We start from the raw sequence: 144,179 nt of genomic DNA, 5'->3' as shown, positions 1-144,179 counted from the left end.
AAGAAGAAAAAATAATCCATAGAAGTCTATAAAATATTAAATAATTTTGGTTTATCTCCAATTTTTACTATTTCTTAAGAGCCTCAGAGGAAAGGCAGTTTCAAGCATTTGAGCTATCTTAAGAAAAATGAATTTTTAAAAAATCCAAAGTATTATTCACATAATAGGATGAGCTTTCCATAAAGCTCTAGGGTAAAGCAAGATTAGGTTACATCTTACATTCACTGTGTTTAGCACCATAAAGCATTTTTCACACACTTGCAGACTCGGATATTCTATGAGCTAGTCTCTGAGATATTCCATGAAGTCAAACACCAAGGACTGTCTACAAACAAGGAAAGTGTGCATTAAAAGCTACTAGCTACAGGGACTTCCTTGGTGGACCAGTGGTTAAGACTCTGTGATCCCAATGCAGGGACATGGGTTCCATCCCTGGTTGGGGAATTAAGATCATGCAAGTCACAAAGTTATAATAAATTGTAAGTGTTAGTTGCTCAGTTGTGTCCGACTCTTTGCGATTCCATGGACTGTAGCCTGCCAGGCTCCTCTGCCCATAGGATTCTCCAGGCGAGAATACTGGAGTGGTTGCCATTCCCTTCTTCAGGGGATCTTCCCCATCCAGGGACTGAATCCAGGTCTCTTGAATTGCAGGTGGATTCTTTATTATATGAGCCACTAGGGAAGCCCGAAGTCCACAAGGCATGACCTAAATAAATAAAGTTAAAAAAAAACTACTAGCCATTTATCATTTTCAAGAAATCCCAGCAATTTTCATTAACCCTTATCAGATGCTATAGTTAGCAGTTAGATCTGCTGACTCCTCTACCTTCACCTTCTATTGAAGTTTTGCCACTCTCATTCACTTATTGTTTAATCATTCATTTAATATTTTCAGCTAATGTTTTCTTTACACATATGATGGGACAGCCATACATGAGATTCTGAGTGAAAAAGACATAGAATTCCTGAGCTCAAAGAGCAACAGATGGTAAAGAACTACACATACTAAGGGTAGAGGCCATGTACATGTAGGATGCATGGACCAGAAAGTGGTCATCTCCTCCTGTGGGGTGAACATGGCCTGACTATTGAAGGATGAGTTGAGTTGCTCCAGCTTTAAATGGGGGAAGGTAGAGTGAAATGACGTGATTCTCATTTACAACAGATCAGTCGCTCAGCAGTGTATAGATGACTGGAGAAGAGCAAGTGGAGGGAGCACCACTAGGAGAAAAATAACTTCATGAAATCACAACTAGGATGATGAGAAAGGAAATACTAATTCTAGTTGGATACATCTTAACAGAATAGACTGTTTGATATGTTAATCTAACCAACTGAAGAAGCAGGATCTCTATCTTAATGTCTTGGCAGAGGCTGGCTATCATCTCTCCTTATGAAGTATTAATATGACACTGTGGTGGCTCATGGCAGGGAGCATGGGAGATAAAAGGAAAACAGGCAAACTCAAGTGACAAAGCATTTCAACTGCATGGGCATTTCCTGGATGAATGGGTTTATTCAACCTGGCAAAAGCTCACCCAGGCAGGTAACACAGACAGTTCATCAGACCCCTATTGGAAGCCGCTGTCAAAAATCTAAAACACCTGTGGATTGCAACCAAACTGAATTCCAAATCAGTACTTTGTAAGGGAGGAAGTAGCTGTTTGGTTTAAATACCTTTGTGTGGATTCATATACTGCAGAAAATGAGCTTTTTTTGCCAGCTCAAGAAATACTGCCATATCCAGACAGTTGAGGGCCACAATTGGGAAAAATCAAGGTATTTGAAGCAAATCTTCACATTCACATCACAGTACCAACACCATAAAAGATGCTGAATAGGGCAGTCAGTCTATAAACTTTTCACACGAGTATCTTGTTTCCTTTCATTTTTTTATCTACTTTCAGAGATAGTTGGGGGTGATGGCGGTGGTGGGTATAGTGTTCTGTGTGGGGTTGTGTCCTCTGTTTGTTGCAATATGAGAATCAGATATTTCAGAAAGACTGGGTGGTATAATGGAAAGAATACTGGTTAGGGGAGTTGGATGAACCTTCTCTGAATTCTGCTGCTGCACTTCATCTTTCTAGGGACTAAGGTAATTTTTGTAGCTTCCATTTTCTCTCTGTAAATTGAGATTAATTAACTTCTTAGGGTTGAGAAAAGAGTTAAATGCAATGATAAATATAAAGGCAAATGAGGGGGATTCCCTGGTGGTCCAGTGGTTAATACTCTGAGCTCCCAATGGAGGGAGCATGGGTTTGATCCCTGGTTGGGAAACTAAGATCCCACATGCTGTGTGTCCAATAAATAAAATAAAACACTAAAAAAATAAATAAATAAATAAAGGCAAATGAGAGGAGACCAGTAGAAGCAGCTTTCCTTCCTGCTATAAGTTTTAAATGACAGAAACAATCTATATTTGCAGAATAAAAATTTTCATATTTCATGTCTTTTTAACCTTTTACATTTTGTGCTTACATAGCTAATTGTTTGAATTGACTAACATAGCTCCTTTCACACCCACTCATGTGCACCCTATGACACAAACCTACCCACACATATGTATACTCGGAGTAACTGGTGTTCCCTTGACACATCTCACACTTTGTTCTTTTGCTCTTACTGTTCTGTCTGGAAAGCTCTTTCATCAATCTTCATCTAGTAAATCTTATTCTTTAAGAGGCAACTCAGATTTCACCTTCTCAGTGAAACTTGCCATATCAGGCTGAATTCACTACTCCTGCCTCTGTGTTTGAATAGCACTTTGTCTAAAAGCTGTTACTGCATTGAAAACATTATTCAGTTCTGCATGTATCTTTCTCTCTTGCAAGATAGTGAGACATTGGACAGCTTGCTTGCGTAGCACCTAACTTAGAACACGGAGAAGGCTAAATAAAAGAGTGTCAACTGCTTTTAAAAAGTTAATTCTTAGATGGAAAATTACCAAACCAAATTTTCATAACTTGGTCATTCAGTTACAGGGAACATTAACATTACACCTTTATACCTAATTTACTTCTTTAATTTTCCTCAAGAACAAATAGAATATAAGTAGTTAAACTTAGATGCAGTCTATAAATTATATATTTATTAGTGCTTAGCATTATGCACTTTAAAGATTTTCTATAATATTGTTTGTTGGATCAGTTATCAAGATAAGAGAGTGTGCCCTTACAATTTTTCATGTGGCTGTGGCTTTTTTCCTATTTTCTGATAGTTTTGTTCCAACTCCTAAAGTATCTTAAGGGTTACTTAGGATGGCAACCCACTCCAGTACTCTTGCCTGGAAAATCCCATGGAGGGAGGAGCCTGGTAGGCTGCAGTCCATGGGGTCGCGAAGAGTCGGACACGACTGAGTGACTTTACTTTCACTTTTCACTTTCATGCATTGGAGAAGGAAATGGCAACCCACTCCAGTACTCTTGCCGGGAAAATCCCATGGACAGTGGAGCCTGGTGGGCTGCAGTCTATGAGGTTGCAGAGTCAGACACGACTGAAGCGACTTAGCAGTAGCAGCAGGATTTCTTTTACAATTGCATGTAAATTAGTAACAAATTCATTATGGAAAATAAGGTAGAGAAAAGCAAAATGAGAAGTCACTCATAATTTCAGATTCTAGAAAACTAGTCTGAATATTTTGTTACATATTTTTCTAGATACTTCCAAGAGAAAATGTATTAAATATAATTTTTTTAATGGGGTTGTGATATACATGCTATTGTATAACTGGTTTTTGTCACACAATAATATACCATGAATCCATACATTGTTGTTGTTTAGTCACTAAGTCATATCCAACTCTTTTTCAACCCCAAAGACTGTTAACTGCCAGGCTTCTCTGTCTGTGGGATTTCCGAGGCAAGGATACTAGATGGAGTGGATTGCCATTCCTTTCTCCAGGGGATCTTCCCAACCCAGGGATTGAACCTGCATCTCCTGCTTTGGCAGTCGAATTCTTTACCACTGAGTCACCAGAGAAGTCCCAAATACATACATTACACGTACATATAAACACTATAGGAATTTACCAAAATGGTATTTAGTCAATCCCTTATTTTTTAAATTTTAGATTATTTTCTATTTTTTCTATCATTAAATAGACTGCAATATTGCACTGAATGCTTCATTGAAAAAATGCTGCAATGAATTTTTCTGTAAATATATCTATGCAATATTTGCACTAAATTGTTTGAGGTATTCCGGCATTTCATGTTCATTGTGATTTCCATAATGACCCTGATTTTTAACTTATGAAATGCTATTAATTTTAAGAAGCTTGGACCCTGAAATTAGCATCACAGGTGAGATGTTTAATAATATTAAGCATGTGATGTACAACTCCTAATCTTTTTTTCTTTATTTATAATTAAAAACTAGTGCCAGTTATTAATGTTATAACTAACTTTGACAGTTCATTTTTTAAATATCTAATTTCAATCTGGTCTTTATCTTTGCAATGGCTAATAAAAGTTATTTAAGTAATGGTAACATAGGAGTTAATTTTTATTATCTAACATGCATAGGGCTTACTCAGAAAGTTTTGCCTATGTTTTTCTGTTTCTATTGATTAATATTTAATGTTTACTCTAAAATACAGTTAGTTTTAAGATAGTTGTATCATTAAAAAAATAATCTCTTATTATTCTATATTATTATTATAATAATCTCTTGTGATTCTGAAACTATCCATATTTTAAGCTCTATCCTTTTAATCACTATTTTTTACACTCTGATTCTTAATCATTCACAAAGAACACAATGATTGTGTTAGAACTGACTTTATTCCTAGACACGAATTAGCTGAGTAAAGCCTATGCTCATTTTAATACTTTCAGTTCATAAAAATGACTGATCTCTGTTGCCACTCTGAGAACCCAGAAATACATGTCAGGCAGCTGAAGAGAGCATAGTATCTTAAGAAAGCCAATGGATTAAAGATCTAAACATAAGACTAGAAACTATAAAACTCCTAGAGGAGAACATAGGCAAAACACTCTCTGACATACATCACAGCAGGATCCTCTATGACCCACCTCCCAGAATATTGGAAATAAAAGCAAAAATAAACAAATGGGACCTAATTAACCTTAAAAGCTTCTGCACATCAAAGGAAACTATTAGCAAGGTGAAAAGACAGCCTTCAGAATGGGAGAAAATAATAGCAAATGAAGCAACTGACAAACAACTAATCTCAAAAATATACAAGCAACTCCTACAGCTCAACTCCAGAAAAATAAACGACCCAATCAAAAAATGGGCCAAAGAACTAAATAGACATTTCTCCAAAGAAGACATACAGATGGCTAACAAACACATGAAAAGATGCTCAACATCACTCATTATCAGAGAAATGCAAATCAAAACCACTATGAGGTACCATTTCACACCAGTCAGAATGGCTGCGATCCAAAAGTCTACAAATAATAAATGCTGGAGAGGGTGTGGAGAAAAGGGAACCCTCTTACACTGTTGGTGGGAATGCAAACTAGTACAGCCACTATGGAGAACAGTGTGGAGATTCCTTAAAAAACCAGAAATAGAACTGCCTTATGATCCAGCAATCCCACTGCTGGGCATACACACTGAGGAAACCAGAAGGGAAAGAGACACGTGTACCCCAATGTTCATTGCAGCACTGTTTACAATAGCCAGGACATGGAAGCAACCTAGATGTCCATCAGCAGATGAATTGATAAGAAAGCCATGGTATATATACACAATGGAGTATTACTCGGCCATTAAAAAGAATACATTTGAATCAGTTCTAATGAGGTGGATGAAACTGGAGCCTATTATACAGAGTGAAGTAAGCCAGAAGGAAAAACATCAATACAGTATACTAACGCATATATATGGAATTTAGAAAGATATGGTAACAATAACCTGGTGTACAAGACAGCAAAAGAGACACTGATATATAGAACAGTCTTATGGACTCTGTGGGAGAGGGAGAGGGTAGGAAGATTTGGGAGAATGACATTGAAACATGTAAAATATCATGTAAGAAATGAGTTGCTAGTCCAGGTTCGATGCACGATACTGGATGCTTGGGGCTAGTGCACTGGGACGACCCAGAGGGATGGTATGGGGAGGGAGGAGGGAGGAGGGTTCAGGATGGGGAACACATGTATACCTGTGGCGGATTCATTTTGATATTTGGCAAAACTAATACAATTATGTAAAGTTTAAAAATAAAATAAAATTTAAAAAAAGAAAAGAAAGAAAGAAAGTAAGGGCTTCCCTGGTAGCTCAGAGGTTAAAGCATCTGCCTGCAATGCGGGAGAGCTGGGTTTGATCCCTAGGTTGGGAAGATCCCCTAGAGAAGGAAATAGCAACCTACTCCAGTATTCTTGCCTGGAAAATCCCATAGACAGAGGAGCCTGGTGGGCTATACTCCATGGGGTAGCAAAGAGTCAGACACGACTGAGTGACTTCACTTTCTTTCTTTCAGGCATAATCTTTCTGGCATAAAAATGGGAAATCAGTCATTTTCAGTTATGGAAGGGAAGACAACAGCTCTCAGAAAAAAGATAAAATTGTAGGAATAAATTAAATTGTTTTTAAAATTCCAAATCATTGCTAATTTTTTTTTCCTCTAAGACAGTAATTGTCTGATCCTTGGCTATCTTTTAGTTTGGTCAAATATTAAATCACCTCAATATGATATTCCAAGAAATCTCATTTAATTACATGGTGTTCAGAGAAGCTATATTCAAGAAAATCTGAAATGTACCATAAATGAGTACAATTAGAGCAGTGAAAGTAGAATACAGTAGGTCACTAGTCTGTCACAGAATCAATAAAACAGCTGTTGATTGCACAAAGTTGCTAATTTGCATTTGCTTAGCTTACACTTTAGCCAAACTCCACCTGAGATGTCCAGTATAGAACATCCCAAACTGATATTCATTTGCACAGTATGTCAGAGATGAGTGCAATAATAGAACATATGGAAATTTCTGTTCCGTCCTTTTTATACTTGGGATCAGTTGTCAAAATTTTTTTAAATTAGAATAAAATATCTGGCACTGCTCTGGATTTTTACGGTGAGGATTTTTATGGTGATGTTGACTTCTTCAGTATCATTTTGAGAATAAATGAAATTACACACCTAAAGAAACTAACTCAGGGCTTGGAACAATGTTGTTATAATGGTAGTTCTCTAGTTAACTCTCTTGTCCTGCATTGCCAAAAAAAGCACACACACAAAAAAACAAAACAAAACAAAATAGGCAAATGTATCCACATTTCTAGACATACGCATTGGGGTTCTTAGAAAATCAGTGGATATCAATTATGTCCCTATTCTCCACCTGAGTCTTTAACCTTTTGAGAAACAGACACAGCTGTCAAAATTTTGGAAATAAAAAAGTTTTATTACTGATGAAGTTGCTTGGAGAACAGCTTAGCTTTGCCTGTAGGACTTTCATGGCCAGACTGGCTGCTATGAATGATGGCAGGAGAACCCCGGGGCCCAAAAGGCATAGCTTGCTTGCAAAGCCTCCCTCCAGCAAAACTAGAGTGAAGTTCCTCAAAGCCCTCTTCTCCATTAGACCTGGATTTTGGTCCCTGTCCTTGCCAGGACTGCATAGCCTAGTTTTAGCACAAATTCTGTTAAGTCAGTTTAGAGAGAATCACCACTTAAAATATTTGACCACCCTCCATCTCTGATCAAATTCCTCATCCTTCACCCTCCTGGCCGGCCTTCAGTGAGACTCTATCAGGATTACTAACAGAAACTAATTGATTTAATAAGAAAATTTCCTCCCCTTGATGTCTCTTCTTAGTAATTTTCTGTCCACTGATCCCTTTACCTTAGCTCCTTAGCTATAAATCCCCATTTGTTCTTGTTTTAGTCAGAGTTGAACCTGATCTCTCTTCCTATTGTGACAGACTTGACACCTCTCACAATAGCTCTAAATAAAGTCTTCTGTACTATTTTAAAAAGGGCTAGAACAGTTTTTTCTTTAATATCGCCCCACTCAATTTAGAAAGTGGCAGAGGAAAAAAGATGAGAATATACTCTCTCTGCAGTCAGGCCAAACCCAAAAGGAGAGCCAGGAACAAGCGTAATGTGCATACACATCTAGTTTTTCCTCTGATGCACACTGAGGTTCGTGCATGTTCTTTTGCCCCTGCTACCCTTAATATTCAATTAGGACAAGTATTGAACATGCAGCTTCAGTTAGGTGTCTATGTATTCCCCATGGACCTATCAATGACCCAACTACTGAGAAGAGTAAACAGCAAATGAAAAACATAATCCTTATCAACGAGCAAATCATCAAGCAATCAATTGCCACTAAATAAACAATAATAAATTAACCTAAAATTAACTTTCTGAGCACCTACCAAGAACAGCATTTCAAGACAACTTGAAATTGTGAGACCTGGTCGCTGATGTCAAAGAGATCAAGATCTCACATTTGACCCTCACATATCTAGAATTCTAGGAGATTCAGTCCTTGGTGATAACACCAAGGATCTGGATATAAGTAAAATGAGACATCAGGGGACAGATAATGGTTCCACAGGTAAAGAAATCAAGTGCTCCCTGGGTATACACACTGCTGCTCCGTCTTTGGCTCCAAACTGGCTCCACTCACTCATGCCTTGAAATCTAAGTCATCAGTGACTTCTCCCTCCTTCTCCCCATACCAAATCCATTAGCAAATCCTGTTTCTCATTCCTCCAAAGTTAGTTCTGAATCTGTCCACTTTTTGCCCCCTTGACTGTTACCACTATTCCATGGCACAACTCCCTGGACCTCTGAGTCAGCCTATTGACTATTTCAGGGACTTTCTCCCTTATTTGTTCAACCCAGAGATTTTCTGAAAATGTGTATAAGACCTTCTCACTTTCCTGTGAAACCTATTTCCATATGAGTTGTGGCTGCTGCTGCTAATTCTCTTCAGTCGTGTCCGACCCTGTGCGACCCCATAGACAGCAGCCCCCCAGGCTCCCCTGTCCCTGGGATTCTCCAAGCAAGAACATTGGAGTGGGTTGCCATTTCCTTCTCCAGTGCATGAAAGTAAAAAGTGAAAGTGAAGTCACTCAGTCATGTCCAACTCTTAGTGACCCCATGGACTGCAACCTACCAGGCTCCTCCATCCATGGGATTCTCCAGGCAAGAGTACTGGAGTGGGTTGCCATTGCCTTCTCCTCCATCAGTTCAATTCAGCCGCTCAGTCGGGTCTGACTCTTTGTGACCCCATGAATTGCAGCACGCCAGGCCTCCCTGTCCATCACCAACTCCTGGAGTTCACTCAAACCCATGTCCATCGAGTTGGTGATGCCATCCAGCCATCTCATCCTCTGTTGTCCCCTTCTTCTCCTGCCCCCAGTCCCTCGCAGCATCAGAGTCTTTTCCAATGAGTCAACTCTTTGCATGAGGTGGCCAAAGTACTGGAGTTTCAGCTTTAGCATCAGTCCTTCCAATGAACACCCAGGACTGATCTCCTTTAGAAAGGACTGGTTGGATCTCCTTGCAGTCCAAGGGACTTCTCAAGAGTCTTCTCCAACACCACAGTTCAAAAGCATCAATTCTTTGGCCCTCAGCTTTCTTCACAGTCCAACTCTCACATCCATACATCACCACTGGAAAAACCATAGCCTTGACTAGACGGACCTTTGTTGGCAAAGTAATGTCTCTGCTTTTGAATATGCTATCTAGGTTGGTCATAACTTTCCTTCCAAGGAGTAAGCGTCTTTTAATTTTATGGCTACAGTCACCATCTGCAGTGATTTTGGTGCCCAAAAAAATAAAGTCTGACACTGTTTCCACTGTTTCCCCATCTATTTGCCATGAAGTGATGGGACCAGATGCCATGACCTTAGTTTTCTGAATGTTGAGCTTTAAGCCAACTTTTTCACTCTCCACTTTCACTTTCATCAAGAGGCTCTTTAGTTCCTCTTCACTTTCTGCCATAAGGGTGGTGTCATCTGCATATCTGAGGTTATTGATATTTCTCCCAGCAATCTTGATTCCAGCTTGTGCTTCTTCCAGCCCAGCATTTTTCATGATGTACTCTGCATAAGTTAAATAAACAGGGTGACAATATACAGCCTTGACGAACTCCTTTTCCTATTTGGAAGCAGTATGTTGTTCCATGTCCAGTTCTAACTGTTGCTTCCTGACCTGCATATAGGTTTCTCAAGAGGCAGGTCAGGTGTTCTGGTATTCCCATCTCTTTCAGAATTTTCCGCAGTTTATTGTGATCCACACAGCAAGCTGGGAAAATCTAAATCAATAAAATGTAATAGCAGCTTCCCTATGTCTGGTCCCATGCACTTCACATCTTCACATGCCCCGCCCCCCACAACTTCTGCCTCCTGCAGGTTTCCCTTCATTTCCTAAACACGCTAGGCTCTTTGGTACACTCAGGGCTTTAGCACATGTGATTCCCTCTGCCTAGATGTTTTCTCATTCTTCATCTGGCTAAATTACCTATTCTTTGAGTTTCCTCAAAGAATAGAGTTCTGCCATATATAATGGTCTAAATTAGCTACCTTTGTTTTACTCTCTTATAATATCCTTGTAGATTCCTTTTCCTAGTGCTTATTCATCTTGAATTTATATTTTTATTCATGTGATTTTTATTTAGTATCTAGATTATAGGTACTTTGAGATCAATGTTTGCTCTACTGCTTACTTAATACAATGCTATGCTTCCCTCGTAGCTCAGTCAGTAAAGATTCTGCCTGCCAATGCAGGAGACCTGGGTTTGAGTCCTGGGTCAGGAAGATCCCCTGGAGAAAGAAATGGCAACCCACTCCAGTATTCTTGCCTGGAAAATCCCATGGACAGAGGAGCCTGGTTGGCTACAGTCCATGGGGTCACAAAGAGTCAGACATGACTGAGCGACTTCACTCACTCACTCACTGAACCTGAGCTCTGGAGCCCAGAAGATGCAACTTCTGAGGCCACCTGTGCTAGAGCCGGTGCTCCACAAGAAGAGAAGCCCCTGCAATGAGAAGCCCTCTCACCACAACTAGAGAAAGCCTGTGAGCAGCAACAAAGATCCAGCACAGCCAAAAATAATAAATAATTTTTTTAAAAAAGGAAAGAGAAAACAACACAAATGTTTATGATCCTCAGTCATCAAAAAAAGACTAAATTGTTTTGATATAGATGTTTAATATAGAAGTTATATAAGAAAAACAACACACAAAAAAAGAAAAACACAGATTTAGAGATGGGTAAATACATGTGGGAATCATAGGCATCTGCATTAAATGGAGTAAAGTATTCATATTATAGCAATAAGTTTGACTAGATGGCTCACTCAGTGGTAAAGTATCCACCTGCCAATGCAGGAGACATTGGAGATGCAGGTTCAATCCCTGGGTCGGGCAGATTCCTGGGAGAAGAAAATGACAACCCACTCCAGTATTTTTTCTTGTCTGGAGAATCCCCATGGAAAGAGGAGCCTGGCTGACTACAGTCTATGGGGTTACAAATAGTTGACAGACTTAGCAACTAAATAACAAAACAGTGACAACAAAAGATAAGGTGATGAAATATTTATAATGTACAATAGCTACTATTAAACTGTAGCTGTTCAAGAAATCTTACCAGTAAATTGAATGGAAATATAATACTGTAATGGATGTAGAAGTGTTCAATCGGCCATTTGTAATGAACTATGGAAGTGTTTGAAGACAGTAAATACATTTGTAATGGTTTTTGATTAGCTATAACTATATATGATTCAACCATCCATTATGAACAATGGGCAGATATTTTGATGGTTTGTAATATTTATAATAATGTGCATCTTTGAAGAAGTTTTTTAGGAATCTTTACATGTATTATTAACTTTCAATAATAAAATCTGTGTCATTAAAAAAAAAAAGATGAGTTTGCACCAGAATATCTGTGAATGTGGGGGTGGGAGGAGCAAATGTTTAAAGCCTGGTGGTGCAAGACAGGTTTGCACATTTCACTGCGATAGGAATCCCAGCAATTTCAAGTGCAACAGGAACTATCTCTTATTCCCTGAATTACCTCCCCTAACAACATGACACAATTTTGAGGAAGATGTCTTTCCTGATACAAAATGCTTAATCCCACAATAAGTGAAGATTGAATGAATATGGTTTTGTGGATGTTTTTTTTCCTCCAAATATTTTTCCAGATATCCTCCAAATATTTTTCCTCCAAATAATACCAAGGTCTTCAGTAAGTATGCACAGGCAATAAGGTTGCATGCTGCCACTACAGAAATCACTCAAGTTCTAAATTCTCCTGTTGATTCAAATATTTAAAGGCTAGTGCCTTCCTCAGGTTCAAATGCAAACTCAGCATCCCACATGCCAGATTGCTGGCCAGAACAATCCCAGTGGGAGCTAACCTGCCTATTACACAAAAGGTCTTTAAACGGGTTTTAGCACAGTTTTTTGCTCCTCTGGGTCTGAGAAACATAAATAAACAAAATTCTTTTTCAGACAAAAAAGATTATTCTACTTAAAAAAAACATTGTCCAAGACAATTAATTAAATAATCATTTAGTGGTAATATGGAGCATGAAAATGTTTATATAAATCAACAGTATTATCAGTGGCTTCAATATAAGTTTGTTTATGACATTTACAAAACATAAAACTGTGAAATGGGAAATAATGAGCTTATTGTTAGGGAAAATGTTCATTAAGTTATTAAATTAGAACAATGAGTTAATGAAATTTAATGGGGATAAATGATAAGGATTAAATATATATATATAGTGGGGATATAGTCAGTAATAACGTGGTATCTTTGTATGGTAGTGATAGATAATAACTATATTTATTGTAGTGATTATTTTGTATAGTGATTATTTTGCATAGAAATACCAAATCACTATACTGTACACTAGGAACTAACATCATGTTATAGGTCAATTGTACTTCAAAAAACAAACTCTTAGGGAAAAAAGATTTTATCTGTGTTTACCAGAGGCGAGGGATTAGGGTATGTGTTGGATGTAGGTGGTTAAAATGCAGAAACTATTTTATTAAAATAAGAAAAGAGAATTATCAATGGATAATCAACTACTTTTATCCTAAAACTACAGGATAAAAGTTAAGGGGGCTAAGAGGATATTTAGATAATATCAAAGTATTTGCCCAGAGGATACACATTAATTCAAAAGGCAAAATAGTAATTTTAAAAGGGAAAAACTAGCAGACATCACTTTAACATGATACAAATGTTAAACTTAAAATGATCAAAGTTTGTATCTACAATAATGAGGCTAATTGATGGCATGTGCCTCCTGATGTAAAGCATTAAGAATTTATCATCAGATCTATGGCACTCCCACAAAAGTCCATAAGCTGAATCTAAACCTGAGGAAGCACAAACCTGAATAGAGAAACAGTCCACCAGATAACTGACATTATTCTTTAAAATTATCAATTTCATGAAAGACAAAGACAAAGGGAAGTTCTAAATGAAACATTTTGAATATGTGATCACCAAATGTAACACATGGCCTTGTATTTCTGGTTTTGTTTTGTTTTGTATTTTGACCAAATAGAGCGTTACTTGTATAAAATCTGAGTAAAGACGAATATGAATAAATTGCATAGCTTTTATAAAATATAATATGTAATATAATAGATACAATCATATTCATATTAATTTCTTGATTTTGATAATTATACTATGTAAGAGAAATACATACTAAAATATTTATAAAGGGAAATTGCCTCTACTATTTTATAGTTCAGGCAAAACAAAAAGAGCCATAATTATACCATATTTGATCATTGAAAGGACTCCTCATACTCCAGAGAGTGTACTCACAGAAGACTTAAAAGGACACGGAATATGGTGCAGCTGGAGAAAGGAAGTACAGGCCCACATCAAAGAGACCTGAGACCTCCGGTTGCCTCTCCCAGGTTCCTTCTCAATCTCCAGTACACACTTCATCTTCAGATCAGGAATCACTAAGATTACATAAGACATCTCAGTCTTAGTGGAACCACAGTCTCATTTGATGTAGGGTTTTTAATATCTCTCTGATCACAAGCCCAAAAGCAGGTTGCATGACCAGTCTCTACTGCAGAAATCAAAGCACGCACTAAAGCCAGGTGTAAACCATCAGTCTGTACATCTTCCAAAACCAAGGCTGATCAAGTGCTAAGTTTGCTGCCTGGTGTTTTACAGATCCTAGCATATTTCACTAGCTAGCATTTTTTATTCAGTTTTTGTCAAGAGTCAGCAGGCCCCTGCTGTCTCAAAGATAGGCACAGAATTGAAACAGAATGACTAAGATTAGACCTCTATTTGCACAGCACAATCCCTAATCCTTGGTTAAGCATTCTGAGTTATAAACTACTTGTCATGGTTCTTTTTGCATCATTCAACAGTTATAGAACAAAAAAAAGTAGAAAGATGCATACCAACATATAAAATCATTTGCATTTTCCAAAAAGGGGTGCTGCTGCTGCTGCATTGCTTCAGTCGTGTCTGACTCTGTGCGACCCCATGGACTGTAGCCTATCAACAAGGCTCCTTCGTCCATGGGATTTTCCAGGTAAGAGTGCTGGAGTGGATTGCCATTTCCCTCTCCAGGGGATCTTCCCGACCCAGGAATCAAACCTGGGTCTCCCGCATTGCAGGCAGACGCTTTACCGTCTGAGCCACCAGGGAAGCGCAGTTAGTTACAGGAAGACCTGAATAGAACAAAAAAGGCAATCCTCATGTGAGTAAGGGGGAATTTTTTATCTGCCTACCAATGCAGAAGACGCAGGAGACATGGGTTCAATCCCCGGGTTGGGAAGACCCCCTGGAGAAGGAAATGGCAACCTGCTCCAGTGTTCTTGCCTGGAAAATTCCATGGACAGAGGAGCCTGCCAGGCTAGAGTCCACAGCGTCACCAAGAGTCGGATACAACTGAACACACATGCACATACCACCTTTCCTGCCTGAATGCCTTCAAGCTGGTTAGCCACTCTTCCTGGATCTCCTCTGCAGATCTTCAAACTGGAATTACACCCCTGGCTCTCCTGAGTCTCCCATTTACCAAATGTAGACTGTGGGACTCATCAACCACTATAACTGCATGAGCCAAATCCATGTTTTATAGTCTATTATGTGTCATCTCACTGGCCCTGTTTCTCTGGAGAACCCTGACAAACACCTCTAGGTTTTGTTTGTGCATGGAGCCTTGGAAGTCAGAGAGACCATTAGTAGATCACACATGTATTCCTTGGCTTTGGCTGACAAGATCTTAGGATATTTTCCTTGATCTACCTCTGTTTCCATCTGCAGAAACACACTTAATAGCCCCTTAAGGTAAGTATGCATACTCATTCCTATCTATGTTCCTAGCAAGTTGTCTAGCTATTGTGTTCATTTTATCCATTTTTTTCTAAATCTGTTCTGTCTTAACAGGCCAGATGCCATCTTTGTACTTCCTTCTGTAATAGTATCACTTCAGCATGCAATACAGCAAATACAAATTTTCCTCAGTCTGTCTCTCTTCATTAAAGGTAAATGTAACTTGTCCCAGGACATGGACACATACCAATTTCTCTCAATTTGCTTTGGAATGTTTTAGCCAATGTTGATTTTCCCACTAAATATTTTGTTGCCATTGAGGACTTAAGAGTACAATTTAAGTATGTGTGACTCTAAGATGTTGAATTACTCAGGATAGTGTCACATGGTTAGTTGGAGACAACCAACTGGACACCCCTAGGTGTTTTTGGTGGAAATCGGGGCTCTGAGGAGTCTGCAAGTGGGCCCACAAAGGCATCCTTAAACTGATTTCAGTTTGTTTTCTTTACCTTGATCATTTATTTACCTTGATCTCTATTTACAAAAATACATGTCTACAGGCATGAAAGAACCTGATAAAGCATGACATTTTCTGTCTACTGATTCCAAGAACGCTTTCAACAGATTATCACTTGGGTTAACAGCTACCTGTGGCTCATGGCTTTGTTGTAAAACCATGTCTTTTGCACACATTCAGGAAGCAACAATTTATACATGTTACTTTCTGAAACGGAGAAGGCAATGGCACCCCACTCCAGTACTCTTGCCTGGCAAATCCCATGGACGGAGGAGCCTGGTAGGCTGCAGTCCATGGGGTCGCTAGGAGTCAGACACGACTGAGCGACTTCACTTTCACTTTTCACTTTCATGCATTGGAGAAGGAAATGGCAACCCACTCCAGTGTTCTTGCCTGGAGAATCCCAGGGACGGGAGAGCCTGATGGGCTGCTGTCTATGGGGTCGCACAGAGTCGGACACAACTGAAGCGACTTAGCAGCAGCAGCAGCAGCACCTTCTGAAAAGAGGCCTCTGTAAAATCTTATATATAACTTGTAAAATGGAAACCAAAAGACAAAGCAACATAAGAATTATTCCAAGTGCTCATCTCAGAGGCCTCAAAGTGTCACTGAGACGCATCATATTGCTGACTTCGCATAAATGCTTTTTAAATCTACTAGGACTCATCCTAGACCTTCAGCTCCAGAAAAAGCAATGTGTTTTGGTGGGCAAATAGTTTCCCTATTTTGGGATTCAGAACCAGCTTCCTGGAGTTTGCAAGCTGTGCAGTCCCTCAGGGCTCTGGATTTGGAAGAGACCTACATTTTGTTTAGTTTTGAGCTGACTTGAAATTCTTATTTATTTTAAAAAATGTTTTTATTGGGGGATAATTGCTTTACAATATTGTGATGGTCTCTGCTGTACATCAACATAAATCAGTCATAATTATATATATATAATTATATATTTTAAATTATATAATATAATATGATATAATATATATATAAAGCTTAATTATTTTTTAGCAAGGAACTCTGCACTTTAATTTGCACTGAGCTCTGCAAATTACATAATCTGTCTTGTACCTGTGTAAATACAGCTAAAAGATGATTTCATTCTCTTACTCTCAGCCTCTCACAAAATAGCAAGATAATGTGACCTTGCCATTGTAGCTTTATTCATTTGTAACTTCCTTTCCACCAACAATTATTTCCCCTTTTTTCCATTTGTCATCAATTTTAACCTAGATCCTCTGCCATGGGGTAGTACAAGCAGGTTCAATGAGAGGAATGACCCATGACGCTGGCAGTGATATAGTCAAGGCTTCATTCTTCATCCAGTTCCACTCATAGGGCTGGAAAAGGAATATTTATAGGACTGTTTCATCCACTAGGTAAGAAAGAGGGAGACACCATTAATCTCAGCTTAGGTAAGAAGGAAACACTCATGGCACCATCCCTCCCCAGATTTGAACAGTTGTATTTAGAAATGGTATCATAGTGTCATGTTTGGCAACTGATCTTTCCTCTGAAACTCATAAATGTGATATAATTCTCAGTACTATATGATCAGCCAAAAAAAAAAGAAACTAAAAGCAAAATGGAGGTTTATGTAAGTTCTTATGTCACACCCTACCCCTCTTCCTTATCTTCTCCAAAATGTCTCAACAGTCTGTCCAATGGTGATCCCTCTTTACTTCCTTTTGCTTTGTTAATTTTTATTGGGATATAGGCTGTTTACATTATTCTGTTAGTTTCTTCTGTACAGCAAAGTGAATCTGTTATACATATACATACATCCACTCTATTTAGATTCTTTTCCCAGTCCATTACAGAGTATTGAGTAGAGTTCCCTGTGCTGTACAGTAGGTCTTTATTAGATATCTGCTTTATATATACATAATATTGTATATGTGTCAGTCCCAATCTTCCAAGTTATCCCTTCCCCCTCCTTACCCTGTGGTAACCATAAGTCTATTTTCTACACCTGTAACTCTATTTCTGTTTTGTAGATAAGTTCATTTACTATAAAACTCTTAGAGGAAAATATAGGCAGAACACTCACATAAATTACAGCAAGATCTTTTTTGATCCACCTCCTAGCACAATGAAAATAAAAACAAAAATAAACAAATGGGACCTAATTAAACTTAAAAGTTTTGTACAGCAAAAGAAATCATAAACAAAATGAAAAGACAACCCTCAGAATGGGAGAAAATATTTACAAATGAAGCAGACAATAAAGGATTAATCTCCAAAATATACAAACAGCTCATGCAGCTTGACATCAAAACAAACAAACACTCCAGTCAAAAAATGGATAGAAGATCTAAATAGACATTTTTCTAAGAAGACATACAGATGGCTCGTGAAAGGATGGTCAACATCATTGTTAGAGAAATGCAAATCAAAACTGCAATGAAGTATCACCTCACAGCAGTCAGAATGGCCCTTAAAAAATCTACAAAAAAGAAATCCTCTTTACTTTCACATTTAGTGAGTTTTAACACACATTGACTTAATCTTGCAAGCCAGCCATTTAGTCTCTTATTTTGCTCCAATTTAGTAAGCTGATGTTTTCATTGCCCATTTCTACCTTCACTTAGTCCACTACTTTGTGGATAGTAAGGTAGATAATAATTTTATTGTATATGATACATCTTAGCCCATGGTTCTATTATACCTGCAGCAACATGGCCACTGTGACTACAAAAACAAGATCTCAATAAAACGCAGGGAACCTCAGAATGCCCCTGACAAACTCAACATTTTGATGTAAACTGAAAGATTTATCACAATATGTTGTATAATTTCAATATATGAGTATTTTAACATAATGAATTATAAGAACCTTGTTTTTAACTACTTTTTCTTTTTCTCTGTCTTGATATATTATTAACTGATTGAATATCACATCCTAAAAAGAACACTCAAAATCACAAATTCTAAAATGCTAAAATTACTTGTTAAAATAATTTAAAATACTTGTTAAAAATTTAAAATAAATAAAATTACTACAGATTCCAAATAACAATTTTATTTAAGGTAGTTTAAAATATAAAATAAAATAAACACCACTTCACCACCAAAGAAAATTCTTAACTTTCATTTATGCAACATATGCAAAGTCTGGGCTAGATACTGAGATGTTGGAATTAATAAATCATGATCCTTGATACCTGAGTCACACATTTCCAAGTAAATCAAATGTATAAAATAAGGAAGCAGTTACAATGCCAAGGTTTCCTCATCACCTCAAACACAAAATAAGAATAAGAAAATTGATTGATTTCTGCCCTGAGAAATCAACACAATCTATCAAAGCAGACATTTGCAAATTTCACCTTAAGAAATGTACTCATCTCCAGGCCAATAACATTTAGACTACAGTCTTATTTAAGTATAATAAAATCAGAAACAATGTGCCAATTAGATAAGAGGTAGGTCAGCCACTTAAATATATAGAGAAAAAGGGTCATATATAGAGAGAAAAGAGGCAGGCAAAGATTGGTAGTGCTTGTATAACTACTATCCAGGAAGAGTTTTATCAGGCTTACAGGTTTATATGCTCTGCCTGAAGTCACACCCCTGATGCTGAAGTTGTTGTGATCAGTTAAGGAAGCCTAATGCCATAAAATATTTTTTTTTCTAATGCCATAAAATATTGAAACTATACAATGTATATAAATCCCCTTATTCTGATTCCATGCTTATCAAGCATCTCCCTGATAATTTGGCTTTCAGCATAGTTTATCTATGGGGAGTAAATGTACTTATCAGATAAATGTGAATGTCAAATTGGCTTCACAGATTTTTCTCATTTTAAATTAACAAAATTGCCTCTGTGAGGTCTCAGTGTGAGTTAGCATCTTTCTGTCCAATCATTCTTATTAACTGAGACATGACTGAGGCTAGTTTCTGAGCACATAAGGCTAAGAGTCTGATCTCTATCTGTGGTGAGGTCACCAGGCAAATAAATAAATATTATTGATACCTTGCGGCCATCTGTCTATGTGACCATTTGGCCATCCATATAAAAACACGTCTTCATTCTCATTGTATGTGTTCCTAAATCTTCTAAAGAAATAGTGGCTATATCAGAGAAACACAGAAAGCACACTAACTGCGCACAGAGTACATCACAGAGGATGAGAAAGGAAGCGCTAACTCTTCAGCTGGGGCTTAACCTTGGGCAATGGAAGGAAGAACACTTCAGGGAGAAGAAACTCCCATTGCAGAGAGCTTTCCCACCCATGTGGGAAAACATGAGTAGAGCAGAGTTTGGAAAGTCTAAAATATCAAATATGCTTTAGGGAAAGATGAGATAACACTGGAAAATGTATAGGATGACAAAATTATGAGGCATTTTGTACATTTTCCCTATCATTTATACAACATATTCAGTGCCTACAGTGTATGAGGCCCTATAATAGACTTTCATCATTAAATGGAGGTTTGGTTTTTAGAATGAAGTTGCCTGTGTCCTCAGTCGCTTCAGTTGTGTCTGACTTTGTGATACTATGGACCACAGCCCACCAGGCTCCTCTGTCTGTGGGATTTTCTCAGCAAGAACACTGGAGTGAGTTGTCAACACTCTCCTCCAGGGATCTTCCCAACCCAGGGATTGAATCAGTGTCTCCTGCATGTCCTGCATTGCAGTCAGATTCTTTACCACTGAGCCACCAGGGAAGCCCTGGAGTGAAGTTAAGGGAGACCAAAACAGTTTAATCAGGGAACTGATGGTTTTTCAGAAAGACATTCAATGTTGATAACAATGTGCAGAAGAGAGTTTACATAGCAGGCTTGAGACTGGTATTCACAGAAAGGCCTACGTGCATGGTTGGCCGTTGGTCAGTGTCTGGAAACCTGGGCCTCAGGATGATTCTCAACATCCTCTAACTGATTGGAAAGACTTGTTGTGCCTAAACTGTTTATACAGACAAGATGGTTTATGCTGAACAGAAGCCTTCCCCCTGGGAGTTGGGGCAGGGAGGAATATGGGTATGTGCTAGGGAGATGGAGAAGGCAATGGCAACCCTCTCCAGTACTCTTGCCTGGAAAATCCCATGGACAGAGGAGCCTGGTAGGCTACAGTCCATGCAGTCGTGAAGAATTGGACACGACTGAGCGACTTCACTTTCACTTTTCACTTTCATGCATTGGAGAAGGAAATGGCAACCCACTCTAGTGTTCTTGCCTGGAGAATCCCAGGGACAGGGGAGCCTGGTGGGCTGCCGTTTATGGGGTCGCACAGAGTGGGACACGACTGACACAACTTAGCAGCAGCAGCAGCAGCAGCTAGGCAGATAACACCTATATGACCAGTCTCCAGAAGGAACTTTAGGCATTCAGTTTCTCATGAGCTTCCCTGGTAGACAACATTCCAAATAAGTTATCACAATTCAGTGCTGAAGAAATTAGATGTGTCCCGTGGGTCCCACAGGGAGCAGATTCCCAGGAGCTTTCACCTGGTTTCATCGGGACTTTATCTCGTGTACCTTTTCCTTTTGCTGATTTTGCATTGTAATAAATCTTAGCTGAGTACCATTGTATCCCAAGTCCTGCAAGTCCTGCTAGAAAATCATCTAAGCAAGCCTTGGATGTGGTTCAGGGATCTCCAACAGAGTGACAAAGAGAGAGAGACTGGACATTGGTGGAAATGGAACAGTTGATTAGAAGGAAATTCCAAAGTAATGTTCAGAATATTTTAATGGGATGGATGAATGGTATCATTATTAAACAGTGTATTTTAAAATTCTGAAAAGAAACAAATTTGGGGATAAATGATTTACCTTTTAAACCTAGTTAGCTGTTGGATATTGCAGAGAGAATAATCTAATAGGTAATAAGAAACACAGGCTTAGAAACCAGGACAGAGACATTGACAAAAGATATATATATATATATATATATATATACACACACACACAAGTGTGTGTGTATGTGTAGGAATATACATATATTAAATATATGTAGGAATACACATACATATAAATATGTGGGAATCATTGTTTTGTAGAAGGGTGTCTATTATATACCCAAGGAATATTTATGACATGATGAGAAAGAATTAAACATTTAATCATTGAGAATATCAGTGTGTAAGAAGTAGACAAAAGAGGATCCTACAAAAGAAATATAAGGTGACAAACTTCAAGGAATGGTATCAAATGCCACAGAAAGTCAACTGTGGAAATACCTGACTACATCCCCATGTGATTTGTCATCTGGACTTGATCTCATGCACCTGTTCCTTTTGCTGATTTTGCATTGTAGCAAGTGATTTGTCATCTTTCAGTTCAGTTCAGTTGCTCAGTTGTGTCTGACTCTTTGCAACCCCATGGACTGCAGCATGCCAGGCTTCCCTGTCATCACCAACTCTAGGAGCTTGCTCAAAGTCATGTCCATCAAGTTGGTGATGCCATCCAACCATCTAGTCCCCTGTTGTCCTCTTCTCCTCCTGCCTTCAATCTTTCCCAGCATCAGGGTCTTTGCCAATGAGTCAGTTCTTCACATTAGGTGGCCAAAGTATTGGAGCTTCAGTTTCAGTATCAGTCCTTCCAATAAATTTTCAGGACAGATTTCCTTTAGGATTGAGTGGTTGGATCTCCTTGCAGTCCAAGGGACTCTCACGACTCTTCTCCAACACCACAGTTCAAAAGCATCAATTCTTCAGCACTCAGCTTTCTTTATAGTCCAACTCTCACATCCATACATGACTACTGGAAAAACCATAGCTTTGACTAGATGGACCTTTGTCAGCAAAGTAATGTCTCTCCTTTTTAATATGCTGTTGGTCATAGCGTTTCTTCCAAGGAGCAAGCATCTTTTAATTTCATGGCTGTAGTCACCATCTGCAATGATTTTTGAAGCCCAAGAAAATAAAGTCTGTCACTGTTTCCATCGTTTCCCTATTTGGCATGAAGTGACGAGACCGGATGCCATGATCTTAGTTTTTTGAAACAAGTTTTAAGTGAGCTTTTTCACTCTCCTCTTTCACTTTCATCAAGAGGCTCTTTAGTTCTTCTTCACTTTCTGCCATAAGGGTGGTGTCATTTGCATATCTGAGGTTATTGATATTTCTCCCGGCAATCTTGATCCCATCTTGTGCTTCATCCAGCCCAGCATTTCGCATGATGTACTCTGCACATAAGTTAAATAAGCAGGGTGACAATATACAGTCTTGACATACTCCTTTTCCTACTTAGAACCAGTCTGTTGTTCCATGTCCAGTTCTCACTGTTGCTTCTTGACCTGCATACAGGTTTTGAAGGAGACAGGTAAGACGATCTGGTATTCCCATCTCTTTCAGAATTTTCCACAGTTTATTGTGATCCACACAATCAAAGACTTTGGCATAGTCAATAAAGCAGAAGTAGATGGTTTTTTGGAACTCTCTTGCTTTTTTGATGACCCAGCAGATGTTGGCAATTTGATCTCTGGTTCTTCTGCCTTTTCTAAATCCAGCTTGAACATCTAAGATCTTAGAGAGAGCAGCCTCATATACATGGAGGAGTATAACAGATGGAAAAGAAACCAGGTTAATGAGTAAATAGGAAATAGGGAATCCTCAAAAGAATTAAGCTAATTCCCCAAAGTACACAGGTAGAAGGCTTTTCCTTACCATTGTCTACATGTGTGTGTGTGTGTGTGTGTGTGTGTGTGTGTGTGTGTGTATAGCTAGAAAGATAGATGTTTTGAACACATTTAAAGTATAGGGAAATAAAGCTAAAATTAATAGAAGTCTGAAGATACAGGTGACCCAGTTAGGCTGCCAATACATGGCTATGTTCTTACAGATTAACCCAGTTCTTAAGTGATCAACCTGGGCTTCCCTGGTGGCTCAAATGGGGAAGAATCTGCCTGCAATGAGGGAGACCCAGTTTTGATCCCTGGGCCGGGAAGATCCCCTGGAGGAGGAAATGACAACCCTCTCCAGTATTCTTGCCCGGATAATCCCATGGACAGAGGAGTCTGACGGGCTACAGTCCATGGGGTCGGAAAGAGTCAGACATGACTGAGCACACACACACACACACACACACAGTGCTTTATAGTGTACAAAACACTCCTATATATCTTCCCATTGTCAAACTTCCAGACATTCCTATAACATAGAGCAGGCCTTGTTAACCCCACTCCACATCTGAGGAACAGACTCGTGAGACTTGGGCTATTTGTTTGAAGCCATGTTAATAAGAACTGGCAGGACTGAGTCTTGTGTCTCCAAGACTATGCCATTTCTACTACAGCACATTACTTAAGGAGACATCTATGGATAATTAGGCCAGGATAAGTCAGACATCTGTAGCATACATATACATTCAGCTCTAAAAGAAAACTTACTGATTAGCTCAAAAGGAAATGTGGGGGTTCACTGGCAGTTTTTCAGCTGACCTAGAGAAATGCAGTAAGCACTGATTTTCTGCCCATAACTATTTCAGATTTTCCTCCAAGTCCTTGGAAGGAATCCTAAGCTTGACTCTAGGGAAGTGCTGATGTCAGCCTTGCAAGTGATAAATTATGCCTGAAGGGTGCTATTGGACATGATTTAGTGACAAAATAACAACCAAAAAAAGATGCTTTACTATTAAACAAGTCAAAAGAGAAAAGGCTTGCTGGTACACTGAGACACAGGAACTGGAAGAACTTAGGGAAAATAATGACGCCTCACAATTTCTGACAAATCCTTCCCAGGAGTTGTGGATAATTAAGAATGACACCTATAGACAACAAACCAATCTAAATGAAGTGGTATATTCCTGATCTATGATGCTCTAATAGAGTCCAAATTTAAATTATGACTGTGCAATTGATATCTGGCTTTTCCCCTCAGCATTTGATTTTCAACCAAACGTATATAAAAATAGATTTTTGCTCATGTGTACTTTTCAAGTTACATTTTAGAAATGAATAAAAAGAGGAAAAGGTGGGGAGAGGAAACATTTGAAGAAAATCAACTAAAACAACTTTTCATGAAACTAGAAATAAAAGATTCATTTTTAAATAGCTAAAATAAAGTATGGATCAAAAATTCATCTAGACTGTTTCTCTTTTAACTGAAGGAAAATGAAAACTGTTTTACTCATTTATGCAAAACCAACAGATTTTCCTGGTTTGATAACCAAGACTTCTTGAAACTGGGAAATGACAGGTGTGAGAAAGCCCCAATTCTACACTTAAATGACACATTGGTGGTCACTAAAGAGTGGCAGGAAGCTGTTTTTGGTTTGAATGACATTAGCAGCCTCAGATGTATGTGTTCCCAGAGTCCCAGCTGAGTATATGTCACTGTATTAGGCATTTTGTCAGAGGAAAGGCTTTTCCATACTTCACAAGAAGAAGTATGGCCAGTCCTCTCATGTTAGGCTTATATTTAGGGTTCATGTAATGTGCATGCAATTATTGGAGTAAAAGCTCTATAAGGGAAGACAAGACTGAAACAAAGCCACAGATTTTATTTGTCAGTTAAGCAGAGTTTGTCATGTGGGTAACTTCCTACATGCCTAGAATATCAAAGTCACCACTTTGATGGTACATCAGGCTTTCAAGTAGATAGTAGAATGCAGAAACCTTATAATGGTTACAGGATGCATTCAGCTATGAATAATAGAAACTACTGCTTACTCCCCCAAAATGTCCCACTTACTTAAACAAATTTAGGTAGGCTTTGCACACATAACAAGAGGCTCTGAGTAGGAAATCTAGGGCAGATTTGACAGCCCAACGATGCCACTGGGGAGCCAAGGTCATTCTAGCCTTCCATCTCACCACCTCTGAGTTCGCTTTAATTTTAGATGGTTACCTCACTATCATAAGATGGCTGCATCATATCCTGCATGGAGTTTGTGTTCTGGAGAAGGGAAAGGTGAACACTGAAGAGTAGAAGTCATGTTTAAGATGAGTTCTCTGTTCTTTTAAAGACCTTTCTTAACGTTTCACCCCATAAACTTTAATATCATCTTATTGACCATCCCTGGCTGCCAGGAATGCTGGGAATTGTAGTACTTTTGTTTAGAAAAAGCATGATAACTTAAACAAAATTGAGAATGAAAAGGAAAGCAGGAGGATGGATACTGGGCAAGTAACTTGTAGCTTTGCCACAGACAGGAAGAAAAATAAGGAAGGCTGCTGCCCAGGGTCAGCCTCAAATGGCAAGAATAGACCTCAGACAGCTGGGTGTTTTCATTTCTCTTCATTGAGCTATTTCCACTTAATTATCCATAACTTTAACAACATCCTTTGTATTTTCAGACTGTAACCCAGGTTACATCCTGCTCAACAGAATAATTCAATTCAATTCAACTACTTTTAATTAGAGTTTCATATTTACCAATATAAGAAATTTGTGTCTAACATTTATTTAGTAATTACTGTGCCTCAGGCACTGTACATATTATCTTACATAATCTTTAAACATTCCAATTAATTATTATTTTATTTTTGTATTTTTTGTTGACCCATGGAATGAATAATTCCTCAATATACAAAATCGAAATTTGAAGCACAAATAAACATAAACTGTATAACATCTAAATTAAGTAAATGCCAGAGCCAAAATATAAATCCCCAGTTTGACTTCAGAATCAATGGCCTTATCACTATGATTACTGATCTCAAGTATTAATTTTGTGGTGGCTTACTTGTCAATTAGTTATCCTCAGCTTCTAAGAGAGCCTGAACTATCTTAGGTGCCAAAAAATAATGGATTAATGATAGACAGAGGAGCAGAGCGTGGCTAGTAGATCTACAAATCTCCTTTTAATTCAGCTCCAGGACAATGTGATGGACCTGGAAAAGCCAGACACATTCTTTCAATGCTTAGGCACCCTAATCTTAGAAATCTCCAGGGAGAATATTGTTTAGTCTTTTCAAAGTTTCATTGCTACTTAAAAATTCACTTTAAAAAATACAGAAATAAAACAAAAATGAAAATAAAACACACTAATTAAACTCTTGAAAAGCAATAAAGGAGTAGGAAATACTACTTAAGCTGGAAGTTTTCTAAAAAGTTGTGACTCTTTCAGGCCTTGACATTTGCTCTTTCTTCTGTCTGCATCTTTCTTCCTCCAGGTAATATGTACAATTTGTTCTCTTAGTTCAATTAGATCTCTATTCAAATCACGCATCCTCAGAGATACTGTCCCCAACTCTTTTGTTAAAATAGGAGCTCCCCTTCACTCTGCAATTATCTTGATTTATTTTTCTTCATAACACACAGAGGTACTAGACAGTGTCTTTCATATTCAGTTTGCCTTGTCATCTTCCCACTAGATATTAAGATTCTTAGGACCAGGGTCTTTGTCTTATTTGGCTGCTACCATATCGCTGGAATTTAGAGTAGCACCTAACTTAGCATTATAGGATCTCACTAGTTCTTCATTCAGAGAATAAGTAAATCAAAGAAATAAATTCAAGAATGTTAGAAAACTGACAGATCAGTACAACATACTCCTAAGTGACTAAAGCCATTATACAAAGATGACTCTACCATATCTATACAGATATATACATATATAGTATATACATAAACGTGTGTAGATATAACATAAATCGTGTATATAATATAATACATAGGATATGTATATATATATATGTGCATGTGCAATGTACAGGAGGAGAAGAGGATGACAGAGGAGGAGATGGCTGAATGGCATCACGGATTCAATGGACATGACTTTGAGCAAGCTCCAGGAGATGGTAAAGGACAGGGAAGCCCGTATGCTGCATCCATGGGGCTGCAAGGAGCTGGACACAACTGAGCAACTGAACAATAACAACGTGCAATGTGTGTCCATGTGTGCCGTCAGGTCTGACTCTTTGTGACCCTGTGGGCTGTAGCGAGCCAGGCTCCTCTGTTGATGGGATCCTGAATCCTCCAGCAAAATTACTGCAGTGAGCTGTCATTTCCTACTCCAGGGAATCTTCCAGAGCCACTGGGCCACCTGGAAAGCCCATATTTATATAAACTATACAGATATTTTGTGTATATGTATGTGTATATATATATACATATGTGTGTGTTATATTAACATAAATATACCTATGTATATGGGGCTTCCCTGATGGCTCAGTTGATAAAGAATCTGTCTGCATTGTAGGAGACTAGGTTCAATCCCTGGGTTGGGAAAATCCCCTGGAGGAGGGCATGGCAACCCACTCCAGTACCCTTGCCTGGAGAATTCCATGAGCAGAGGAGTCTGGTGAGCTACAGCCCATGAGGTCACAAAGAGTCACACACAACTAACACACACACACACACACACACACACACACACACTATAGATCAACTCCTATGCTAATGTAAACATCAATTATATCAACTAAAATTGACATACTTTTATTAATGTTAACAAATTAAAATTTGTTTAATTTTCTTTAAAAAGAAAAATTTTGTAGGTGCATTTTCTTCCTATGGAAGAAGAGGTTTAAGTTCTTCTGAATTTTATCTGTGGATACCATGGAAATAGTATGCTTTGCATAATCAGTTATTTAAGAAAATTTCAAATGTTGTCTAGAAGAAATTCTAGAGATTCTAAGTAGTATTATCATTGGTTTTAGATAATGTCTTGGCAATTATAAGCATCAATAAATGCAATGAGAAGAAGCAATGATATGACCATTCTGTCTCCAAGAAGTGAAATTTTGCTAATATCTAAATCATTCATTCCCTAACTGAACAGAAGAGAATATACATGTTGAATTGAAATAAAAATTCATTTCAGCAAATTTAAAAATTTTAAGTATACACATAAAAAGACCTACTGATGGAACAGAAATGAATTATTATCACAATTATTGTTGAATCATCAGTTCTATCAATATTTAAAATAGGTTTTTTGATCCCCTTTGTTAGGAAAATCTAGATGTAGACACATCTTACTTAGTGGTTTAACTGTAAAACCTCTTGAGACAGTTACAGGCTGAACCATATTCCTCCAAAATTCATATGTCAAAGCTTTAACTTTCATTGTGATCCAGGCTTATTCACATGTCAGCAGCATGGTGGTATGCTTTAAAGAGAAAAAGTACAAGCAATGCATGACCGCTGAAGTCTAAGCTCAAAAGTGGTATAGGGTCACTTCTGCTGCATTCTGTTGGCTGAAGAAGTCACAAAGCCAGCCCAGACTCATGGTATAAAGAAATAGACTTACCTCTTGATGGAAGAATCTGAAAGGTCACATTGCAAAGGACAAGGTCACATTGCAAAGGACAGAGAGGCCAACTGTGGTGAATGTGTGAGTGGTTAACAGAAATGCTGGGGAGGGTGGCACCATATGGGGATGAATCAGGGCTGATATTTCTTAAGCACAATTATCATAATTTAAGTAATAATTATACATATAGAGGAGAGAGGGTAGATAGATGATTCCTATTTTCTTAATGAAGGAGAATTCACTTCTTTAAAGAAAATGGAAAGGAATTTAAATGAGAAGGATCTTAATTACCTAAACTTAACAGGGAGATTTTCACTGTCTGAAGCAAATCAATTCATGTTATGCTGAAATCTGTGAGTTTCATTTCTCCTTTCCTTTTGAATGAATATTTCCTTGTAATAATTCTCTTTGCAGAGCACAATAACTACCCAGCCAGCCTGCCAGTTCTCTCTGAGTGGGAGGCTGTCAAATGGTACATGAGATTCAAGCAAAAATACAACCTATCTTTCTGTAGTGTGACATTAATGAATCAGACCAAAAACTTTTAGTAATATGGAGGCAATATGTGAGTTTTAGGCCTATGTGCAGAGAAACAGAACTGTCATGATGGCAGCATGTTTCCAGATAAAGAAGGCAAAAGTCAGAAGAAGTAAGCAGCCTTCAGTTTCTTTTAATTCTTCAATATGTTTGGGGTTTCTGATTTTTTTTTTCTGGTTTGACAATAGTTAAAAAAATAAAAAGTCACATTAATGTTTTGTGTAAGATTATTTTTATTATTTTTTTTCCATGTTTTATATAAATTTTTATTATGAAGATTGTTGATGTTATTTTTTTTTCTTTTAATTATAAATATCAAAATGAATCCACCACAGGTATACATGTGTTCCCCATCCTGAACCCTCCTCCCTCCTCCCTCCCCATACCATCCCTCTGGGTCGTCCCAGTGCACCAGCCCCAAGCATCCAGTATCGTGCATTGAACCTGGACTGGCATCTCGTTTCATACATGATATTTTACATGTTTCAATGCCATTCTCCCAAATCTTCCCACCCTCTCCCTCTCCCACAGAGTCCATAAGACTGTTCTATATTTTTTTTCATCTAGAAGAAAGAAGAAATACATCATTTCACCAAGCAAAATTTCTATGAAAAATACAGTTGTGATTAGTGATTAGTGTGTACATCATATTTTCATGCACATTCAGGAATATTGAAAAAAAATCCTTTGTTTTCTAAAATCTAAAATAATTCTTGAGTCCTAACTTTTTCAGAGAGGTGAATGAAAACTTAATCTCAGCCAACTCAGCATCCCCTCTATTTTCCCTCTGAGTTGCACTGAACCTTCAGGAAGTTTTGGTCTTGTTTGTTGTTTAGTTGCTAAACTGTGTCCAGCTCTTTTTACTACATTCCCATGGAATGCAGACCTCCAGGCTCCTCTGTCCACAGGAGTTACATAGTGACAAGACTTTGGGGATGCAGAGGGGAGGCATCTGGCCTGTTGTTTGCTGTGGGCACTGGAACACACAGAGATGTCCATCGTCCCACCTGAGTCTCAGTCACTGGCCCCTGAATATCCCAGAGCTTTCCCTGGTTGTTGTCAAAAAGACCCCATCAGGACGAGCAACTGTTGTCCTTTCTTGTGTTCCTGTCAGATGCACATAAATGATCAATTTTTCTTTCCACAGAATGTGGAAATCCTGGCTGGTCTGCTTTCAGGTCCTGTGTGCTGAGGAAGGCTACTCAGTCAATTCAGTTTTCTGGGGTCTTGCCCTTTCTCGAGGGGCTTCCCAGGTGACACTAGTAGTAAAGAGCCTGCCCGCTAATGCCAGAGACAAAAGGCAAGAGACACAGGTTTGATCCCTGGGGTGGGGAATTTCCCCTGGAGGAGGGCATGGCAACCCACTCCAGAATTCTTGCCTGGAGAATCCCATGGACAGAGGAGCCTGGTGGGCTACAGTCTGTGGGGTCACAAAAAGTTGGATATGACTGAGAAGGCACGCACATCCTTTCTCAGAGGTGGAACTGGGAAACGAGACATGTGTCTTTCCTCCTTCTTGGGTGCCACAGGCCCACTGGGTTTTGTTTTCCTGCCTCTCTGAGGCTCAGTCACAGAAGCAAGATGAAAGACCTTTCATCATGGACCACTCACAGTGCACTCATTTGCGTCCCTTCTGACTCTTCTCTCTCACACACACAAGGAATGTTTTTGAAGTGGTGTGTCGGGTGGGAGAGTTGTTCTTTCTCATATTTCTTCTTACATCTTTCATCAGTATTATGAATAATTTTTGTTCTTCTGAGGAGAGGAAGTTGATATGATACATTTAGTTTGCTGCTGCTGCTGCTGCTAAGTCGCTTCAGTCATGTCTGACTCTGTGTGACCCCATAGACGGCAGCCCACCAGGCTCCCCCGTCCCTGGGATTCTCCAGGCAAGAACACTGGAGTGGGTTGCCATTTCCTTCTCCAATGCATGAAAGTGAAAAGTGAAAGTGAAGTCGTGTCCGCCCCTCAGGGAGCCCATGGACTGCAGCCTTCTAGGCTCCTCCGTCCATGGAATTTTCCAGGCAAGAGTACTGGAGTGGGGTGCCACTGCCTTCTCCGACATTTAGTTTAGGGTTTAATAAAAAAAAAAAATAGCTGACTAAAATGAGATCTGAACCTCCTGTGTTTGTTCAAATACAAATGTGTTTAATACTATTTCACTGTCTTCTATATCATTTAATAAAAGTTAGAAATGTCTCTTTATGCTTTTAACAGACTGGTTAAACATAGTCCTATGAGGAGATCAAACCAGTCAATCCTAACAGAAATCAACCCTGAATATTCATTGGAAGGACTGTTGCTGGCCAATACTTTGGCCACCTGATGCAAAGAGCTGAATTATTGGAAAAGACTCTGATGCTGGGAAAGATTGAAGGCAAAAAGGAGACGGGGACAGCAGAAGATGAGATGGTGAGATAGCATCCCTGACTCAGTGGACCTGAATTTGAGTAAACACTGGGGATAGTGGAGGACAGAGGAGCCTAGTGTGCTATAGCTCATGGGATCTCAAAGAGTAGGACATGACTTAGCAACTGAACAAGAGCAACAGAGGAGCAAAAGAGACTTTTTTCTACCTGCTGCTCTACATTTTCTCCATAAAATGCCTGCCTGCTTGAGGTGGGGGAAAGGTCAAAGAGGAAAGGAAAGGTAAGAGGAAAAACATTCATTAGTAATTCAAAAATAATACCCTTCCAAACAAACTGTGGTATCAGGTTTACTTTACACATAAGTATTCTTCCTTTGGAAAATATGTTATTTTCTTTGGCAGCACAATCAGAGTTATATTACAGCAGTCTCATCCCAAATACATCAAAATTGATCTCGTTTCATGAAATACTTGAGAGCTGATTCTAAAGCAGGATAGTAAGAGGGAACAGTGGATAGCTTTGGGCTCAGAGGAAGAAAGAAACTGACTTCTTGAAAGAAAGATATGCACCTCCTTCCTTGTTTAATTCTAGTATGTCTAATGGTATTTTAACAAAATTAGGAATATTTTATTTTTAAATAGACACTAAAATAGCCCATCTGTTAACTGTCCATCTACTCACCTAATTTATAAATTTATCTGAAGTGAACAAACATCTTCCTTGCTGCTACCGACTAGGATCAGACAACTAATACCACAATCAAGAATTACTCCCGAGTTGCTGTTGGTTTACTTTTCGTGAAACCATGTCTGGACGCAGCAAAGGCTGCAAAGGTCAGGGGAAAGGCGGCGCTAAGCGCCACTGTAAAAAAAAAAAAAAAGAATTACTCCCCACAAACTGTTTGATAATGTGTGTATGGGTTGACTTCCATGTACATATATGTACGTCAGTCTTCATTCTAAGGCCAAATAGAATTTTTCAATTATATTTGTTTAATATAATTGCATTTATTAAACTAAAATTCTATGTTTCCTGGGGGTCCATAGTCATATTTGGGAGTCCAATGAGTCCTCAAATGTTAGTGTTGGCAAATATTAGTATTGTCAATGCTTTTTATTCTTTTGGTTGATTCAGGTGATTAAACATGTTCTGTGCAGTCTTATTCCTGAGTCCCTGAAAGTAGCATCTGAGTGATGTCATCCGGTTGCAAGTAGTTTATATGGGACAAGATTGGGACAAGCAGAAGGGAGAGAGCACAGAGAGTAATATAGAAGGGGAAAAGGCTATAAAGTGTGCCTTATTTAGCTGGTTACCACTTAGGACAGTCGGAGTTCCCACTGAGGAACCATGAAGAATATGCCTTAGATTTATCTCACTGAAGGACAAGGAGAAGGGGCATCTGCTCATGTCCTCATGGCTTGAGAGTTGGCACCAGGGAAATTAACTCCTCTCACATTTACAACCTGTTCCTACTCACAGGAGATAAGAGAGCACTGTAGCTTTGGAAACTGAAAGAGAAGCCCACAGTGTTGCAACTGAGTAAGGTCCTAGCTGTGTTCGTAGCACCATCTTACATTTGATTTATTGAATTCTCTAAAGCTGCCTTCTCTTTGAAAAAAAAAAAAAAACTATCTTCCTTGCCTTGTCTTCCTTTCATAATCTAGTGTTTTCTAGGATTTTCTTTTTTCACTTACATCAATTCAGTTAGCCTTTGCCACACCCGTGTGATACGCAAATACTCACTCCATAACGTAGGTGAGAAGTCAGAGTCTCAGAGAAGAAAATTAACTTTCTGGACCTTGAAACTTCTCCCTTGTATTCTTTGCAATATACTAAGATGCTTCTATTGAAGTAATAGAAATTTAGAAAGACTTTTGAAACATGAATGATGTTTGGATTAAGTCATACTGATTCAAACTATAAATTCAGTCCTCAGGAAAAGAAAAAGAGAATGCTTTACTCAGAACTCTTCTGGTTGTGGCTGGCAGAAACCACACTTAGGTAAAGAAGAATTTATTGACTCAGGTAACCAAAGGGTAAACAGGAAGTCCTCTAGGTCAGGGATTTTCAGTATTTGGGATCTAATGCCTGATGATCTGAGGTGGAGCTTATGTAATAATAATAGAAATAAAGTACACAATAAATATAGTATGCTTGAATCATCCTGAAACCATCCTCCCCAACCCTGGTTCATGGAAATATTATCTTCCATGAAATCGGTCCCTGGTGCCAAAAAGATTGAGGACCTCTGCTAGATGACTCCATTTCTGTTTCTTGGTTTTCTCTGTATCTGCTATGAACCAACTTCTTCCCCAGGATAGAGTATGCTGCTGCTGCTCTAAGTCACTTCAGTCGTGTCGAACTCTGTGTGACCCCATGGACAGCAGCCCACCAGGCCCCTCCGTCCACAGGAGTGTCTAGGCAAGAATACTGGAGTGGGTTGCCATTTCCTTCTCCAGAAGGATAGAGTATATTTTTGCCCTATTCAGAATTTGAGATTCAATCTTGAGATTAAAGGAAACATGGAATCTGGTCTCTCCAATCCAGAATTTTAAAACCCCAGAGAAGAGCTCTGATTGGCCCAGTTTCAAGCAGGCATGCACCTTTAAATAACTAATTGATACCAAAGTAGAAGGTTCTGCTTGAACATTTTGGCCTCCAGGTTGTAAGGAGACTCAGAGTAGAAACATTTTTAGACAGTATGCTAAGTCGCTGCAGTCGTGTCCGACTCTGTGTGACCCCATAGACAGCAGCCCACCAGGATACCCCGTCCCTGGGATTCTCCAGGCAAGAACACTGGAGTGGGTTGCCATTTCCTTCTCCAATGCACGAAAGTGAAAAAATAAAGTGAAGTCGCTCAGTCGTGTCCGACTCAGCAATCCCATGGACTGCAGCCCACCAGGCTCATCCATCCATGGGATTTTCCAGGCAAGAGTACTGGAGTGGGGTACCATCGCCATGTTTCAATTTGGGACAAAGTAATTGCTATCTATCTCTTCTAAAAGGGATAATAATGTAATATCTACAGAATAAAAAAAATATTGGTATTCATTTAAGAAAAACTTAAATACTTTTTCTATGTCTTTTCATTTTTTTTCTTAATAAGATTTAACCAAGTGGACAAATTGCTGTGGTGTTTTGATGCTGTCTAGGCACAATCATTCGGAGAAGGCAATGGCGAGCCACTCCAGTACTCTTGCCTGGAAAATCCAATGGACAGAGGAGCTGGTAGGCTGCAGTCCGTGGGGTCGCTGAGTCGGACACGACTGAGCGACTTCACTAACCCACTCCAGTGTTCTTGCCTGGAGAATCCCAGGGACAGGGGAGCCTGGTGGGCTCCCGTCTATGGGGTTGTGCAGAGTCGGACACGACTGAAGCGACTTATCAGCAGCAGCAGCAGGAGGCACAATCATTATCCTAGTTAAGGGAAGAAAACCCTAAAGAAATGAGATGCAAAATTATTTTTGTATTAAGTATTGGTTATTATCAGTTAAGGTCTAAACTATTGTTATACTTTTTCCTCAAGTAAAATAAGAGAATTAATATCAAAATATTTGGGAAAAGAAGAGCTATGCTTTGTAAGATATGGTTTTGGAAAAAAAACTGGAAATACAGTATTAAAACTAAGAAAGTAGCTATGGTTAATAGTGAACAGCACATAACAGAAGCTTAGTGAACTAGAAAATATGTCAGAAGAATATATCCAGTGGAGGCATGAGAGGAGGCATGAGAGAACAAAAGGATGGAATAATGAAGAGGGCAAGAAATAAGGGGTTATTGGGAAGGCCAAACATATGTATAACTTGAGTTATAGAAGGAAAAAAGAAAGAGTAGAGGAAGAGCAATCTTTAAAAAACAATGGCACCTTTTTCTCCCCATCTTCCTTTAACTTCCTCTCTTGCTTTTCCCCCCATATTCACTTTTCTTCCAATCTGTTCTTCCTTTTCTATCTATACTTTCCAAAGTGGAAGTGTTATCATGGTGGCTGAGATTACAGAGCAGTATGCAGGTATTAGGAGCCACAAGGGTTATTTTAAAACTCACTAGAAAAGGTACATGCACCCCAATGTTCATAGCAGTACTCTGTAGAGTTATTAAGTCATAGAAGCAACCTAAGTGTCCATCAGCTGAGTAGTGGATAAAGAAGATGTAGTACATATACACAAATGGAATACTAATCAGCCATAAAAAGAATGAAGTAATGTCAACTGGACTGCAAGGAGATCCAACCAGTCCATCCTAAAGGAAATCAGTCCTGAATATTCATTGGAAGGACTGATGCTGAAGCTGAAGCTCCAGTATTTTGGCCACCTGATGCGAAGAACTGACTCATTGGAAAAGACACTGATGCTGGGAAAGATTGAAGGCAGGAGGAGAAGGGGACGGCAGAGGAAGACATGATTGGACGGCATTACTGACTCAATGGACATGAGTTTGAGCAAGCTCCAGGAGTTGGTGATGGACAGGGAAGCCTGGTGTGCTACAGTCCATACAGAGTCGGACATGACTGAGTGACTGAACTAACTAAATGCCAAGTGTAGCAACATGGATGGACCTAGAGATTACTGAAAAGTGAAGTAAGCCAGACAGAGAAAAACAAATAGCATATGATATCATTTATATGTGGAATCTAAAATGCGATACAAATGAACTTATTTACAAGACAGAAACAAGCTCAGAGACATAGAAAATAAACAAGGTTACCCTGGTGGCTCTGCAGTGGGGGAGACCAGGGTTCATTCCCTGGGTCGGGAAGATGCCCTGAAGAATGAAATGGCAACCCACTCCAGTATTCTTGCCTGGAAAATCCCACAGGTGGAGGAGCCTGGCAGGCGACAGTTACAGATGGGGTCACAAAGAGTCGGACACAACTGAGCGACTTTACTTTCTTTCTTCCAAGATTACCAAAGAGGGAAGGGGGGAGTGTTAGATTAGGAATTTGCTAAAATATACACAGCACTATATATAAAATAGATAAACAACAAGGACCTATTGTATTACAGAGGGAACTGTACTCAGTATCTTGTAATAACATATAATGGAAAAGAATCTAAAAAATAAATGTGCATGTAACTAAATCACTTTGCTGTACCCCTGAAATTAACACAATATTATAAATCAACTATATTTCAATAAAAATTGTTTAAAAAATTTTTTGAAGTAAAATTCAGTAACTTCCTCTGAGAAACCTTTCCCTTTACTTATTAAGCAGAATAATACACATAAAACAACACACAGATATAGGTGATACAGGCATAGATAGAGATACAGATACAAGAGGCATGCTTTAAAAATTAGGGAACTAAATAAATAAATAGGGCACAGAAAGCATTAAAGTAAAAAAGCATACACACAAAAAGCTAAAAGAAATGTGGCATAGCAAATTCATATCTTAAAAATTAGATTATAAGTCAAGAAGTATTGCTGAAGATGAGAGACATTACACAACGAGAAGGTCAGTTCAACAGAAAAGTATAACAATTCTATGTGTGTATACTTCTAGCCATAAAGCAAACAACAAATGTAAAAAAAAAAAAAGAATCATAACTATGTTCTTTGAACATGAATAATTCCCTGTAGTTCAGTTGGTAAAGAATCTGCCTTCAATGCAGGAGACCCAAGTTCGATTCCTGGGTTGGGAAGATCCCCTGGAGAAGGAAGTGGCAACCCACTCCAGTATTCTTGCCTGGAGAATCCCATGGACAGAGGAGCCTGGCAGGCTACAGTCCATGGGGTTGCAAGAGTCAGACATGACTTAGCAACTAAACCACCACCACCAAACAATATCATGACAAGGGGGACATAATCTAAAACTTCAAGATTGGATTAACATTTGAAAAGCAGAGGATCTGATTCATCCTTTCTTATATTAACAGGATAAAAAAGAAAAAGAATAAGATCATCTCAATGCTTCTTAGATGAGGAAAACATATTTGACAACTCAAGCCTCACTTATGCTGAATTTTCTTAGCAAACGAGGAATACAAAGGAACTTTTATTTGATAAAGAATATCTAAAAAAATTTAATATCATACTGTAGTGAAATTTAAATGCTTTCCAACTGAGTTAGAGAATAAATTAAGGTTGTCTACTTAGACCACTACTAAAAAACATTATACCAGAAGTCCTAGCCAGAATACTAAAGCAGTAAAAGAAATGAGCAAATAAATTCGGAAAGAATAAAAACTATTATTTATAGATATTTTGCACATTGAAAATCTAAATGAATCTCCAAAAAATATTATAATTGATAAATGAATTTTCCAAAATCATAGGATACAAAGTAAACATTTTTATGGTATTCAGTTCAGTTCAGTTGCTCAGTCGTGTCTGACTCTTTGCGACCCCATGAATCGCAGCACACCAGGCCTCCCTGTCCATCACCCACTCCCGAAGTTCACTCAAACTCCCATCCATCGAGTCAGTGATGCCATCCAGCCATCTCATCCTCTGTCATCCCCTTCTCCTCCTGCCCCCAACCCTTCCCAGCATCAGAGTCTTTTCCAGTGAGTCAACTCTTCACATGAGGTGGCCAAAGTACTGGAGTTTCAGCTTTAGCATCATTCCTTCCAAAGAAATCCCAGGGCTGATCTCCTTCAGAATGGACTGGTTGGATCTCCTTGCAGTCCAAGGGACTCTCAGGAGTCTTTTCCAATACCAGAGGAGGGAGGAGGGTTCAGGATGGGGAACACATGTATACCTGTGGTGGATTCATTTTGATATTTGGCAAAACTAATACAATTATGTAAAGTTTAAAAATAAAATAAAATTAAAAAAAAAAAAAAAAAGCATCAATTCTTCGGTGCTCAGCCTTCTTCACAGTCCAACTCTCACATCCATACATGACCACAGGAAAAACCATAGCCTTGACTAGACGGACCTTTGTTGGCAAAGTAATGTCTCTGCTTTTGAATATGCTATCTAGGTTGGTCATAACTTTTCTTCCAAGGAGTAAGCGTCTTTTAATTTCATGGCTGCAGTCACCATCTGCAGTGATTTCGGACTCTTCTGTTGACCATGATGGCTACTCCATTTCTTCTAAGGGATTCCTGCCCATAATAGTAGATATAATGTTCATCTGAGTTAAATTCACCCATTCCAGTCCATTTTAGTTTGCTGATTCCTAAAACGTCAAGAGATTATGGTATAGCCATATGTATATATAGTGGTATATAATATATATGTGTGTGTGTGTGTGTGTGTATATATATATATATATATGTATATATATATACAACATCTCCTTTGTTAATTCATCCATTATTAAAAACTTAGGTTGCTTACATAACTTGGCTATTTTAAATAATACTGCAATAAGTATTGGGGTGCATATATCTTTTCAAATTTCTGATTGCTTTTCTTCAGGTAAATGCCCAGAAGTGAAATTGCTGGATCATATGGCAGATCTATTTTTAATTTTTTGAGGCGCCCCCAAACTATTTTCCATAGTGGCTGTATCAATACACATTCCCACCAACAGTGCATGAAGTTTCCCTTTCTCCACACCCTTGCCAACACTTGCCATTTGTTGTCTTTTTGATAACAGCTCTTCTGGCAGGTGTGAGGTGGTATCTCATGTGGTTTTGATCTGCATTTGCCTCATGGCTAGTGATGTCAAGCGTCTTTTCATGTGTCTGTTGGCCATCTGTATGTCTTCTTTGGAAAATATGGCTGTTCAGCTCCTCTGCCTAATTTTTCAGTCAAACTGTTGATTTTTTTGATGTTGAGTTGTATGAGTTCTATGTACATATTTTATACTAACCCCTTATGGGATCTATCATTTGCAAATATCTTCTTTCAGTGGGTTGATTTTTCATTGTATTGTTGGCAGCAGGCTTCTTTTGGGCCTTTTTGCTTACTGTAGAATGAAAGTCTTTCGATGAGTACCTGACAGGAATGGCTGGTGCTAAACTACTTAAACCCAGGTGGCCATTTTGAAGCCAGTGTCTCCTAAGATTTGCTTATTGGAAGTGCCGTAAAATGGAGTTACACTATGTTCTGATTTCTTCTCTTTGTAGAGTGACTCTGTCCTCCAAGTACAGCATTTCAGGCCTGGCCAGTTCCAAGAATGAGGAGATATTATTATAGATCAGAACATCTCAACAAAGCAAATTCTGCTCTTCTGGCTCCCAAATTCCTAAAAGGAACACACTTGTTAGATTTGGTGGTAGTAATTAGGCTAAATTAAACACTTTGGGGCTGCTTGCTTAATGAAATGTCACAAAAGCCGCACCAAAATGCTTCACCAAAATGCTCCCTGAAAAGCCTTCAGACTTGCTTGGATTAATGACAGCTACTCTCTCCTTTAAAGAACTAAACCTCAGATTTCCAACAGTTCACAAAAGCAGTTCTGAAAACTTTTCTCATTAAACATGGGAACACACTGCCCTTGAGTCCTGGAATGTAATTGCTTCAAGTGAAATATCATGTAATACTAACCTACTTGGACATCCCCTAAACTTTCAAGTGTCTCATTACTTCTAAGGATGCACTACCTAATGCTTCCAAAACTTATAGGAAACAGGAAATGAAAGTGGATAGCCAAGTCTGCTAAGATAATCATAATATTCACACTGGCCTCCACAGAATCATAACAGTATTCATTGAGGCATCACTAGATGTCAAGTGCTTCACATTTATTGATTCATTTTTTCCTCACAAACAACATTGTTTTCCTATTTTGCACGGAAAAAAAAAGGAGGCACAGAGAAAGTAATATGCCTGGTGTCACTAAGAAAGAAATTCTTAAAGTCAGGATTCAAATCTCCATACTCTGCAATGCTGCATTATTCTCTCCTTTAAAATAACTCTGGATTCCTGAGAATGACTCATGAGTTTTCTCAGCCGTTTTTACTCTGTTGAATTGCATCTACTATGTGGGAAGAGGACAGACCAGCTCAGAGCAGATGATCAGGGCCCTTCCTTAAGGAAAGGAAAGATATTATTATAGGTTAGAACATCTCAACAAAGTAAATACTGCTGCTTCTGGCTCACAATTTCCTAAAATGAATAAACTAACAAAAAGTTGTTAGATTTGGTGGTAGCAACCTGGGTCAACTACAGTATTTCCTATTACGCAGTGCATGCTATGGGTGCTAAGTCTTACCTTTTTATTGTGTGGAATACAGTTTGCCTTCTGACTGTGGTCAAAGGTATGAATGTGTTGTAAGAACCTGTTGATAAAGGGGCATCAAGAACAAAAAGAGCCCTAGGACCTTAGATTTAGGAGGAGAAACTGCACAGGCTCATTTCTTTCTGTTGTGAAATGGAGCTCGATTGAGGAGCCCTTTGGGGACCACTGTCTAAAAATATTAATGATATATTTCATTGACAATCTATGGGCTCAGTTGCTCAGTTATATCCAACTCTTTGCAATCACTTCTCTGTCCATGAAATTTTCCAAACAAGAATAATGGAGTGGGTTGCCATTTCCTACTCCTACTCTGACATCGATAATCTATGCAGGCAGAATATTAGGCATTTCATGCATTATTTTATTTAATTCTTATGTCTACAACAGTACTGTTGTCTCCATTTTACAGCTAACAACTACAGTGCTAGTCAGTAACAGAGATAGAGTTTTAACTTCAGTCTGTTTTTTTTTTTAATCTTTATTTTATATTGGAGCACAACTGATCAGCAATGGTGCATTAGTTTCAGGCGTACAGCAAAGTGATTAAGTTGTACATATACAGGTATCTATTCTTTTTCAAATTCTTTTCCCATTTAGGTTATTGTAGAATATAGAGCAGTGCTACCTTTGTTATAAAGTAGGGCCTTGTTGGGCTTCCCTGGTCGCTCAGATGGTAAAGAATCCGCCTGCAATGCAGGAAACCTAGGTTCAATCCCTGGGTTGGGAAGATCCCCTGGAGGAGGGCATGGCAACCCACTCCAGTATTCTTGCCTGGAGAACCCCCATGGACAGAGAAGCCTAGCGGGCTACAGTCCATGGGGTGGCAAAGAGTTGGTCACGGCTGAGCGACTAAGAACAGTACAGATCCTTGTTGGTTATCTATTTTAAATACAGCAGAGTGTATATGTCTATCCCCAAAACTTCAGTCTGTTTTAATACAAAAGAGTTCCTCAATGTTACTCTAGTTTTCCACAAAAAGGACTTAAAATGTATTTTTTCACACTGATGTAGGAACTGCCCGATTTTTGTTGTATTGTGTCCTGGGCAGAGATCCCAGGCAGCTCAGTTGCAGACAAATGATGATCTTCAAAGGTTGTCAAGAGCCAGAAAAAACTCAGGGACTTGGGAACTTGAAGTCAAAGCGAGGAGGCAGTTGGAGGAGAATGAAGGGGTAGGGGGGCGGCAGTCAAGGCGAACAATATGGCAAAAACATAGTCCTCAAAACTGAAGATATCTGTTACAATAGGGTCCAATAACTCTTTTCTTAGGCTCGACCTGGATTTGGTCTCCAAACTATAGCTAATGTTCTTTCTTGCCACATCTGGGTGTCATATAAATAGGACACTGGCAATCAGCCTTTCAGTTCCTCACAAGAGCACACCTGAATGACAGCTACAGTAAATCTGACCAGTGGTTCTGAGAGATTTCTTGATATATACCCCTGTTTCTGTCTCCTTCAACCAATAAAACTCTCCATTTTCTAGCAAAATATGTCAATAGTAACAGAAAGTAGGCCCATTTAAAACCTTTATGAACAAGCTCTTATTTCAAGATGGCAACCCTTACCATTTAAATCACAAATTTTACCAGTTAAAGTGTAACTTCATGCCTTGGTAGATACACAATTATTTAACTCAGTTGAAAGTTACAGTGGAATAAACACTAGATGATTGCTGCTAAATGATCAATGTATTCATTAGGATTCTTTCCATTGCAAGTGGCCAAAAAAATGCATCTGAAAGAAGATTACATTTAAAGGGAGAGATTTTTGACTCATATATGTGTAAGTGAGTGCTAGCTCTTGGAACAGCTGGTTTCAAGTAATGTCATCAGTGCCTGCTTCCAAGTGTTGTCTCGACACATCTATATGTGTTATTCTCATCCTCATTTCCTTTGGACATTGTCCTTCATGTGGTATATGTTCCGTGGGAGAGGTGATGATGTCAATCTGTCTGCAAGTAGAGCAGATTGCAGGCTGTCCTCTTCCAACTTTAGAAGAGACCCAGAGAAGGACTGGGTTTGACTCAAACAATCACTTGCATACCCCTTTGGACAAGCATTATTAGAGAGAATGGATGCCATAGTCTGCAGTTACTCTGTGGCTTGTGTGGTAGAGCAGGGTGATCAACAGCTTCACCAGATTCACATGGTAGGGATCCCAAACAAAAATGGAAGTGATTTTTCCAGAAGTAGAGAAATGAGATAGTAGGGTGAATAATAAAAAAGCAGAAAAACAAATAAAAATAGGTATCTTCTTTAGTCAGTTCAAAGAGAGAGAGAGAGAGATCTTATTTAATTTAATCAGATATCCATTCTACTTGGGTCTGGAAGCCCCAGATATTTTTTGCTTTCAAGAATATTCCATGTGCTCAAACTCATAGTTAGGGGAAAGACAGCGACATAGTTGGACTAGAAACTGAAGTGTTATCTTTGGGTCAGAGTCAAATGGAACAAAAGCTACAACTGAGTGCTACCAGGTATGTATCAATCTTTATATGAGACATTTTTTTTTTCCTTAAGCCCTGAACACTTTAGAACCTAAGGTGAGTTAATCACCATGGAATAAATTAGTCTCTAGGCTAAATTTGAAGACTTATTTCAGAAACGCTTTCTAAACATTTGCTATTGTAGGATCAAGATCAATTTCCACAAAACATTAGAGTTATTTCCCATTTTGTTTCTATAAGTTATTACAAAGGTGATTAGTGACTAATTTCTTTTGTTAACTTATCAAGCTTAAAATTTCTTTTTTATTCTCTTTCAAGTCCTTCCTCTTCAAAAAGTAGGATATTTATATGGAAATAATATTCCTTTTCAGTATTATTTCCTTTTCAATTTTTTGCATTTGATATTCTGAAAAATAGAAAACACAGAGACTAAAGAGGAAAATCTTCCTTTCATTATCTCACATACATAGCTGCTTTTACAAGTATGGTTATACCATCCTTTCAAAACAGACAAGAATGTGAAAGAACTTGGCTGAACTATGGAATCTTTCATGATTAAAATGGAAATTTTTGCTGGGAAAAGGGAGACAGTTGAAATATTGTTCTTATACAACCTTGTAGTAATATTTTGAATAAGAATTTAATTTATATGCTCATATTGTAGAATCTTAAAGCACAGCAATCCACATGTAAATATGTAATGTCAGCTTGCTTTCTTTCAGAGTATTTATTCCAAAAGCTCCCCATGTACAATAGTATTCTGGGAGATTTTTTTTTTTTTTTAATATTTGAAAAACTGCGTAGGTGGCTCACTGTTGAGTGGAAATTCTAGAGCTTTAAAGCTCTACAAGCTTAGGAATGTTGGTAATTGTCAAAAGCAGATGTTCTTCTTGACCTCGACAATAATATATAGCATATACAAAAGTGCTGTGTGCATTAGGGTGACCAAATGATAGGCTTGACTGTCTTTGTAGTCTATTTAAAGTTTGGAGAGAAAAATACTAAAGAGAAATGTTATTGAGTTCAAGGATTATAAAAAACAAAGAAACAAGTAAAATTTATTGTCCTTTAGACAGAATCCCACTGCTGCCTGCATCTCACAGTAATTCTAGAAATAGTAACCACCGCTAAAGATTTTTCTCAAATTGTTTCTCTCTGGATGTTCCCAACATGATCAGCGAATATTCAAAAAGAAACTTGAGGGGGAAGAAGAGATTTGGGTGAACACCTTTGCTTGTCTTTTGATTTTTTTTTTTTTTTTTGATGGAGAAAGAGAAACGTGATTTCTGTGTGTGTGTGTGCTTAGTCTTCATCATGTCTGACTCTTTGCAACCCCATGGACTATAGCCCACCAGGCTCCTCTGTCCACGGGGATTCTCCAGGCAAGAATACTGGAGTGGGTTGCCATGCCCTCCTCCAGGGGAATCTTCCCAACCCAGGGACCAAACCCAGGTCTCCCACATTGCAGGTAGAGACTTTACTGTCTGAGCCACCAGAGAAGACCCACATGATTTCTAAGCACATGCAAACATGAAATCAGAGTTGATGAAACACATTCAAACAATGTGGTTACATATCTCCATCTTAACAAATTAATCAAATTCTTTCTATTTTTAACATTGAAAAACAAACATCATTCACACATATAAATGAAAGATTCATAGTTTTAAATGTATTTTTGTTTTAAGGTCAGAAGACTATGATACAGTGACTCATAAATTTGGAATATTTATTCAGTTGCTAGTTTCTGAACTCATATTATATATAAAGTACATTATTAAAGCAACGAGGAAAAGGATGATGAACAGGACAAAATCATTATTTTGCATGAGCGTTCAGTGTTATTCAACTGTCATTGACCCCTTTTCCCAGTGACTTGCCTTGTTCAATACTTTAATAATAAAACTCCATCAACAAAATATCTTATTGGCTGAGTAAAAAGTATGTATTATATTCGAAGGAACACTCTTTGGCTTTTAAGTAGAAAATAATTCAAAAGCCAAGTTATCTAATGAAAACTGAATAATCATATGTGGCATAACATCTTGATCAAAACACTAATTGCCATCTTTGATATGCTTCCTCTGGGTTGAGGATCCCTTAGGATTTCTTTGTGGAAGCATCAGAGAAAAGAAGTTTGAAGAAACCCATTCTTTTCATCTCGACTTTCAATAAGTTAAAAAAGAAAGCATGGTTAGAGCCTCTAGAAATGTCTTTACATAGATCAGTTCTCATAAACAATTCTCAATATCAAAATATCAAGAGAAATCCTTTCTCCTATTGTATTTGGAGAGGAGCAGTAATAGCCCTGAATTTTATTTCACCAAGCTTTAGTCTGGTAAGATTAATGTGTATTCAGCAGGTAAGAGATTTCATAAGGGATTCTAAGTTTCCCATTTGAAACGCTAGTATTTTCTAAATCAGACACCATATATTAAGGCCAAAATGTAGTGGCCAATGAGTTATATAGAGCTCTCTCATGGGTTCAAGTGGATAATTCCTTTGCTAATATCATTGAAGTTCATTAAAGAGGGGATGCTATTATTTCCTGGTTTCAAAAAATATTCCCTGTCCTAATAGCACTGTGGAATAAAATGGCTGCCTCCTATTTCCCCATTCTCTTGTCAGTCAACAAATTTGTGCCAGTTCAGCAACAACATCCCATTTCTGCAGTAGTGATCCTGGAGGGACTGGTAAGAGATGTCAACCCACACTTCTGATTGGATCCCCAAACCCTCTGAAGAGTTGCATGCAAAGCAGGAACAAATGAGGTCATCAGATGAAGAACTCAATCAGACTTATTTAGTCAACAACATCTGAGATAACTCTTTGTCAGTAATGGAGATATGAAAAAAAAATGTTTTTCAATTATAGCACAAAGCTTCATTTACTTTTCATATCATGCCTTCTTACATCATTATGAAATAAATTTTTAGCTGTATGACCTTAGGCAAGAAGCTTTATGAACTGAGTACTATCTCAAAATACTTATCCAGAAGGACTGCTGTGAGAATTAAATGAGATAACGTATAAAAAAGAACAGTGCCTGGTAAACAGAGCAATAATACTATTCCCCCTAAAGGGCACCATTCACAATGATTTCTGTACATGGAGACCCCTGGAACTAGGCAATGGCAAAATATGCTGGCAAATATGAATAGCTAAAAAAATAAGCAGCACATGGCAAAGCATAGAGTGTGCATTATATATTCTATTTTTCTCTGTGTATCAGGAAATAATAGTGATGAAGCTGTTATCTGCTAAAGCTTCCGTGTCTGTCAACACATCTACTTTATGTATGGGATCATTTTCTGAGAAATGATAGTGAATTAAATCAGTGGTGTGTTGTGTTATTATAGCATGGCTTCTATGGAACTATGCTCTGAGCAACCTAGTCTGGACATTTCTCTTCCATCCTCTTCAAATACTCTCAAGTCATACCATGCATTCAACAACAGTCCTTTTCAGCTGCTATTCATACATACTTTTTGCCGCCAATGCTTCCAGTAAGCTGAGATGTTTCTGATGCGTGTGGAATCACATGTGAAGGAATCACCTTCAGAGTGTGATTCCTAATTGCTAACTTATATGTACTTTTTGTTTCCTTCACTATTTCTTTGAAACGGACCACAACCTCAAAAATAAATAAATAAAACACCATAATAATTTCTCAGGTGTTTCTTAGATATAGGTAGCATGGTTATTTACATATATTTTTAGCAGCCTTTACAGGTCAAGTCTATTCACTGTATCAAAATAAATGGAAGAAATAGAAATTACAACAAAGGGAAAAAAATCATTGCAGAAAGCATTAAACTCAAGATTACACATTAGTGTTCATGACTATAAAGTGCACAGAGAGCCATGCAAATGCACAGAGAATGGAAACACAAAGTCACCACGTCCTGGCACTGGTGGGAGTGAAAATTAGTTAAGTGCTTTGCAGAGAAATTTGACCACACTTATTTAAATTGAATTTAAACATGCCCTACATTTCAGCAAGTCCACTCAGTCGTGAACTTCAGAGAAACTAGCACATGGAGAAATCATTAGAATATATTTCAGCATTGCTCCTATCAGTGAAAAACTGGGGAGAACCCAAATATCTATCAAATAAGAGTGATAAATTGAAATGTAGTCATACAAAAAAATATTAAAAAGCAGTTAAATTAATGAACACAAATAAACATGGATAAATTGCAAAAATATATTCTTGATTGAAAAAAGCAGGCTGCATTATTCATTCAGTTTTTTTTTTTCAATGAGTATTTTTTAAGTATTTTCTGTGCATCACATATACAAGATTGTTCTAAGTAACAAGAATACTGGAATGGGTAGCCATTCCTTTCTTCAAGGGGATCTTCCCAACCCAGGGATCAAACCTGAGTCTCCTACATTTCAGGTAGATTCTTTACCTCTGAGTCACCAGGGAAGCCCAAGCCTATAGTCTATACTGCATTAAAGATACCAATGTCACTTTTAAGCTAGACCTGGTCTAAGGGCCAACAAATCAAATTTAGTTCCCATTTGGGAAATCAGTGCTACTTCAGAGACAAGGTGTTTAGAACTATGAAGAAAATTATAGTAAAAGAAAGTAATTTCTTATGGGTATAGAAAGATTAGCAAACCTATGAATATAACAAACATTACATCATGAAAAACATAAGAGTCTAGTTTTAAAAGAGTACTTGGAACATGTGATTTTTATATTCTTTTCAGTTCTATCAATATTAGGCACAGTAGTGACAGAGAAAAGTGTAACTCTGCCATCTGCTGTTAGGTTTAACAGCCTGAAGCTTAAAAATGTATATGTGACATGTGAGTGTCATTAGTCGTTAGGAAAAAGCAAATTAAAATCTCAATGAGATACCACTACACTGGGGGTCAGTGAACTTTTGCTGTAAAGAGCCAGATTATAAATATTTTAGGCTTTATAGGCCAGATGATCTCTATCACAGCTCTTTAATTCTATCACCTTAAAGCAAAAGCAGCCATAGAAAAGAAATTAGCAAATGTACATCATTATGTTCCAATAAAGCTTTATTTAAAAAACCAGGTGATGGACTGGATTTGGCCTATGAAACATAGATGCTGACTTCACTTTATCTACAATCTTTAGAACAGCTAAATTAAAAAGACTGACTGTACCAAGTATTGGTGAGGTTGTGAAACAACTGGAATTCTTAGACACTTCTGATGGGAATGTAACAAGCAACCACTGGAGAAAATAGTTTGGCAGTTTTTTAAAGACTAAACATATACCTATCCTATGACCCAGCATTCCTCTCCTAAATATTTACCCAATAAAAATGAAGTGCAAAGTCTTATACATGACTTTCAGAGTAACTTTATGTACATAACCAAAACCTGCAAATAATTCAAATGTTCATGAACAGGTAAATGGATACACAAATTTCAATATATCCATACAATGGGCTAATCCTCAGAAATCAAAAAAATAGACTATTAAAATACACACAATATGGGTGTATCTCAAAATAATTATGCAGAATGAAAGATACCAAGCAAATAAGGATACATACTATATGATTCAACTTAATATAAAATTCTAGAAACAGAAAATTAATCTATAGTGACAAAGAAGAGATCAGTGTTTGTCTGAGGTTGAGGGTAGAAGCAGGGAAGGGTGGGAAATAAGGATTACAAAGACTATGAAGAAACATTTGAGAATGATGAATACCTTCAACGATTTTATTTTAATCATAGTTTCATGAGTGTACACAGACATAAAAACTGGCACAAAGACAGAAATATAGATCAATGGAACAAAATAGAAAGCCCAGAGATAAATCCACGCACATATGGACACCTTATCTTTGACAAAGGAGGCAAGAATATACAATGGATTAAAGACAATCTCTTTAACAAGTGGTGCTGGGAAAACTGGTCAACCACTTATAAAAGAATGAAACTAGAGCACTTTCTAACACCATACACAAAAATAAACTCAAAATGGATTAAAGATCTAAACGTAAGACCAGAAACTATAAAATTCCTAGAGGAGAACATAGGCAAAACACTCTCCTACATACATCACAGCAGGATCCTCTATAATCCACCTCCCAGAATATTGGAAATAAAAGCAAAAATAAACAAATGGGACCTAATTAAAATTTAAAGCTTCTGCACAACAAAGGAAACTATAAGCAAGGTGAAAAGGCAGCCTTCAGAATGGGAGAAAATAATAGCAAATGAAGCAACTGACAAACAACTAATCTCAAAAATATACAAGCAACTCCTACAGCTCAACTCCAGAAAAATAAATGACCTAATCAAAAAATGGGCCAAAAAACTAAATAGACATTTCTCCAAAGAAGACATTCAGGTGACTAACAAACACATGAAAAGATGCTCAACATCACTCATTATCAGAGAAATGCAAATCAAAACCACTATGAGGTACCATTTCACGCCAGTTAGAATGGCTGCGATCCAAAAGTCGACAAGCAATAAATGCTGGAGAGGGTGTGGAGAAAAGGGAACCCTCTTACACTGTTGGTGGGAATGCAAACTAGTACAGCCACTATGGAGAACAGTGTGGAGATTCCTTTAAAAACCGGAAATAGAACTGCCTTATGATCCAGCAATCCCACTGCTGGGCATACATACTGAGGAAACCAGAATTGAAAGAGACACGTGTACCCCAATGTTCATCGCAGCACTGTTTACAATAGCCAGGACATGGAAGCAACCTAGATGTCCATCAGCAGATGAATGGATAAGAAAGCAGTGGTACATATACACAATGGAGTATTACTCAGCCATTAAAAAGAATACATTTGAATCAGTTCTAATGAGGTGGATGAAACTGGAGCCTATTATACAGAATGAAGTAAGCCAGAAAGAAAAACACCAATACAGTATACTAACGTATATATATGGAATTTAGAAAGATAGTAACAATAACCCTGTATACGAGACAGCAAAAGAGGCACTGATGTATAGAACAGTCTTTTGGACTCTGTGGGAGAGGGAGAGGGTGGGATGATTTGGGAGAATGGCATTGAAATATGTATAATATCATATATGAAACGAGTTGCCAGTCAAGGTTCAATGCATGATACTGGATGCTTGGGGCCGGTGCACTGGGACAACCCAGAGGGATGGTATGGGGAGGGAGGAGGGAGGAGGGTTCAGGATGGGGAACACGTATACCTGGGGCGGATTCATTTCAATATATGGCAAAACCAATGCAATATTGTAAAGTTAAAAAATTAAATTAAAAAAAAAACATCAAATTGTAACACTTTAAATGTACACAAAAGCTATTGCCTGAGAGATAAAAGGTAATGGTACAAAGAAATGATTTCCTTCAAAGGGCACTGTGGATGAGGCTACATCTGATCCCTTCCTGTGTAGTCATGGCTTAGTGTTGGGCATCTCCACTCAACTACAAAGGTATCTGTGTTCAGATTTAATTTTAAAAGTTATAAAGTTCATAAGCAAAAATGAACTAAACAGGATCTTAGTAACCAACTTCTTGTATGTACCCTCATATGTGGAGATTTCAGCAAAGCTGATGAGCAAAATTTGTATTGTAACAAAATTTTTTTATTTAATATCAACTTGGCCACAATAATAGGCTGAATTCTTTGTGGGCTTTAACTAGTGGCAACGGTGACTCATATTTTAGGAGTGAAAGCCAAGATTGTAACTATGCTGAGAGATTAAAGGAATCTATCATCATTAAGATGATCATAAAAATTCAGTCATGTAGATTTAAAGAAGGGGTTCCCTGGAGGCTCAGATGATAAAGAATTTGCCTGCAATGCGGGAGACCTGGATTCAGTCTCTGGGTTGGGAAGATCTCCTGGAGAAGAGAACAGCAACCCACTCTAGTATTCCATGGACAGAGGACTCTGGCCAGCCACAGTCCATGGGGTCACAAAGAGTCAGATACAACTGAGCGACTCACACACACACACACACACTCACACACGCACTCACACTTTAGGAAACTTCAGAAACTTACTTGTTTTATTAGAAGTGTGGCATTCTAGCCCAGCAGATTTTAGGGGTTTCCTGCACAAAGTCAGAGTTCCCGTAGTCTTTTAAATATAAACATGAAAATTGATCATGCAGCTTTATATAAAAAACAAAATGGATCATTGTTTTTTGAGGAAGCATCTAGGATGTGGTCAAAGGTCAGGCTCCACTGTGCTCCCTCCAGGGCCTGGCACAGTGCCTGAGAGTACACAGAGGGTGCTCAATACATGAAAACCGTGGTCTCCTCTACAGCTGTCACTTAAGAACTGAACTTGCATACTAATACAATCTTAAGGCAGCTTTAAGAAACATTAAACTAAGAGCAATCAGTAAGTGTATAATCTTTGAAAACCAATGGCACTGAAGCAAGTTTTAAGCCTAAAAACAATAATAGTAATAAGATCACCATAGTAATAATAATACAAATAATGATAAGAAGAATATTGGATGCTTATTATATGCCAGGCATTGGCTAAATGCATTACAGTTGTGATTTCTTTTACTTCTCATGACAACCATGTAAGATAGATATTACTGTTATCATCATTTTAGACTATACTAATCCATTAACCACATTTTTATGCAGGGAATGGACCACATCTTTCTTATGCTCCACTGCATACCCAGCACCAAGCCTGCTTTCTAACACAACAGGTATTTGTAAGTACAAATCTATAGCAAAGTTAGGACTCAATGTAGGTCACCCAGAGTCCGAGTTCTATTTTGCTTATTGTTCTTTATTTATGTCAGTAAAAATCAAAACAACCTAAATGTTCAATGATATAGAAATGGTTAAATGCCTTTTGCTACAGTGGCTCTAGGGGTAAAATACAGCCAGGAAAATGTTAATTTAAAAAACTAAATAGTAATATGAAAATATACTCATAATTAATGGGAAAGGAGAAAACAAAATTGTATCTCTACTCTGATTACAATTATGTAAAAATGATATATACATATTAATAAGAGCTGTAAGGGAGTAAAATATTAAGCAATCTATTTTATGGTGGCTGTAGATAATGTATTTAATTCCCATTATTGTTATTTAATATAACCTTCTGAAAGTTACATTAAAAAAATAAGAAAAACCATAGCGTAGTATGTGCCTGTATTATGTGAAAATTGCATTTAACCAGTGAGTTTACATTTAAACACTGCCTCAGTCATACACATTTCAAAATGAATGTGATATGTTGGTTCTGAACAAGTAATGATTAAGTTGAAATCCTGGCAGATTAATGTGTAGTATGGAGGAGGCAGAGGGGTTATAATAGGCCTAGTGAAGAAAAGCGTGGCTCATAGGCTTTCCTTGTCTTCGTAAGAGGTCTATGCGTGTGCTCAGTTACTAAACCTTGTCTGCTTCTTTGCGATTCCGGGGAAGGTAGCCTCCAGGCTCCTTGGTCCATGGAATTTCACAGGCACGAATACTAGGATGGTGCCATTTCCTCCTCCAGGGGCCCTTTTCCTGACCCAGGGATTGAACCTGAGTCTCCTGTGTCTCCTACGTTGGAAGGCAGATTCTTTACCACTAAACTACCTCTTCATAAATGTTTTCTATGTCTACAGTTTACAGAGTATTAGTTATGTTGAAAAACCTTTGTAAGACAGAGAAATTCTAGTAACCCAGTTCCCCTCATGTCCCCATCTTCTGCAGCAAGTTTAAGACCAAAATGATACTCCCTTCATTAGTTATATTCAGGTGAAGGCATTCAAGCTTTCCTATAACCATATTGCTGTGTATTTCTGCATCTTTCTTCCTTCCCAATTTAAGAGCCTTCCATCCCACTCCAGTCACTGCAGGCTTAGATTACTACTGCAACCTCCACTAAGAAACATTGCTACCAATAGATAATGATGAACAAGGTGTTACAGCTGCTACTTTAGAGCATTTGAATCTCGGTTCTACCACTACCGGCTTTGGATCAGAATATAGACAAATAACTCTCTAAAACTTCAGTGTTCTTGATTGTAAAATTGAACCATAATAATAATCAGCTCTTTGTATTATAGAAAGAATAAGTTAAGAAAATGTAAATAAAGTGCCTAGCCTATAGAAAGTGCCCATTAATGTTAAGTATTACTATAATAAATACTCCTTAGTAGTACTAACTTTCCTTTTGAAGACCATCCAGCAACTCCTGGATACTTTGTACAGTTTTGCTGACATCTAAAGCTCTTCCCTGTATCTCTACTATACTTTCATTTATTTAATCTTTATTTATATCTTCTATATATTTTCAGTTTGCTGCTGCTAAGTCGCTTCAGTTGTGTCTGACTCTGTGCGACCCCAGAGACAGCAGCCCACCAGGCTTCCCCATCCCTGGGATTCTCCAGGCAAGAACACTGGAGTGGGTTGCCATTTCCTTCTCCAATGCATAAAAGTGAAAAGTGAAAGTGAAGTCGCTCAGTCATTCCCGACTCTTAGCGACCCCATGGACTACAGCCTACCAGGCTCCTCTGTCCATGGATTTTCCAGGCAAGAGTACTGGAGTGGGGTTATTTTCAGTTTAGCTCACTGCTTTCTCTCATCTAAGCATTATCCATGCTGCATGCAGCCTAAGTCATTTCAGTCATGTCTGACTCTTTGTGACCCCATGGACTGTAGACCACCAGGCTCCTCTGGCCATGGAATATCACAGGCAAGAATACTGGAGTGGGTTGCCATGCTGTCCTCCAGGGGATCTTCCTGACCCAGGGATCAAACCCATGTCTCTTATGTCTCCTGTACTGGCAGAGTTCTCTACCACTAGCACCACCTGGGAAGCCCAGTCATTATCTATACACTTTACCAAGCTTTAATAGGTATATAAAATGATTTGCTTAATGAATGGACAAATTTAACATTTTTGTTCAGTCTGTAATTGTAATTTAATAGTTAAGAATTTTCCATAAAAATACATCCTCTCTGAGTATTTGACATCCAGTTGAAGCTGACACCAAGTTGAAGTAGTGAACCTCCCTCATAAATATGACCTGTTGTTGGGGAGAATGGATTATTGCCACTTTGCATCCACTAAATTTGGACAGTGAATATTCACTGTCTTGCTGCAGGGCTATACTAACTCTACCGCTCTGTATCACAATCTGAAGGAACTTGAACCATCTGAACACTCTGCAGCATATTACATTAATATACTATTGATGATGTCATGTCAATCATATCTAATGAACAGCATATTACATTAATATACTATATTGGTGATATCATGTCAATTAGATCTAAGGACTAAGACATGGCAAGTACTCTATATGCCTCAACATGGCCCAAAGGGAGGGAAATAAAAAGATACAAAGATATTGGAGCCTGCTACATCTATGAAGTTCTTTGTAGTTCACTGATTTAAGGCCTGCCAGGATGTCTTCTTCAAAATAAAACGCAAGTTATTATATCACACATCAATTATCACGAGGAATTCAATACATGGAACGCCTCTAAATATTTTGGAAGCAGCAAATTCCATACTTGGCAATACCAATCAGTCCATTTGTTAAGTGATACAGAAATTATAAAATTTATTGCAGTGTGATGACAGAGACTAGGTAACCATACTGCTGTCTTTCAAAAGGCAGTAGGGTGCAGGGGTTAAAAACACAGACCTTAACCATATTCAGAAACCAGCTTTACCACTGTGTAGCTGTGTGACCTTGAATGAGTCACTTTGACTCTCGGATCTTCAACTTTCTTGTCTGTAAGCTGAGGATAATAATAACGTCATAGAGTGTTGGAGGGACAATTATAAGTTAACATGTCTGGCACAAGCAAAGTTAGCTATTATTTTTATTAGGTTGAAAATGCCTCCAATATAATTAGCTGGATGTTTTGAGAAATAGCAGAGAAGGAGAAGACCAGGAGAGGGTTATAAACATTTACATTCATGAGCTCTTTTCACTGAATGGGATGAAAAAGTTAAAGGTTAGTTTGATAAAAGAAAAAGTGAATGGGTTAGTTCTTAAATTTAATGTGAAAGGTTAGTTCTTAAAGTTTAATAGAGAAGTAAGGTCAGGGTATAGAGGGGAAAAAAAGAGATATCTGAAAACGAGGAATGAGTCCCACATGGAGAAGAGGTGCAAGTGACTGGAAGAGATGGGATGAGTAATCACAGAGGGCAGGCAGAAGGACAACTAGAAAGACCTTCAAGCTGGACTTTAAGAAGGCTTGAGAATGCCAGAAATATATTTCAGGTTGCAGAGATTCTGTTTCAGTGAAGAAAAAGCATCAGGGCCTTTATAGGTTGACAGGGCAAAGAATACACAGGTAATCCCCATTTTGGGAGAATTACAATTTAGAAGAGCAGTCAGGGCATTCTGTTCTTACAACTACAACCATCAATAATCTGGTAAGATCATGTGAATTGTGGAAGATTAACAAAGAGCAGAGGTAATCAGAGTCATTGAGGAAGTAATTGCAAAAAATAGCAGGCAAAAGTATGTCCAAATGATTAAGAAATTGCTGGGAACCTATAAAACCAGACATTAATGCCCTAAGCACACCCAGGCAACAAATATAATCTTCTTCATGTCATTTATTTCATGATTTTCATTGGTATGGCTGTCAGCCAGGAAATGCACAGTTGATTTATGTAAACCAGAGAATTGTATCAAGACATGAGCCCATCATGATTGAATATATACCACTATCTAAATGGGCCCTGGAATAAGTCTCCCTGGGCCAGCTATCAGCTCCAGCTCTGTGTGTGCCACTTCAGGCCTTTTAAGCCTCAGTTCTCTCATCTGTAGCATTAAAATGATAAGGGTACCTATTTCATAACATGGTTATAAAGATTATATGAGTAAATATGTTAAAGTGCTTAGACGAGTGCCAGGTGCAGAGTAAATGTACGACAGTGCCCACTGGTGTAATCTTCATAGGGGATGCCATCTTCCTTTCAAACTCACTGGTTAGAGTCATTCTATTAACTCGTAGTTTTGACACAATGTATTTAAAGGCAAAAGGTTTAAATTATATCAAAGTATTCTTTTTCTTAGTAACTAATTCTGTTTGTTTATAAAAATAGATTTAAAATGACTGAGGTAGAGGTAGGGTACTGAGCCATCAAATTGTTCCCAGTAATAGCTGGGTGTGGTCATCACTCCTAAGCCATCAAATAAAAGTATTTCAACACACACAATCACATATGCCATACTCCCGATTCACATCAGTTGTTGTTGCTGTTGTTTGGTCACCAAGTCATTGACTCTTTGCGACACCATGGACTGCAGCCCTCCAGGCTACTCTGTCCACGGGATTCTCCAGGCAAGAATACTGGAGTGGGTTGCCATTTAATCCTCCAGGGCATCTTCTGTACCGGGGAAGGAACCTGTGTCTCCTGTATTGGCAGGGAGATTCTTTACCACTGAGCCACCAGGGAAGCCCCATTCATGTCAGTTATAAACAACTTCAGTTCAGTTCAGTTGCTCAGCCGTGTCTGACTCTTTGCGACCCCATGAACCACAGCACGCCAGGCCTCCTTGTCTATCACCAACTCCCGGAGTTCACTCAGACTCACAGCCATCGAGTCAGTGATGCCATCCAGCCATCTCATCCTCTGTCGTCCCCTTCTCCTCCTGCCCCCGATCCCTCCCAGCATCAGAGTCTTTTCCAATGAGTCAACTCTTCACATGAGGTGGCCAAAGTACTGGAGTTTCAGCTTTAGCGTCAGTCCTTCCAAAGAAACCCCAGGGCTGATCTCCTTCAGAATGGACTGGTTGGATCTCCTTGCAGTCCAAGGGACTCTCAAGAGGGATGCTTGGGGCTGGTGCACTGGGACGGCCCAGAGGGATGGTATGGGGAGGGAGGAGGGAGGAGGGTTCGGGATGGGGAACACATGTATACCTGTGGCGGATTCATTTTGATATTTGGCAAAACTAATACAATTATGTAAAGTTTAAAAATAAAATAAAATTAGAGAGAAAAAAAAAAAAAAAAGTCTTCTCCAACACCACAGTTCAAAAGCATCAATTCTTCAGCACTCAGCCTTCTTCACAGTCCAACTCTCACATCCATGCATGACCACTGGAAAAACCATAGCCTTGACTAGATGGACCTTTGTTGGCAAAGGACTGTCTCTGCTTTTCAATATGCTGTCTAGGTTGGTCATAACTTTCCTTCCAAGGAGTAAGCGTCTTTTAATTTCATGGCTGCAGTCACTGTCTGCAGTGATTTTAGAGCCCAAAAAATAAAGTCTGACACTGTTTCCACTGTTTCCCCATCTATTTCCCATGAAGTGATGGGACTGGATGCCATGATCTTCATTTTCTGAATGTTGAGCTTTAAGCCAACTTTTTCACTCTCCACTTTCACTTTCATCAAGAGGCTTTTTAGTTTCTCTTCACTTTCTGCCATAAGGGTGGTGTCATCTGCATATCTGAGGTTATTGATATTTCTCCCGGCAATCTTGATTCCAGCTTGTGCTTCTTCCAGCCCAGCGTTTCTCATGATGTACTCTGCATATAAGTTAGATAAGCAGGGTGACAATAAACAGCCTTGATGTGCTCCTTTTCCTATTTGGACCCAGTCTGTTGTTCCATGTCCAGTTCTAACTGTTGCTTCCTGACCTGTATATAGGTTTTTCAAGAGTCAGGTCAGGTGTCTGGTATTCCCATCTCTTTCAGGATTTTCCACAGTTTATTGTGATCCACATAGTCAAAGGCTTTGGCATAGTCAATAAAGCAGAAATAGATGTTTTTCTGGAACTCTCTTGCTTTTTCCATGATCCAGCACATGTTGGCAATTTGATCTCTGGTTCCTCTGCCTTTTCTAAAACCAGCTTGAACATCTGGAAGGTCATGGTTCACTTATTGCTGAAGCCTGGCTTGGAGAATTTTGAGCATTACTTTACTAGCGTGTGAGATGAGTGCAATTGTGTGGTAGTTTGAGCATTCTTTGGCATTGCCTTTCTTTGGGATTGAAATGAGAACTGACCTTTTCCAGTCCTGTGGCCACTGCTGACTTTTCCAAATGTGCTGGCATATTGAGTGCAGCTCTTCCACAGCATCATTTTTCAGGATTTGAAATAGCTCAACTGGAATGCCATCACCTCCACTAGCTTTGTTCCTAGTGATGCTTTCTAAGGCCCACTTGACTTCACATTGCAGGATGTCTGGCTCTAGGTGAGTGATCACACCATCGTGATTATCTTGGTCATGAAGATCTTTTTTGTATAGTTCTTCTGTGTATTCTTGCCACTTCTTCTTAATATCTACTGCTTCTATTAGGTCCATACCATTTCTGTCCTTTATCAAGCCCATCTTTGCATGAAATGTCCCCTTGGTATCTCTAATTTTCTTGAAGAGATCTCTAGTCTTTCCCATTCTGTTGTTTTCCTCTATTTGCATTGATTGCTGAGAAAGACTTTCTTATCTCTTCATATCTCTTCAAATCTCTTCAAATAGAAATCTTAGATTTGTATTGGGCTTACACATTAACTGCATCTCTGAATTTAATTTTTAATTTGCATGAAATGAATTCTTGGAAGAGAGAGTCTTGAAAAGCTCTTCCAGTGAAGTTCCAAAAAAAACTTCCAGTGAAGTTCCAAACAATAATCTAAGGCATCATATCAGAAGACTCATCGTTTATTGCAGTAGAGATTCCCAAGTGTATTTTTTCCAAAGTAACAGGGACTGCACAAACAGAATATTTTCTCCCAAGTGGTAGAGATAGAGGTTCTTACAATGTCTGCTCACTTGGGAAAAGCCTCCAGCCGAACCATCCTTCCTGACACACACAGCTCAGAGAGAGAGCCCTGTACTATGTGTAGCCAGTGGAGGCTATGCCTGCTGCTGCTGCTGCTGAGTTGCTTCAGTTGTGTCCGACTCTGTGCGACCCCAGAGACAGCAGCCCACCAGGCTCCCCCATCCCTGAGATTCTCCAGGCAAGAACACTGGAGTGGGTTGTCATTTACTTCTCCAATGCATGAAAGTGAAAAATTAAAGTGAAGTCGCTCAGTTGTGTCCAACTCCTAGCAACCCCATGAACTGCAGCCTACCAGGCTCCTCTGTCCATGGGATTTTCCAGGCAAGAGTACTGGAGTACACTGCCATTGCCTTCTCTGGAGGCTATGCCTAGAGACCTGATATTTTAGTAGAAGAACTTTTTCATCAACAAACACCCTCCAACCCTAATGCCCATAAGGCCATTATCTCTGAACAAGTTAGAAACTGCCATTCCAAGCATAGAAAATACTCAAGCAAAGTTTTCCAAAATTTTTCATTTATAACATCAAAATTATAGCGATAGACATGCCTGTTAGATTAAGTCAGTGGTCATTTCATTGCATCCTCTTTAAATTTGTGTGCATGGATGCTAAGTTGCTTCAATCATGTTCAACTCTTTGAGACCTTATTGCTTTTTCTGGCCTAAGGCAATTTCAATTTTTCTTTCTCTAACAAATAAAATATCATTTAGAATATTTTTATCTATTAGTTGCACCATCATTAAATAATTAGTAAAGATCATTAAATAATTAATCAAGATCTAGCCTTAGAGAAAAAATCCATCTAAACAGATGATTCCCTAAGGACTCAAAATCAATCTAGATACAGACCATGACAGAACTAGATCTAGATGAGACAGGAGTCAGAGTGTTGGCTGACTACAGAGTATCTGCAAATATTTTATAATTGTTAGGGAGACTTTCCTGTTTCCTTCCAGTAAGACTACTTGTTGGGGTGTGCAGGATGTAGCAATAGCCATGCTTGTTAGAATAGTATTGGTGTTCATTTTAATGAATCCTCTTTAATTTTGTGTGCACGTGCCAAGTCACTTCAGTCATGTCTGACTCTTTGTGACCATATGGACTGTAGCTCACCATGCTCCTCTATCCATGGGTTTCTCCAAGCAAGAATACTGGAATAGATTGCCATGCCCTCCTCTGGGGATCTTCCCAACCCAGGGATTGAACCTGCAGCTTCTGCATTGCAGGCAGATTATTACCTCTGAGCTACTGGGGGAGCCCTCTAAAAATTTAATAAGCCTTGTAAATATGAGCCATCCCATGTAAAAGCCACAGCATGTGTCTGCTCACCAACCTCCCAAACCCCCTCCCAGTTGTTGCCACTGTCACCACCATGTAGCAGTTTCACTTTCCTTATTCCACCACTCCCCTGACCCTCTGTTCCCATTTTGCCTCCATACATTGGGCTGATTCCTCCACTAAGCCCCTCGGATTGATGCCCCAATCACTGACCTTCAGATGCCCACCAGGACACCACTTCCCATTTCTGGGCTGAAGCTTCCCACAGTTGTATACCCAGCCATATGACACCTGCCCAGCTTTAGTCTGATCAAATCTGATCCCCTCTGACCAGGAGAGTGAGATGGGAATGGCAAACAAATGCTGGAATTTCAGCAGGTGAGATACAATCTAGGGATGAAACAAAAGACTCATATTCAACCAGACTGCAGTGAAATTTTCTGTGACCATCTGGGCTCCAAAAGATGTTGACTTTCAAGCTGCAGTTCATGAGTGATAAAGGCAGTGTTAATCTTTGTGTAGCGTGTCCTAAGGTGGGATCTAGGGCAAGATTTAATGCTTCTTTTTTTTCTAGTAGTAGTTAGTTAGGTAGTTAGTAGGTAGTTAGGTAGTAGTAGGTAGTTAGTAGGTAGTTCCTTCTTCAAAAGGAACTACCTAGAAGAGCACATGCTTCAGTCCTAGGTTGGGGGAAAATAAGAGACAAGAAGTTATAATCAAATAACTGGAACATTGGGACCGGTGCTCTAATCCCATTATAAGAATTGGGGCACGCAGATCTGGGATCATTCAGTGTTTGAAAATGTCAGTGACCACAATCCATTACTACATTAAGAAAGAGCAATCCAGTTGTCGTGGAGGTGACAACGGAGACAAGATGAGCTGTTCCCAAGCCTGGCTATACCAAGATGTTTTTCTTCCAGCCCCATCCTGTTTCCTCCCACTCCTGATTCGAATGGTAATGTCTAAAGGAAAGAAATTCACTCAGAGCTGCTGTCAAACTCCCACCCAAGCGTAGGTTGCCAGTAGGCAGATAGGCTGAGCACTCATGCAGTTCCCATGAAAAGAGAAGCCTCTGTTTTATTGTTTGGCTTAGTCAGAGAGACAGAAATCTCAGATGATGCTGATATGAGTAATTAAGTAATATATAAACTTGCCAGCAAATTGATCTTCCTATAATTTTTCACATTGCATACCCAGGCATGCTCTAAGCCAGGAGTCCTCAACCTCTGGCATCTAATCCCTGATGATCTGAGGTGGAGCTGATGTAATAATAATAGAAATGAAGAGCACAGCAAATGCAGTGCATTTGAATCATCCTGAAACCACCTCCCCATCCAGTCCGTGGAAAAATTTCTTCCACGAAACTGGTCCCTGGTGCCAAAAAGTTTGGGGACTACTGCTATAAGCAATCAGCACACAGCCAATAAATGCAGAGGGCAAAATTCTTCATCTTTTATTATATATTTTTTTTACTTCTTTTAAAATAAATGTTTGAAATTCTCTGTGATGATGACCAACACTTTCTTGTCTGAGGTCTTCTCAGTGTGAGTACAGAAGGTTCCACATCCCTGGAGAACTCCCAGTCCCTTGCAAACCAGGATGGTTCATAACCTTGTGGGAATTTAGAGACTTGGATCAGATCCTGTGGCACAGATTATATGTATGCTTTGGGGCTCATCTGTTGACATAGCTTATCCTCAGATATAATCTAAGACAATACTAAGGCCTGCACAAAGCATTTCATTCTGTTGATCTTTTTATTCTATTAAAGGTTCTCCACCAAGGAATAGGCATCAATATAAAAAAATGGGCTTCCCTGGTGGCTCAGACAGTAAAGAATCCACCTGCAATGCAGGAGACCTGAGTTCCATCCCTGGGTTGGGAAGATCTCCTGCAAGAGATAATGGCACCCCACTCCCAGTATTCTTGCCTAGAGAATCCCCATGGACATAGGAGCCTACAGTCCATGGGGTCGCAAAGAGTCAGATATGACTGAATGACTAAGCACACACATCAAGCAAAACAAATGCAGAGTAATGTCAAAATTCCTCCTCTCCTCTGCCCTTTGTTAAGAGTCATAGAGAGGTTGAAAAACAGGTGCCAGAAACAATTGTGTAGCTTCAAATATTTCAGTTTCTATTAGGAAATTTATTCACCTTTAGTTTGAATTTAATATGCATTCAAAGACAAATATTAATTATTTTCTTATTAACAAATATATTTGTTACAGAGCAAGGTGTTGCTCCTACTCCAGCCCCCTCTGGTATTCCTGTCTTACCAAAAGGGGTAAAAAACTTGAGAAAAACTTATTAAGGTCATAGGCCAGGAACATAGGCCCACTAAAAGATGGAGGTTGAATAAAAAATAACAAGCATTTCCTCTAAGAACAAGACAAGGATGTCCACTCTCGTTGTTATTATTCAACATAGTTTTGGAAGTCCTAGCCATTGTAATCAGAGAAAAAAGAAATAAAAGGAATCTAAATTGGAAAACAAGATGTAAAGCTGTCACCCTTTGTAGATGATATGATACTATACACAGAAAATTCTAAAGATGCTACCAGAAAACTTCTACAGCTTGTTAATAAATTTGGTAAAGCTACAGGATACAAAATCAATAAACAGAAATCTCTTGCATTCCTATACACTAACAACAAAAGAACAGAAAGAGAAATCAAGGAAACAATCCCATTTACTATCACATAAAAAATAATAAAATACCTAGGAATAAACCTACCAAAGGAAGGAAAAGATTTTTACTTAGAATACTACAAGATATTGATGAAATAAATCAAAGATTACATAAACAGATGAAGAGATAAACTATATCCTTGGATTGGAAGAATCATTATTGTAAAAATGACCATACTACCAAAAGCAATCTACAGATTGAATGCAATCCCTATCAAATTACCAAGAGCATTTTTCACAAAATTAGAACAAAAAAACTTACAGTTTGTTTTGAAACACAAAAGAGCATGAATAGCCAAAGCAACCTTAAAAAAGAAAAGCAGATGGAAGGATGAATCTCCCTAACTTCAGACTATTCTACAAAGCTACAGTCATCAAAACAGTATGGTACTGTCACAAAAACAGAAATTTAGATCAATGGAATGGATAAAGCCCAGAGATAAACCCACACACCTATGGTCACCTAATATATGATGAAGGATTCCAGAATATACAATGGAGTAGACAGTCTCTTTAATAAGTGGTGCTGGGAAAACTGGATGGAAATTAGAACCCTCTCTAACATCATACACAAAACTAAACTCAAAATGGATTAAAGACCTAAACCTAAGGCTTGATACTATAAAACTCTTAGAGGAAAACATAAGCAGAACACTTTCTGACATAAATCACAGCAAGATATTTTTTACCTGCCTCCTAGAATAATGAAAACAAAAATAAAAATAAACAGATGGAACTAAATGTAAAAACTCTTGCACAGCAAAAGAAACAATAAGTAAAATGAAGACACACCCTCAGAATGGGAGAAAATATTGCAAATGAAGAAACCAACAAAGGATTAATCTCCAAAATAAACAAACAGCTCATGCAGGTCAGTATCAATAAAACAAATGACCCAATCAAAAAATAGAAAGAAGATTTAAATACACATTTCTCCAAACAAGACATACAATTGGCTAAAAAGCACAAGAAAAGATGCTCAACATCACTAATAAGAAAAGCAAATCAAAACTACAATGAGGTATCACTTCACACTGGTCAGAATGGCCACTATCAAAAAATCTACAAAAAAAGGGAACCCTTCTACACTATTGGTAGGAATGAAAATTGGTATAGCCACTATGCAGAACAGTATGCTGCTGCTGCTGCTGCTAAGTCGCTTCAGTCATGTCCAACTCTGTGTGACCCCATAGACAGCCAGCCCACCAGGCTCCCCTGTCCCTGGGATTCTCCAGGCAAGAACACTGGAGTGGGTTGCCATTTCCTTCTCCAATGCATGAAAGTGGAAAGTGAAAGTGAAGTAGCTCAGTCGTGTCCAACTCTTAGCGACCCCATGGACTGCAACTTACCAGGCTCCTCTGCCCGTGGGGTTTTCCAGGTAAGAGTACTGGAGTGGGGTGGCAGAACAGTATAGAGGTTCTTTAAAAAACTAAAAATAGACCCAGCAATCCCACTCCTGGTCATATATCTGAAGAAAACCATAATTCAAAAACATACATACACCCCAATGTTCACTGCAACACTATTTACAATAGCTAAGACATGGAAGCAACCTAAATGTCCATCCACAGAGGAATGGAAAAAGAAGATGTGGTACACATATACAATGAAACATTACTCAGCCATAAAAAAGAACAAGATATAATGCCAGTTGCAGCAACATGGATGTACCTAGAGACTGTCAGACTAAGGGAAGTAAGTCAGAGAAAGACAAACATCATATGATATTGCTTATACATGGAATCTTTAAACAAACAAACAAAAAAAAGAGTACAAATGAACTTATTTACACAACAGAAAAAAAAAAAAAACTAGAATACTTCACATCCCCATGCCTTGTGAATGGTTAATTTTATGTGTCAACTTGGCTGGGCTAAGGACCCAGATAGTTGGTAAAATTATTTCTGTGAGGGAATCTCTGAAAGGAGTTAGCATTTGAACCAATAAACTAGATACACTGTAAAGATTGTCCTCCCCAGTGTAGGTGGGCATCAACTGATCTGTTGAGGGTCTCAATATAACAGGAAGGTAGAGGAAGGATGAGTTTCTCTCCCTGCTGGAGATGAGACATGCCTCTTCACCTGCCCTGGAATATTGGCACTCCTGCTTCTGGGCTTCCAGACTCAGATGAGAACTTAACACCATCGCCTCCTTCCTACTTAAATACATTCTGCAAAGACACTAATTTCCAGTAAGACCACATTCAGAGGTACCAGGGATTAGGAGTTGAACTTATCTCTTAGAAGGACACACTACAATCTGCAACAGACTCTGTAAGAAAAAATCTGGTTCCAAACCAGGAACTGATGTTTTCAATAGAAACCTAATCCTAGATTACACAATGCCTTTTCTCTCTTCACTTCTCTCTTTCTCACTCAGGTCTGGCGCTAATAGGAGAATTCCCTTTGATGTGAAGGTAGTTGTTCAGAGAAAGAATAAATGATCCTTGTTGAGAATGGCCAAGTTTTAGGGACATACAGATCTGGAGGTAGCTCTGAAAACTAGCTTAATGGCTGAAAAATGCCTGTATTTTTCACTAAAATGTTTTTTAGATTTTCTGAGTTAGCACTAGAGTAAATTTTTTCTTACCATCGTCTTTGCACCATCATTTAAAAATATTTGTTCCAAAAATATTTTTCTATGCAAAGTGCTTATTTAAAAACACAAATGGGGACAGCTTTACTGTCTTATTCCCCATTTGGATGTAGCTCACATACAAAGACTTGAGATAAATGAAAATCATCATATCTCATAAAAAACAAGCAAAGGCTGTTAGAAGAAAGAAATCTGCCTCATAAAAGAGGTGTAGGTGTATTATTATAATAATAGTTATTTTAAGAGTAATTTTAGGGGAAAAAACTATTTCTTTGGACTTCCTGTCTTTTGTCTTCTTTCTCTCTTTTTTATTTTTTGACATGTTCAAATGGTGAAGGTTGTTTATAGAAAAAAGTCCCAACTGTTTTTGTTTGTACAAACTTATTTTGATCTGTCTAGTATGAAAACTGTGGGGGCTTCCCTGATAGCTCAGTTGGTAAAGAATCCACCTGCAATGCAGGTGACTCCAGTTCGATTCCTGAGTTGGAAAAAACTGCTGGAGAAGGGATAGGCTACCTACTCCAGTATTCTTGGGCTTCCCTTGTGTCTCAGCTGGTAAAGAATCCACCTGCAATGCAGGAGACCTGGGTTTGACCCCTGGGTTGGGAAGATCTCCTAAAGAATGGAAAGGCTCCAGTGTTCTGGCTTGGAGTATTGCATGACTGTAGTCCATGGCATCGCAAAGAGTTGGACACAACTGAGCGACTTTCACTTCACTTTAATATGAAAACTGTATAAATGTTACTGCATAATATAAAATAATGAGTGACAGTGTATTTGGTAACTAATATTTTTATTCATGTTATAACTAATAATTAATAAAAGTGTTACCTAAATATTCATACATTGATAGAAATCATTCAAAGACTAAAGTTACTATGTATCTTCAAAGTAAATGGTTAACGAGTTTAGTACAAACAGCTAATATGCTCTTGATATTTCATGATCTGACCTAGTTACCTTAAATTCACCATTTCCAAAGAAGTGCTCCTGATATTTCCCCTCAACAGTGTCCTTCTGAAATGCCTTCATCTAGTTAAGTCCTCTTCATTCTTTCAGTTGCTCAGTACAAGATCTTGGTGTCATCATTGACTAATCTCTTCCTCTCCTCTTTCTTATTCAGTCCATCCCGTCAACTCTTCTAAACTGCATCCAGAATTTGACCACTTGTCATCACTCTCACTCTCTCCACCCTAGTGCAAACCACCATCACTCACCTGGATTTTGACCAGCTACCTCATTGGTGACACTGGGCTTCAGCCACCACCAATTATCAACCGAGATAAGGACTGAGAAATGGGATGATCATGGGGTTTAGCCTAAGGAGGTTACTGACGATCAGGCTAAGTTCAGCATTTCACTTGTATTAGAACTTTGTTTGCAACTTAATTCAGTGTCTTTAAAGGGCACTGACAAAGTAAGTGATCAGTTTTGAGCTTGCTACAGTGATGTCAGGTAGCAGTATTATGTATGACCCCATATTGACAAGTGGGCTCAAGATCACATAGTTTCAAAGAGGCTAAACCAGACTCATCACTCTATGAGTCATGAGGGTCTTTCCACTCTCCCATCCATGCACTTTGCAGACATTAAATATTAGAGTATTCCCCAAGTTGCCCTCTGTCCTTCAAAAAGTGACTATTTATCTCAGAACAATAAATTCATCCAAGCCTCTCCCCATTACTACATTGGCTTATAAGACCCCTGGGATAGCAAATTCTATTAATTTATTGTTCACTTTGCACAGAGATGTGCCCTCTTACCGCTGCTTCCCAGAGGAGAGGCATGCCTCTGGTACAAACTGCCAGGATTGTTCAAGTCTCTACTGGAATTATACAGTCATATGTACTTATTAACTCAAATGATCATTTCGCTTAACCATTCCCTCTTTGCAGACAGCTTTTATCCTTTCTTTTGACTATCCCTTAAGGAAGGTGTTTTCTTGTGTTTCAAAACATGCATTTCTTTCTTTAAGTGCCACACTCAGACGATAGTGCTCTCTTCTGGTGGAGATGCACAATTATTTTTGCATGCCTCAGATGATGTTCTCTGTGTTGTTTCTTTCTTCATGATGCACAACCCTTGGGGGCTTCCTGTGACTGCAATACAAGAAAAATTTTAAATAATAACCTAGATTATTTCGCCCTAAATGCACTAAAGGATTAATGCAACATGTGGACCATCTAAAGAAAAAGGTTTGCAAGTAAGAAATGAAAAAAAAATAATTCTACCCAAATTTAGATCTTGCCTCCCACCCCCACAGTTGATCTCTACCCTTGGAGGTATTAATCAAAACCCTGTCAGTTAAAAGTATCAGTTTAAAATCTGATAAAGCAAAACATAGTTTCTTGACTCATTTGATGAAAAATCCAGGGCCCACTGGGTTTAGTTTGGGCATGCTGGGTTGAAGAGCTGAAGTAAAATCATTGAAAGCAGACCTTGCTCTCCTTCCTTCCATTGACTTCCTGGTCAGGCCCCCAGGGAGGAGAGGTGCTTTGGGGCTGATATCCTACTTGCTTGCAACTCTGGTTGAAAGAGCAAATCAGGTTATCTGGACCCAACACTGTGCCCAGAGGAACTATGTGTGTGGTGTTCTTAAGCCTGGATCCATGGCACCTGATAGCAATAGATAGAGGGTCATTTTCTCAAGGGAAATTATACGAACTGGAAGAGTAAGATGTAACAGTAGCAGAGTGCTGTTACTTAAAAAAGAGATAAGTGGGGGAATAGGGGTCAATTCCATTTGGGTACCACATAAAAAGACACCTTTATATTAGTCTAGTGATTGTTTTTTTGGTAAAGGATAATATGTGTAGCTAACTGATGGGAAAGGGAGACAGGAGTTAGCAAGGGTAGGCATCTTATTTAATGTTTACAACTGTTAGCTGATTCTGTCCTTGTTCTTTAAATGAGAAAACTGAGGTATGGAGATGTCCAGCAACTTGCCGTCAGTCTCACAACTAATGAGAGACAAAGGCAGCCCTCGTACCCAGAGCTTCAAACTCTGAAGTTTAATTCCCCTCACCATGAGGTTCAGGAAGATGATAATCGAATGCGGACAACATTGGATGCAGTTGACACTGAACGCAGGCAACGTGGGGAGAGTGGAAAGGTGCTGTTGAGAAGGGGACAGCTGTATTGTCTACCCTTAATGTGCGTCACAAACTGAACCTCGTCTGCAGGACCAGGATTCTGTCCTGAAAGATAAAAAACATTCCTTTACACGGAATAGAAGGGAAGCCCTTGGTAATCCAGGAAATTCATTAAAAAGTGGTATTATATTAGGATATTTTTGTATCACATACTTTCCCTTTGATCTCTGAAAAAAATGTATTTCTGTCCTTATCAACTCATTTTAGAAACCTGTATGTAAAGGATATAAAATGGGATGAAAATTTAAAATTGAAAGAATAACTTAAGTTGTCTTCTGTCCTCAGTCAACTTCCTGGAAGCTTTTATAAGAAGAGTAAATGCAGATGTATGTTACACAAAATGTTTTATTCAGAGATGCAGACTGTTCTTGCTCTGCTTCCCTGCTTAGGTTATCTGAAAACATGCAGTCTCCCTTGGTACTTTGAACTCCCTCTCGGCATTGAACAATTTCCATGGAAACTGGGCTAAAGAGAATATCTCAAAACTCATTACTCATTATGCCACTTAAACAAGATATTTAATTTCCCTTGTTCTCCTTTTTGTTACATAGTCAATAAAAACCAACACATATTTCTTAATGATGCAACTCCTGGACAAGTCTGGAAAATGGTGTCTGATTAACCTACAAAGATTCCTACTTATAGAGAATACAACATCTGTTTTTAAAAAGATGCTTTGCATCTCAGAAAATGCACCTAAATATTTCCAGTGTAGCTTAGCCTTTTAGCCACAGAAGGAAAATCCTATGCTGAGATTCCAGAATTGTTCTTTGTCTTGGTAACCTTCCAGCATTTGTTTCTACTCTTCCAAATGCCACATCGGAGTCACAGATGGCAGCATGATTTGAGCAGGTTTGAGCTTCTCTGTTTTTTTAATCCAAATCCTAAATTAGATAGAAGTCAATATTCACCTCTCAGCCTCCCCCATCCCTGTCCTCCCCTTCCTGCTTCTTTTTGTTTTCATCTCACTGAGCTTTCAATTTTTGAATGCTTAGTAATTTTTTACCAGCACAATTAAAACACCAGAGTCACAGTAAAGTCAATACCATTTCCCAGCACCCTTCTTGTTTCAATCTGTACTCCAAATCTAAATTAATTGAGGTTATCAGGTGAATGCTGGATGCTAGTTTGGCCCACTTCAAAAGGTAGATATAATGTTGATAGTAGGTTTGGACTTGGAGTTTAAAAATGAAAATACTACATTTTAGGTTGTTTCTACATAGCATAAAATATACCTAAATATCCAAACTTTTGGCTTAGGATTTTTTTTTCCCATTTTTCACTTTTTATCTAGATGCTTGATATTATTTAGATGTTACTTTAAATCTTAAAACTACAAATTGCATATACATTTCATGTATATTCAAAGATGTTAATGTACCAAATTTCAATGACATATAAACACTAACTTCTAACCAAAAATATGAAAATCATATATGATCTTAAACTGTTAACTTCTTCTACAATTCAATAAAAATGTATTGACTGTCTCTACACGAAATGCACTGGTCTGAGAATCTGAGGGATACAGTGATAAGTATAAAGAGATCTGCTTTCAACCTAATGTGTGTAACACTCTGTTTAATTGGTTGCCCAAAACATATTGTTACAGGATATATTGCTGTAAAAGATCTCTGCTTACAGCTGCCATTGATTTTTCTTCTGTTTTGCTACCAGTTTCCATACATTTATGCGCTGTAACATGCGATTCTGAGCTTGCTTTAATGAACCAACTCATTACAAACATCTACTATGTATGGATTTGAGAGTTGGACTGTGAAGAAAGCTGAGTGCCAAAGAATTGATGCTTTTGAACTGTGGTGTTGGAGAAGACTCTTGAGAGTCCCTTGGACTGCAAGGAGATCCAACCAGTCCATTCTGAAGGAGATCAGCCCTGGGATTTCTTTGGAAGGAATGATGCTCAAGCTGAAACTCCAGTACTTTGGCCACCTCATGTGAAGAGTTGACTCATTGGAAAAGACTCTGATGCTGGGAGGGATCGGGGGCAGGAGGAGAAGGGGACGACAGAGGATGAGATGGCTGAATGGCATCACCGACTCAATGGACGTGAGTCTGGGTGAACTCCGGGAGTTGGTGATGGACAGGGAGGCCTGGAGTGCAGCGATGCATGGGGTTGCAAAGAGTCGGACACGACTGAACGACTGAACTGAACTGAACTGACTATGTTCTAGACTTTGAACACGGCACTGAGGACAGAGAGAAAGTCATCTCCCTACTCAGAAGATATATACAGTCTAATAGACAAGTCTTCCAAATAAATGCCCCAGTAACAATGAGGTATGGAATGGGCCACAAAGGCATGTACATGGAGTTCTCGGAGCACTGTACTTGTATTTTTATGTTCCTTTCTACTTAGTTTCCAGATCTCATTCCTTCTCCCTGCTAACTCCTCTACCTCTAACCCTCTGGGTGTTTTTGTTTTTGTTTTTTTTTATGTCCTTTAAAAAAACAGACCCTGGAAGAGCCTAAATCAGATAGACCTTGAAATCTGGCCCCAGCATTGACAAACTGTGTGTTCTTGGATAAATTGTTTTAACTTCTCTGAGTCAGACTTTCTCACTTTTTCTGTGAGATGAGATGTTATAATACTTTGCATATATTTGATGCAAAAGCAAACGAAAGGCACCCACGTCAGGTGCCTAGCAAAACACCTGAGCAGCACAGATGTGAGTATTCTCCCCCACATGCTACAGTTTAAATGACCTCATGGATCACATCTCATGTCTGCCTTTTTAGCCAACTTGACTAATAATGATGACAGCCAAGATTAATGAACCATGTGTAATAAGCCAAGCATCCTTGATGTGTCATCTCATTTCAGTCTCACAATCACCCATTGAGAAGATACAGCCCAGTCAATCAACCTAACTTTCTGGTTCCCATCATGACCAGCACATTGCTCTTCCCATGCTTTCCTAGTGCTACTATATCTATGAGCAGCCCAGCCTCCCAATCACTTTCTAGCTTATTTGCAGCCTGAGAGATCCATACTGCCTTCTCTGACTGCACCCCATATCCATCACTCCAATCTGAGTCCTATTGCATCACCAGTATTACATGGGAAGGAAGAATATCTAGGCACAAGGCCACAAGAAAGACCGTTTTGCTAAGACTTCCTTCTCCATAGTCTTTTCCTATTTCCTTTTCAAAATTTCCTGAGCCAAATGCTCCCCAACTGTTGCAACCAGCCTTGTAATCAAATTCTGCCAAAATGCTACTTGAATGTGTTCAGATCAGATCAGATCAGTCACTCAGTCGTGTCCGACTCTTTGCGACCCCATGAATCACAGCACACCAGGCCTCCCTGTCCATCACCAACTCCCAGAGTTCACCCAGACTCACGTCCATCGAGTCGGTGATGCCGTCCAGCTATCTCATCCTCTGTCGTCCCCTTCTCCTCCTGCCCCCGATCCCTCCCAGCATCAGAGTCTTTTCCAATGAGTCAACTCTTCGCATGAGGTGGCCAAAGTACTGGAGTTTCAGCTTGAGCATCATTCCTTCCAAAGAAATCCCAGGGCTGATCTCCTTCACAATGGACTGGTTGGACCTCCTTGCAGTCCAAGGGACTCTCAAGAGTCTTCTCCAACACCACAGTTCAAAAGCATCAATTCTTTGGCGCTCAGACTTCTTCACAGTCCAACTCTCACATCCATACATGACCACTGGAAAAACCATAGCCTTGACTAGACGGACCTTTGTTGGCAAAGGAACGTCTCTGCTTTTGAATATGCTATCTAGGTTGGTCATAACTTTCCTTCCAAGGAGTAAGCATCTTTTAATTTCATGGCTGCAGTCACCATCTGTAGTGATTTTGGAGCCCAAAAAAATAAAGTCTGACACTGTTTCCACTGTTTCCCCATCTATTTCCCATGAAGTGGTGGGACTGGATGCCATGATCTTTGTTTTCTGAATGTTGAGTTTTAAGCCAACTTTTTCACTCTCCACTTTCACTTTCATCAAGAGGCTTTTTAGTTCCTCTTCACTTTCTGCCATAAGGGTGGTGTCATCTGCATATCTGAGGTTATTGATATTTCTCCCGGCAATCTTGATTCCAGCTTGTGTTTCTTCCAGTCCAGCGTTTCTCATGATGTACTCTGCATATAAGTTAAATAAGCAGGGTGACAATATACAGCCTTGACGTACTCCTTTTCCTATTTGGAACCAGTCTGTTGTTCCATGTCCAGTTCTAACTGTTGCTTCCTGATCTGCATACAAATTTCTCAAGAGGCAGATCAGCTATTCTGGTATTCCCATCTCTTTCAGAATTTTCCACAGTTTATTGTGATCTACACATTCAAAGGCTTTGGCATAAAGCAGAAATAAATGTTTTTCTGGAACTCTCTTGCTTTTTCCATGATCCAGCGGATGTTGGCAATTTGATCTCTGGTTCCTCTGCCTTTTCTAAAACCAGCTTGAACATCTGGAAGTTCACGGTTCACATATTGCTGAAGCCTGGCTTGGAGAATTTTGAGCATTACTTTACTAGCGTGTGAGATGAGTGCAATTGTGCGGTAGTTTGAGCATTCTTTGGCATTGCCTTTCTTTGGGATTGGAATGAAAACTGACCTTTTCCAGTCCTGTGGCCACTGCTGACTTTTCCAAATTTGCTGGCATATTGAGTGCAGCTCTTCCACAGCATCATCTTTCAGGATTTGGAATAGCTCAACTCAGAACTCTTTAACCCTTTCCTGTCTGCTCCTTGCAGTTTATTCTTATCTGGGAAGAAGAAAATTTGCCATTTAACTATATTCTACAGGGTAAAGCAAAATCAATGTCATTAACAAAAGTACGTGCTTCAATCATATCAGATTCTGGGTGACCCTATGGACTGTAGCCTGCCAGGCTCCTCTGACCATGGAATTTCCCAGACAAGAATACTGGAATGGGTTGACATTTCCTTCTCCAGGGTTTCTTCCCGACCCAGGGATTGGACTCTCCTCTCTTAGATCTCCTGCATTGCAGGCAGGTTCTTTACCACTAGCGCCACCTGGGAAGCCAAGAAAAGTACAAGGTGCTTCAATAAAACAGACCTCAGAGAATCTGGCTGTGAGGTCTGTTTGCCTCACAGAGGCATGTACCCATGCCTGGCTTCTCACAATGTCCTTCATTAACTACACGACAAGGAATTTAAGTAAGGAGATCCCTAATAGCCTAATAGCCAACAATCTCTTATTGGTTACCCACCTGTTTTGCTTCCTGAAGCATTTATTCTATTTCCATTTCCCTTTCCTTTGAGGAACAGCTACAAATCTATGAACACATGGTGAGCCCCTGCATGCAGGAAAGGAATGACTGGCTAGAAACTCCCTGGATTCTTCAATCTGTGGCAAGCTTTATCATACACTTGTGCCAGAAGCCACATGGCTAATTTTGTAATGAAAGCTCTTAGCAGTAGAGGGTAGAGAAGTGGCAAGCTTAGCAAGCAATCAGTATCACTACAATTCAAAAGTGTAAAGACCTTTCAGACTAAAAATCGCACATTTATCCATTCGGTTCATGGTTCTTGGAGGAGATTCACATGGGGAGTCGATACCTGTAAAGGTGTACAAACAGAGCTATTTTCATGGTAGCATGATAGAATGTCCATTGTTTATACTAATAATTTGTAAGTCCAATACATTTGAAATTAATGTCTTCTCAGTCCTTTTGCTTCAGGGTGTTGTGTCAACTCATAACCTTTCTTTCATCAGCTTCTTGCTGTCATCTGAAAATCTGAAGAAATTTTATTTGTACCACAGTCTATCTTTGACAAGTTTCTTACAAGGTTCTTAACTTTGTCAATAAAAGATCACACCCATTTTAATTTGTTTTATAAATTCATTTCAATGTATTAATGAAATAAAGTCATCTAAAATAAAGTCATTTTAATTTGGTATTAGTACAGTACTCATTATACTCACCTTTCATCTAATAATGAATTAAGTTCAATAATAGAGTTACTGTGCATATAAAAGCTAAGAATTCACCAAAGCAGATCAAATTTATTTTAAAAAAATCTGAAATATTTTCTTCAGCTGGTCTTTCTTAATTCCATAATATCACCTCCTCTGTTTTGTTGCTCAAGACAGAAACATAGGACACTTTCTCTCTCTTTCCCCCTCCAGTTCATGCCCTCTACTTCATCAAGGTCTATTGATTGCATCTCTTAAAAATCTGTTTTTATCAACTTCTCACCATCCTTCTTGCTACAAGCTAGTCTAACACAAGACCTATTAATTGGTCATCCAAATCCTCTTTGTCACTTTGCTTCATTTACTCTCCAAACTGCCACCAAAGTTAATCTAAAAAAAGTCTAAATCTTTTATGGCATTCCTCTTCTTACAACCCTACTGTGGCTTTCCATGTCTCTCATGTGTGTTAGTCACTCAATCGTGTCCAACTCTTTGTGACCCCATAGACTATAGCCCCCACCAAGCTCCTCTGTTCATGGAATTCTCCATGCAAGAATACTGGAGTTGGGTTGCCATGTCTCTCGCGATCACTGTTTAATATGGTCTAGTAGCCCCACATAACCTGAAGACTGACTTTACTTGCTCCTCTGCTCCATCCATTCTGTCCCTTATGTTCCTATTGTAGCCACACTGGCTGATCCAACCGCTTTTCTACCTCAGAATATTTCCACATATGTTTCACTGCCTGGAACACTCTCCCATCCTCCTTCCTATGTCCACTTAACCAAGCTGACTTGTATTTATCCTGAAGATAACAGCTAAACAAAATCATTCAAGGAATAAATTACTCCCCACTCTACCTCACCCCCACACACATTCCCAACTAGGCCTTCAGTTCTGTTTTCAAGTTACCCTGAATTCTTCCATTATAAACTGGTCAGTTTATTAATGCAACAATCACCTGTTTAAAATGTATTTTCTCTGTGAGAGTGATAATAGGTAAGAATATTAACCAACAAATACAGATGTGCAAATTCCACCCTGCTTAACTGACTTACATCTAAATTCCACCAATCTGAAAGAATTTTTATCCCAATAATTAATTCTGGGATTTGTCCTTCTTTCTCTAGTGCTATATAATAATCTAAGTGGGGTGTCTTATTCTGTCCCAAGGCACTGCAAAGGCCTATCCAGCCTTCAGTGCACATTGGTTATTGCAGAAAAGCCCATTTTTTCCTTCCTACATTGTGTCACATGGCCTTCATCTGTTCTGTGCTACACATGAGACCTTGGGAATTTTTTTTACTGGAACTGGTGAGAATGCCATGACCCAGGGCCAGCCTCTCTGGATACCCTTCAAGTCTTGCCATGAACAAGAATGCTACCAAGGAATAGGGGCAGGACAGTTTTGCTGGCAGAACTGACAGCCTCTGTTCCCACCATGGTCTGAGACATCTCTGTCCTTTCTTAGTGGGGAAGGTCTTCCTCTCTCCTCACTTCTCCATTCTTTGTGAGACCAGTCTTTTAGAAAAGAAAAAGGAGGATTTCCTACTTTCTGCTTTGCAAAAAAAAAAAAAAAACAACCTTGAGGCAAGAAACACAAGTTATCTGCTTAAAATAAAAAGAAAGAGGATAAAATACAGGAGGAAAGAGCACACAAAATAACATCCAGAGACAATTCATTAAGTCAGTCCTTGATCATAGAATGTGCTCAGCATATGTATCTATTGAAGGAATAAATGGATTTGAACCATTAACTCTCAATCTTCATATGTATTTTGTATATATTCGAGCAAATTAAGAAACCTGCTTGTATGTATTGGGTTGGCCAAAAGTTTGTTTGGATTTTTCCATAAAGTGCTACACAAAAATCTGAACGAAATTTTGGCCAACCCAATATATGAAGAGAGAAGTGTGACCTGACTTTTATAGGCAGCAAGGAGGCAGTCTTTCTAGTCTGTGTTCTACACATCTCAATGCGATATTCAGCTCCAGCTCCGGGGCCAGCTGTGCACTCAGAAAAAGAAGAGAAAAATAACTATGTGTCATAAGAGAGTTCCCTATAATACATGAAGCTCAGGACATGTTTTCCATAGGTTAATAACAACCTACCTGGCCCTCCACAGGGCTTCCCTGCTGGTTCAATGATAAAGAATCCACCTGCAAAGCAGGAGATGTGGGTTCAATCCCTGGATCAGGAAGATTCCTGGAGAAGGAAATGGCAATCCACTGCAGTATTCTTGCCTCGGAAATCCCATGGAGATAGGAGCTTGGCAGGCTACATTCCATGGGGTCACAAGAGAGGCAGACACAGTTTAGTGACTAAGCCAGCCGGCCAGCCAACTTCCCCTACAAAGGTAGAATGAACTCCAGAAGACCCTTTAGCTCATGTAAAGCATAACAGAGTACTTTGGGAATAGTCTGAGTTTAAATCAGGCAGACAGTAACAAATTACATACTATGGTACTTAGATAACCCTACTCTTGAATGGGTAAAACATTTCACTTCCCTCTCCCAAAGCTGAGATAAGTTTTGGAAAAGGAGATTTATCATTATCCTTTATAAAGGTCTCAGAGAGAGAGAGAGAGAGAGAGAGATTGCTTTTGAAATACTTCTTCAGCTGGATTTCTTCTTATTTTTCCAGAAGAAATTCAGCAATTGGGCTATGCTTGCAAAAATTTCATTCAACTCTCTAAGGCTACATACCATCTAATATATGGTTGATGCTTAAGAATATCAAAATAAAGAACAATTCCTGGGAATTGGGCTTTCCCTTAGCAAAGAATATTTGGATTTTGCAAAATGTGTTTTGTTCCTACAGCACTGAAGCCAGTCTGGACTTTGGGAAGGCACCTGTCTTACAGGACTGGCTCTTTTTGAAACAAACCCCCAAGCTCCAGGAAGCACATTTGCTCAAATGTAAGTGGGCTGCAATTCAAGTAATTTGCTCCCTTGCCACTCTGTGACAATCTTGTTTCTGTTTCTGCACTCCTTCTACAGCTCTCCTTCCCCTCTGGACCTAAAGATTGATTCCATCATTTCATCTGCACTTTCAGAAATCCAGTTCCCTTTTCATATCCTCTTTGGCTCACACGCTGCCTCCTATCCCATTATCTCCGCAGAGTGAGAATCTTATAGAGTCTTCTCTCTTGTATCAGATCCATATTTGGACCTCAAAAATATCCCTAACCATTCACAGCCCAGCTCCATGAGCTCCAGTCCCATTTTAAACAGGTTAGGTCATATTACCCTGTCTCAGAATTTGAATCTTTATCAAAGATTACTAATACTGGATTTATAGTTTTAAAAGAATCTCAGGGTTGAAAGATACAGGGCCAACCTGATACAGATACTCAGGTCATTGTGTGTGCGTGTTCAGTCGCTGACTCTTTGCAACCCCTGCTAGGCTCCACCATCCATGGGATTCTCCAGCAAGAATACTGGAGGACATTGCTGTTTCTTCTCCAGGGTACCTTCCCAACCCAGGAATCAAACCTGGGCCTCCTGCACTGCAAGCAGATTCTTTACCATCTGAGCCACCAGGAAAGATATGCAGGTCATTATTTATATCTAATTCATTTCAGTCATTGGGAGAGCCAGTTCTTCAACCAAGATATTTAGCCTCTTTAAATAAAATCCTTCATTGAATATTCTAAAGCTGGTGCCCAATCAAGCTATTGTGGCACAACTCTAAGGACCAGCCAGGAAAATACTGTTATTCTTTCATTCTAATACAGGATACATTTTTCCACAAGGCAATTCAAGTTCTTAACAAAATGTATATACACAGAGTCATTGGATCTTACAGCCCAGTCAACAAGTAGAAGCATATCTCTGGCCTCCTCACTCTAAGGGAGCATACTTTATGGTGTTACAGAAGCTGTTTCTCTACACAGTCATCAGGGAAATGCCAAGACTCACACTTACCAGATGAACACTGCCACATTGCATAAACCATATGATGATTGAGAATAAAATCAGGTCACAGAGCATTATTGGGGAGAAAAACAACATCAGTGTATCCAGTCATAAAATTACAGCCAAAGATGCTGTCATAAGTCAGCAACTCTAATGGCAATAGCAAGTCTATTTTGTTGTCCATGTACATGAAGGCCAGTATTCTATGAGACTGATACTCACCCAGAAGTGCTCTCTGTGGGTGCTTGCCTTACCTCTAGCCTCACCATCCTTCTTCTATCCAACCCAGACCACCTGACCTACCTTTAGCTTCAAACCTGTTCCATCATCAGAAACAAGCCCCAGCTTTAGAGACAAGGAATTTAAGAAGTTCTAGGTGAATATTTGGCTTGACAGTCATACCATTCCAGCCCTGATCTCCCCTCATAGACACACATTCACAATTGCGTCTTGGGAGCAGGTGGCTCAGTGGGGAAATAAACTGCCTGCAACACTGGAGATAAGGGTTTGATTCGTGGGTTGGGAAGATCCCATGGAGAAGGGCACAGCAACCCACTCCAGTATTCTTGCCTGGAGAATCCCATGGACAGAGGAGCCTGGTGGGCTGCAATCCATAGGTCGCAAAGAGTTGGACACGACTGAAGCGACTGAGCAGCAGCACTCACTCAAATCTCACAAAAGCAAAGCTTTTGAAATGAGACAGGAATACATTCTAATTCTATTTCTATGAGGAAATTTTCACATGACTTCTTCTCTGTAAAATGAAAATTAAGCCTGTACTTGCAGGATTGTTATAAGTGTTGCCTGAGATGGCAAATGTGAAATTGCCTAGCAGAGTCTAGCACATGGGAGATGTTTAACTTGTTGCTTTCTTAAAATTCCCATACTACAATTCTGAAGTTTTCCTCTAGTTTTAGTTTGAGATCTTGTTTGTTGACATTTTCAATATTTCACTTCAAAAATTTCAGCATTCTAATTAGGCATCTATTTTTCTAGGCCTACATTATCTGAATATGGTACCATATATTTAAATATGGCTATTTATATATAAATTGTATTCACTTATTTTAAAAAAAATTATTTAGTTCCTCAGTTGCTGTCACCATATTTCAAGTGTCCAATGACCACATATGACTAGTGGCTACTGTACTGAACGATACAAGTAGAGAACACTGCCATCATGGCAAAAAATTCTATTAGACAGTACCGGCATAGACAATGTCTAAGGACCTTATTAATGTGTTTAATTACTTAGCACTGAAGAATTTCATAACCTTTTTCTTAACATCTCAAAAAATGATAGATGCTTATTGTGGTCACATGAATAATAAGATTTTCAGTTTTGTGCCTTATAAGTCTTAGGCTAAGAAACCAGTACATAAAAGGAATTAACCTCAAACTTGACTGACCTTTGGAAATAGAAATCACATTAAATATTGTGGCAGATTCATTTTGATATTTGGCAAAACTAATACAATTATGTAAAGTTTAAAAATAAAATAAAATTTAAAAAATAAAAACAAAAACAGAAAAAAATATATATATATCCTTGAAAGATTTTTGAAATATTTTCCCTCAAAAATCTGAGTTGAACTAAATATTTTCAAAGACTGGATCTCAGAGGAGTCCAATATCTAATATTTTATGCCCAAGTTCAGTTCAGTTCAGTTCAGTCACTCAGTTGTGTCTGACTTTTTGCGACCCCATGAATCGCAGCATGCCAGGCCTCCCTGTCCATCACCAACTCCCAGAGTTCACTCAGACTCACGTCCATTGAGTCAGTGATGCCATCCAGCCATCTCATCCTCTGTCGTCCCCTTCTCCTCCTGCCCCCAATCCCTCCCAGCATCAGAGTCTTTTCCAATGAGTCAACTCTTCACATGAGATGGCCAAAGTACTGGAGTTTCAGCTTGAGCATCATTCCTTCCAAAGAAATCCCAGGGCTGATCTCCTTCAGAATGGACTGGTTGGATCTCCTTACAGTCCAAGGGACTCTCAAGATTCTTCTCCAATGCCACAGTTCAAAAGCATCAATTCTTCGGCGCTCAGCCTTCTTTACAGTCCAACTCTCGCATCCATACATGACAACTGGAAAAACCATAGCCTTGACTAGACGGACCTTTGTTGGCAAAGTAATGTCTCTGCTTTTGAATATGCTATCTAGGTTGGTCATACTTTCCTTCCAAGGAGTAAGCGTCTTTTAATTTCATGGCTGCAGTCACCATCTGCAGTGATTTTGGAGCCCCCAAAAAATAAAATCTGACACTGTTTCCACTGTTTCCCCATCTATTTCCCATGAAGTGATGGGACCGGATGCCATGATCTTCATTTTCTGAATGTTGAGCTTTAAGCCAACTTTTTCACTCTCCACTTTCACTTTCATCAAGAGGTTTTTTAGTTCCTCTTCACTTTCTGCCATAAGGGTGGTGTCATCTGCATAACTAAGTTAATAGCATCCAAATATTGACTCATGAGAAATTATGTACTTTAAGGTCTTTATATGATATGATTCTTTGATGGTTTGAAGTGAAACAGGCTACACGAGGAATTCCCAGGTTTCCAATCTTTTATTGCTGATATCTTCTTATTGCTAGTTTCCAGGAAGTCACAGACTACCCTTCAAGAAAATTCTCTCTTTTATTTTACTAGGAACTCCTTATTCAGAGTAGTCTACCAGCTTTGAGTGAAAAATGACCTCATTTAATGGGGAAAATCATGTGGCATAAAATATTATTCACTCTTCCAGTCAGCAAGTATTATTGAGTCCTTGCTGTTAGATGCTAGATAGATGCTGGAGATATAGTGAGAAACAAAGAAACATGTCCTTTTTTACAATGTTTATAGATGAATATTCTAATTTGGCTTGACTTAGATTAATAAAATTATAAGAATTTTTAGTTGCTTTAATTTCTCTCCCTGAGACTATATGGTTTATTCTTCCATTGCCAAGCATATGGAAAAAGGGACATTCTGTTCCACAAACATCTTCATGATCAAGTCAAAATTATATTCTCCAAAGCCATCCAATCCCGGTCTGACTTAACCAGCTACCAACTCAACCTAAGTCACCAAGATGGCAAATATGTTTCACCTCATAAACCAACTGCAGTTAATTGATTTAAGTATCTGAGCTATTCTGAGAAGTTGTAATGGGAAAGACATGGAGGTCAGATTTAGTGAAGTGGGGGAAGTGTTGTGATCTATTAGTAATATCTTCCATGGGCTTAAGGAATTAGCACATGACAAATATGCCCAGTTACTTGTAATACCTGGAGTGGAGGGAGAAATGACAAGGATGGTGGGAGGAAGCATTATCCCAGAGCAAGGCAAGTAAGGGCAGACATAGAAGTCCACAAAAGCATTAAGGTTAGATGACTTGTCTTTGAATAGCCATGCTTCTTTGGTGGCTCCCCATCTGAATTAAAGTCTTATTCTTTCTGCTATTAGCTACTCTAAAAAATTTCCCTCTCTCTGCTAAACTTTTTCTTAACCAAGACATTTATTCACATATAAATCATTTTATTATCATTCCATTAAACTTGACAGTATTAAAATTCAATTCTAAATTTCATGGGTTCTTCATTTTGTTGCTGTTTTGTCACTAAGTCATGTCCAACTCTTTTGTAACTCCATGGAGTGTAGCCTACTAAGCTCCTCTGTCCATGGGATTTCCCAGGTAAGGGTACTGGAGTGGGTTGCCATTTTCTTCTCCAGGGGATCTTCCCAACCCAGGGATCAAACCCATATCTCCTGCACTTGCAAGTGGATTCTTTACCACTGAGCGACCAGGGAAGCCATTCTTCATTTACAAAAAACCAAATTTCATAATTAACAATAAAATGAAATAGAGGAAAATAAAGAAATAGAGGAAAACAACAGAATGGGAAAGACTAGAGATCTCTTCAAGAAAATTAGAGATACCAAGGGAACATTCATGTAAAGATGGGCACAATAAAGGACAGAAATGGTATGGATCTAACAGAAGCAGAAGATATTAAGAAAAAGTGGCAAGAATACACAGAAGAACTATACAAAAAAGATCTTCATGACCCAGATAATCACAATGGTATGATCACTCATCTAGAGCCAAACATCCTGGAGTGCGAAGTCAAGTGGGCCTTAGGAAGCACCACTAGGAACAAAGCTAGTGGAGGTAATGGAATTCCAGCTGAGCTATTTCAAAGCCTAAAAGACGATGCTGTGAAAGTGCTGCACTCAATATGCCAGCAAATTTGGTAAACTCAGCAGTGATCACAGGACTGGAAAAGGTCAGTTTTCATTCTAATCCCAAAGAAAGGCAATGCCAAAGAATGCTCAAACTACCACATAACTGCATTCATCTCACTTGCTAGTAAAGTAATGCTCAAAATTCTCCGAGCCAGGCTTCAACAGTAATGAACTGTGAACTTCCAGATGTTCAAGCTGGTTTTAGAAAAGGTAGAAGAACCAGAGATCAAATAGCCAACATCTGTTGGATCATCAAAAAAGCAAGAGAGTTCCAGAAAAACATCTACTTATGCTTTATTAACTATGCCAAAGCTTTTGACTGTGTGGATCACAACAAACTGTGGAGAATTCGTAAAGAGATGGAAATACCAGACCACCTGACCTGCCTCCTGAGAAATCTGTATGCAGGTCAAGAAGCAACAGTTAGAAGAAAGGAGTGTGTCAAAGCTGTATATTTTCACCCTGCTTATTCATCTTATATGCAGAGTACATCATGCGAAATGTCAGGCTGGATGAAGCACCAGCTGGAATCAAGATTACCGGGAGAAATATCAATAACCTGAGATATGCAGATGACACCACCCTTATGGCAGAAGGTGAAGAAGAACTAAAGAGCCTCTTGATGAAAGTGAAAGAGGAGAGTGAAAAAGTTGTCTTAAAACTCAACATTCAGAAAACTAAGATCATGGCATCTGGTCCCATCACTTCATGGCAAATAGATGGGGAAACAGTGGAAACAGTGAGAGATTTTATTCTGGGGGACTCCAAAATCTCTGCAGATGGTGACTGTAGGCATGAACTTAAAAGACGCTTGCTCCTTTGAAGAAATCTATGACCAATCTAGACAGCATATTAAAAAGCAGAGATATTACTTTGCCAACAAACATCTGTCTTAGTCAAAGCTATGGTTTTTCCAGTAGTAATGTATGGATGTGAGAGCTCGACTATACAGAACGCTGAGTGCTGAAGAATTGATGCTTTTGAACTCAAAAGTTGGAGAAGATTCTTGAGTGTCCCTTGGACTGCAAGGAGATCCAACCAGTCTATCCTAAAGGAAATCAGTTGTGTATATTCACTGGAAGGACTGATGTTGAAGCTGAAACTCCAATACTTTGGCCACCTGATACAAAGAACTGACTCATTTGTAAAGACCTGATGCTGGGAAAGATTGAAGGCAGGAGAAGAAGGGAACACAGAGGATGAGATGGTTGGATGGCATCACTGACTCAGTGGACATGAGTTTGAGTAAACTCTGGGATTTGGTGATGGACAGGGAGGCCTGGCATGCTGCAGTCCATGGGTCGCAAAGAGTTGCACACGACTGAGTGACTGAACTGAACTGACTCATGTAATCTAGATAGCTAACATAAAGTCCCACCCAAACTCTTCAGGAGAATTCTGTCAAGAAAGCCACATATATCTCAGAATGTGTTTTTCTCAGTTAAAGTGAACAAGAGATAAATATGTGTTTAGTGCACAAAACAGAATAATAAAGAAAACTATACTGTGAAATCTTATTCTTCCCACCAACTGTACAATTTCTCATTTCTACACCATACATACTTAAGTACTCCCTAAAAGAATTTTTCCCAAAAAAGCATGGAATTTCTTTTTCCCTCCATCAACATACATGTGTACATGTATATGTGTAGGCTAATAATAAAACAGAAGAATGGAAACTAACTATAAAATTACCAACGAACAATTTACTGCAATGTCTGGCAAATTATCCTTATAATTCTGTAAAATTACTTAATGTAGTGAAGAGATGAGTTATTTCATGCCTATAATTTGAATACTACTGTATGGAAAGGGCAAAGGTAGTTATATATTTTAGATGGCCAATGCGGGGGAAATAAAAGAAATTCATTCAATGAATAAATAAATCATGGCCCAGATTTACTGTCAATAATCTCATGATACAGAATTCTGAGTCAGAAGAACTGAATATTGTGTATCTCTGCCCCCTTGTGGTGATATTTGCCCCTCAGGTAAAATGAACAAAATTTTAGAGGAGGGAAAACAAACACCAGGTTTGAAAATAGACCAGAAAAAATAAAAGTAATGGGTTGGACAAAAAGTTTGTTTGGGTTTTTGGGGTTTTCCCAATAGAAAAGAATTATTGTATTTAACGCATAATAGAATAATTTCCATCAACATGTATATACTTAATGCAACATCTGTGGTTAATTTTCAAGAGCTACTGTACAAGAACAAGTTATAAATGCAGAATCTAAATTAGTCTGAGACAGAAACAAATAGAAAAATTAGAGTTAGTTTTTATTTTAGGTTTTCAAAGTCCTGAAATGGTAATTATATAGAGCTACGTTTTACCCAGAGACTATGTATGATTAAATGATTTAAATGATATATAGCACTCAATCACAATGATGAATGTTTATTGAAGACATTCTTACTGTATTTCAGGTTCTGGATTAGATCTTGGGGACTAAATGATAAGCAATTATAAACACAGTATTTGCCTTCATGGGGCTTATGCTTTGTGCAGAGAAAAGACAAGCAACAAATAATCCTACTTTTAAAAAAAAAGCAATCTTCAAGTGGTATTTGAAGAAGTGAATATGGTTCTCTGAGAGCCAGTAATGAAATGCACCTAGCAAGGGGGCAGGCCAGAAAGGGAATGAGGGTGGGGAAGGCAGTGCATGTGGAAGGGTTAAGAACTCTCTATATTTTCCATTCAATTCTACACTTTTACACACTTTCCCAAACAGTGTTAGAAACCTAAAAATTCTCTAAAAACTGAAGCTTACTTAAAAAAAAAGAAAAGAAGGAAGACGAGTTTCATAGTAAAGGGCACTGGAGTAGTTACAAAGAGGTATTCACAGAAAAGTACGCATAAAAAGGGTCGGGGCTGGACAGTGGCATCACCATCCCAGCACCTGAAACAGCCTGAAGCCCAGAGCATGAGGAAGCTCCCCAAGAAACCTGACAAGGTATTCAAGAGCTAAAACTTGCATGATCATGTGGGCCATGTTGTGAGTTTGGGTCTTCCGAAGTAATGTGAAGCTGTTGAAGCATCTTAAAGAGGACAATGACATAATCTGATTTGTATTTTAGAAATGTATTGAGTATTTTAAAATAAATCTTATGAAAAAAAGAGATGAGGGAGACAACATATCATACTACTTTTATTATTGGGTTGGCCAAAAAAAATTCATTCAGGTTTTTACATAACAACAAATGAAATTTTTTTGGCCAACCCAGTAAGTTGCTGTGCATTTAATGGATGTTTATTAGGTTCCAGACACTATTCTAAGATTTTAGGTGTAAAAGCTTAGTTCACACAACCTCATAAGGTGAATAGACCATGAAAGGAGTTTCAACAAGAGGTGATGGAAGCTTAGACTAATATGGTGGCAATGGAAAAGAATGATGAAAATACATTTGAAAAATACATGGGCGAATCAATGATGAGTTGAATTTGAAGACTGCAGAAGAGGAAGTAGCATGAATTAGTCCTTGGTTTCTGGTTTATGCCATTGGAAGGGAAGTTGGTGCCATATCCTAAAATATGAAGCTCCAAGGAAGATCACATTTGGAGCATTAGGGTGGTGGAAGAGAAGAGACCTAGACCTCTGGTCTAGGAAACATTGAGTTTGAAGAGTTTCTGAGATAACCATGTGCACATGGGATATGCCCATTGAGATCTGGGCCATGTCTTGAGACACAAACTGGTAAATTATCTCCTCAATGATAGTGACTAAAGCTATGGCAAAGTTGAAATTGCCAGGGAAAGAATATAGAAAAAAGAAGTATAGAATAAGTCTTGGCCAGGGAAAAGAAGGGGAACCTGAAAAAGAGGAAACAAACAAAACTGACCAGAAAAGCTTAAAGTATCTTAATTATAAAAGAGTTAGCAGACATTCCTTAAGAGGGATGGCAGGAGGAAGACAGGTTTCAATGAACACAATAAAGTTGTAGAAATTGAGAAAGGTCGAGAGTATAAGGTAAGTTTGCTGCTAGCAAACGAGCAGACAAAGTCACTAAAAATCAGTTCAGCAAATGGCTGATTCACTTGATGGCCAACCCAATAAATATATTGACTTGACAAAAGATAATCTAATAGATTTTAAGAATCATATTCGATTTGATGACTGAACATGAAATAGTTCATATGTAGTAAGCAAAATCTTAGTTTTCATATGGGAATTCTCATCTTGTATTGATTTTTATTCCTCTTTAAAATGGAAAGAATAACAGACTTTCTTAGGCTCCAAAATCACTGTGTATGGTGACTGCAGCCATGAAATTAAAAGATGCTTGTTCCTTGGAAGAAAAGCTATGACGAACCTAGGCAGTGTATTAATAAGCAGAGACATTACTTGGCCAACAAAGGTCTGTATAAGTCAAAGCTATGGTTTTTCCAGTGGTCATGAATAGATGTGAGAGTTGGACCATAAAGAAGGCTGAGCACCAGAGAATTGATGCTTTCGAACTGTGGTGTTAGAGAAGTCTCTTGAGAGTCCCTTGGACAGCAAGGAGATTAAACCAGCCAATTCTAAAGGAAATCAACCTTGAATATTCTTTGGAAGGACTGATGCTGTAGTTGAATACTTTGGCCACCTAATGCGAAGAGCTGACTCACTGGAAAAGATTCTAATGCTGGGAAAGACTGAGGGCAGGAGGAGAAGGGGGTGACAGCAGATAAGATGGTTGGATGGCATCACCAACTCTATGTACATGAGTTTGAGCAAACTCCAGGAGATAGTGAAGGACAGCGAAGCCTTGCATGATCTAGTCCATGGAGTCACAAAGGGTCAGACACAGCTGAGTAACTGAACTGAACTAAAAATGTCATTTTATATTGAGCCAATCTTTTAGCATCCATCTGTTATCATTTATAGTATTTTTTACCAATTTATTTTTTACCTTTCTTTAACATCTTTTTATTTGGTCCATTGTCGTTTCTTTTCACTGTGTGTGTGTGTGTGTGTGTGTGTTTTCAACAATTATTTTGCAAATTGCTACCAACCAAGACAAGATACTTTAATTGTTCCTTAACAGAAGATGCATTTTTAATTTTATGGAAATGTGGTGTCTTTAACTAATTCTGATTCTTTTAGAGAAATTTAAGTTCAATTCTATATTTAGCTAAAACATTTCATTTAATTAAAATTTAATTTAAAATTCTGATTTATTTTAGTGCCTGTGAGTGTAAATTTAAAGTTTAATCTTAATTAAAGTTTAATTTAACCTTAAACTTTAAATGCTAGAGATATAAAAGGAAAGCTGGTATGCCATTTGAGGAAATGGCAAACAAAATAGGAGAATGCTTAACGTTTATTAAAATAGAAAATTACATTCAAAGATAACTGAAAATATTTCAGAGGTAGACAAGTGATCCCATTACGTACGCGTGTGTGTGTGTGCGTGCGTGCACTAAGTCATTTCAGTCATGTCCAACTCTTTGTGATCCCATGGACCACAGCCCACCAGGCTTCTCTGTCCATGGGATTCTCCAGGCAAGAATACTGGAGTGGGTTGCCATTTTCTTCTCCACCCATTACATATAACATAGGGCAAAAAGGAGGGAGGTTGGAGGATAGCTTTTCCTTTGAGAATTTTTTTCACTGTTTCTGTTTTTCTAAACTTTAGCACTTAAAGAATTTTTTTGAAAGGGTTTTCAGATAATAAACCAACATTAAAAATTAATATGTAGGAAATTATATTTCATCACTGGGAACCAAACTCAAACAGCCAAGTTGCTTTAAATACTAAAACCTTTGGGAATGTAAACTGATGAACTTGGTAACTTCAGCCATTACTTAGCAAATGGCTTTCCAGTGAATGAAACTTTTAGTAAATATATTTTCAAATTAGGAAGTTTCCATTTGACCATAACAAAGACAAACTTCCTTTTTTCAAAACTCTCACAATCTAGAAGGAGAGATAAATCCCCAAATAGTTGCAAACCTTATGACAAATATTTTTCATAGAAAAATAGAGGCTATAAAATAATGTAGCTTCAGCATTTAATGCTCAGGAAGAATGGATAATGGTGAATCATAGGTAAGGATGAATGAATAAAACCCTATCCAGCTGAAACATCTTTAGGAAATGTAATTTCTTGTTAATTAACAAGACTTAGCATTTGATTAGGTGTAGGGGATGACTGAAGTGACTGAGCAGCAGCGGCAGGGGATGACTGAAAGAGCAGATCCAAAGATAACATGCCTTTCCCACTTGGACAAAGGGGTACATTGCTGAAACAGGGAAATTTAGACGGAGAACTGCTAGAAAGAAAGATAGAAAGAGACTGTATCTTCAGTTTGAGTAATGTTAAGCTTGAGATGGTTGTGCAACATCTAAATTGTGAATGTCAAATAGAACTTGATTGCATGTGTGCTCAGTCACGTCTGGCTCTTTGTGACCTCATAGACTATAGCCCACCAAGGTCCTCTGTCCATGGGATTATCCAGGCAAGAATAGTAGAGTCAGTTGCCATTTCCTCCTCCAGGGGATCCTCCCAATGGAGGGATTGGACTTGTGTCTCCTGAATCTCCTACTTTGGCAGGCAGATTCTTTACCACTGAGCCTCCTAGGAATCCCAGAACTTGATTAAATGGTTATAGAAATCAAAATGAGTATTCTAGATAAAAGAAGGAATATGTGGCATATATTTTGTAACTGAAACCACAGGAGTGAATGATATTAACAGCAGAATATTTAGAGTAAAAAAAAATAGTTTCAGGGGTAAGAACCCTAAGAAACCCCAACATTTAAAAAAAAAAGGAAAATAAATCCCCAAAAATAAGCTGAGAAAGAGTGGCTAGACAAGTAGTGTGGAGTGGAAAAGGCGTTAAAGAAAGGAGAGCATGTAGAGAGTAGTCAGCAAACTAAACATTTAACAAAGACTGAGTGATATAAGAGGTAGGCAGTCTCTATTGGGTGCGTTACTAGAAAATAGGAGGCAAATCATTTGAGTGGTGAAGACAGGCTTCTTAAAGGGTAAAAGTGAGGAAATAGACACAGCGAACTAAGGTAATGAAAGAGGGAACAATAGTTTCAGGGAATGACTTTTTTTAAACTGTGGGGATATAAGGATGCTTAAAGGCAGACAAAAAGTGAAAAGAGTGAGAGAGTTTAAAGATACATGGAGGTTCTACCATGCTTGCTTTTGAAACCAACTGCCTAATTTTTCTGCCCTTAATTCTTTCACCTGCAATACAGAAATGAAATAGTGCCTATTTCATGAGCTCTAGTGATATAATTCATGCAAAGCTTCACATATTGCCTGGCACACACTAATCAATAAATACTGGCTAATACTCAATAGATGTTTTTCTGGAACTCTCTTGCTTTTTCCATGATCCAGCGGATGCTGGCAATTTGATCTCTGGTTCCTCTGCCTTTTCTAAAACCATCTTGAACATCAGGAAGTTCACGGTGCACATATTGCTGAAGCCTGGCTTAGAGAATTTTGAGCATTACTTTACTAGTGTGTGAGATGAGTGCAACTGTGTGGTAGTTTGAGCATTCTTTGGCATTGCCTTTCTTTGGGATTGGAATCAAAACTGACCTTTTCCAGTCCTGTGGCCACTGCTGAGTTTTCCAAATTTGCTGGCATATTGAGTGCAGCACTTTCACAGCATCATCTTTCAGGATTTGGAATAGCTCAACTGGAATTCCATCACCTCCACTACCTTTGTTCATAGTGATGCTTTCTAAGGCCCACTTGACTTCACATTCCAGGATGTCTGGCTCTAGGTCAGTGATCACACCATTGTGATTATCTGGGTCATGAAGATCTTTTTTGTTCATTTCTTCTGTGCATTCTTGCCATCTCTTCTTAATATCTTCTGCTTCAGTTAGGTCCATACCATTTCTGTCCTTTATCGAGCCCATCCAAAGATGCATGAAATGTTCCCTTGGTATCTCTAATTTTCTTCAAGAGATCTCTAGTCTTTCCCATTCTGTTGTTTTCCTCTATTTTTTTTTGCATTGATCACTGAAGAAGGCTTTCTTATCTCTTCTTGCTATTCTTTGGAACTCTGCATTCAGATGCTTATATCTTTCCTTTTCTCCTTTGCTTTTTGCTTCTCTAGTTCTGCTTTATTGACTATGCCAAAACCTTTGACTATGTGGATCACAACAAACTGTGGAAAATTCTTCAAGAGATGGGAATACCAGACCACCTGACCTACCTCTTGAGAAATTTGTATGTAGGTCAGGAAGCAAGTTAGAACTGGACATGGAACAACAGACTGGTTCCAAATAGGAAAAGGAGTACATCAAGGCTGTATATTGTCAGCCTGCTTATTTAACTTATATGCAGAGTACATCATGAGAAATGCTGGACTGGAATAAACACAAGCTGGAATCAAGATTGCTGGGAGAAATATCAATAACCTCAGATATGCAGATGACACCACCCTTATGGCAGAAAGTGAAGAGGAACTCAAAATCCTCTTGATGTAAGTGAAAGAGGAGAGTGAAAAAGTTGGCTTAAAGCTCAACATTCAGAAAACTAAGATCATGGCATCCGGTCCCATCACTTCATGGGAAATAGATGGGGAAACAGTGGAAACAGTGTCAAACTTTATTTTTGGGGGGCTCCAAAATCACTGCAGATGGTGACTGCAGCCATGAAATGAAAAGACGCTTACTCCTTGGAAGGAAACTTACGACCAACCTAGATAGCATATTCAAAAGCAGAGCACATTACTTGGCCAACAAAGGTTCGTCTAGTCAAGGCTATGGTTTTTCCACTGGTCATGTATGGATGTGAGAGTTGGACTGTGAAGAAGGTTGAGCGCCGAAGAATTGATGCTTTTGAACTGTGGTGTTGGAGAAGACTCTTGAGAGTCCCTTGGACTGCAAGGAGGTCCAACCAGTCCATTCTGAAGGAGATCAGCCCTGGGATTTCTTTGGAAGGAATGATGCTCAAGCTGAAACTCCAGTACTTTGGCCACCTCATGCGAAGAGTTGACTCATTGGAAAAGACTCTGATGCTGGGAGGGATTGGGGGCAGGAGGAGAAGGGGACGACAGAGGATGAGATGGCTGGATGGCATCACTGACTCGATGGACGTGAGTGTCAGTGAACTCCGGGAGTTGGTGATGGACAGGGAGGCCTGGTGTGCTGTGATTCATGGGGTCGCAAATAGTCGGACACGACTGAGCGACTGAACTGAACTAAATACTCAATAGCAGGACTATGACTGGAGCAGGAAGAAAGGAGAGAAATGGGTTTTGGAGCCACATTTATATGTAGATTTGGCAATAGGAAATTAACAAAGTTTCAGTCTCATAAGTACTGTTTTCTCTGCCAGGTAGAGAATGGAGAAAAGAGTGGTAGTGGAATCAAAGGCTTAAACACCAAGGAAAGAGATTGTTTTCCTCCCATCTAAGGGAGAATGGGTTGGGCTTCCCTTCTGGCTCAGACAGTAAATAATCCTCCTGCAATGTAAGAGACACAGTTCGATCCCTGAGTCAGAAAGATCCGCTGGAGAAGGGAATGGCTACTCACTGTAGTACTGAGTGGAGAATCCGATGAACAGAGGAGCTGGCTAGGGTCCATGGGGTCAGAAAGAGTCAGATATGACTGAATGACTAAGTACAAAGGAGAATGGAGGGAAGAAACAAACTAAAATTTATCAGGTAGCTTCCATAGACATATATTAAAATAAATACTTTGCTTACATTATTTCATCTAGTTCTCAAAGTAGTTATTTTTCCCTTTTCATAGATGAACAAATTGAGGTTTCTAAACAATCCAGGAAGGTGATAGGGATCTTTGTCTATATTTATTTAAGAACTCAGACTGATAATAACTCCCATTTTCAACAATATGGCTTCCAAGTTTGGCATAGTCATCTCCAGTCAAGAAAAAGCTTAGAAGTTTTATTTAAATCTTTTGTTGTTATTCTTGTTGATTCTTTGTTTGCTGGTTTATTTGTTGTGAGCCAGGAAGATGGTATGGACCAGACTTAGAAGGGATACCTACAGCTTGAATTCCAATGACATTGACTGGAAGGCAGTCACACATTGAGTAGAAGTCAGCCAGCAGTCTCTGCCATTGTATGTTTATTTGTTTGAGGAGTATTGAGACAGGCAAAAAGATCATGAATTTATTTTAGAAACATTGCACTTAAGAGTAGTTTATGTATATTCAGATGTAATTTCACATGTAGAAGTAGAGCTTAAGAGAGAATCTCAATGGAGTTTTGAGTAGAATTCTGAAGCAGAAAGTAAACAAGACCACCAGTTTTGAAATAAGACTGCCCCAAAGAAATATTAGAGAATTCATAATATTTTCTTAGATAAAATAGTACTGAAAGAATCCCTACCTACTGATTTTAAAATTAGTAAGGATAAAATGGGAAAAAAAGGTCCCAAATGGCTGGCAAATACATAGAATTATGATCCTAGAAATACAGTGAAGAGCAAAAGAAGTAGAATAAGTGACAATGTATAATACTGTGGTTCTCTGTTCAGCCTTCTTTTTTTGTTGTTGTTAATAAAATATTTGCTAGGCAAATAAAAGCCATGTAACAAAGGAGACAATACCAGTTAAACGCATGTGGACTATTTAGAACCAGAAGTAGTTATTGATGTTTCCTAGAAACCAACTGACAATCTATACTTAGTTTTTTCTGTTGTATTTGAATCAATTTTATGATATAGTTCATGCCATATACCTGGTAACTGTGTAAGCAAACATTTAAAGCAAGCAATAAAATAAACAAACTCACAATCTTAATAGAGATAATGCTCAACCACATAAAATCATATACTTCTCATATACAAATTCCTCCATGAACAGCAAGGGTAGTAAAAAGAACAATAGACTTATATTTTTGTTCTAGTTCTATCAATATCTGCTTGAGTAATTAGGAGAAAGTTACTTTCCTCTGGGGAACTCTGCTTTTCCATCTGTGAAATGAGTCAAGTTTTAGCTAGAATAGATTCACTTTATGAAACATTTATTGGATGTTTATTGCCAAACTCTGTGCCAAGTCCTAGGGATATAAAGATGATTGTGACATAATTCCAGTTCTAAACTGTTCATGGAAGCTCCCCTTTCTTTCCTGGGTACATGGAAGACTAATATTCCCAATTGCACTCTCATTAGACAAAACCCTGTGATTAGTTATGGCCAGTGAAATATGAACAGCAAAGACCTAAAAAAAAAATTAAAAAAAAAAAAAGAACAGCAAAGACCTGTGCCAGTCTGATACGAAGCAGTTTCTAACCTCTCTCTTCTGCCATGGAAGTCATAGAAAGCTATCATATTGGGAAGGTGAAGGCTCAGATTTGAGTATTGGGAAAATTGGAAAGCTACAGGTAAAAGAACTGCCGGGAGCCGGCATATTGCATATTGAGTGCATATTGCATATTGAGTGCAGCACTTTTCAGGATCTGGAATAGCTCAACTGGAATTCTATCACTGCCGGTAGCCAGCGTGAGGAACTCCGCCCATGACAAAGGTCATGAGGAAGGAGGCTTGGCATACGCAAAGGCGGGATCAAGCCTCAGGAGTCTCCCTGGAAATTCTCGAGCAATCTACCCCCAAAACCAGAGTCTGCCTACTTTCTGCTTTGTGCTTTCACCTACACCTCTGACTTTACGGGGGGCTGTCCCCCACTACCTCTCTGAAAAAAGTTAGCTTACAGCTCCAGTTAATAATTCCTGGGTGTGACAGTGTTTAACCTACAAACTCCTTTGGAAATCCTCTAGCCTGCCTGAATAGGTTTTTCCGGCCACATGTGATTGTTCAGAGCCTCCCAACTGTGAGAGGCAGGAGATGTTCTAAACTGTCTAAACACAGATTCTTTTGAGTAGTTAAAAGATTGATTAGAAATTGTATTGGTGAAGGGATTTTCACTTGTTGGGCCAATGTTTGCTGCTAAGTTTCCATATCCCTTACCTGCTGTGTCCCTGGCAGTGTATTGGTTAATATAATTGGTGTAAATAGTAGCTTTAATGTTTGTAACCTGGGACCCTTGAGTTAATTCTTTTTGTAGCCCACCACACCTTTGCGCTGTACGAATGCAACTTTATCTAATGCTTTTGGAGGGTGGCTCCTGACCAATCACCTTTAGAGAAAAATAAGTTTTCTGAAGAAAAGGTCTTAAAATGTTAACAGGCCTCCGGGCCAGAAGATGATGCAAATCACCTAAGCTTTTGCATATGATAAGTTTGCAGGAAGAAAGCCTGGTTTGCTGCAAGACTCTACCCCTTCCCCCATTATCCTCTGTGCATAACTTAAGGTATAAAAACTACTTTGAAAAATAAAGTGCGGGCCTTGTTCACCGAAACTTGGTCTCACCATGTCGTTCTTTCTCTTACCTTCTGGCTGAATTATTCAGCCTCTTTTCTCCACTGAATTTCCTCACTGAGCTATCCTTATTTCAGCCTCTTTTCTTCACTGAATTTTCCTACTGAGCTATCCTCATTCTATTACTCTTTATATCCTTAATTAACATTTAATTAAGCAATTGTTTCCTGATCTTCGCCTACGCCGTCTCTCCTTCGAATACCCTGGTTCAGCCGGGGCTGGTCCCCGGCAGGTGGCGCCCGAACAGGGACTTTCGAAGGTAAGCTCCCCAAAGCAATCAGAGCCATCAGCCCTATTGCTCCCCGTTCTCGGAACAACTGGGTGACCAACCCTCTTGTTCCCCCACGGAGCAGTTTGGGTGACCAGCCCTACTGCTCCTCCCTTGGAACAGTTTGGGCCATCAGCCTACTGTTCCTCCCCCGGAACAATCTGGGTCACCAGCCCTATTGTTCTTCCAGTGTTCGGGACGGCTAGGACCCCACTCAAGGGTGCCGCGGACCCCCCTGTAGGATAGACAGGGCGAGAGGAGTGGGAAGTGTTGAAAGTGTTAAAGAGTTAGACTTAGAGAAAGAAAACGGTTTTCTGAAGTTAAAAATGGAGGACTTTCTCATACTACATACAAAAATATACTCAAAATAGATTATACCTAAATATAAGATTTGAAATCATAAAACTCTTAGAAAAAAAAAATGTGTCAGTAGGCTCCTTGACATTGACCTTGGCAATAGTTTTTTTTTGGATAGAGCTCCTCAGACAAGGGAAACAAAAGTAGAAATAAACAAATGGACATGCATCAAACCAAAAAGCTTTTGCACGATGAAGGAAGCTATCAACGTAACAAAAAGGCAGCCTATGTATATGGCAGAAGGTATTTGCAGATGAAATATCTGATAAGGAGTTAATATTCAAAATACACAAAAGACCTCAGAAAACTCAACATCAAAAAAAAAACAAAAAAAAAACAACCAGACTGAAAAATGGGCAGAAGACCTGAATGAACATTTTTCCAAAGAAGAAATACAGATGACCAATATATCCATGAAAAGATGTTTAACATCACTAATCCTCAGAGAAATGCAAATCAAAACCACAATAAGCTACCACCTCACACCTGTCAGAATGGATATTATCAAAACACAACAAACAACACATGTTGGCAAAGATGTGGAAAAAAGGGAACCTTTGTGCACTGTTGGTGGAAATGTCAATTGGTGCAATCACTATGGACAACAGTATAGAGGTTCCCCAAAAATTAAAAGTAAAATTATAATATAATCCAGAAATCTCAATTCTGTGATTTTCTGGAAGAATACAAAACACTATTTTGAAAAAATATATGCACCTATAGGGGCTTCCCATGTGGCGATAGTGGTAAAGAACCTACTTGTCAGTGCAGGAGACATAAGAGATGTGGGTTCAATCCCTGGGTCAGGAAGATCCCCTGGAGGAGGGCAGGGCAACCCACTCCAATTTCTTGCCTAGAGAATCCCCAGAGACAGACGAGCCTGGCAAGCTACAGTCCATAGGGTCAGAAAAAGTCAGACGTGACTGAAGTGACTTAGCAAGCACAAATACACTCAACTTATGTTCATTGCAGCACTATTTACAAGAGCCAAGATATGGATACAACCTAAGCATCCATCAATAGATGAATGGACAAAGAATCTGTGATATATATGTATGTGTATATGTATATTATATAATGTTACTCAGTTATAAAAATAATGAAATCTTGCTGTTTGTGATAACATGGATGAATCTACACGATATTATGCAAAGTGAAAAAAGTCACACAGAGAAAGACAAATATCATGTGATAGCACTTATATATGTGGAATACAAGAAACCAAAAAATTAACAAACAGAACAGAAACAGTCATAGGTAGAAATAGTCATAGATAGGACAAATACTGTACATGGTTGCTAGAGGGGAGGAGGTATGGGGAGTAAAGAAATAGGTGAGAGAGATTAACAGGGATGACATATAAAGCATGGGAATATAGTCAATTATATTGTAATAACTGTGTATGGTAACAGATGGTAACTACTCTCATTGCGGTGATCATGTTTTAATATATAGAAATACCAAATCACTATGTTGTTTACCTGGAACTAACATATGGTGTAGGTCAATTATACCTCAATTTTTAAAAAGAAAGGAAGATTTGTAAGGTAAGGGTGAGTGTGGAAATCTAAATGAAGCAACTGGAAATATATCACTGAGACATAAGACAGTTAAGGATGGAACCTAGGGAAACACTAATACTGAATAACTGGACCAAGACAAGTTAATACAGAAAACTGAGAAGACAGAGAAGAAAGAAAATTGGAAGGAAATGGTGAATTGGAAATCCGGAAATGAGAATTTTTCAAGAGTCAGAAATTATCTGTAAAGTCACTTACTGGGAAGTCATGAGATAAGAGGCCTTTTGATTTGAAATTATGGAAGTCTTAAAGACAAAAATCCAGATTTTAGTCATCTGAGAAGTGAAAAGGTGGTAAAATATGCATTTATCAAAGGATGTATTATGAAACACTTGCTGCACAAAATGTTCTCCCAAAGAGGGAGGGGTCCATGGCTAAATACATTTAAGGTGTGCTGCAAACTCTATACCTATAAGGAAAATTTTTGAACATTTACTCTTGATTTTCTTACATTGAGATTTGAGAAAATATAAAAAAAGATTTACTTACAAACTGACAATTCCAAAGAAAGCAAAAATAACAAGTATTTACTAATAATGTTGAGCTTTACTGTCACTAAATTGTGCATCACTAAGCAAACTAACAGAGAAGGCGATGGCACCCCACTCCAGCACTCTTGCCTGGAGAATCCCATGGACGGAGGCGCCTGGTGGGCTGCAGTCCATGGGGTCGCTAGGAGTCAGACACGACTGAGCAACTTCATTTTCACTTTTCACTTTCATGCATTGGAGAAGGAAATGGCAACCTACTCCAGTGTTCTTGCCTGGAGAATCCCAGGGACGGGGGAGCCCGGTGGGCTTCTGTCTATGGGATTGCACAGAGTTGGACACAACTGAAGCGACTTAGCAGCAGCTGCAAGCAAACTAAAACACTTGACTAGGGAATAATTAGGATAAAATTTTTATTGAATGTGTTTTGAAAATAAAAGAACCAATAAAATATATTTCAATTCTGATGTAAGAATTTGTAAAGAAGTCAGATTGCCAGCTTGATCACAATTATGAGATATGTGACTGGCCAGTTTTCATAATTTCCCTTTCTCTGATCTATAAAATGAAAATAAGAATAATATCTATTTCATAGAGTTTTTAGGAATTAATGAGATAAAACATGGAAATATTTAGAATATTGCCCAGTACATAGATAGGGCTTAATTAATATTAACTATTAGAAAACTTTCCTTTGCTATGAAACTTTTCTTATCTCTTTCAGCATCAAGCTGTAATATAGCAGAATACTCAAATAGTCTGGACTCCCTGGTAAAGTGATGTTACTGGCTGTGAGAGGTCAGTTTAGCATTAAAGCATAATTGTCACACTAATAATCAAGAGTTGTAAAAGTGTTAGTGACTCAGTCATGTCTGACTCTGCGATCCGTGGACAGTAGCCCACCAGGTGCCTCTGTCCGTGGAATTCTCCAGTCAGGAATAATGGAGAGGGTAGCCATTCCCTTCTCCAGAGGATCTTCCTGGCCTAAGGATGGAACCTGGGTCTCCCTCATTGCGAGGAGATTCTTTGCCGCCTGAGCCGCCTAGGAAGCCCAGTCAAGAGTTTCCAGAGGAACTATTACGTTTGGTCATTTCAGTTTCAGGTGGGGAAATCTGTACTTGAAAATGAACTCTCAATACAGCCTGGAGCCTTACATGAGAACTATACTTTTGGGATCTGCTCGTGTCATCCACCTGATTTCATGAAAATAATAATTTAATGCATATTCCTAACTGCGGTTCACACCTAAACACACACAAGTTCCTGGCTGAGTGGGTAAGGAGCCTGTACTTTCCTGTCATTTTTATAATCATTGGGTTAAATCATTCCTGTAGGAATCTGTTTTCAGAAAAGATACTATAGAAACAAGTTTCAACGTTTTCATAATTAAAGAGCAATTCTTTAAATCTCAATATGAATTAAAAACTTGGACATAAAATCATCTGCTCTGCAGAAAATGTGATTATAAATGTTGCTACTGCTGAACAACCCCCTCCCTGAGAATTTATACCATGTGATCGTGGGGGCTGTGAACATCGTGAGAGCTTTCCTCTCAAATCTCCCAGACTGTGCACTGCCTCCCACACAGCTTTTTCTTTTTTTTTTTTTAATATGGGATTTTTAACTTATTTTTACTTTTAATATCAGACTTACTAAGAGGCAATTTACAAAATCATCATTAAACAGAAAAAGTTGTCTCCTCTCCCTCATACTCCAATAAAAATAAATATTTGAAATCATCAGCAACATGATTGTGATAAATAGGTTTGTCTATATGTAAAATCCTTCCTCTACAACTGCACTGAATTCTCCTTGAATGTCTTTGGGGATGGATTTATTTTTTTATATTTGCTATCTGAGTTTTTTATATCTGGCAACCTTAGAAGGCATTTTACACCTTTTCCTGTCTGTCCAGGGAGAGCTCCCCGTTAGTTCATAATGATGCACTTCCCTGAGGACAGTGATCTAACAGCCTCTGGGTGCTGTGTTCTACCTCTACGGAATCCACTGGCTCTTCCTTCCGTCCTCTGACACCTTCAGAGCCTAAAAGAAGGTAATCTATTCACAGACACCTGTATAATTCTACCAGACACCTCTGCTTTGCAGGGTGGAGAGAAGTGTTTTAGAAGAAAACACACCAGTCTAGTACTCCATTGTTATTTCATAATGTTTCCAATTTCCATTCCATTCTCTCTAATCAGCCACACCAGAGACAGTCAACTAGCTAAGTTTCTTTTGTACCTAACATGGAAACTATGAATCCCTTTAAATATAAAGAATATAATAGGGTCAGTCATATAAATTCTGACTCCGCCACTACCTTCACCTGGCCAATTTCTATTTACTCTTCAAGTCTCCTTAGGTGTAACTCATGGAGGGACGCTTTCTGTTAGCCGTCCTTCCTCTCCCAACATACAAACCTGTTAAAATAGATCCTTCTATACAATGTTGTGAGAAACAGTATAATTTTTCTTCATGGCATTTAATGTAATTGTAATTATGGGGTGATCTGTAATTGTGTTTTAGTATTTCTCTCACTAGACTCTTTACCTGCCCATAGTTACCATTTAATGCGTGTTCCCTGAATGGATGAATCATTGAGGGTCACAGCTTCCTTTATTAAGGAAGCAAGACTGATGAGATTATGGTGCTACCCAGATTTCAGTTATCAATCTGAGGCATGATGAAAGTGAAATAAGGATGAGTCATTGCATCACTTTGGCATTTAAGAAAACATATAACCTAATCATAATTCATTTCATGAGCCTGGTCCTTTAACTTTTAAATGCAGCAACTAAACACACATTGAAAACATCATATACTTGGGAATACTATTTCTTTCCTGTTATTGTTCTCTGTAACTGACCAGAACATTAAAATGTGATGTCTGCTTTTGTGGACAATTGTTTAGAGTACAAAGTACCAATGCAAAATAGTCCATAGAGGAAAATCAAAATTTACTATCATCCTCTATTTGTTTCCCTGATCAATTGCCTCTAATGGCTACTCTGTGTTATCTCCCCTGTGTTCTCTGCTGCTAAAGTCTTTTCTACCACCTCTTTCTCTGCTTGGCAATCTCTCTGTACTCGTGCAATTTATAACAGGCATATGAGCCGCTGGAAGGATTGTTCTGCATGGATTTTCCATTGTGTGGAATACTCAGAGCACATCATTAACCCCAGTCTGACCTACTGACATTTATAGACCTGCTCAACAGTGCCTCCCTCCCCTTATCAGCTCGAGTTTGTTCAGAAAATGTGAGCAGTTACAGTACTGTCCTGAGGCAAATATAATTAAGCAACCGAATCCTGGGAGAATGAAAATGTTCAAAATAATGTTTGCCAAAGCCAAATACAAATGATTTATTAAAAATCGCCCATATTCATTTGTCAGACTGATTTCCAAAATTTAAAATCTCATTTAACACATTTATGCTTCTACAATGGTACTTAAAATGTTATTTGAAATATTCATAATGACATCCTCAAAGTCTTATAGAAATCAAAATATCAAGGACAAATGTATGAAAAGATAACAACACAGTTGCAAATGTTCTTCTTCTAAATAACTTGCCAAGTTTTTTCCTGCTGAATAAAACCAACCATGTAAGCAGTTTCTGCTGAAAAAAAATTAAGAAAACTACAAGGAAATTAAGTAAATAAATACTTATCAGATGCCTGATACATGCTTGCTACTGCTAAGTCACTTCAGTTGTGTCCGACTCTATGCAACCCCATAGACGGCAGCCCACCAGGTTCCCCCATCCTTGGGATTCTCCAGGCAAGAACACTGGAGTGGGTTGCCATTTCCTCATTGGTTAAATGCAAAAATAGATTATTAATTTCATTATTCCTCAGTAACTTTATCTTCAAAATGTGGTCCTCTGGAGAAGGGAATGGCAAAGGGATATCAGTAGAGAAATAACTCCAGAAAGAATGAAGAGATGGAGCCAAAGCAAAAACAACACCCAGTTGTGGATGTGACTGGTGATGGAAGCAAGGTCTGATGATGTAAAGAGCAATATTGCATCAGAATGTGGAATGTCAGGTCCATGAATCAAGGTAAATTGGAAGAGATCAAATAGGAGATGGCAAGAGTGAATGTCAACATGTTAGGAATCAGAGAACTAAAATGGACCAAAATGAATGGGTGAATTTAACTCCGATGACCATTACATCTACTAATGTGGGCAAGAATCCCTTAGAAGAAATGGGGTAGCCATGATAGTCAATGAAAGAGTCTGAAATGCAGTACTTGAACGCAATCTCAGAAACAACAGAATGATCTCTGTTCATTTCCAAGGCAAACCATTCAATATCATGGTAATCCAAGTGTATGCCCCAATCAGTAATTCTAAAGAAGTTGAAGTTGAATGGTTCTATGAAGACCTACAAGACCTAGAAGTAACACCCAAAAAAGATGTCCTTTTCATTATAGGGGACTGGAATGCTAAAGTAGGGAATCAAGAAACACCTGGAGTAACAGGCAAATTTGGCCTTGGAGTACATAATGAAGCAGGGCAAAAGCTAATAGAGTTTGGCCAAGAGAATGCACTGGTCATACCAAACACCCTCTTCCAACAACACAAGAGAAGACTCTACACATGGACATCATGAGATGGTCAATACCTAAATCAGATTGATTATACTTTTTGCAGGCAAAGATGGAGAAACTCTATATACTCAGCAAAAACAAGACCAGGAGCTGACTGTGGCTCAGATCATGAACTCCTTATTGCCAAATTCAGACTTAAATTGAAGAAAGTAGGGAAAACTACTAGACCATTCAGATATGACCTAAATCAAATCCCTAATGATTATACAGAGAAATTTATTTAAGGGACTCAATCTGATAGAGTGCCTGATGAACTATGGACAGAGGTTTGTGACACTGTACTGGAGATAAGGATCAAGACCATCCCCAAGAAAAAGAAATGCAAAAAAGCAAAATGGCTGTCTGAGGAGGCCTTACAAATAGCTGTGAAATGAAGAGAAGCAAAAAGCAAAGGAGAAAAGGAAAGATATGCCCATTTGAATGCAGAGTTCCAAAGAATAGCAAGGAGATATGAGAAAGCCTTCCTCAGCGATCAGTGCAAAGAAATAGAGGATAATAGAATGGGAAAGACTAGAGATCTCTTCAAGAAAATTAGAGACACCAAGGGAATATTGCATGCAAAGATGGGCTCAATAAAGGACAGAAATAGTAGGGACCTAACAGAAGCAGAAGACATTAAGAAGAGAACTGTACAAAAAAAGTTCTTCAAGACCCAGATAATCATGATGGTGTGATCACTCACCTAGAGCCAGACATCCTGGAATGTGAAGTCAAGTGGGCCTTAGGAAGCACCACTATGAACAAAACTAGTGGAGGTAATGGAATTCCAGTTAAGCTATTTCAAATACTAAAAGATGATGCTGTGAAAGTGCTGCACTCAATATGCCAGAAAATTTGCAAAACTCAGCAGTGGTCACAGGACTGGAAAAGGTCAGTTTTCATTCCAATCCCTAAGAAAAGCAATGCCAAAGAATACTCAAACTACCACACAATTGCACTCATCTCACATGCTAATAAAGTAATACTCCAAATTCTCCAAGCCAGGCTTCAACAATACGTGAACTGTGAACTTCCAGATGTTCAAGCTGGATTTAGAAAAGGCAGAGGAACCAGAGATCAAATTGCCAGCATCTGTTGAATCATCGAAAGAGCAAGAGAGTTCCAGAAAAACATCTATTTCTGCTTTACAGACTATGCCAAAACTTTGACTGTGTTGATCACAATAAACTGTGGAAAATAGTGAAAGAGATGGGAATACCAGACCACCTTATCTGCCTCTTGAGAAACCTGTATGCAGGTCAGGAAGCAACAGTTAGAACTGGACATGGAACAACAGACTGGTTCTAAATAGGAAAAGGAGTACGTCAAGGCTGTATATTGTCACCCTGTTTATTTAACTTATATGCAGAGTACATCATGAGAAACAGTGGGCTGGATGAAGCACAAGCTGGAATCAAGTTTGCTGGGAGAAATACTGATTACCTCAGATATGCAGATGACACCACCATTATGGCAGAAAGCGACAAGGAACTAAAGAGCTTCTTGATGAAAGTGAAAGAGGAGAGTGAAAAAGTTGGCTTAAAGCTCAACATTTAAAAGACAAAGATCATGGCATCTGGCCCCATCATTTCATGGGAAATAGATGGGGAAACGGTGGAAACAGTGTCAGAGTTTATTTTTTGGGGCTCCAAAATCACTGCAGATGGTGACTGCAGCCATGAAATTAAAAGATGCTTGTTCCTTGGAAGAAAAGTTATGACCAATCTAGACAGCATATTAAAAAGCAGAGACATTACTTTGCCAGCAATGATCCATCTAGTCACTGCTATGGTTTTTCCAATAATCATGTATGGATGTGACAGATGGATTATAAAGAAAGCTGAGTGCTGAAGAATTGATACTTTTGAACTGTGGTGTTGGAGAGGACTCTCAAGAGTCCCTTGGACTGCAAGGAGATCCAGCCAGTCCATCCTAAAGAAAATCAGTCCTGAATGTTCATTGGAAGGACTGACACTGAAGCTGAAACTTCAATACTCTGGCCACTTTATGCAAAGAGCTGACTCATTTATAAAGACCCTGATGCTGGGAAAGATTGAAGGTGGTAGGAGAAGGGAACGACAGAGGATGAGATGGTTGGATGGCATCACTGACTCAGTGGACATGAGTTTGAGTAAACTCTGGAGCTGGTGATGGACAGGGAGGCCTGGAGTGCTGCAGTCCATGGGGTTGCAAAGAGTCAAACATGACTGAGAGACTGAACTGAACTGAAGTAGGTTCTGCTAGAAAACATTAAGAAACCTACAAGGAAATTAAGTAAATAAATACTTATCAGATGCCTGATACATATCTAACATTGATTAAATGCAAAAGTAAATAGATTATTAATTTCTCTACTCCTCATTACCTTTACCTTCAAAATTATGGTAATAAGAATACTTAACTCAAATGTTTATTTTAGGTATCGCATGAGTTAGTACCTGTTGAGCCCATTGGACAAGGCCTGGTGGTGATTGGTTGTTCAGTCATTAAGTCACATCTGATTCTTTTGACCCCATAGACTATAACCTACCAGGCTCCTCTGTCCATGGGATTCTCCAGGCAAGAATATTGGAATAGGCTGCCATTTCCTTCTCCAGGGGATCTTCCTAACCTAGGAATCGAACCCAGGTCTCCTCTATTGAAGGCAGATTCTTTACCAGCTGAGCTACAAGGGAAACCCCTGGGCACAGGGGAGGCAGGAAGAGGGGCACAGGACAGGGCCTGGCATCTAGTAAATGCTCAACAATGATAGCTACAACTTCTTTTATTTAGAATATTGAAGAGGTCCTCATTTTGGGAGGTCAGAGGCTAAGACCACAAAGTGAGAGCAGAGACCACCCCTTGAGAGATCAGGCCAAGACCCTAGGATCAAAGCAGGGACCACCCTCTTGTGAAGGGCAGAGACCAGAACCCCAGGTGAGAGCAAGGACCACCCTTTTGTGGGCAGGAGGTCAGGAGCCTTCTCCCCAGTTTACCCCCAGATCCCATCTCCTCTCCCCACCAAGCCCTCATAAGGCCAGCAGTGTTCCAGGAGGCAGCTGCCTGACAGCTGTGGGTTCAAGCAGGGATGGGGACACTATGCAATTCCTGGAGCACCAGCCAGGATCAACGCCATGCCCTGGGCTAGGGCTGGAGTAGCAGGTCAGGGAGCCCAGGCTCAGCCTTGTGCTTGGTGAAATGGTTTATCCTCTACTACCTGACCTGCCCGGAGGAGCAGAGTCTAGCAGTCCTTGTCTGGCCCTGTCCAGGCACAGGCAGGGTGTGGCCTCTCCCAACTCCGCTCCGTCTTCCCGAGCCAGCATCCTCGCCATGGCTATTCAGCCCTGAGCTGTGTCTGCCAGGGGATGACTGGGGCTGCTTCCTGAGCTTCTGTGTCTCACTGCCCAGCAACCCCCAGGGAGGGGGTGGCCCTGTGCATGACCCCTTGCTTCCCGCAGGGCTTTCATGGATGGGGTTGGGTGTGGAGGGGTGGTGTTTTACAGCTGGAGAAGAACCAGAAGCACTAGATTCCACTTTGGGCCTCATTTATATTCCTGCTTTTACTCTGACCTGTGAGTCTTTTTAGCCCCGTACATATGGCAACTCGACACAGAGACTATTTTATCAATTGTCAGTACCATCAGGCTGATTCTCCATGGATGTTTCCAGACTCAGGCTCTGATAGACCAAATAAAAATGTTTTGTTTTATAGAAGAAAAGAAAAGAAAAATTAAGAGGATTAGCTTAGGGGGGAAGACTTAAAGGTATATATATAAATATGAACCTCTCTGTGTTTGTTTCGGCTGTCCAGTGTTTTCTCAAACCTCATTTGTCTTGACAATACAATTATATGAGGAACAAATCTAGTAGACCTCTGACCCAGCACTGGACACCTCCGAGACTTTAAGCCAGTAAAATAAGGTTTTGGTCTGACCTCCTTCTCCCTTCTACTCATTTCCAAAGAAAACTTGGAAATACTTCTTTCTGAAGGAGAAACAAGTTTTCAGCTCTCTCTATCCTAAATCACTTTTTGACTATCCTAAAGTGAACAGTAAGTGCTTCCCTGGTGGCTCAGTGGTAAAGAATCCACCTGCCAATGCAGGAGACGTGGGTTTGATCCCATGAGTTGGGAAGATCCCCTGGAGAAGGAAATGGCTACCCACTGCAGTATTTTTGCCTGGGAAGTCCCAGGGACAGAGCAGCTTGGTGTGCTACAGTCCACAGGGGCATAAAGAGCCAGACACCACTCGATGACTAACACTTTCACTAGTGTCCATCTGGATAATTTAAACAATATGTCTGATACTTAATATGTCTGGAAGTGGGAAATGAGCCTGTGTGCATATGAGTGAGTTTGCCTTAAGGTTCTGAATTCTTTACCTTTAAAATATTTTTTTTCTTGAATGTGTCTTGCACAGATTTAAATCTTTAAAACTAAATCAGAAGACTCATCCATCTCAGAAGACCCCTGGCAAAAGGGCTAAGAGAGTATGAAGGAGTAATGGCCCTTTACATCTACGACACGGAGTGTTGTTAATAGTTCTAGTTAGCACTCAGCTGTTCTCCCATTTTTCTGCTTAGTCCATGAACTGTTGATGAAATTATTTTGTAAAAGGCATTTGAATGTATCCTTGACCAAATATTGTTGTTAGGCACTTCTAATTTGTTTTTAAATCTCTGGGTCGGTCAACATATTCACCTGCCTGATCATGAAATAAGACAGGAGCATCTTCTTCTGATTCATGAAGTTTCTGGGGGTGGCCTCAGAGCCTTCATCCATTTTTAGGGGCTCCATAATGTCACAGATTACTATTTCCTCCACTGGATGTTCATTTCTTATTGTTCTGTTTCAGTTGTCCTTGATGCTGCTTTGTTTTGTGACTTTAGCTTGTCTTCTCTTAATGCAAAAATAAATAAATAAAACTCACAGTTAAACCTCTTTTATATGCCTTCTGGGTATCTTCCTGCCACTTAGCATTGTTTTAAAAACAGAGTGATCGCCTGTTACAAATTTTAAGTAGATACCTGACTGGAATGCCCTCTTGTCTTCTCCCTCTGGTGAGATCTTAACTGTCCTCCAAGCCCACATCAAACTCTTCTCTTCTGCGAACATTCTAGACAGAATTCATTGCTCCCCCACCTGCAATACTGCCATTTCGCTTAGCTCGTATTATGATTTTGCCCTCATCTGTCACCTCCCTCAACGGTGAATTCAATCAGAACGTGGACTCTTGCTCAGTTTTATATTTCTCCTGTGAGCCTACTGCAAGGTCTGAAATATATGAATTCAAAAAATATGTGATGAATGCATACCACTTTATTTTGCACAAAGTTATTTCAAAAATATTCTATTAGCTCCATAGTAATCTTATATAGTATAAGATTACGAATGTCTCCATTTCACTGAGAGGAAAGCTGAGAACTCCTGGAAGGTAAAGCATATGAGGAGAGGCTGAAGCCACTCTATAGGTTTCCAACTGAGTAGTTTTCTATAAATTATATGTGATTTAATTTTCCATGGTAATAAAGATAATTTCAATTTTTAAAAAACTATTTGATCTGCAATTTTCTCTAGCATCCAGAGAAGACCTCTGAAAATGTTTTTCGGGTCTTTTGTTTATGGTAACAGAGTTATCAGATCTACTGTGAGCTTCAATGTGGCAGCTTCACCCGACACAAAATGTGCAGGTCACGGGCTAAACTTCTGAAATGATGTAAGTCAAGGAACACAAAGGCCTTGCAACTTGATTTCCCAAGTAGCTTTTCCATTACTTTTAGAATGGCCTCCAGAGTTGAATGACCTCTAGAGAGCAGACCTTGGCCAATCTTCATGATACTGACCTACCTGGAAATTGTCCCGGCCACAACAGACCATAGCTTAGGTGACATGGGTAAGACTGCTCTGATGACTGAAATTATCTAAGCTCCCTTGGAGGGGTCTAATCCCTTTCACCTTAAATCACTCTTATTTTTCTCTTCAAAGAGATTGGGATGCAAGCAAAAATCCACTGAAATAAAATGTCATTTGCACTTGACCCCTGAATAAGAAGCAATGTGAATTTTCTAAATGATTAAATTTAATTACTAGATTTATTAAATATATACAGTTTATTCTTGAACAACACAGGGTAAAAGATGCTGACCCTCCATGCAGTCCAAAATATGCATAACTTATAGACAGCCCTCCATACATACGTAGTTCCTCCACGTTCACAGACTCAACCAGACGCAAATAATGCAGTACTACTACTTTTGAAAAAAATCAATGTATAAGTGACCTATACTGTTTAAAGTTGTGTAGTTCAACAAGGCCAAATGCAATAAATGTATAATATTGCCCTATATGTATTGTGTGTGTGCTTAGTCACTCAGTTGTGTCGGACTCTGCAACCTCATGGACTGTAGCCCACCAGGCTCCTCTGTCCATGGGGATTCTTCAGGCAAGAATACTGGAGTGGGTTGCCATGCCCTCTTCCAGGGGATCTCTCCATCTCAGAGATTGAACCCAGGTCTCCCACATTGCAAGTGTATTCTTTACCATCTGAGCCATGAGGGAAGCCCAAGAATACGGGAGTAGGTAGCCTAATCCCTTCTCCAGGGGATCTTCCCAACCCAGGAATCAAACCAGGGTCTCCTGCATTGCAGGTGGATTCTTTACCAGCTGAGCTACCAGGGAAGCCCATATGTATTATTATATATAAATATAAAATATAGATTTGCCTTCCCCCTATATTACTGAAATCATTTTTAGAACATGAACACAAGTAAATTAAGTTTATAAGCAAAAAGAGCAGGATCAGCAAATTGAGTCTATTTCATTGTGCCATAGGAAGAAGAGTTCTGAAATCAGAAAAGTCAGGGGTGTTTTGTTGTTTCAGTCAATATTTACTGAACACCTGTTATGTACTAGGTACTGTGTTATATGTTAGAGATTCAGTACTAGGTAAAATGACATGGTCCCAGACCTCACAAGGCTTACACTCTCACTCTCACAGAAAAACCGGACTTTGAACACATAATTACAGTAAGGCATGAGTGTTAATATAAAAGGAGGTAAAGGAGTCCTGAAGACAGGACTTTTAAGCTCAGATTCATGGATAAATATGTTAGTTCAACAAAGAAGGGGAAGGGAGGAAAAGGTAAAAAAGCATTTCAGATAGGGAGAAAAAAGGAGACCAATGTGAGCATACTGGGAGACCAAATCTGGCTATTTGAGTAACCAAGAGAAATAAAGAGTATAATAGGGAGAGAGCCAAAGCATGAAGAGGTGGAATACAAATCCTCGTGTACCTTGTAAGTATTTAAGACTCCAGACTTTAGAACATTCTGAACCATAGTATGCCAGTAAAGTTTTAAGCAGAGTATAGCCTGATAGACCAATCACTGCTGTATTGGAGATTATAGGAACCCCTGAGACTTTCCAGTGGCTCAAATGGTAAAGAATCTGCCTGCGATGCAGGAGACCAGGGTTCAATCCCTGGGTTGGGAAGTTCCTCTGGAGAAGGGAATGGCAATCTACTCCAGTATTCTTGCCTGGGAAATTCCATGGACAGAAGCCTGGTGGGCTACAGTCCATGGGGTCACAAAGAGTTGGATACGACTGAGCAACTAACACACACAATGTAGTAATGTAGTAAGGGATATGTTAAGAGGCTATTATAAAGTCCCAGGGTAAAAGGTTACAAAACTGGATATGAAATATTCCTCTCTCTCTACCCACAACCTTAGGTGGTGCCTTGTCACAGTGACCTAGAGGCTCTGGATGGCATTAACTAATATAATGCAAACCAAGGCTTGAAAAGTACTTGTATTCTGGGGTTTGTTCTCTCTTACTGCACTTGGAATCCTGATACCACCACATGGATGAGCACTAGCTACTAAAGAACGAGAGGCCACTGGGAAAAGAGCTTCAGCATTCCAGCCAACCAGCTGACAGCTCACCCACCAAGAGCTATATAAGTGATGTTATGGTGGATCATTAAGCCACCAGCCAACGCATCAGTAGATCACAGACACAAGAGAAAGCCCAACAGAGATTAGCCAAACTTGTCCAGACTCAAAGTACTGCCTGGGGGACCCACATAATTGTCAGTTAAGTATAATGATTTCTATTTTAAGCCACTAGGTTATGGGGAGGTTTGTGTTAAGTGACAGGCACCAACTGAGACACCTGGCACGAGATGATGCTGGACTGAACTATCAGGTTAGCAGTAAGGACAAGCAGGACACAGGATCAGGAGAGGCTTAATGGCTTCAATAAAAAGAACTCCGTGATTTGGGGCTTGGACCAACAGGTAGATGGTAGAGCCTACTGACTGAACACCAGGATAGAAAAGGAGAAACAGACATGGAGATGAAGACAGAAAGTACAATTGAGAATATGTAGAACTTGCAATGATTAGAAAACATCTAGGTAAGGATGTCAAAGAGGCCACGCCTGGAGAACACCCAAGAGAGATCCAGGCTGCAGACACAGATCTGAGGTTTGTTGTAGACATTGAAATGGAAGTCATGGTAGATTAAACTCGCACAAGTATAATGGGGAAAGTGAAAAACCTAAAGTGGCCTTGATAATTTCTATATATATCATTTTGGACAAGTTACTCAATAGCTCTGAGCCTGTTTCCCAACCTCCCCCCCGCCCCCCCCAAATGATGTAGGTTAACTGACTCTGCTATATTAAAGACTAAATAAAATTTATTTTGTTTGAATCATCTGACACAATTTAGGATCCTGAGGGAAGGGATGGGGAGGGAGGTGGGAGGGGAGTTCAGGATGGGGAACACATGTACACCCATGGCTGATTCATGTCAATGTATGGCAATAACCACTACAATATTGTAAAGTAATTAGCCTCCAATTAAAATTAAAAAAAAATGTTAACTACCTTCCCATAACTTACAATCAAATTACACAATAAGATATTAGAGTTGATTTTCCTCCCTGTTTTTTACTCTTGAATATTTGTGAATTAGTGATGAGTTATAATCCCAATAAGAATATTAGATGCTTTATTCTCCTTCAGAAATCTTAATGCTGTTACTTAAATTATTTGCATCAAAATTACCTGCGATGATCATTTCAAATGCAAATTCCTTACCTTCACACTCAACCTTCTGAACCAGAAAGTCTGGAGGATGCAAACAGGACTTTGCATTTTTAATAAGCTCCCAAGGTGATTCTATACACACACTCCAAAGGTGCATTACCCAAACCCTTCCCTGTGGCTCCTTAATAATAATATGAAAACAAGCAGAAGTTGGTGAAATGTATTTAATATCCTATGATGTGCTGAGTTGCTTCAGTCATGTCCAACTCTTTGTGACCCTCGATTGAAGCCCACCAGTCTCCTTTATCCATGGGATTCTCCAAGCAAGAATACTGGAGTGGGTTGCCATTTCCTTCTCCAGGGGATCTTCCCAACCTGAGGATCAAACATATCTCCTGCATCTTCTGCATTGCAGGAGAATTCTTTATAACTGAGCCACCGGGGAAGCCCATGTCCTATGATAGTTACACACAAATGCTACTTCCTAACCAACCTCCCACAACTCTTGTTGCACTAATTCTGAACCCCCTGCCCCACGACCACCACTATCCATAGATAAAACTCTACAAGTATTCCTTCTGCCTGTGAGTTTGACTGGCCTTCTTAGAAATGGAAAGCCTCGGCCTCCTCCTAAGCCAGTTTATCATATTCTTAGAATAGAGTCTGAGCCATTCCAAGATCCCAAAGCTCCTCTTTCTCAGAGAACACTTGATCTCTTCCTGTTGAAGCTCTGCTCCATAACACAGGCAGCTTTTCATGGTTTAATACACAGTCACATACATTGCATGGCATCAGACTCATGAAATCAGTTGCTGATTAAGAATAAATATTGTCTCACAGCTGTTAGGGGGAGAAGGCCATGGCACCCCACTCCAGTACTCTTGCCTGGAAAATCCCATGGATGGAGGAGTCTGGTAGGCTGCAGTCCATGGGGTCACTAAGAGTCGGACACGACTGAGCGACTTCACTTTCACTTTTCACTTTTATGCATTGGAGAAGGAAATGGCAACCCACTCCAGTATTCTTGCCTGGAGAATATCAGGGACGGGGGAGCCTGGTGGTCTGCCGTCTCTGGGGTCGCACAGAATCAGACACGACTGAAGCGACTTAGCAGCAGCAGCAGTAGCACAGCTGTTAGGAAGGTTCAAACACTTTAAACTGAAAGAAGATAGGCCCAATCTGTTCTGTTCTGCAAAATGTCAATAGAGATTCTTAACCAGGCATGTCTGATACTTCTCTTTTGCACAGTTACTGGGTAGACTAGAAACCAGGATGGCATGAATATAAAGGCATATTTCGGGGGGAAAAAGTCAGTGGCAAATCAGTGAGCTGAATCTGAGCAGGAGCTACTTGTCATGGACTTTTGAAGCTCAGTTAACATAAAGACAGAGGGCTTTCCTCCCCTGTCTCTGATTAGAGAGCAGAGATGGAGCTCTCTAATCACTGGGGCACTCTTCTAGATGCATGGTTTTGCAAACTTACTCCTTCTTAGTGTGCGTGTAGGATAAGTCACTTCAGTTTTGTCTGATTCTTTGTGACCCTATGGACCGGAGCCACAAGCTGGAATCAAGATTGCTAGGAGAAATATCAATAACCTCAGATATGCAAATGACACCAACCTTACGGCATAAAGCAAAGAGGAACTGAAGAGCTTCTTGATGAAAGTGAAAGAGGAGAGTGAAAAAGCTGGCTTAAAACTTAACATTCAAAAAACGAAGATCATGGCATCTGGTCCCATCACTTCACAGCAAATAGAGGAAAACAATGGAAACAGTGAGAGCCTTTATTTTCTTGGGCTCCAAAATCACTGCAGATGGTGACTGCAGCCATGAACTTAAAAGACACTTGCTCCTTGAAAGAAAAGCTATGACCAACCTAGACAGCATATTAAAAAGCAGAGACTGTACTTTACAGACAAAGGTCCATCTAGTCAAAGCTATGGTTTCTCCAGTACCCATGTGTGGATGTGAGAGTTGGACCATAAAGAAGGCTGAGCACCAAAGAATTGATGCTTTTGAACTGTGGTGTTGGAGAAGACTCTCAAGAGTCCCTTGGACTGCAAGGAGATCCAACCAGTCCATCCTAAAGGAAATCAGTCCTGAATATTCATTGGAGGGCTGATGCTGAAGCTGAAGCTCCAATACTTTGGCCACCTGATGTAAAGAGCTGACTCACTGGAAAAGACCCTGATGCTGGGAAAGATTGAAGGTGGGAGAAGGGAACGACCAAGAATGAGATGGTTGGATGGCATCAGCACTCAATGGACATGAGTTTGAGGAAGCTCAAAGAGTTGGTGATGGACAGGGAGGCCTGGCATGCCACAGTCCATGGGGTTACAAAGAGTCAGACACAACTAGGTGATTGAACTGAACTGATGGGCCATAGCCAGCCAGTCTCCTCTGTCCATGGGATTCTCCAGGCAAGAATACTGGAGTGAGTTGCCATGCCTTTCTCCAGGGGATCTTCCCAACTCAGGGATTGAACCCACTTCTCTTACGTCTCCTGCATTGACTGGCTCTTTACCACTGAGTCACCAGGCAGTGTATTTAAGAACCCTGCATTTTTTATCCTTAGCACCTGGGATAAAAAGCCCTATGGGCTTCCTTGGTGGCTCAGATGGTAAAGAATCCACCTACAATGAAGGAGACCTGGGTTCAACCTCTGGAGAAGATCCCCTGAAGGAGGAAATGGCAACCCACTCCAGTATTCTAGCCTGGAGAATCCCATGGACAGAGAAGCCTGATAGGCTACAGACCATGGGGTTGCAGAATTGCACACGCTGAGCCACTAACACTTTCACTTTAAATACACTGTGTTAGTTTGCCTGTTTCTCAGCAGCTGGAGCAAAAGGGAGGAGATATGCTAGGAAGCATCACACATGTTCTAAAATAGCATTAAAAGCCTGTGATTAAAATACCTTTAAATCTGTTCAATAACACCACATGCCAGCTCAATGTGCCTCTCCCTCCCAGTTCTCTTTCTCTGTTTCAACCCCCGAAACCTGCATGTTTGCCGAAATCACTGCAGTTTGAAACAAAGAGAAGATAATCCTTCTCTAAATAAAGTCACTGAGAGAGTGAAAAAGCCCAATCTCTATGCTCCTATTGTGAGGTTGAGTTTTATATTTCTGCTGGTGCATTGCAAAATACATATTTTCAAATAACATGTTACCAGCAGGTCGGTGATTTATTCCCATGTGAGAACTGCAGCCCCCAGACACCCAAGCTAAAACACATCCTGTGTCCTTAACAGACTTCAGTCCAAGTAACAGTCACAGATGAGAGGTGGTGCTCCCCCAAGAGACTGTGCACCATGCCAATTTCCACCCTGTCTGTAGAAAACTCTTTGGTCTTTAAGGAAAAAAAATTTCTACAAGAAACAGCAGGCAGGCATATTTTTCTCATTCAGAGAGGGAGCTGCTTAAAGAGAAAAGATAACATGTGCCTCTCTTTGCCGGCGGCTTGCTTTGACTCCACAAGGGCTGATGTCATTGTCACTAATGGCAAGTGTTTCTGAGCACAATGCCCGGCTGGGCAACTGGAGAAATCTACTGAAGGCCACAGTTTCAATCTCGAGAGAACTGTTACAGATCAGGTGAGACAAGAGGGATTGCTTATATCATTCCTTCTTTTGATAATTCTGTCCTTTCTCATGCCTGACTAAGTCTAATTAAAATGTAGGTTTCCAGCAGTCTCTGATGGCTAAAGATCTCAAAATCTGAGGGTTAAAATAAAATTATTCCCTAATCACTATAAATTAAACTCATTCATATGTAACTCAGTTAACCCCTTCTCATGACACTGCTTGATAAATGATTCAAATACAGTACATTTTGCAAATTTTTTTTCCACAAAGGTTTACTAACATTTGATTGACAGCAAAGTAAAATTATTAACCCCATTTTAAAAATGATAAGAAATCTGAGGCTTAGAAAATTTAAGTAAACATATAAAATCAGGAAGTTAGTAATACAAAATAATTCAAAGCCTGCTATTCTTATTACTGTAAATACATCATGTTGCAGGAAAGACTAGCTCTTTGGCAATGTCTTAGTCTGTTTGGGCTGCCATAACCAAATACCATAAACTGGTGGTTTATAAGAACAGAAATTTATTTCTCACAATTCTAGAGACTGAAGTCCAAGATCAAGGCATTAGCAGATTCAGTGGCTGGTATAAACCCAATTTCTGACTCATTTCTGGTTCTTAGCACTTGCTAACTATAACCTCTCATGAAGGAGGGGTGAGGGATCTCTCTAGGTCTCTTTGATAAGGACATTAATCTCATGCATTTAGTCTCTTCTCTTATAACCTAATCCTATCCTAAAGTCTCCCATTGAGGTGGGCATGTTAGGATCTCAACATATGAATTTTAGGGGGATACAAACATTCAGTCCGTTGCAGGCAATATCTGTAAATTAAATTAGATGGTTGATGCTGAAACTAAAGGTGAAAGTTCATCTGATCTTATGAAATGGTGGGTACACTTAAAAATAATCTAAGGAGAAAAATCACTAAGCCTTTGAATAACCTCAATCTCTATTTTCAACCACAAGTTCAAAGTGTACTATTTTTGGTCATCTAAACTATAATAATTTTAGTACAAAATCACATTTATCATAGTTAATGTGTTTTTTTTTTTTCTTTTCTTTTGACCTTCTTAATCTCTAGGCCTGGCTAGTTAGCAACTATATGTGTCCTCTCAAGGGAAGACTCTTGAGAGTCTCTTGGACTGCAAGGAAATCAAACCAGTCAATCCTAAAGAAAATCAATCCTGAATATTCATTGGAAGGACTGATGCTGAAGCTAAAGCTCCAATACTTTGGTCACCTGATATGAAGAGCCGACTCACTGGAAAAGCTCCTGATGTAAGAAGGATTAAGGACAGGAGGAGAAAGGGGGGTGACAGAGAATGAAATGGTTGGATGGCATCACTGACTCAATGGACTTGAATTTGAGCAAATTCCAGGGCATAGTGAAGGACCGGAGAAGGCAATGGCACCCCACTCCAGTACTCTTGCCTGGAAAATCCCATGGATGGAGGAGCCTGGTAGGCTGCAGTCCATGGGGTCGCAAAGAGTCGGACACAACTGAATGACTTCACTTTCACTTTTCACTTTCATGCGTTTGAGAAGGAAATGGCAACCCACTCCAGTGTTCTTGCCTGGAGAATCCCAGGAGGGGGAGCCTGGTGGGCTGCCGTCTCTGGGGTCGCACAGAGTCGGACACGACTGAAGCGACTTAGCAGCAGCAGCAGCAGCAGTGAAGGACAGGGAAGCCTGGCGTACTGCAGTCCATGGGGACACAGAGAGTCAGATACAACTTAGCAATGGAACAACAAGCTAGCAACCACAAACACCATGAATGACAATGTGCTCTCTGACATATCTCACTGGAGATTTCATTCTGAAGCACATGAAAAAAATGGTTCCCTTTCCCTGATTTCCCCATTTCCTCACCAACTCCCCAACATGTCTCCACATTCCTGAAGTAAGCTGCAGAACCAGCATAAGGAAACAGTGCAAATGAAAAAGGTACAGTCTGATAGAAAGGCCCTTCCTCTCTCCCCTGGATAGCGGCAGGGATTTATTTACTCAAAAGATAAGGCAATAAGAAGTTAGGTTAGATCTGCCTATCTCATCACAGGATCATTCAGGCCGTTTCTGAAATTAGGTCTCCTGGTCTCTATAAGTACCCTATTTTTATATCCACAACCATGGTGCCTTTTAAATATGTACAAAGTGTCATAGCAATAAGTAAAAATCCAGCTGCTCCTGGCTTCCATTTCTACCTAAGGAACATGGTTGTACATAGGTAATGAAACTCTGACTGACAGGCTGTCAAAGGATCATTTATTTTCATTCTCTGCACATTAAAGAAAGAGCTTACGAACCTATGAAACATGCCAATATGTGCATTAAAGTAAAATCTTCCCCATTAGAAGTTTGACTTTCAAAGCAGTGTAAAGGTCATATTTCAAAATTAAGCAGGTGCAAAGAATCTCAAGACATCAGCAATTCAACTCTAGAAACTGTAAATGATTCAATAAAATGAAATATCCAAATTTTATTCACCAAGTGAAAAGCATTTTTGACTCACCACAGAAAATGAATGACTGACAAGCCAGCTAACAAGGTAAGCCTGAGACTTGAAGAAGCCAGTCAAATTACCTTGTGTTATAAGTGATATGGAATGAAAAGCCACAATTAATCTTAAGAAACAGATAAGGGGGAAATTTTAGCCAATTTCTCAATGTAGTAGAAACATCTTTTTGGTGATGCATAGGGAACAGAGAAATCTGTGCAGACTTTAGTGTTAGAAAACGGGTACATTTTCTTTGGTCTAAAATGTGATAGGGTGATTTTTTTTTAATTATATTAATCTCATATCAAAGTAATGAAAGATGATTCTTCTCATACCTCCTCCCACTAAAAAGTCCAACAGACCTTTCTGTTCACTGCTAAGGAGCTAGTTAAACATTTTTGTTGCTGTTAAAGACCAAAAATGTTCGTAGAACGTGGCTGAAAGTAGAACTACTTTGATGAAAATTCCCACTAAGAACTTCATGTGGAAAGATCTGGTCCATTGATCTCATTCAAATGTTTATAAAAGTCAGATCAGTAATAATAAAGAAAGCATAATGAATAAGAATATAAAATAAAAACCCCTACAAGGCACTTACTATGTGCTAAGTATTCTAAGTGATACATATACACTGATTCAGTTAATACTTACAACACCTTTAGGATATAGTGGTCTTTTATTTGCAATTGAAAGGTAGGGGAACTGAAATAAAGAAAGGCTAAATAACTTGACCAAGCCATACAGCTAATGACTGATAAAACTTGAATTTAAACTTGGACAATCTGGATTTTGGAGTTGTGCAGTGAACTACAAATGTACAAAAAGCAACAGTGAAAAAATGATGACATAGACGCTCAGTTACGTTGTTGAAAATCAAAAGGGAGTGATGGAGATGGTAACAATTGGAGAAGAAACCACCATTTGTGAGTCAAATTCAATCCTTGGATCACTAGTTTGGAGCCTTAGGCCTTAGAAGATAAGGACAACATTGCCCAATGTAGGATATGGTGAAAGCTGTAGCCTTGAGTCTGGTCCCAGATGGTGCTAGTTACAGAACACGCCTGCTAATGCAGGAGATATAAGGGACCCAAGTTCAATCCCTGGGTGGGGAAGATCCCCTGGAGAGGGAAATGTCAACCCACTCCAGTATTCTTGCCTGAAAAATCTCATGGATAGAGGAGCCTGGCGAACTACAGTCCATATGGTCACAAAGAGTCCGACATGACTGAAGCAACTTAGCATGCATGTAGCCTTGAGAATTAAGCAGAGAGGTTGTTCAGAGTCTCGTGATAGCTTGACTCCCAGAAACTGAAGAGATGGATGAAGGTGGGTTTTGTGAAGTGGCAAACACTGGCCTACTTATTCATAGTGAAATAGGAGGGGGCAGGACACAACCTTCAAAAGAATGACACAGTCTGTGTGCTTAGTCATTCAGTCGTGTTCAACTCTTTGCGACCCCATGGACTGCAGCCTGCCAGGCTCCTCTGTCCAGGGGGATTCTCCAGGCAAGAATACTGGAGTGGATTGTCATGCCCTCCTCCAGGGGATCTTCCCAACCAGGGACTGAACCCAGGTCTCCCACACTGCAGGCGGAGTCTTTACCAAATGAGCCACTGACACAGCCTGAGGACATGACATAACTGATCAGAATCAAATAGGTATAAGATGGAGAAGGAGGAAGAGGAGAAATCAACTTCCAGTAGACCTTGAACCTCATTATACACTCATTGTAATACATCAGCAAGCTAAATGAGACACCCACCAGCACCATGACAATTCTGAGGCCAACCATGAAAGGTCAAAAAGTGGCCCAATTCATGGAAATCCCCACCTCTTCCCCCAAAATAGTTGGACTACTCCTCCAAATTATTAGCCTATGAAATTACCCACTCCTATAAAAACTGACCACCCTATATCCTGGGACCACTCTAGTCTTCTGAGATTACTCACACTATGTCTATGGAATGTATTTCTCTCTAAATAAATTCTCTTCTTGTTGCTGTTGTTCAGTTGCTAAGTCGGGTCTGACTCTGTGAAGTTGTCATAGCATTTCTTCCAAGGAGCAAGTGTCTTTTAATTTCATGGCTGCAGTCACTGTCTACAGTGATTTTGGAGCCCAGGAAAAGAAAATCTATAACAGCTTCCATTTTTTCCCTTGTATTTGTCATGAAGTGATGGGACCAGATGCCATGATCTTTACTTTTTGAGTGTTGAGTTTCAAGCCAACTTTTTCACTTTTGTGTTTCACCTCATCAAGAAGTTTTTTAGTTCTTCTTCATTTTCTGCCATTAGTGTGGTATCATCTGCATATCTGAAGTTGTTGCTATTTCTTCTGGATGAATCACAACCTGGAATCAAGACTGCTTGGAGAAATATCAACAACTTCAAATTCATTTGTTACCTATCATTTTTTCTCTCACTGAATTCTCCATAAAATGAGACAGCAAGAACCTGAGCTTCATTAGTTCCTAATACCAGGTATGTGATCTCAGTTAAAAGGCCGTGTATTCAAGTCTCAGTATTGGTTTTGGCTGGGTTCAAGTCTCAATCTGAATTACACAGTTTCAGCAGCATCATAAAAAGGACAAGATCTAGGACTTTGAATGAGTTGCTATGGAAATGGAGGCAAACAGAGGCTGGCCAAAGTTCCTAGAACAACACTTGATTCTTAAGAAAGGATGCTACCTGCAGAGTTGGACACCTTTCAAAAATATCTTATCATCAGACAAAAGGCAATGGCAATTATGGTGGTCATAAACACAGAGCCAGGGATTGTTCTTATTTTTCCTGAACTGTGTAAGTCTCAGGTATGGACTAACCAAAGATCTAGGGCAGGACCTGTGAAAAATGAATGATATTAGACGTCACCCTTGGAAAGCAAAAATTAGAAGAAAAAAAGAGAAAAAACTCCAGTAGTAGGGCAAGACCTTGTCTGCCCTCTTTCCCCAAAATACCCCAGAATTGAATACATGTCTGGTATATAATGGCCATTAAATGATTATTTGTTGAATAAATAAGCTAGATTTATTTTTATCTAAAAAAACACTACATGATATTTCTTACTTTCAAGTTTTAGAGGAATTCTTACTCTACTCATTGCTTATTTATAAATTACTTTTAAGCTAAAAGGGACTTTTGCAATAAACCCTCTATTTTATGGATGAGGAAATGGAATGACCTAAGAACTCAGCCAGTTAGCATGAGACTCAGGACTAAAAACCCACCCAATTCTTCCTCACTCTCACAAAACCACTACACACTTCCCCTCTCAGACATTGTTATGGGATCAAAATAAGACTTCTGGTTGAGTCACAAAACATCAGACAATTACATATCTTCCAATCATCCACATTATTGTGGTCATGTAAAAGTAAATCCACTTTCTATACATGTCCTCTGTGGTCTCACTTTCACACATGTCATTTACTTCTACTCAGAATGCTTTCCCATATTACTTCTTGGTAGGAAAGAGTTCCTCTTGGAGCTCAAACATTTTTCACCAAGGAGTCTTCCTTAACTAACCTAATTACATTGAAAGTTTGTGGTGGTTTAGTCGCTAAATTAGCATCCGACTCCTGCAACCCCATGGACTGTAACCTGCCAGGCTCCTCTGTCCACTGAATTCTCCAGGCAAGAATACTGGAGTGGGTTGCAATTTCCCAACATAGGAATTGAACTTGGGTCTCCTGCGTTGCAGGCAGATTCTTTACCAACTGAGGCTACAAGGGAAGCCCCCATTGAAAGTTTACCTGTTTACAACCAAGGGCCACTAGCTGACCAAGGGGCCCCTCCCACACTCTAAGAGACAATTAGAGTAATACACTCTAAACTGAGTTAAGTGAAACATCTTTTCTATATAGATAATCCATTCCATTGCTTTTATTTGCCCCTGACTCATTCAAGCAGACATTTCAAAACACAAATCTCTTACCAAAAATTTCTAGTGAATCAGTGTTTTGTTTATTTTTAACTCACTTTGGTGGGGCTAACTTTGTTTGTTTGTTCGTTTGTTTGCTTTATTGCAGTTTTAGCATTTTATCCTTTTGTTACTCAGAGGTATGATAAATGTCCCTCCCCAGCTGGCTTCTGGAGACAAGAAAAAAGTCACAGAAGTGGGAGCGCTAAAATACAAAGTTACAGTTAGAAGTGACATCAGCATCATGGCAGCATAAGATGTCCCTCATTTTTTGCTCCCCGCCTCAACAACAAAATTTAGCAACCATTCTCAGACAAAAGTCTCTTTGAGGGAACTATTGGATCCAGCATCATATACCAAGGCATCAGGAGGACTCTTCTTTACCTGGGCATCAAGTAATAGGCTGACAGACCTCAGTCCCCCCTGGGAACCCTGCAGTAGCCCATGAACTTGCTCCAGCCTCTATTGTCCTGCAGTCCAGGAGTCCCTGGAGATTTGACAATCATTCATAGATGAGAGAACATTTATGGAAGTATAGGTTTCCAGGGAGATATTCCAGGACTCTCTTAGGCCAAAGAATACCAGCAACAAATAAACAAACAAAAACCAAGTTTGGACACATTGGAGGAGATAAGAGGAACAGTCTGACAAAAGCTGTGTCACCATCTCCCAAGGTATTACAGCCTAGGGTCAAGAAATTTCTTCCTCAATCCCATAATTTATCCTGTAAAAGGAGAAGGAGAGCATGTGAGTAAGCACCCAACTCCCCAACTGTGTGGGAAGCTACCAAAGGAGTTCACTTCTCTCTTGCTCCACCTAGAGTGCTAAATCCAGAGCTCCATGGGGGCAGGGGGGAGGGTGGGGGGTTGGCATTGGCAGGAGAGAGATGAGGAGTCTGGGAGAGCAGCAGAGAGGCAAGTTTTGAGCAGAGAAATGACATGACCACTAAGAAGAAACTGACAGTGGGCAAGAAAACTGAAGAGAGAAGTGAGGTAGCCCCTGCAAGAATCTCCAGGCCACAGCTGTTTGTGGCTTGCTTTATAATGGTAGCAGTGGTGATGGTGAGAAATGGTCAGTTTCTGGATATTCTCTGAAGGCAGTGCTAAGAGGTGATGTTAAATTATTACAGATGGCATATAAGAGAAAGCAACTTCAAGACTTGCTCCAAGGCTACGGGCTGGAGCAACTCTCATGATGGAGATAGAGTTAATTGAGGTCAAGAAGCCTGTGGAAGGAGTCTTCAGGCAAAAATCAAGTGCTTAACTTTGAACACGTTACATGTGAAATGATTATCAGATCTTTAAGTTGAAATGTCAAATAGGCAGTTAGAAATGAGTATGGATTTAGGGGAACTACCCAGGTTACAAACTGCTTAGTCATCAGTGTACAGATTGCTTTTAAAGCCACCAGACTTGTTAAGACCTTGAGCATAGAAAGAAGAGAAAGTTCAGGTATAAGCTCTAGAGCACTTCTATGTTAAGGGTAAGATGAGGCAGAATCACCAAAGGAAACTGAAAATAAAGGGTCACTGAGCTAAGAGAAAGCCAGTGACCTAAAGACGAAGAGAAAAAGAGCTTCAAGACGAGGGGAGTAATCAATTGTACCAGTGCTGCAAACACATTAATAAGATGAGTACTGAAAAGTGACCACTGAATTTAGAAACAATCATTGGCAGAGGCTGAGTGGAATGATGAAGGCAGAGGATTCAAGAGAGACTGGGAGGAGAGTGACTGAAGACACAAAATATAGAATAATAGTTCAAAGAGTTTTTCTCCAAAGAAAAGTGGAGGAAGAGGGCAGTAATTTAAGTAAGGGTCAGGACAAAGTTTTTCACAATCTAAAGAATTAACTGCATAAATATTGGTAAAAGGGAATGCTTAAATTTATATATATAAATTTATATTTTTCTTAATAATTGAGTTAATTTCAAAAATATTGATTCATCTTGAATAGATATGTTTAAAATTGGCATATATTTTCTTAACAAAAAGACAAAGCTATGGAATTGGTTCAATTTAAGGCTATAGAATAGTGTTAATATAATTCTAAGTGATAAAAATTCTCAATTAAATATTTCTTTTATATTTTAATTTGAATGTAAAAAAACACTTATTGATTCCTTTGACTATTATAGATTATTGGATTTTTTTTTAACTCAGGCTAGAGTGGATATAAATACCACAGAATGTAAAACTGGGACAATAAGGAGAGGATAATAGGTGAATACATCTAACAATGTGAACACATGTACTGAAAATGCTATAGAATTTACTGAGACATATTAATCAGTAACTTCCATTTATTCATGTTAACTATTACAAGGAAGTAAAAGGCTTGTATAAAAAATGACTATGAATTAATTTTAATTATACTGAGTTATACATTGAGGTGTGAGAACAGAATTGCATTCAAAATTGCTATGGTGTGCAGGCTGCTCAAACATATGAATGGCATGTAACTGAATTTATGAATTATCTCAGTAGAATAAGTGGTATTTCAGTTCTGAATTTGACTGACTTCTGTGATATGTTTGTTAAAAATGTACATGTTGATGTATGTGGCAGACACCAATGACTGTTTGCCAAAATCATCCTTCCTTTTAATTTTATTGCCAGACTCCCCAAAATTTAGCTCATCACCCAGCAGCTCAAAATGTAGACATTTCTCTTCTCTTCATGCCCATCAGTGTGGCATGTGACTGAGAGCTGGTCTATGGCAAAGTCACACAAGACATCTTACAGGAAGTGAAAGTCACTCAGTCATGTCCGACTCTTTGCGACCCCAAGGACTATACACTCCATGGAATTCTCCAGGCCAGAATACTGGAGTGAGTAGCCTTTTCCTTCTCCAGGGGATCTTCCCAACCCAGGGATCGAACTTAGGTCTTCTGCATTGCAAGCGGATTCTTTACCAGCTGAGCCACAAAGGAAGCCCATCTTACAGAAAGAAAGAAAGTATGCTCAGTCGTGTCCAACTCTTTGCGACCCCATGGACTGTAGCCTACCAGGCTCCTCTGTCCATGGGATTTTCTTTCTTTCTTTTTTTTTTTTTTTTTTTAATCCAGAACTTTTATTACCCCCAGAAGAAACCCCACACACATCAGCTGTCAGTTCCCATTTTCCCTTCACCTCCAGGCTGAGGAGACAACTAATTTATTTTTACTTTCTGTCTCCATGTCCATGGGATTTTCCAGGTAATAGTACTGGAGTGGATTGCCATTTCCTTCTCCAGGGGATCTTCCCGACCCAGGGATAGAACCCAGGTCTCCTGCATTGTAGACAGACACTTTACCACCTGAGCCACCAGGGAAGCACCATCTTACAGGAAGTGCCCTTAAAGAGAGGGTGCTTGCCTTGATTTATCCCTTTCTACTTTCTGACTGCAATGTAGCCCCATTCGACCATCCAGTAAACTTAAAATGGTGACTACGCCCAAGAATGGTAACAGGGCATAGAAGCCCAGACTTTTCTTTTATCCTATGGAATGCCATTCAGTCTGATACTGTCTCTTCTAAACTTCTCTAATGCAAGAGAGAAATAAATATCTACATTTTTCAAGTCACTTTTAGTTGATGCTTCTCTCTTGACCATGTTACATGGAATAACATATACGGGCCCAGAATTAATAGATTTTAATGATGTGAAATAAAAATAGGAGACAGAAGTCCCAGAAATAATGACTGAGAGATTTTTTTAGAAAGAGAAATGATGACTACACAGATTAGTATGTAGGATAGTTGTCTGAAAGAATCTCTTTCTGACTTAATCTAAAATGTTTATCTCTTAAATCAGTGACTAGCAAGCCACCTGTACTATCTTAAGGCCCATTTATGACCACCCATTTTTTAAATAAGAACAACTGCATTATGAATATCCTTGTACGCCGGAGGCAAAACATAACTTTGTCACTTACTAATGGAATTACGGTGCCAAAACAGAAGTGAAATCGTGGATTTGGTGGAGAAATAGAACAGTTGCCTCTACTGATAAGTGTCTTCAAAGAAATTTATTCACAGGATGTTAGAGAATGCTATCAGAGTACTCTAAAAAGAAAGAAGAATATAATAGCTCTTTCTAAGAGAAGAGATAGGAAATACGATCAAAGAAGGAAATTGATGGTGAGGTTCAGCAAAGAAAATCTATTCATCATACAATATTTTTTGAACCACATGAATAAAAAGAGACACCAAATCAAGGTTTTTGTATAATTTCCAAAGGCAATATTTCTTATCCTGTCTTCTTTTGTTGCTTTTATTCAAAAGTAAAGATGTTCCTCTTTTGGTAGCAAGCACCACAGGTGGAGTAGTGTTAATTCTGGCATCTTTGTGTGAACTTCAGAACATGAAAGGAAATAAAATAATGGTCCACATTCGACTCTACTAGGCATTGACACTGAAAATGGTGAAGAATGTGTTTCAGAATCCCTGACCATCAAAATGCTTAGCTCTCAAGACTGGAAGAGGACATTTATATTTCTACCTACCTCATTAACTTCTGTTCTCAGAAATATATGAAATTTTAAACTATTAAGCCATCCACTATCATTACAAGGAAGATAGAATAAATAAATTCTTGAATGAAAGGGAGCATATTTTGTCTTTGATAAATAGAGGTGTATAAGTCCTGAAAAGTAGTAATGACAATTTATTTTTAATGTTCTCACAAAGAGGAGCAATCAGGTTGTAAATCAAGAAGGAAATAAAGACATTCATCTCCCCAGGTTGAAATGAAGAGGCCAAGAAGAAATCAACATGACTATTAACCAAAGAGAATGAGCATGTAGTAGAAGTGCCTGTGTGTTCTGAAGGAGGGGTGAATGCAGCAAGGGGTGGGGGTGGGAGTGGGGAGTGAGCATATATAACTAAATTTCTGCTTCTGAATTTCAGGCATAAATCACAGAACTTGGTTTTACTTCGATCAGTTAGAAGAGAAATATACAAGTATATTGTGTATATATATATATATATATATACACAAGTGTATATATATATGTATGTATACATATATGTATAAATATACAAATATACAAGTATATTGTATAGAGGAGACTACCACAAGCCCAGACCAACAAAATTGTTGTTCACTCACTAAGTCCTGTCCAACTCTTTGCGACCCCATGGACGGCAGCACGCCAGACTCCATTGTCCTCCACTAGCTCCCAGAGTTTGCTCAAATTCATGTCCATTGAGTTTGTGATGCCATCTAACTATCTTATGCTCTGCCACTCCCTTCTCCTTTTGCCTTTCCTCTGTCCCAGCATCAAGGTCTTTTCCAATGAGTTGGCTCTTGCCATCAGGTGGCCAAAGTATTGGAGTTTCAACTTCAGCATAATACAGTTAAACGTAATCTATTGTATTAAGAACTACTGGATTCAGTAGAATGAGCAGCTATGCACTGGAAGATGAGGCTGGTAGGAAGACCTTATAACAGGAATATGCAAGGGCACTGAAGAATATGTTCAGACAATAATTAATAGCAGCAAGACACAAACCCAGCTCAGTCTCCAACTACATGAACTCAATCCCTATGCACAAGGTTCAGCAAAGTAAGATTTGCAACAATTTTCAGGCTCCTACTCCCAGATTCCATTTACCTCAGTCTCTACATTCCTGTACAAGATTAGTACCATGCATGTGAAGCCTAAAAGGTACATGAAGAAGCAATTAAATAAAAAATCCACTGTCAAGAGTAATCAACAAAATCTCAGACACAGATATGACTGAGATGCCTAAGTACTAGACAGGGAATTAAAAACAACTACACTTAAAATGCAAAATGGGAAAGTTGTACAGCATGCATGAACACATGAGAATTTTAGCAAAGAGATAGAAACTATAAGAAAAAATGAAAAGGAAATGCTTTAAGTAAAAAATACAGTGAAAGTGAGGTCACTCAGTTGTGTCTGACTCTTTGCAACCCCATGGACTGTAACCTACTAGGCTCCTCCGTAAATGGGATTTTCCAGGTAAGAGTACTGGAGTGGGTTGCCATTTCCTTCTCCAGAGGATCTTCCCAACCCAGGGATTGAACCCAGGTCTCCTGCATTGTAGGCAGACTCTTTACCATCTGAGCCACCAGGGAAATAAAAAATACAGTAACAGATGAGAATTCTTTCAACAAGTTCATTGGTAGATTTCAAACAACTACGGAAAGAAGTGAACTTTAAAAGAAGTCAGTAGAAACCAGCCAAATTGAAACAGAAGTAGAAAAGGTCAATTTGTTTTTAAAAATGGAATCACAAAGAAAATTAAGGAAGATTTTAAATTGAATAGAAATGAAAACATAGCCTATCATACCTAATTGGATGATGGGAAAGTAGTGCTAAAGGCAAATTCAAAGCACTAAACACATTAGAAAAGAAGAAAATTTTCAAATCAATGATCCAAGATTCCAATCTAAGAAAACTAGGAAAAAGGGAGTAAAATAATCACAAACCAAATATAAGGAAGGAAATAATAAAAAGAGCAGAAATCAAAGAACTAAATAGACATTTCTCCAAAGAAGACATACAGATGGCTAACAAATACATGAAAAGATGCTCAACATCACTCATTATCAGAGAAATGCAAATCAAAACCACTATGAGGTACCATTTCACACCAGTCAGAATGGCTGTGATCCAAAAGTCTACAAGCAATAAATGCTGGAGAGGGTGTGGAGAAAAGGGAACCCTCTTACACTGTTGGTGGGAATGCAAACTAGTACAGCCACTATGGAGAACAGTGTGGAGATTCCTTAAAAAACTGGAAATAGAACTGCCTTATGATCCAGCAATCCCACTGCTGGGCATACACACTGAGGAAACCAGAATTGAAAGAGACACATGTACCCCAATGTTCATCACAGCACTGTTTATAATAGCCAGGACATGGAAGCAACCTAGATGCGCATCAGCAGATGAATGGATAAGAAAGCTGTGGTACATATACACAATGGAGTATTACTCAGCCATTAAAAAGAATACATTTGAATCAGTTCTAATGAGGTGGATGAAACTGGAGCCTATTATACAGAGTGAAGTAAGCCAGAAAGAAAAACACCAATACAGTATACCAATGCATATATATGGAATTTAGAAAGATAGTAACAACAACCCTGTATAGGAGACAGCAAAAGAGACACTGATGTATAGAACAGTCTTTTAGACTCTGTGGGAGAGGGTGAGGGTGGGATGATTTGGGAGAATGGCATTGAAATACGTATAATATCATATATGAAACGAGTTGCCAGTCCAGGTTCAATGCACGATACTGGATGCTTGTGGCTGGTACACTGGGACTGCCCAGAGGGATGGTATGGGGAGGGAGGAGGGAGGAGGGTTCAGGATGGGGAACACATGTATACCTGTGGCGGATTCACTTCGATATTTGGCAAAACCAATACAATATTGTAAAGTTTAAAAATAAAATAAAATTTAAAAAAAAATGAAGACAACAAATGTAATAAATGAAATCAAAAGCAACTGACAGGATTCAGCAGCCAACAACTTCCCCTGGCACCTCCCTTGGGTGGTTTCGCTGTAGAGTACCTCCAGTGAGACACTTGTTCACAAAGAGCTTTCCCTGGGACCCTGGGTTCAGATTTCCAGCAAGTTCCACCCATGCAGTTTCACAGTGAGTTCTCAGCCATCTGCTGCTGCTGCTGCTGCTGCTGCTGCTGCTGCTAAGTCACTTCAGTCGTGTCCAACTCTGTGCGACCCCTGAGATGGCAGCCCACCAAGCTCCCCCGTCCCTGGGTTTCTCCAGGCAAGAACACTGGAGTGGGCTGCCATTTCCTTCTCCAATGCATGAAAGTGAAAAGTGACAGTGAAGTCGCTCAGTTGTGTCCGACTCTGAGCGACCCCATAGACTGCAGCCTACTAGGCTCTTCCGTCCATAGGATTTTCCAGGCAAGAGTACTGGAGAGGGGTGCCATTGCCTTCTCCGTCTCAGCCATCTACTGACCCATAACTATGTCCTTGCCAAGAAAGTGTGTATCTCAGAACTACAGGTAGTGACCATTTCTTATATTTGCTATTCTTATATTTTTTAGAGTTCTCCTTACTTCATACTATCCAATCTCTCATTACTTGAATCCTCTATTATGGTCAACAGTTCTTCATATGTAACTTTTCCTGTTCAAATGACTAGTTACTGTGTAGTTTTTGTTTCCTGATAGACACAGACTGATACAATCACAAATCCCTTCCTCTGACCTGGTGGTTTGACTATCATACAAAAAAATGTATACTGTCCTCCCTCTAAGGATCTTCAAACCACTTCATTGCAATGCCTACTCTTAACTCCACTCTAAAAAATGAAGGGGCATCTATATTTTTTTCTGGTCATACAGGAAATTGCCATATGGCACCTGCATATAAAATGTAAGTCAGACACCCAGAGGAGTTTCAATTTTCTTTTTTCCTCATGAATAGAAGGCAGAATAGAAAGAACACTTGTGCCTCCCACCAATTCTTCACTGAATCCATCCTTCGGGACCACCCAGGTTGGGAAAAAGAATTGTTCAATGTATGAATAAAGCTTCCCATTGATGGGAAAGCATAGGAGGAGAACCAAATTCCTAATCTCTCATTTCACATGCCACATAAGGCTTAATTTCAAGACTGTATCTCTTACTAAGCTTTAAGGGGGGAAAATGTGAAATTCTGTGCATAGTCTTCCAAAATCTCATGTGATTTTTATATGCCTACTATTTTAACACCATATACTTTTCTACTTAGAGGTTATTCCTTCTATTTCCCTAACTGGTAGAAGTTAAAACACAAGACCAAAGTCTTCAATAATAACAAGAATAAGAAAGAGAGAGAGGAAAGATAGTTTGCTCTTCGTATGTTGATTTTTTTGAATTTCACATGTCCAAAAAATTCTGACTGGCTAATCAAAAAGATTTGGGAAAATAAGTGGCAGAATCATAAAACTACAGACTATGGACTAAAAAGAGCTTTATTATTTATTTATTCGCATCAATCCCCAATACATGAACACCTTGTAGAATTCCCACTTATGTGACTGTCTCACCATCATGGAAACTCAGTGTCAACATTACAGTCCATTCGATCTATGGACAACTGTTAGAAAGTTCTACTCTTTATTTTGAACTGAAGTCTATTAACATTACTCCTAGTTTTATTCCTTGGGTTTATACAGACAATAAACCTTAGTTCATTTTCATATAGCAATCTTTCAAATAACTGTTAGTCGCTTAGTCATGTCTGACTCTCTGACCCCATGAACTGTAGCCCGCCAGGCTCCTCTGTCCACAGAACTCCCCAAGCAAGAATACTGGAGCAGGTAGCCATTCCCTTCTCTGGAGATCTTCCCCACCCAAGGATCGAACCTGGGTCTCCTGCCTTGCAGGCAGATTCCCTACTGTCTGCTAACAACATCTGCTATTTTCTCCCTTACCACATTGTCTATGTACCTTTGGTAATGATGAATTTTGGTTCACTCTCAAAATAAGGCTCCTGAAACAATTAAGATAGCAATTCTAATCAGTGATGAGATGAGACAGAGTTCTCCTCACTTTACTCCCACAAGCAATGAGAGACTGAATGCTCAGGTCCAACTTCACTAGAGTCTGAGAGGAATGAAGCCAAACCATATTTCCAAAATCCCTCCTGAAACGGAGCCGCCTCACCCCAGAAAATGCTTCCTTCTATAGAGAGCACCTCTTAGAGCACAGAACTTCTAAGATCTCTGTACTTCTGGAAACTGAGCCTCTGATCCCAGGATCTGGCTGGGAACCCAGGATCTTTCTTTACACAAAGACCCTCACAGTATAAAGCTAATTTGTTGAATATGAGGATGTGAAGAAAGATATTTTATTCTGACATTTTACATTTTCTCTAATGATCTTCTCAATTCATTTTATTTTTTTTTTAATTTTTCAATTCATTTTAAATAGTCTGTTATCTGATGTGTCCTCCTAAAAATGTATTTCTCTATTGGAACATCAAAGTGAGTGTTGATAGTATACTGTTTGCCGAAGTTGGTTAGAATATAGAAGCAAGGTTAAGGGTTAAATGCAAAGACTCAGTATTTTTTATGCAATCAATAATAGGCATGGACATCACTTGTTAAAACTTTCATTTATACTTTGCACAAGCAAAGAAGAGATTGAAACAGTTCTAGATCCCACAGAAAATGGGATCTGTGGAATCTGGGTTCAGAGCTCATACATAGGGCCTTCCAGACTAATCTTGGTGCTAAGACATAGACCCCAATCACTCACCTCCAAGCCCATAATACAGTTATATTTCTTCTTTCTTAATCATCCAGTGTTGATTGATACTACCTTATATACAGTATTTAAGATAACATATACATGTTTCAGAGGAAGTTCAAAATAAAAGATATCCACCAGTTAGGTTTATTCTGTGAAGTAAGAAAAGATATCAAAACCTAAAGCTGGCCTAGAAGATGGAAAAATTCCATGAATGAGTTCCTCCTTTACATTGGGAGGGAGGGGCAATATATTTCAATACAAGACAGCTGATGCTAAATGTCGAGATAGAAATAGCTACGTACAAAAGATGGGAGAGGTCGTTGGGAATCAAGCAGATGGGGAAAGCTTTCCAGAAAATGTATGCCTTATCTTGAGTCCATGAAGGGAAAATAGATCTAAATAAAGGAAATGGAAAGAACAAGTCATTTCAGATGGTGGAAACTATATGATCAAAGATGCAGAGGCAAGAATGTGCAGAGTATCTTCTTTAAATGGTTATCCCAATTAAATTGGAAAGGAGGATTCAGTGTGAGATAAATATGGAAAAGAGACAGGTTGGAAGCCAGAGAGTAAAGGGTCTTAAAATGCCTAATTGATGAGAAAAATCTCAATCTGTTAGGAACAGAGGACTTTCCAAGAGGAAGTGTACTCTATCACTTTGTTGTTCAGTGGCTAAAGTCATGTCTGATTCTTTTGTAACCCCATGGACTGTGCTCACCAGGATCCTCTGTCCATGGGATTTCCCAGGCAAGAATACTGGAGTGGGTTGCCATTTCCTTCTCCAGAGGATCTTCCCAACTCAGAGATCAAACCTCCATCTCCTGTATTGGAGGTAGATTCTTTTCCACTGAGCCAGCATCCACCTGATTTAGAATTGTTGATGCATTCTGAAGGAGATCAGCCCTGGGATTTCTTTGGAAGGAATGATGCTGAAGCTGAAACTCCAGTACTTTGGCCACCTCATGCGAAGAGTTGCCTCATTAGAAAAGACTCTGATGCTGGGAGGGATTGGGGGCAGGAGGAGAAGGGGACGACAGAGGATGAGATGGTTGGATGGCATCACTGACTGGATGGACGTGAGTCTCAGTGAACTCCGGGAATTGGTGTTGGATGGGAGGTCTGGCGTGCTGGGATTCATGGGGTCGCAAAGAGTCAGACATGACTGAGCAACTGATCTGATCTGATCTGAGTGATTCGTTTTAATGCAGAATGATTTTAGTTGGTATTATTACTGTTTAAACTCTGTACAAACAATGCATCTCCTTTCAGCCTTCACCCAGGAGCTGACTGCTTCCATTCACCCCATGGTACCCCCACTGGTTTAGAATAAGTCGTAGAAATTTCTTTTTAGATATCATGCTTATATTTGATCTGATTCATTCTCTCTCTCTCTGTGTAAGTACTGTTTTCTAGGCACGAGATAAACCTTTTACCTACATTATTTTCTTAATCCCAAATGACACTGTACCTATTACTTTCCTCACTCCACAAACAGAGAAAACAAGACAGAAGTTAAATGATTTGCCAGAGTTCTCACTACCATTGAGTCAAATTCAGATATCTGTAGCATTGAAGCCCAGGTCCTTAATCAGTTTCCTTATTTTAATTGACATCAATAACTAGTTTTACAATGATTTGCAACATTTCTTATCATGCCTTTAAAACATTACTGTTCAGAAGAGTTTTTTCTTTCACATTCTCTGCTGCCACCATCTGGCCTCTTGAAAAATTTTCAAGCTTTCCTTCTCAAGTCATTTTCAATTTTATCAGAGTTTTGCATTCCCTTGAAAAAGAACTGAAATATGGGTGGACTGCATTTGTTTAACTGAAAAATTCCTAATCTTATCAATAGACTCTCCTTTGCTTGTCTACAATGTGTTAGGCTCATAAATAGATTAAAATGGAAATTAATTGGATAATAAATTGTACCAGCAAAGAAACTTATTGCAAATCAGCCACTGTGCCACATGCTGCTGATGGGCTCTAGATTCAGTTCTAGATTCAGACAGAAAACTGAGTTTGATGCATTTTCCCTGTGGTTGACTATTGGCACCCTGAATTAACAAGGGAAGGTAGGCATATACCAGAAAATCAATAATGTTATGAAAAAGGAATTCAGAGGGCAGGGAAGAAACCTTCAGAGATTTAGCACTTGGACCTCTAAAAGACTGATAGCCATAATCCTATGAAAAATAAAACAGGTTCACATTTCATAGACTAAGAAAAACAGTAAAACCTTTGCCAAGTCCTTACCAATATCTGGTTTCTTCTGTCAGTCTCTATCTTCTTCAAACTACTGATTGTTTTGAATTCGTCTCTCCCTTGTGTGGGAGAGAAGAGAGAGGAACAAAAGAGTGCATGATGAGAGGAGAGTTTGTCAATGTGGAAAAATGGAGAGACAGGGAGTTTGCAGTCCTCTCTGACCTGGCCTCACAGACCTGTTCATGAGCAGTTCAGTTGTTTGATTTCCAAGTGCTTTCCCAGTTCTCACACTTTGTTCCCTTCTTAGAGCCTATAACCTTAGTAAGCACCCTATTGAGATTAATAGAATATTGAGGATGAAAGAGGAGGCAAGAGATGTTCAGTACCTCCCACTTTCTAGGCTCCATGTAAGGTTCTTCAAACCCATTGCATCATTTCATTAATCCTCACAATAACCTTATGAAGTAGGATCATTATCCTCATTTTACAGTTGAGGAAACTAAAGTTTATGGGCTCACAGGTAAGAAAGCTGTCCCAAATCAAGCAGGGCAAGGATTTAAATCAAGGTTTTTTATAATTGTATTCACATGACTTTTCACAAGTGCAAGCATACAGGAGTAATTTCTGATATGGAAATTATTTGTTCGTAAGTTTGATTAATATTGCAAATTACTTTGCATAGAAGATGTTCAATTTACTCTCTGTAAGGATTAAGTGATATCTGATAGACAGCCAAGATGGCTTTGGAGATCACTGGAAAGGGGAAAATCTACTTAGATGATGTTGTAACAAATAATTATCAACATAAGAACAAAAAAAAAGATGAATTCCTACCTCATATAATATACAAATTTACAGACAGATTAAGGACTTAAGTCTGAAACCATAACTTTGGCATCTAAAAACTAAAGAATATATTTCTGATTTTGGCTAAGCTAAGGATTTCCCAAACAGGAAACAGTTTGCCACAAAGGAATAAAATTAAAATAGGACCACATTAAAATTAAGAATACTGTTTCATAAAAGACACAATAGTGTTATAATAAAATACATAATAGTGTTATAAAAATAGGAAAATGTAAGAAGTATAACATCAATTATAGTAAATCAAGATTTATTTATAATGAATTAATGAATGAAACCAAGAAAGGAATGTATTCTCTTTTTTACAAAATGGATATTTTAATTTTCTGTTTGTTTCATTTATCACCAACCACTGGGACTTTTGTTCCACTTTTGAAGCCACTTGTCAGTCAAATGCAAAAAGGCATATAATAGCATTTAATACTTGCTTGTGCTCAGGCACATCCCACTCTTTGCAACTCTATGGACTGTAGCCTTCCAGGTTCCTCTAGTCCATGGGATTTTCCAGACAAGAATACTGGAGTGGGTTGTCATTTCTTCCTCTAGGGAATCTTTCCAACCCAGAGATGTAACCTGTGTCTCCTGCATCTCCTGCATTAGCAGGCAGATTCTTTACCACTGAGCCACCTGGGAAGCCCTATTTAATACTTCCTCAACACTTAGTATGTGTCAGGCACCATTCTAAATACCTGAACCAATTTATCTATACAATGCCCATATGAAGTAGGGACTGTTACTGAACCATTTAACAGATAAGCAATCTAAAGATAAGAAGTGAAATGACTTGCCCAAGGTCACAGTAAATAAATGTGTAGCAGAGAGTTAGACTCCATCCAGTTCCAGAGTCTGGGCTCTTAACATCTAATACCTCTTCAGTACACACACACACACAAACACACACATACGAACACACATTCAGACTTATTTCTTACACAAACAAATGGAGCTATAGAGCAAACAGATTTGATGTTCAGATGTTTTGGGACACATCAAACTCTCATCATCCATTGTAACATCCCATCTCTATTTACTTGACAAGGAGTCAGAGGAAATGTATGCTCAGTAGCTCAGTCGTGTCCAACTCTTTCCATGGCTACAGACTCCAATGGACTGTAGCCCACCAGGCTCCTCTGTCAATGGAATTTTCCAGGAAAGAATACTGGAATGGGTCCTATTTCCTACTTCAGGGGATCTTCCCAATCCAGGGATTGAACTCATGTCTCCTGCATTGGCAGGAAGAGTCTTTACCACTAACGCCGCGTGGAAAGCCCCAGAGGAAATAGACAAGCTCATTAAATAAAGTTAACTACCATCAGGGCTGGAATTCATTAAATCTTTCCAAAGAGTGAAGACTGGTCTTGGAATTTCCATAGCTATAACTGTACTGTATTAGTTTGCTAGCCCTACCATAACAAAGTACCACAGATTGAATGATTTAAACAACAGAAATGTATTTTCTCACAGTTCTGGAAGCTGTAAGTCAAAGATGGAGGTGCCAGCAGGGCCGGTTTCTTCCGAGGACTCTCCACTTGGCTTGTAGGTGGCCTTCTTCTCCCTTTGTCTTCTTATGATCTTTCCTCTGTATGCTTGTGTCCTAATCTCCTCCTCTCATCAGGACAACAGTCATGTTGGATTAGGGTTCCTGAAGACCTCATTATAGTTTAATTATCTTTTTAGAGATCCCATGCAGGTCAGGAAGCAACAGTTAGAACTGGACATGGAACAACAGACTGGTTCCAAATAGAAAAAGGAGTTCATCAAGGCTGTATATTGTCACCCTGTTTATTTAACTTATATGCAGAGTACATCATGAGAAATGCTGGACTAGAAGAAACACAAGCTGGAATCAAGATTGCCGGGAGAAATATCAATAACCTCAGATATGCAGATGACACCACCCTTATGGCAGCAAGTGAAGAGGAACTCAAAAGCCTCTTGATGAAACTGAAAGTGGAGAGTGAAAAAGTTGGCTTAAAGCTCAACATTCAGAAAACGAAGATCATGGCATCCGGTCCCATCACTTCATGGGAAATAGATGGGGAAACAGTGGAAACAGTGGAAACAGTGTCAGACTTTATTTTTCTGGGCTCCAAAATCACTACAGATGGTGACTGCAGCCACGAAATTCAAAGATGCTTACTCCTTGGAAGGAAAGTCATGACCAACCTAGATAGCATATTCAAAAGCAGAGACATTACTTTGCCAACAAAGGTCCGTCTAGTCAAGGCTATGGTTTTTCCAGTGGTCATGTATGGATGTGAGAGTTGGACTGTGAAGAAGGCTGAGCACCGAAGAATTGATGCTTTTGAGCTGTGGTGTTGGAGAAGACTCTTGAGAGTCCCTTGGACTGCAAGGAGATCCAACCAGTCCATTCTGAAGGAGATCAGCCCTGGGATTTCTTTGGAAGGAATGATGCTCAAGCTGAAACTCCAGTACTTTGGCCACCTCATGCGAAGAGCTGACTCATTGGAAAAGACTCTGATGCTGGGAGGGATCGGGGGCAGGAGGAGAAGGGGACGACAGAGGATGAGATGGCTGGATGGCATCACCGACTCAATGGACGTGAGTCTGAGTGAACTCTGGGAGTTGGTGCTGGACAGGGAGGCCTGGCGTGCTGCAATTCATGGGGTCGCAGAGAGTCGGCCACGACTGAGCGACTGATCTGATCTGATATCCAAATATACTCAAATTCTGAGGTACTGGGTGTTAGGACTTCACATACAAATTTAAAAGGGATGGAGGGGGGAGAGACATAATTCAGCCCACAACAAGTACTAAAAAAAGACCAACATTCTAACAGTTAAGAACTAATTATGTTCAGAGGTAGGTGCTTCTTAGTGATGCTAACATACCTTGTATAAGTCAAATGACTACTGCTATTACATCAATCATGTTAAAAATTGTCCTTTATCTTGTATCTCTATATAAAAGTAAAGGACAAAAATTTTAATACACACACAAAATAAGATATAGAAATTTTAAAATATTGACTATGAGAAATTAATTTTTATTGTGAAATTAAATATCAGTTTTGAGAATGTTTACTCTTCTGCCTCACCCAAAGAAAAGTACAATGTCTGATTTTTCTAGAAAAAAGCTCTGCTTCCTTCTATGATAATTCTCAGCATAATTTAAAATCTGGAATTTAAACTTTGCAGTAGAAAACATACTTACGTAACTGAAAGGAATGTGTGGGGGGTCTGGCTGCTCACTGCTCAAAAACCAATAAACAGGCCAGGGTGGTGGAAAGGAAAGTTTGCTTTATTTCAGATGCTGGCAACTGGGTGGTGGGGAGGGTAGTAGACATCTGTCAAAAGGCCAACTCCCCTCCTCCAACAAGCAGAGGGTGAGAGCATTTATAGACAGAGTCAGGAGGGTGCTACATCCTGAAACAGCACATCATCTCTAACAGTCATCTTCAAATTGGTCATCAGTCATCTGACTAGCATCATCTTGGTTGTTTTAGGTACAGTTAATCTTCAGTTCTGGGTGCATTTGTTCCCATCTCTTTGTGGTCAATTCTCAGAATTGTTGCAGTTCATGTCCTGTATACAGCCTGGTCATTACGTAGTTAACTTCTCCACCTGGGGTTTTAGTATCTATAAAACAGCTCACAGGATATTGCTCAGAATATTATCTACAGCCCTTTTAGAAAGAACTAAATGTCCTTGACTATGCTTAATGACTACATTATTATTATTATTTAGTCTCCTCTGACTGTTTTTCTTTGCTTCCACATTTCTCACTTTTCTGATTAAACTTATTCTTTGACTAAAGTTTTCCACAGACAAAAGGCAGCAAGGACATGGGAGAGGGCGGGTGGGGCAAGGACCATAGGGTCCTGCTTTGTTTCACTTGGACTGGCTGCCTTAAAATGTAATATTAGTTAGTTGGGATTATAAGAAAAGTTGTTTCAATATGAGCTAAATCTTTTTTTCTTCTGGTAAATATGAGTTTGATTGCTCCCATAGCAAGAACAAGATTTTTCAAGCAAGTAACATTATGTCTGGAATATCCTAGCAGAAACCTGGGTAGATTAATGTTTCAACATACTTAAATATTTAGAATAAATTTGTTTTTCAAAACAAATATGAAAGCCTCAATAATCAGTTTTTTAATTAATTAAATATTCACACATATAATTATCAATTTCATACATTTAGTACAAGTGAAACTGTCTCAATATAAGAGAAATTGCTAGTAGGTAGTAATACTCTCTACTATATTTACATTTTCAGAGAAGGCAATGGCACCCCACTCCAGTACTCTTGCTTGGAAAATCCCATGGACGGAGGAGCCTGTTAGGCTGCAATCCATGGGGTCGCTAAGAGTCGGACACGACTGAGCGACTTCACTTTGACTTTTCACTTTCATGCATTGGAGAAGGAAATGGCAACCCACTCCAGTGTTCTTGCCTGGAGAATCCCAGGGACGGGGAAGCCTGGTGGGCTGCCGTCTCTGGGGTTGCACAGAGTCGGACACGACTGAAATGACTTAGCATAGCATATTTACATTTTAAGTTTTCATGACTAACACCAAAGAGAATGATAAATAGATCCTCATGAGTAACATTTAAAAAATGACAAACAGATCCTCAAAAAGTAAATTTTACCTTAAGAATTGAAATAACATTACAGAACTACTTTCTTATTCTAATGATATATACACAAGCCTACCTGTGAATTCAGAGTTTGTTTGATTTCATTTCTTTACATGAAACCATAAAAATAATTGTTGTTGTTGTTGTTTAGTCACTAAGTCCTGCCTGACTCTTTGCAACCTCATGAACTACAGCATGCCAGGGTCCTCTGTCTTCCACTATTGCCCGGTGTTTGCTCAAATTCCTGTCTATCAATTTGGTGATGCTATCTAATCATTTCATCCTCTGTCACCCCCTTCTCCTTTTGCTTTAAATCTTGCCCAGCATCAGGGTCTTTTCAAATGAGTCAGCTGTTCACAACAAGTGGCCAAAGTACTGGAACTTCAGCTTCAGCATCAGCTGTTCCAGTGAATATTCAGGGTTGATTTCCTTTAGGATTGACTGGTTTGATCTCTTTGCTGTCCAAGGAACACTGAAGAGTCTTTTCCAGTACCACAATTTGAAAGTATCAATTCTTTGGCACTCAGCCTCCTTTATGGACCAACTCTCACATCTGTACATGACTACTGGAAAAACCATAGCTTTAACTATATGGACCTTCGTTAGCAAAGTGATGTCTTTATTTTTTTAATACACTGTCTAGGTTTGTCATAGTTTTCTTTCCAAGGAGCAAGTGTCTTTTAATTTCATGGCTACAGTCACCATCTTCAGTGATTTTGGAGCCCAAGAAAAGAAAGTCTGACACTGCTTCCACTTTTTCCTTTTCTATTTGTCATGAAGTGATGGGACCAGATGCCAATATCTTTGTTTCCTTAATGATGAGTTTCAAGCCAGCCTTTTCCACTCTGCTCTTTCACTCTCATCAAGAGGCTCTTTAGTTCCTCTTCACTTTCTGCCATTACAGTCACATCATCTGCATATCTGAGATTGTTGATATTTCTTCTGGCAAGCTTGATTCCAGCTTGTGATTCATCCAGCCTGGCATTTTGCATGATGTTCTCTGCATATAAGTTAAATAATCAAGGTGACAGCATACAGTCTTGTCATACTCCTTTCCCAATTTTGAACCAGTCTGTTGTTTCATGTCCTGTTCTACCTGTTGTTTCTTGACCTGCATACAGGTTTCTCAGGAGACAAGTAAGGTGGTCTGGTGATCCCATCTCTTCCAAGAATTTTCCACGGTTTGTTGTGATCCACACAGTCAAAGGCTTTAGTGCAGTCAATGAAGCAGAAGTAGATGTTTTTCTGGAACTCCCTTGCTTTCTCCATGATCCAACAACCATTGGCAATTGGATCTGTGATGTCTCTGCCTTTTCAAAGCCCAGCTTGTTCATCTGGAAGTTCTCAGTTAATAAGCACCTGAATAAACTACTTGGTAACTGGCTCACTTCTAAAGTCAATACCGTGTCACCAAGAAAAGTAGGTGAGATGTCATACTGATTGATTTGTGGATATTGAAAAATCCTTGCATTCCTGGGATAAGCCCACTTGACCATAGTGTATGATCCTTTTAATGTATTGCTGTATTCATTTTGCTAGTATTTTGTTGAGGACTGCTATGTTCACCAGTGATATGGGCCTAAATTTTCTTTTTTTGTGATACCTTTGTCTAGTTTTGGTATCAGGTGGATGGTGACCTCAATGAATAATTTTGGAAGTGTTCCTTCCTCTGCAATTTTTCAAAATAGCTACATGTAAAAGAATTAAATTAGGATATTCTTTAATATCATACATAAAAATAAACTCAAAGTGGATTAAAACATAAATGTTACTATAAAACTCCTAGAGGAAAACATAGGCAGAGCACTCTTTGATAAACTGTAGCAATATATTTTTTATCCATCTCCTAGAATCATGAAATTAATAAAAACAAAAATAAACAATGGGAGCTAGTTAAACTTAAAGCTTTTGCATAGCAAAGGAAGCCATAAACAGACCAAAAGATGACCTACAGAATGCTATAAAATATTCTCAAATGATACAACTAACAAGGAATTAATCTCCAAAGTGTACAAACAGCTCATATTACTTGTTGGGGTTCTTTAATGGACCGGAACCTGGTGGTCCGGAGTCAACAATAAGAAAGTGAAAGAGAGAGCCGGGTGGTGGGGGTGGGCAGGGGAGGTGGGGGGAAAGAAAGAAAGAAAGAAAGAAAGAAAAAGAAAGAAAGAAAGACACAGGGACCCAAGCTCTGATGGAGCAAAGGTGCTTTAATGATCTTTCTGTGAGTATATATAGGCTGTTGTACAAGAAGTTTCTTTTGACAATGATAAAGATCAGAAAGCCAAATGTACAGCAACCGTTACCAAGGGAACAAGGGATTAACAATGGTCACAAGGTGAGGAAACAATCCATATCTCAAGAAAGAGGATCGAGACTAAGCAGTTTTGTCGTAAGGAGAATGTTTACTGAAGGAGATTCAAGCCTGTCTCATCCTATGACCTCAGTCCTGGGAGCGGCATGCCGCCCCACTGGTTTCTGGTAACAGAAACTAACAAGGAGCAGAGGATTTATGAGAAACAGCATGTAGGAATCCTCCTGTTAATCATTCCTTGACAATTACTCAATTTCAGAAAACAAATAACCCAATCAAAAGATGGACAGAAGATCTAAAAGAATGTTTCTCCAACAAAGATGGCATATGAAAAGATGCCCCAAATTGCTAAATATTAGAGAAATGCAAATCAAAACCACAATGAGGTATCATCTCACATCAATCAAAATGACCATCATCAAAAAAACCTACAAATAAAAAACGCTGGAGAGGATGTGGAGAAAAGGGAACCCTTCTGCACTGTTGGTGGAAATATAAACTGATACAGCCACTGTGGAGAGGAGTATGGAGACTTCTTTTTAAAAAAAATCTAGGAATAAAACTGCCATATGATCCAACAGTCCCACTAGTGGGCATATACTCTGAGAAAACCCAATTCAAAAAGACACATGTACCCCAGTGTTCATTGCAGCACTATTTACAATAGCCAGGAAATGGAAGCAACCTAGATGTCCAGTGACAGATGAATAGATAAAGATGTGGTACATATATACAATGGAATATAACTCAACCATAAAAATGAACAAAATTGAGTCAGTTGTAGTGAGGTGGATGAACCTAGAGCCTGTTATACAGAGTGGAGTAAGCCAGAAAGAGAAAGACTCAAATATATATAGAATCTAGAAAAATGGTACCCATGAACCTATATATAGGGAAGGAATGGAGATGCAGACATATAGAACAGACTTGTGGACACAGAGGGAAAAGGAGAGAATGGAACAAATTGAGAAAGTAGAATTGACATATGCACACTATCTTGTGTAAAATAGATAGCTAGTGGGAAGTTGCAATATAGCACAGGGAGCACAGCCTGGCACTACATGATGACCTAGAGGGCTGGAATGGGGAGAGCAGAGGGAGGCTCCAGAGGGAGGCGATATATAATTATGACTGATTCCCGCTGTTGTGTGGCAGAAACCAACACGATGTTGTAAAGCAATTTTCCTCCAATTAAAAAACAAATTTAAAACATTCTGGAAAGACTGTGGAGAAAAAAGAACTCTCCTACACTGCTGATAGAAATGTAAATTGGTAGAGCCACTATGAAGAACAATACAGAGGTTTCTTAAAAATTAAAAATAGAGCTACCACATGATCCTGCAATCCCACTCTTTGGGATATATCCAGAAACGTAATTCAAAAAGGTACATGCACCCTAATGTTAATAGCAGTAATATTTACAATAACCAAGACATGGGAGCAACCTATGTGTCCACTGACAGGTAATGGATAAAGAAAATGTTATTCTATATATGTATAGATACACACACACACACACACACACACACACACACAATGGAATGTTACTCAGCCATAAAGAAGAATGAATAATGCCATTTGCAGCAAAATAGATGGACTTAGGGCAGGAATCCCTCAGAAGAAATGGAGTGGCCATCATGGCCAACAAAAAAGTCCAAAATGCAGTACTTGGATGCAATCTCAAAAACGACAGAATCATCTCTGTTCGTTTCCAAGGCAAACCATTCAATATCACAGTAATCCAAGTCTATGCCCCAACCAGTAATGCTGAAGAAGCTGAAGTTGAACGGTCCTATGAAGACCACCAAGACCTTTTAGAACTAACACCCAAAAAAGATGTCCTTTTCATTATAGGGGACTGGAATGCAAAAGGAGGAAGTCAAGAAACACCTGGAGTAACAGGCAAATTTGGCCTTGGAATATGGAATGAAGCAGGGCAAAAATTAATAGAGTTTTGCCAAGAAAATGCACTGGTCATAGCAAACACCCTCTTCCAACAACACAAGAGAAGACTCTACACATGGACATCACCAGATGGTCAACACCGAAATCAGATTGATTATATTCTTTGCAGCCAAAGATGAAGAAGCTCTATACAGTCAGCAAAAACAAGACCAGGAGCTGACTGTGGCTCAGACCATGAACTCCTTATTGCCAAATTCAGACTTAAACTGAAGAAAGTAGGGAAAACCACTAGACCATTCAGGTATGACCTAAATCAAATCCCTTATGACTATACAGTGGAAGTGAGAAATAGATTTAAGGGCCTAGATCTGATAGACAGAGTGCCTGATGAACTATGGAATGAGGTTCATAACATTGTACAGGAGACAGGGATCAAGACCATTCCCATAGAAAAGAAATGCAAAAAAGCAAAATGGCTGTCTGGCGAGGCCTTACAAATAGCTGTGAAAAGAAGAGAAGTGAAAAGCAAAGGAGAAAAGGAAAGATATAAGCATCCGAATGCAGAGTTCCAAAGAATA

The sequence above is a fragment of the Bos indicus x Bos taurus genome, chromosome 3 (genome assembly GCF_003369695.1).
Source record: "Bos indicus x Bos taurus breed Angus x Brahman F1 hybrid chromosome 3, Bos_hybrid_MaternalHap_v2.0, whole genome shotgun sequence".
NCBI classification, from domain to species: Eukaryota; Metazoa; Chordata; class Mammalia; order Artiodactyla; family Bovidae; genus Bos; species Bos indicus x Bos taurus.
Note: the sequence above shows the minus strand (reverse complement) of the source record.